The sequence below is a fragment of the Eptesicus fuscus genome, chromosome 12 (genome assembly GCF_027574615.1).
Source record: "Eptesicus fuscus isolate TK198812 chromosome 12, DD_ASM_mEF_20220401, whole genome shotgun sequence".
In the NCBI taxonomy this organism is placed as follows: Eukaryota; Metazoa; Chordata; class Mammalia; order Chiroptera; family Vespertilionidae; genus Eptesicus; species Eptesicus fuscus.
In genome coordinates this window covers 30,550,724-30,692,487 of record NC_072484.1, presented here as the reverse complement: position 1 = coordinate 30,692,487, position 141,764 = coordinate 30,550,724, and the positions used below count along the sequence as shown (strand labels likewise).

General features: G+C 48.3%; 5 protein-coding genes and 6 pseudogenes across 7 annotated transcripts in view; 8 read left to right on the top strand and 3 right to left on the bottom strand.

Moving 5' to 3' along the window:
- LOC103285826 (zinc finger protein 98-like) overlaps nt 1–4,765 on the top strand; it is a 21,795-nt gene extending 17,030 nt beyond the window's left edge. The window contains exon 6 of the mRNA XM_054724435.1: nt 4,716–4,765. Coding sequence (XP_054580410.1) covers nt 4,716–4,730 — 15 coding nt within the window. The 3' untranslated portion in view covers nt 4,731–4,765. The remainder of the gene's footprint in view (nt 1–4,715) is intronic.
- An 8,444-nt stretch (nt 4,766–13,209) lies between these two features.
- LOC114231365 (KRAB domain-containing protein 5-like) lies at nt 13,210–30,836 on the top strand. 2 transcript variants are annotated; one of them, XM_054723966.1, is made up of 6 exons: nt 13,210–13,338; nt 16,495–16,651; nt 20,674–20,800; nt 21,171–21,260; nt 25,812–25,885; nt 30,484–30,836. In XM_054723966.1, the coding sequence occupies exons 2-6, from the start codon at nt 16,637–16,639 to the stop codon at nt 30,496–30,498; spliced, it is 321 nt and encodes a 106-aa protein (XP_054579941.1). In that variant the 5' UTR covers nt 13,210–13,338; nt 16,495–16,636; the 3' UTR covers nt 30,499–30,836. The 2 variants fall into 2 exon arrangements, with proteins under 2 accessions (XP_054579941.1, XP_054579942.1); XM_054723967.1 differs by lacking the exons at nt 25,812–25,885; nt 30,484–30,836 and adding an exon at nt 21,407–21,545.
- LOC129150938 (zinc finger protein 85-like) lies at nt 25,981–29,242 on the top strand. Its single transcript, XM_054724227.1, is given in 4 exon segments — nt 25,981–25,995; nt 27,154–27,529; nt 28,115–28,724; nt 29,224–29,242. Coding segments are annotated over 4 exon segments (1,020 nt in total).
- Nucleotides 30,837–34,108: 3,272 nt separating the features above from the next.
- On the bottom strand, nt 34,109–42,504 carry LOC129150879 (signal-regulatory protein beta-1-like; annotated as a pseudogene).
- Nucleotides 42,505–45,269: 2,765 nt separating this feature from the next.
- LOC103285827 (signal-regulatory protein beta-1-like) lies at nt 45,270–57,209 on the bottom strand. Its single transcript, XM_054723968.1, has 6 exons — nt 57,088–57,209; nt 53,252–53,608; nt 49,537–49,857; nt 48,607–48,924; nt 45,937–46,047; nt 45,270–45,334 (listed from the first exon to the last, which is right to left on the bottom strand). Exons 1-5 carry the CDS (start codon nt 57,155–57,157, stop codon nt 45,941–45,943), a joined length of 1,173 nt encoding a protein of 390 aa, XP_054579943.1. The 5' UTR covers nt 57,158–57,209; the 3' UTR covers nt 45,270–45,334; nt 45,937–45,940.
- A 3,076-nt stretch (nt 57,210–60,285) lies between these two features.
- Nucleotides 60,286–109,197, bottom strand: LOC103285829 (basement membrane-specific heparan sulfate proteoglycan core protein-like). 2 transcript variants are annotated; one of them, XM_054723965.1, is made up of 8 exons: nt 109,042–109,195; nt 95,457–95,813; nt 83,050–83,406; nt 79,877–80,230; nt 75,828–76,184; nt 71,768–72,124; nt 67,712–68,068; nt 60,286–61,406 (listed from the first exon to the last, which is right to left on the bottom strand). In XM_054723965.1, the coding sequence occupies exons 1-8, from the start codon at nt 109,109–109,111 to the stop codon at nt 61,399–61,401; spliced, it is 2,217 nt and encodes a 738-aa protein (XP_054579940.1). In that variant the 5' UTR covers nt 109,112–109,195; the 3' UTR covers nt 60,286–61,398. The 2 variants fall into 2 exon arrangements, with proteins under 2 accessions (XP_054579940.1, XP_054579938.1); XM_054723963.1 differs by lacking the exon at nt 60,286–61,406 and adding an exon at nt 63,988–64,118 and having other exon boundaries at nt 109,042–109,197.
- LOC129150937 (L-aminoadipate-semialdehyde dehydrogenase-phosphopantetheinyl transferase-like) lies at nt 68,319–69,087 on the top strand (annotated as a pseudogene).
- LOC129150936 (L-aminoadipate-semialdehyde dehydrogenase-phosphopantetheinyl transferase-like) lies at nt 72,260–73,241 on the top strand (annotated as a pseudogene).
- On the top strand, nt 76,435–77,689 carry LOC129150934 (L-aminoadipate-semialdehyde dehydrogenase-phosphopantetheinyl transferase-like; annotated as a pseudogene).
- LOC129150933 (L-aminoadipate-semialdehyde dehydrogenase-phosphopantetheinyl transferase-like) lies at nt 80,481–81,877 on the top strand (annotated as a pseudogene).
- Nucleotides 83,546–84,213, top strand: LOC129150932 (L-aminoadipate-semialdehyde dehydrogenase-phosphopantetheinyl transferase-like; annotated as a pseudogene).
- Nucleotides 109,198–141,764: the final 32,567 nt, after the last annotated feature.

Sequence of the window (141,764 nt, the reverse complement as noted above, 5' to 3'; positions counted from 1 at the left end):
TAGATGGGAGCAATCCTATATAATAAAAGCCCAGTGACCGAATGGCAGAACGACTGGTCGACCAGTCGCTATGATGCACACTGACCACCAGGGGGCAGATGCTCAATGCAGGAGCTGCCCCCTGGTGGTCAGAGCATTCCCACAGTGGGAGCGCTGCTCAGCTGACTGAAACAGCAGCTGCTTAGAGGGCGGGTCCACAGCTGCTCAGCTGACCGGGATGAGCGGTGCTGCCACATGGGCTGATCCCCGCAGGCCATGCCCCCCACCAGTGCAAAAATCCCATGCACCAGGCCTCTAGTACAAATGTAAAGAATATAGAAAAACCTTTAGCCATTGCCCAAACCTCACTAAATATCAAGTAATTCATACCAGAGAGAAGCATTACAAGTGTAGACAATTTGGCAACACCTTTACCCAGTATTGGAACCATAGTCAATATCACATAATCCATGCTGGACTGAAATAATACAAATTTAAAGAATGTGGCAAAAGTTTTAACTATTTATCAAGCCTCATGGAACTTTAGTGAATTCATATTGAATAGAAGCCATGCAAATATAAAGTCAATAACACTTTTCAAACACTTTTAACACTTTTAAATCAGAATACTTACTTTAGAGAATCCAGTAAGGAAAGTTACATGATTTTTTAGTATGAATGAAAATACCAAGGGCATGGATATTTGAAAAAAATGTTATTTACTACACTGTATCCTTTTTATTATGACAGTATTTGTGATTTTTTGAAACACAAATAGTAATGTGATTTAAATCTCAATTCATTTCATGCTTCTATAAATGCTTGTAATGTGTATTTTGAACCAGTGGGTTTGTAATGCTATGCGAATTGTCTTCTGTGCATTCTATTGAATTTCTTACTCCCTAATCTGGTGACTCTGGGTTTGACAATCTCTCATGGCAATTCTGTTTTGTTTACATTTGTGTCTCATGTAAGACCTACCATATGTTTTCCTTGTTCCATAGGATACGTGTGAACTTTATATATTCTCATTCATAAAATGTTTTATTTATTTATTTATTTTTAAAAATATTTTTTTATTGACTTCAGAGAAGAAGGGAGAGGGAGAGAATAGATAGAAACATCAATCATGAGAGAGAATCATTGATCGGCTGCCTTCTGCACGCTCCACACTGGAGGATTGAGCCTATAATCTGGACATGTACCCTGACCGGGTATGGAACTATGACCTCCTGGTTCATAGGTCGATACTCAACCACTGAGCCATACCAGCTGGGCAATAAAGAGTTTTAATTTAAATATGTTAACAGTGATGTGTAATGAATAAGGTGTTAATATGCCATCAGAGTTAACATTTCCCCACCTCATTCAAGGTTTCAGCTTACAATTTGTAATGCAATGGAATGAGATCATTAGCAATCCTTTACCCAGAGACCTTAAACCTTAAATAATGTGTAAAGAGTTTATCCATAATTTATATGTTTCCTTCCTTTTATCATACCTGCTGGGGACATTATGGTGGTTCCAAAAACATATCTAGAAGTATATTTGAAAGTTTAAGTAAAAAGTGTATGGTGTTTCAGCATTGGCATTTATTTTATGTAGCTAAAAAGTTTTGAACTGAACTCCCATGAAACCCTATTGCACACAGACACCAGCTTACAGTGTTCCAAGTGAATGTAAGTTTTTTTAAAAAAAATACATATTTTATTGATTTTTTTTACAGAGAGGAAGGGAGAGGGATAGAGAGCCAGAAACATCAATGAGAGAGAAACATCCATCAGCTGCCTCCTGCACACCCCCTACTGGGGATGTGCCCGCAACCAAGGTACATGCCCTTGACGGGAATTGAACCTGGGACCCTTGAGTCCGCAGGCCAATGCTCTATCCACTGAGCCAAACCAGTTAAGGCTGAATGTAAGTTTTTTATATGGTTTCTCCAGCAGTCCTTGTGAACAGTAGTCTGTTTTTTTTTTGTTTTGTTTTGTTTTTGTTTTTTTGCACTTTAGGGTCTTCATGTTGTATGCCCCTCATGTAAGATTTCTGAAGAGCTAGCCAAACCTTGCTGATTTTGTTTGAGTTGAACAATCTGGACCTAGCTCGAGAACCCCAAGGCATGCCACATGATCCTAATATAGGCCTACATTCCGAGTACTGCCACTTTCTTCCTGCATCCTGTCTTGTCCTGCCTGTGTCAGTCCCTGCAGGCATGCTGTGTACTTCCTCCAGGCTTGTCTATTATATACTGGTTTTTTTTTTCTCTAGATTTACCTATGGTCTTTTGTGTAATTGCTGGACACCATCCAGTACCAGTGGGCTTTTCTTAACACATGCCAATTTAATAAAATGCTTAAAAGTCTTATTAGAAGCCCTATATTTGGAATTCTGCATCCTGATAACATTTTACCATATATATATATATTTTTTTCCTGAGCCTACATAACAAAGAGATTTGCATAGTTTTGACATGCACTACATGCAATATGTAAATATAATAACATAAAGACGTACTTTAGGTGTAAGACGACTATCAAGAAGGAAGTGGGTGTGAATGTAAGCACACATATCTTCAGAAGAAAAGGTTAATGGACCAAAATTGGTAATTTAAAAATATTTCCTGATGTACTAGCAAAGTTGAAACCTTACAGATTTATTATGTGAATTGTCTTCTGTGCATTCCATTGCATTTCTTTCTCCCTAGTCTGATGACTCTTGTTTTGACAATCTCTCACAGCAATTCCGTTTTGTTTAAATTTCTGTCTCATGTAAGATCTACCATATGTTCTCCTTGTTCCATAGTTTATAAAATATTGCTTATATGTTGTTCTTGGAGATATTGAGTGGCTTTCAATGAATTCTAGGATGTACTGAAATATCTTGAAAATGGGAGTAATTTAATGAGCATATTAGGTTGTAGTTTGTTTAGTACACTTCATTTCTTCTATTATAGAATAATTATTTAAGTCAACATTTCCTTGGTTATTTTCACTGCTTATTATTGATACTAGAGGCCCGGTGCACGAAATTCGTGCATGGGGGGGGGGGGGGATGTCTCTCAGCCCAGCCTGCACCCTCTCCAATCTGGGACCCCTCGAGGGATTTCAGGTGACCGGGCTGATCAAGGGAAGGCACCAGCCCCATTACCCTGCTGCTGCAGCCACTGCAGCCGCCAAGGTGTTTTCATCAACACACGGACTCTAGTCCCTTCACTGTGAAAAAAATGACAACTTTCTTTAGGCATTTTCAAGATGTGTCTTTCATAGGATATGACATCTTTTTTTTTTATCCTCACCTGAGGATATGCTTCCATTGATTTTTAGAGAGTGTGGAAGAGAGAGGGAGAGACAGAGAGAAACATCAATGTGAGAGGGACACTTTGATTGGTTGCCTCCTGCATGAGCCCTGACCTGGGCTCTGGCCAGGGAGAAGCATGCAACCTAGGTACATGCCCTTGATCAGAATCAAACCCGGACCCTGCGGTCAGCAGGTTGAGGCTCTATCCACTGAGCCAAACCAGCTAGGGCAGGATATGACATTTCTTAGCCCCTCCAGTAGCAGACCTTCATTTTTTCCTCCAGGAGTATGGTGGAAAAACCCTAGATCACCTTCTTAGATTCTTATAACCCAAGTTACCAAGAACACTGCGAGTGGCGGCCTACAGGGAGCTTAGCCAATGAGCTGTCAGAAAAGGTATTTACTGTCAAACTGGTTTGGCTCAGTGGATAGACCATGGGCCTGCAGACTGAAAGGTCCCAGGTTTGATTCCTGTTAAGGGCATGTACCTTGGTTGGAGGCACATCCCCAGTGGGGAGTGTGCAGGAGGCAGCTAATCGATGTTTCTCATTGATACTTCCTCTCCTCTCTTCTCTCTAAAAAAAAAACACAATAAAATATATATATTTTCAAAAAGGTGTTTCCTCTGCAGCTCATGCAGCCCCTGTGTTGTGTCCACTGGGCTAGGGGTGTGTCCCTGCCATCCAGTGGTGGCTGCCATCCCACCGTCTAGGGCGCTGTGCTGGGGGCGTGGATGTGAACCACTGCTTGGTGCTGGAGCATTTGCAAGCAGCTGCGGGTGGGGCAGGAACATCCCCATGTTGCTATGGTTACACGGGGATGTTCCTGCCCCGCCCCCAGCCGCTTGGTGCCTGCACCCACAGGCTCGGAGTGGCCAGGGGGGCGTTCTGGGACCCCTGCCGCTCAGGGCCTAAGCGCGGGCCTACAGGCTAGGAGCAGCCTGGATTCGGAGGATATTTCCGGGACCCAGGTCACTCAGCGCCTGCATATGCAAATTAACCGCCATATTTGTTGGGTTAATTTGCATACTCACTCTGATTGGCTGTGGGCGTAGCGAAGGTATGGTCAATTAACATTTTTCTCTTTTATTAGTGTAGATTACCAAAGATCTTTAGTCTTGTCTTTCAATTTGTTCAGGTGAAACTTGGTGATATCATAAATTATGGTGTTGTTTTGACAGTTATATGAAGTGAAAAAACACACAGGACAGTGCTGGTTGTGTAATAAATATTCCATTATTAGGAGAAAATTTTTTCAATAGTAGTGATATTGTAGTCCTAAGTACAAGATGGAATATGTCCAGGATGAAAAATTGATATGAATGCAGCATGTGAAGAGAGATGGTAAATTTTTAGGTTGCAATACTGATTCTGAAATTAAGATACATTATACTTTTTAATTTCCTACCTATCTCCAGTTCCTTTATTTCTTTTCATTCTCAGCTATGTAGACCTTGAGAAAAGAGGTGGAGGGAATGTGCACTCAACAACATGTAAGTTAACTGACTTGGCCCTCACAACTTTATTGGTCAATTAGTATTTGTTTAGGGAGGGTCACAAATTTTTCAAACCTAGAAAAATATATCACTGTTTCCCATGCGATGACCCTACGACCTTGTCTTTTGTGTAAAGACAAGTCTATTCTCTCAGACATACAGGAACAAATGTCAACAGGGCATGTGAGTGGAGTGAGAACAGATTTCAGAGAGAGTTGCAGAGCTTCTCTGCTTGGCACCATGGACAGGGCTGGATGACAACTCATAACACCTGACCTCATGAGACCTGCTGGCTGGAAAACACTCTGTGACTCAAAGAAAATGTGGTCACATGCTTGGGAGCGGCTTTGAACACCATCCAGCCCACCTTGACCCCAGTTCCAACGTCAGCTGAAATCTTTCTATTAAACTCAGAAAGTTGGATCTGGGAAAGTACACTTTTAGACTTTTGCAGACTTACAATGCAGTTTTGGTTTAAGTAAATTAAAAAAAAAGATATTAAAGCAATTTCTTATAATTAAAATAATTCTCAATGTAGGACTGAATATTTTGCCGTATTTCCTGTGGGGTGTTGATGGATGGCAATTTTCAACTGAGCAGCTCTGAAGAGAGCCAAGTTTACACCTCCTCTTAGAGGGTAGCCCCCATCAAAGAACTGGCTGGCCTGGGAGTATAAAAGCTCAGCACTCTCCCCTCCACTTAAACGCCTCTCAAAGACAGTTCCCTCCACTTCTCTGTAGAGTGGCCCAGTCTGGTGCCTGCATTATAGTTCAATGGCTCCCTCTGCCAATCCTGCTCCTTCACTTCTGAGAGGTGGGTCCTGACGGCTCCCCACGATAAGCTTCTCACATTCTTTTAAAAAATATATATATTTTATTGATTTTTTTACAGAGAGGAAGGGAGAGGGACAGAGAGCTAGAAACATCTGACTGGCTGCCTCCTGCACACTCCCTACCGGGGATGTGCCTGCAACCAAGATACATGCCCTTGATCGGAATCGAACCTGGGACCTTTCAGTCCGCAGACCGTTGCTCTATCCACTGAGCCAAACTAGTTTCGGTGCTTCTCACATTCTTATAGCCATTTAGGTCTGCTTCCCAGGGAAACCAGCCTATCGAAGTTTGGGAGTCCTCTGAAGAGCAAAGTGTAAAATGCAAATTAGAAACTGGTTCACTCATCAGCTGGCTGAAGGTGTTACAGGATGGCCCTGCTGGCCCTATTAGTATAATTGTTTAAGTTTTCAGTGTTGTTGAACTGGGGTGGTATAACAAGAAGTTAATATCTTGGCATCAGATATTTGGAAATGAGTTGGAAAATGGCAGTTATAAGGACTATCCAATTGGATGGCTGTTGCTGAGCCACAAAACCTTTGGAGAAAGACAATGAAAAGTTAGTGACTTAATTACAAGTTAAAGGTTAAGTGTGAGCCAGAAGAGATTTTAATGGCATGGCAGAATCATTTCTTCTAGAGCCAGCTGGCTAAAAAAAAGCTGAGATTTAGGTGAGAGGAACCTAGTCCTGCCAACCCATTATAGGTCTCTGACTTCTAGAACTACAAGATAATACATTTGTGGTTTAAGGCGCTAAATGTGTGATAATTTATTTCACACCCATAGGAAACTAACACAAGGAGGGATATTTTTAAGGGACAGATGTGATTAAAGATATAAGCACAAGATAAAGTACACAGCTTCTTTGGTGAAAAGAAAAGAAAAAAAAGGAATAAGTGCTGTTTGGCAACAAAGTGTTAAAGGGAAAGAAAATGGTGGGGTGGGAAATACTGAATTCTGAAAGAAAAAAAACACACACACAAACCTTGAATTTTGAGGACTCAAACCTTTCCCCCCATAATTGAAACAAATTACCCAAAAAGTGCATTAACATGCCTAGCCTATGCTATACTGACAAAAGAGGTTCATTGATCTAGAAATATTGTAAACATCCCGGGACCATAGACATGATAAAAAAGGTGTACCATGACACCAGACCAGTTGGACCATGGGACTGCAGTGACTGAGCTTTCAGATGACATTAAGTGTGGCACCCCAGTGTAGAGGGTGACGTAGGCCTCTTTCACTTTGTTTTAGCCCAGCAATGCAGACAACCCCATAAAGGTCACGTCCAGCAATGGGACTTGGCACTCAGGAGGTGTGCTGGGTCAGGCACACTGAAAGCACTGGGAAGTAACAACCTAGTACTGATCCCCAACAATGGACAGAGACTAAGATGCAAACCCAAGCTTGTCCAGGCAAGATGGCGAAAACTCATCTCTCCTGTTTCCCTGTTTAGTATTACTCTGACTCCTAGAAATTGCTCCCTGGTACAAATAAAGGAGGACTCTGAGAGATGGTAGAGAAAGGCACCCTGGCTCGGGACCTGAGGACTGAAGGAAGAACACAGCAACCAGGCATCCTAGGTTGTATTCTCCTTACCCCCTGGGCACTGAATTTGACTAATTTGTGGCAGTGGGGAAAAATCTAAAGTCAGTCATCTATGAGAAAATGAAGAACAAAACCCAAAGCAGACAGAAGAAGGAAATTATAAGGAAGAAAGGAGAGCCCTGGCCAGGTAGCTCATTTGGTTAGAGCATTGTCCTGGTGTGCCAAGGTTAGGGGTTCCATCCCTGGTCAGGGCACATACAAAAATCAACCAATAATTGCTTAAATAAGTGGAACAACCAGCCAATGTTCTCTCTCCCTCCTTCCCTCTCCTTCAAATCAATAAATTATAAAAATGAAATCATTAAAAAGAAGACTCAATGAAATTGGCTCTCAGCAAAGTTGGAATAGAGGGAACATCTCAATATAATAAAGGCAATATATGACAAACCCACAAGGAACATCATTCTCAACGGGAATTAACTGAAACATTGCCCATAAGATCAGGAACATGACAAGGATGTCCACTTTCATCACTCTTATTCAAGATAGTATTGGAAGTCCTAGCCACAGCAATCAGACAAAATGGAGAAATAAAAGGCATCCAGATTGGAAAGGAAGAAGTAAAACTCATTATTTGTGGATGACACAATACTGTATATAGATTTCACAAAAAACTTACTGCAACTGATACATTTAGTAAAGTAACAGGATACAAAAATCAATGTCCAGAAATTGATTGCATTTGTGTACATCAATAATGGAATATCAGGTAGGGAAACGAAAAAACTATCCCTATTGTATTAAAAAAAACATACCTAGGAATATATGTAAACGAGATAAAAGATCTGTATTCAGAAATTTATAAGATACTAAAGAATGAAATTAAATAAGGTACAAATAAATGAAAACATACTGTGTTCATGGATAGGGAGAATTGGCATTGTTAAAATGTTCATACTCCCCAAAGCAATCTATAGATTCAATGCAATTTCCATCAAAATATCAATGGTGTATTTTGCAGAAATTGAACAAGTAATCCAAAAAGTTATATGGAATTACAAAATATCCTGAATAGCCCCAGCAATCTTGAGAAGAACAAAATTGTTGGAACCACGCTACATGATAGCAAACTATACTACAAGGCCTTAGTAATAAAATCAGCAGGGTATTGGCATAAAAACAGATATGTAGATCAACAGAATAGTATAGAAAGCCCAGAAATAAACCCACACTTATATGGACAAGTAATATTTAATTAAGGAGGCAAGAACATATAATGGGGTAAAGACGGTGTGTTCAATAAATGGTGTTGAGAAAATTGGACAGATATGTGCAGAGACCTAGACTACCTTCTTATACCACATACAAGAATAAACTAAAAATGGATTAAATCCTAAAGGGAAACATGGGCAGTAAAGTCTCAAACATTTCTGCCCTGGCCACAGTGGCTCAGTTGGTTGGGCGTTGTTCCCTGCACCAGGAGATTGCCTGTCTCATTCCAGGTCAAGGGGATATGCCTAAGTTTCAGGCTTGATCCCCGGTAGGGGCGTGTGGGAGGCCACTGATCTATGTTGTCGCTGTCACATTGATGTTTCTTTGTCTCTCTCTCTCTCTCTCTCTCTCTCTCTCTCTCTCCCCTCTCCCTCTCTCTCCAAAACTCAATAAACTATTCTTTTTTTTAATATTTCAAGAAAAACGATTTTAAATATAATAATGTTACATGCAATAAACATTAATATTTCAAGAAAAATGGTTTTAAATACAATATATTACATGCAATAAACACTGATATTTCAAGAATAAACTATTCTTTTAACAAACATCTCAAATATATTTCTCAGGTCACCTTGATTAGTTTAGCCCAATCACCTAGTATTGTGACAAGAGTCTTCCCACACCCCTTCTGTAAAACTTCAAGTTCACAGGATGGTTGTCAGGAAAGGTGATGATGGAGGAAGTGAAATGTGCGTGTAGAAAATGGTCAGTGAGTGGCTGTGATTATTGCTGGGTCACTATCATAAACAGAGGACAAAGAAGACCCATGCTGTGACCACTCAGAATCAGCTGGGTGCCTGGTCCAGATGGGAAAGTCCAGATAGGATGGAAACTAGGAGGAGGTTAGAAAGAGCAAGGAAGAGGGAGGTGGCTGTCAAAGACGGGGAACTCAGTGACTGTTGGGTGAAGTCAAGAGGCGGGACACTGAACAGGATGGTCTCTCTCCCTCCCTCTTTCTTTAATGTACATTGGTGTCAAGAGATCTATAAAAGTGTGTACCAAATTCTTACCCATGTGGGATTTGGGAGTCGGGAGCACACTTCAAATTGCTAATTTATATCTATAGGTTTTCAGATTATCCTACCTATAATAGACAAATATGCAAATTGACCATACCTCCGGCACACCCACAAGCCACGCCCACCACCCAATCAGAGCGAGTATGCAAATTAGCCCAAACCAAGATGGCTACAGCCACAGAGAGCAAGGTTTCCTAGGTAACAGAGGAAGCCAAGCTTTCCGCCTGCCCTTGCCAGGCCTAAGCCTCCACTCAAGCTACAAAGTTTCAATTAGAGAAGGTAAACAAATTCAAACAAATGGCGGCAGAATGGAGCTTGAGAGAGCAGGCCAGGGTTGCCGCCGGCAACAGGGGAAGCAAAGCTTTCCACACACCCTGGCCAGGCCCACCCGCTTAAGGCAACAAAGTTTCAATTATAACCCCAACAGAAATGGCTGCCGGCCTTGGAGAGAGCCCCAGGCTTGGCTCTGCTCCAGGCTACAAAGTTTCAATTGTAGAAGGAAAATAAATTCCAGATACGAGGGCCTGTGCTTGGGTTGCCAGGGGGCGTGGCCAGCCTGCAAACCACCACAGGCCCCTCGCTCAGGCCGCCCCATGCCCCAAGGGAACCCCCACCTGATCTGGGACACCCTTCAGGGCAAACCAGCTGGCCCCCACCCCTGTACCAGGCCTCTATCTTATCTAATAAAAGAGTAATATGCAGATTGATCATCACTGCAACACACAATATAACTGCCTCCATGTGGTAAAGATCCTGTCCCCATGTGGACACAAGATGGCCACCACAAGATGGCCAGCAGGAGAGGGCAGTTGGGAGGCACCTGGCCTGCAAGGGAGGGCAGTTGAGAAGGACCAGGCCTGCAAGGGAGGGCAGTTGGAGGTGATCAACCCTGCAGGAGAGGGCAGTTAGGGGTGACCAGGCCAGCAGAGGAGGGAAGTTGGGGACAAACAGGCTGGCAGGGGAGTGGTTAGGGGGTGATCAGGCTGGCAGGCAGAAGCGGTTAGGGGCAATTCAGGAAGGCAGGCAGGCAAGCAGTTGGGAGCCAGCAGTCCTGGATTGTGAGAGGGATGTCCGACTGGATCGGGCCTAAACGGGCAGTCGGACATCCCTCGAGGGGTCCCATATTTGAGAGGGTACAGGTTGGGCTGAGGGACAACCCCCCTCCGTGCATGAATTTCGTGCACCGGGCCTCTAGTTCTATAATAAGCACAAATTACTACTCTTTAACATTATAAATGATAACATTTAAAAAGTGGCTCAGTTGGAGTAGAGGCCTCTCCAGAGGGTTCATTTGTGTTCTGGGGCTCCTGATGAGCAGAGGGGGAGTTGGTGACTTCTAGTTGCTTATTGTGCTGCACCAGACAGGTCAGCATCTCATTCTCCCTGTGGACAGATAAATTCACCAGGAGCCAGCTCCTCCCATTGAAGGTGCCATCCTTGTTCTCTGAGGGTCGAGGCCATTTCTGTATGGGACATGTTTCTGTCCTTTAACCAAGTCAGCAGTAGGAGTTGGAAGTCTAAGTTCTTTACTTGGCAGGTAAGGTTCACCGTGTTCTCTGACACAGTGTGTTGGGGAACCTCCCAGGTGGGCAGAACTGTACCAGTGCAGGGCAGAAGATCTGGCCTCATGGAAGATACAGACCACAGAAGAGGGCTCTCCCATTACAGCAAGGTGGGAACTGAGGGCAGTGCTAGGTATGCAGCAGGAGCTCAGAACTCAGGGTTCTCTTTGCATATAAATGAAATCACTAAGCCCAGTCCCAGCATGCAGGAGGAACATAATAAATGTACCAAGTACATGAAATCACAAGCACAGATGAGTTTGGCCTACGGTAGCCACTCATTTATTGAGTTGCTATTGGTAATGTGGATGAAACTACCAAGTCCTGTGGTAGGTGTTCATGTGGTAACTGCCACTAAGTAGTGGTAAGTGACAGGCACATCAGGTTGCCTAGTGATGGGAAAGACTGTCAGGAAGTAGATTCCAGGCAATTCCAGGCCTGGAGCAAAGTGTAGGGAATGGAGCAGGCTAAGTGACTGTCCGACTGTCCAACTGACCGGTACATATGATCCGTACTGACTACCAGGGGGCAGACAGATGCTCAACGCAGGAGCTGCTGAGCTGCGGTGACTTGGCAGCGGTGGTTCTTGGGGGAGGTACCCAGGGAACCAGAGAGGAGGGAGTCCAATTCCTCACTGGCCCACAATTCCACCTTTGGCTGTGGGTTATGTTGTTGCTGGGGCACTGTTGCCCCCAATCTGGTTTACTGCCAAGCTGCGGTGACTAGAGAGTGGTGAAGCCAGTGAACCAAACCCTGTGATAGAAACCAGGCGATGAGGAAGAGTAAGGGAGGATGAGGGGGTGGAGAGAACTTTCTGTTCTTAGTGTCTTCAACAGCGCTCAGCTGGTAGAAGAGGATAGACATCTCTACCAAATGTCTTTAGAAACATTGGAAAGGTATTCTATAGGTAAAAGCACATTCTATTGTCTTCTAAGGGGTACATTTATTTTACAGAGTTTATTGTCCACACCAGAGAGAAATTCATAAGCAGAAAACAAGTAAAACAGCTAAAATGTAAAAAAAAAAAATTATAGGTAAAAATATTCTTTCCTGTATAAACATTAAGTAAATTTGGAATTGAATTGTATAAAGAAGTCAATAACAAATGAATTACCATGTCACAAACATTTATCTCAACAAAGGTGTTTGAATTTATCATTCCCCTCATAAGTAACATATAAACAACAATTTATATCTATTTTGTAAAAGTTATTGCTGCATATTTTTTTAAAAAGCATGGACGGTGACCTAAATTATGACATGCTTCATCCCTCCAGGTCTTTTCTTTATACAATTCTCTCCAACTGACACAGGACAGCACAGGGTGCGTGGGGAATGGGAATGGAAATGGTGTTCTGATGGATGTTGGTCTGCGATGGCGTTTTTCGCAAAGGTAGAATTTTGAATTTCACACAGGTACAATTTTGAATTTTACCTTCAAGTTTGCATCTCCTGCACAGACAACTGCACCCCTTGCTTCATTAAATTACGTATTTGGATCGTTCCTCCATCCAATCATCGCTCCACCACAACTCCGCCAGGTTCTCAGACCCCAGAGCTGGAGTTCAGCTGGCATCTCTGCCAATACCCACAGGCGCGTCCACCACTTCCCAATAGAAGTTTTGAGCAAATCCGTTCTCAGCCTGTTAAAGACATTGTAGCTTTCAACATAAGTGGTCCACTGAACTCGAAATTTTATATTAAACTGTTTGAAACCTCAACTTAGAATGGGCAGGGAGTAATCCTGCTTTTCAGGGAACAAAAGAAATTGCACAGGTTCAGAATTCAGAAAATACAAACTCTGAGGCAAGAGGACAGGAGTCAGGACCCAGCTATCATCCCGGGCGATGCTGATCCTGGTCATCATTCTGGGGGCTGGGCTCCACCGTCGAACCGGCAACCCAACGGTGGGCCGCAGTCCGACCACTTTTCCCGCCTGCCCGCAACACCCACCCTTAGGCCACAGCGCATTCCCAGCGCCTCCCCAGTTCCTGGAGCTCAGCCCAAACCAAACACCCCGAGACAAGGTGCAGCCTCCCCGCCAAACCCCTTTGTTCCCGCCCCGCACTTCGGCCAGCCCAGCCCTCCCATTGTCCCCGGAGCCCCGGCCGCCCGAGCCCCGCCCCCACCGCTGCCCCGCCCCCTTTTCCGGCCCCGCGCACGCGCAGTTACTTCCGGACCCGGAAGCGGCTTGTGCTGAGGGAAGGGAGCCCTGGCGCCTGAGACCTTAGGTCTTTCTCCTGTAAACCTGCGCATCTCAGCCCACAGTCCTGCACGTGTGAAACCTGAGGGCCGAGGAGACCTTAAAATCCCAAACCCGCCTCCCATCAGCGGTAAGTCTCGCGTCCCAGTGAGACCTCCTGACCCTGAGGGCTTCGCTGCGGGTTTGAGACTCCGCGTTACCTTTCGCTTAAACGGAGTCTGCCCTGCCGGTGGGGTTTCCTTCCCGGGGCCGCTGCACACCGCCCGCGCGTAGTCTTCCTGCCGAAAACCGTTCACTGGCCAGCCATCCCTCCCCAGGCCATTTAAATAAGTCTTGGGAGATGGAGTCAAACCCGCTTCCAGATACCCCCCTACTCCCCATTTAATAAGTAAGAGGCCGAATCAGTGAGGGTGCCCCTAAGGAGACAGCAAAATTGAGCATGTGGAAGGTCCTTGCAAATCGACTGCAAGTATGAAAGAGGAACTGGGGAAAGTAGCAAATGGAGAAAGAAATAGAGACCCATGGAGGCAAGGGAGGAGCTCTAGAGACGTGAAGGGAGCCAAGGGGTGAGGAGTCCCTGGTTAGCGGAGGTGGGGCCCCGAAGGGCAAGGCGTTGAGATGGATGAGGCCCGTGCAGGAGCTGAAAGGGAGGAAGGGGTGACAGCCCAGCAGGAACCAGCACGGAGAGCTCAGCCAGGCGGCGGTGCCCTGAGTCCGGCAGGAGAGGTGTAACCTGACAGACAGGGAACTGGAAGCAGAAGGGACACAGCGATGGGGGAGAAAGGCGACATGAATGGAGGTGGGGAACAAGCAGAAAGACTGGGGAGAAAGGGCTACTGACGGTGACGGCTCCAGTAACTTCAGGGACAGGTGTAGGGCAGGAGTAGAATAAAGGGGAGACAGGAGCGCCGGGGAGCACAGGAAAGCACAGTGGAGAGGAACAAAGAGAGGGACCTAAACGGATTGAGAAACAAGTGGAGGAAGAAGGAAACCCAGTTCTGGGTGAGGGGAGAACACAGATATTTACATTACGATTCATTAACAGTAGCAAAATTACAGTTATGAAGTAGCAACGAAAATAATTTTATGGTTGGGGGTCACCACAACATGAGGAACTGTATTTAAGGGTCGCGGCATTTAGAAAGATTGAGAACCACTGCTCTAAGGTTTTTATTATAGTGAATCTGCTATGTTTCAGGAATTTGTTTTCTATTTCTTTCATAGTAATTGTTTGTTAAACTCTATCACATTTGGGAGTCATCTGTATTAATTTAATCATAGTTTCCTTCTCAGATTTCATAATGTGACTATTAAGTTTATAGATTTTAAACTTACGTGTCATAGTAAGTACTTTTAATATATAACCCTATATAAATCCAGCTTCAGAATTCTCACAATACAGTCAGACTCCCAGGAACAAAGATTAGAGGCAAAGAAGAGTGGAAATGGGAGTTGCTATTCAGGGATACAGATTTTGATTTATCAAAGATAAATAAGTTTTAGAGATCCATGGTATAACATTTTGCCTGCTGTTAACACTATTGTCTTGTGCACTTAAAATTTTATTGATTCTGGTTAGTGTTTCTCAGTGGTTGAGCATCAACCTATGAACCAGGATGTCGCTGTTCGATTCATGGTCAGAGCACATGCCCAGGTTGCGGGCTCAATCCCAAGTAGGGGGTGTGCAGGAGGCAGCGATCAATGATTCTCTCTCATCATTAATGTTTGTCTCTCCACTCTAAAATCAATAAAAATATATTTTCAAAAATTTTATTGACTGATCTCATGTTAAGTGTTCTTACTATAATAAAACACGAATAAGAACAATGATTAAAATGTGTTTGGGGTTCAGTTAGAGAAAGTGAACATGAATGTGGTATAAGGAATCTCATATCTTGCTGGTTTGGCTCAGTTGATGGAGCGTTAGCCTGCGGACTGAAGAGCACATGCCCAGGTTGTGGGCTCAATCCCCGGTAGGGGACATGCAGGAAGCAGCCGATCAATGATTCTCTCTCATCATTAATGTTTCTATCTCTCTCCACTCTAAAATCAATAAAAATATATTTTCAAAAGTGTTATTGAAAGATCTCATGTTAAGTGTTCTTACTATACTAAAACATTAATAAGAACAATGATTAAAATGTGTTTGGGGGTACAGTTAGAGAAAGTTAACATGAATGTGATACAAACAATCATGTCTTGACAGGCTTCTAGAGTATACTCCTTTACTTCATTTGCAAATACAGCTGTGATGGAACACTTTTCTGCCCCTTGTCCCTTAGGGATTGAGGCTCCACTCATGTATAGACAGGGAATGAGGCATATTGTCCTGTTATACGATGTGTCCCTTGGGATGGGGGTGGGCAAAGAACTGGGGACTGAGGGTCATTTTGGAAGGATTCTGAGGGCAGGATTCTCACAGAACCCTGTTGCCACCAAGTTTTCTCTTCTCCCCTGTTGCATCTGCACAGTAGCTACAGGCCTGGCCAAACCCATTTCAGGACAACCTCATCTCTAGGGATCCACCCTGGGAGCCTGCCCGCTAGAAGTTCCTACCCCAACCCCTCACACTACCCACCGGGCTCAGGTGTGTTGGGTCTAGTATCTCTAGCGCACTGCTACCTAAAGCAGGTCACCTGCACCAGAGCACTAAGGAAAGATGCTATTTCATGGGCCTCACTGCTGACCTACAGAATCATAACTTTTTAGAGTGGGACCTTGATCCCCAGCAGTTCAGTATGCATGTTAAAGCTATAGATGAAATGCTTAGCTAGATGGTGCCCTTCCATTAGACCAGTGGTCTGTGAGGTCCGAAAGGTTGGCGACTGCTGGTTTAAGGAAACCTTTGGAGCAGAGGTCACCAACTGGTGGTCTGCGGATCACTGGTGGTCCGTGAGGTCCGAAAGGTTGGTGACCACTGCATTAGACCATTTGATGAATTGTGAGAACTAACATTTCTGTGCCTCCCCCACAGAGTTGAACAACTGGTTTGGGTTGTTGGTTTCGTGTGGTGCTCCAGGTGATTCAAAAGTGAGGCTGGTGTTTAGCAGAAGGTCTCCCTGCCCGAGTGCATTTGTGAGAGTTGAGATCCAGCTTTGGTCCCGGAGCGGTATCAGGGTTTCCTTTGGGGTTTGGGAGGAACAGAAGTGCAGCCCACATTCTCATCGCTGGGTTGGAAAGTGTGCATGTCTGTGGGATGGGAGAGCACAGGAATACAAGAGAGAAAAACTTACACTTCGGTCTTCCTGTAGGATCTCACTTTTTCTTAATGTCTCTTGTGTCAAAGGGCAGGGGAGTGTGACAGTTTTCATCATTTCATCAAGGTCTTTCTGCCTGTGAGTGTGGTGGCAACAAAAGATGCAGGTGTGATTGATCCACATAAAGTCGCCTGAGAAAACAACCCAGAGCAGGAGGAGGAAGAGGACAGTATGGCTGCTTCTCAGGTAAACGCTCTGTCTTGGCTCAGTTCTGTGTCTGCTTTTCCTTCTAAAGTTCATGTATTTAGATGGTGCAGACCTTTGCTTCTCTATTTCTGATGATCCTGCAACACGAAGTTGTTTTCACCTTCTTACTTTTTCCCCCTGTGATTGTCCAAGTTCCCTCTTTAAAATGTTACTGTCATATGGGGTTTTTGGGTCCCCAAAGATAGAAATCAAGAGGAACCTCCAGAGAAATTTCTTGGGAAATTTTCTTAGGCTTATGCTCAATCATAAGGGAGACAACACAGAAGAAAGGAAGGTCCTCTGAGCTGACTCAGGGGCTGGCTCTGCTTCGCGGCTCTAACAAGCTTGGGACACAGAGGAGGGTGGTTTGAAAAAGGCCTGCTGGTGGAGATTTCCATTTCAGGGTGCAGTTACTTCCTTTACCAACTGGGTTGCCTGGTTGTTAGCGCCTGCGCTGTAGGGGAAAGATGGCAGTGTAGTTCACTAGAGCCACCCCAAGAAGTTCATGTAGCGGTCAAGCCTTCATCAACTGCTCATGTGCGTCAGCAGTTTCAACATCTGCAAGGAACCAGACCTTTAGTCAGCTACCTCTGTGTTTTTGTCCACAGCTTTCTGTCCATTGCGTCCATCCAGGTCCCCTATGGGACATGAAGGACTCTTTCCATAAATTAATGGCCATTGTGTGGGAGGAAGATACTTTCTTCTACCTTCAAGGTTCTCTCAGCTGGCCTAATCAGATAGAGGTGATATGTATGGGAGCTCCACACACATGACAGAGTCAGAGACCCCCACATGCAAGAGAGGCTCAGAGACTGAACGGGAAAATCCTCTATAATAATAAAAGCATAATATGCTAATTAGACCGGATGGCTGTGTCAGGCGGGGGCCGAGCCCCTTGCATGAATTTTGTGCATCGGGTCTCTAGTTGGTATATAAGACAGTCTGAGCCTGGGATGAGCTACTGCACCTTGGGACTTCAGAATATTATTGCCAAGAGATCATATGTTCAGGAAATACTAGTTTCCCTACCACCTAGACTAAGCATGTCAAACTCAACTTTTAACAAGGGCCAAATAAACAAGGTTTAAGTTTATGTGGGCCGCAAAAAAACAAAAGCTTCAATATTCATAGAAATGTAGGCTTATTTCAATAGAGACATGCTGACTACAAAGGGCTGAAATAAAAGAGTAATTGTTAATGAGTATTTGTTGTGGGTTGCAAGTTTGACATGCTTGACCTAGATAGTTCAAATGTCATTTTTGGTTTAACACATATCATTGGCCAGCTCGTCATTTAAATTCTTCTAGGTAGTTCAGGGGGAGAGCAGAAGTTTTTCTTGAGCCCACAGGGTCTTGGTGCCTTCAGCTCAACATAATGCATGTACCATTGAAGCACATCTTAGGGTGCCTTGTTCTGAAACCCCACCTTCAACTTTTCAGAACATTTTCTTTGTGACAGATCAACACGGGAAAGCATTGATATCCAAGTTCCCTATTGAGATGGTGTTTGCAGAAGGGAAATGTAGGTTTTACATTTTGTATGTCTGCAACACCTGATCTGCAGAACAGGATTGAGACAAAGCACCTTTAACCAGGACGGCCTTAGTTGTTGGGATTAGATCAGAATGTGCTGAAAAAGAACACTTGTTAGAAGAGACTTGCTCTCTACATTGGCAAACCCTACTCTTTAAATGTACTGTTCGATTTACAGAATGTGGAGGCATATGTGGAATGAATTTTGTATAAAACTGGTGTTAATGATGATGTGTCCTTCAGTCACCTGATGTCACTTCCTTTACACCTGATTTCCACTTGGTGTGGGTGTTCTCTGCCTGGTTCCTGAACCATAGAGTTCATTTTTTAATATCTTTAATAAAGGTTTCAAAAAAATTTTGAGAGCTGTGCATAAAAGATCACTTTTCATCTGGAAACTTCCATTGCTTTTCAGTTTCTCTTTATGTGTAGGTTGCTTTGAGAAATAAAGGCTCCTTGTTGTTGTTGTTCACTGGAGATCCTAGCTTTTCAAGTGAGGGTTTTATCAGGCAGGCCTCAGACCTGTACATTTTTGTTGTATTCCACTGACATGTCACAGACACACTCTTCTTTATCACTACTTTGTATTTTCAAAAATGTTTACAAGCATCATAGTAATGGATGTTCAAGTGTGTTAAATTTATAAAATACAGATCAGCACCAAAGATAACACATCAAACAATAGGCTAAAAATCAGTAGCGCTAATATTTTATATCATTAAGCCCTTTTATGTTTATAAAGTACCAAGACGATCATTCACAAAGAGATTTCTGAGAATAACACATTGACATTAATGTTTATTTTATTTCAGGGTAATTTTATTGACATGAAAATATTATTTTGTGTCATATTTATTGTATACATAGTTTCCATTTTTATGTCTGCCCTTTTGCAGAAAATGTTAACATTATTTGAGCTCTTTCTTCTTACCTTCTTGTTTCTATTCTTTGTTTTTTTAAAAAAAATATTTTTATTGGTTTCAGAGAGGAAGGGAGAGGGAGATAGAAACACCAATGATGAGAGAGAATCATTGATCAGCTGCCTCCTGCATGCCCCCTACTGGGGATTGAGCCCTCAACTCAGGCATGTGCCCTTGACCGGAATTGAACCCAGGACTCTTTAGTCCACAGGCCAATGTTCTATTACTGAGCCAAACCAGCCAGGGCATTGTTTCTGTTCTTTACAGTTACAACACCTGTGAACATTCATGAGGTTGTGTCTATATATTCGACTGTATTCTTTTTGACAGATTCCAGGTAAAGTTTGGAATAACACCCAGGCTCTACCATTTTCTGGATGTTTTACAAAATATTCTCATAAAAAAAGGACGAATAGCCCTGGCTCAGTTGGTTGAACGTTGACCCTGCACTGAGAGGTCACTGATTCAATTCCCAGTTATGGTACATGCCAGGTTGAGGGCTCAATCCTTGGAGGGGGCGTGCAGGAGTTAGTTTGTTGATGTTTCTCTCTCATCGACATTTCTGTCTGTCTGTCTCCTTCCCCCTTTCTCTCTTTCTAAAGTCAACAAATACATTAAAAAAAAGGGAACAATAATGTTATTCTTTGATTGCTTTTGTGATCTATTAGTTAATATATAAAAAACTGTTAAAACAATTGTGGTTGCTAGGCTTACTAATCTGTGAGACCTGTAAATTCCCTAAAACTGTTCAAAGTCTTGTATATGAATTTTTTTTCCTGTGCTTTCTTCTGTGCTGTCTAAAGGTTTGGCACATGTACCAGCACATTGGCATCCATAGTTATAAGTGAGCTAGTTAAATACGTGGAAGCTCACGCCCCACCCAGAACTCATTAAAATTTTAAAAGTGCTACACTGTGCTCACTCAGAATGACTTCTCCAGCTAAGAAATATATACACTTGAGCCTCTGTGATTCAAACAAAGCACTAAAAATGAATATGTCTGTGTTGGTGTCTTTATTTAAAAAATTTTTCTTCCAGAAAAGTGAAGTTTCTACTGTGGTTTTGTGGATCATATGCCATTCTTTCTCAAACTACATTAGCGAATATTAGTGTCAAAGTGATGCCATTGGATAACTTAGGATACTTTCCTAGATTAAAATCAGCTCTATTAGTCGAAGCCGGTTTGGCTCAGTGGATTGAGCGTCGGCCTGCGGACTCAAGGGTCCCAGGTTCGATTCCGGTCAAGGGCATGTACCTTGGTTGCGGGCACATCCCCAGTAGGGGGTGTGCAAGAGGCAGCTGATGGATGTTTCTCTCTCATCGATGTTTCTAACACTCTATCCCTCTCTCTTCCTCTCTGTAAAAAAATCAATAAAATAAAATAAAAATAAAATCAGCTCTATTAAAGAAACACACACACACACACACACACACACACACACACGCACACACACACACACAAAACAAAACAAACCAGTTCCATTAACTCTGTTTTCATATTGGGTGACATTATGACCTCTTCCCATGGTCAATAGAGTAATGCTTTCCCCGCCCCCCCTTTTAATTTCAGGGACAGTTGACTTTCAGTGATGTGGCCATAGAATTCTCTCAGGAGGAGTGGGCGTGCCTGGACCCAGCTCAGCAGAAACTGTACATGGATGTGATGTTGCAAAATTACAGTAACCTGGTATTCCTGGGTGAGGACCACTTTCAAGATTTTGTACTCCACCCATAGGGTTTTGTTTTCTTCATTAGTACAGTGTCTGCTTAGAGCCCCTGCTTTTTATGATAGTATTTCAGACCCATGTTCTTAAGGAAAGCAATTGGGGTTTTACTGGTGCAGAACAGAAAGGCTTTCTGATGTATTTCGAAGTGGAACTCAGGATCTGAAAACTTTAAATGTTGTCTCTAGTATAGTAAAGGTGCTGTCAGAAAATACTATTTTGGGAAATAATTTTCTAGAATATTCTGATATTCTACAATGTCCTATTTTCTCATTTGAGCACAGTACTGGGTTGTAAATCAGAGAATCTCCATTGAACGCATGTTTCCTTTTCTAATAAACAGGTGTGTCTAAGCCAGACCTGGTCACCTTTTTGGAGCACATGAAGGAGCCCTGGGAGTTAAAGAGGAAAAAGATAATATCCAGCCAGCCAGGTAGGTGGGAATGAAGGAAGCAGATGACCCAAGTGAGAGGCCAAGGTTATGGAGGAAGTCAGATACTGTAATATGGTTTGGAAAGATCTGCTGCAATAGAAATGATTTTGGAGAGGGTCAGGTTTATTTTTGTTTTTGTCTTCAAGGTACAGAGCCTCTTCAACACTTACACTCTGGCATCATATAAGGGTTCTCCTGTGCTCCTATGATCTTCCTTCCCATTTGCAGTGAGAGCCAAAGACCTGCCCTAATAGTGTGAGGGTAGCATGACCTGGCTACTCTTGAATTTCTTGTGGAACCTGGGAAAATCTGTGCTCATTGGCGAGGAATGTTATGTTAAACTAATCTTAAAGTTCTGTTTTCTGCCTCATGTAAGTAATTTGGGAGGGAAGTGGTTGAGATGCTGGAATTTGATTCCCTCATTCCAGGAACACTGGGAGTCAGTGTTCAAGTTGTCTTATCCTTCCTTTTGCTTGATGAAGTTTGTTTCTGATGTTTCTATTGTATATTTCAATTCAGGTCCTAACTTTATACTATACTAGGAGCCCGTTGCACGAAGTTTCGTGCAATAGACCTTCCTTCACCTGGCTGCCGGCACCAGTTATCCGCCAGCAGCAGTTTTCCTCTGGCCACCCGCTGATCAGAGCGCCTCCCGCCAGCACGATCGGCCACCCCGAGAGGAACTCCGATCGGGAGGCGCTCCGATCGGGTGGGTGGCCAGAGGAAAACTGCTGCTGGCGGAAAACTGGTGCCAGCAGCCACGCAATCGGCCACCCCGAGTTCCGCCACCAGCGTCTTCCGCAGCGCCGGCCTAAGCAGCGCCGGCCATTTAAGCCGGTGGGAGGAGTGGGGGTCGGGGACTCGCGAGTCCCCGCCCCCCCCCCCCCCCCCCCGCTCCTACCGCCAGCCAATCGGCCACCCTGAGTCCTGCCCCCCGCGCCTCCAGCCGGCCCAATCGTGGGCGTAGCGGAGTGATGGTAATTTGCATATTACCATTTTATTAGGTACTAGAAGCCCAGTGCACGAAATTCGTGCACAGCGGCGGGTTGTCCCTCAGCCCAGCCTGCACCCTCTCCAATCTGGGACTCCTGGAGGGATGTCCAACTGCCCGTTTAGGCCTGATCCTGGTGGGATTGGGCCTAAACGGGGAGTCAGACATCCCTCTCACAATCCAGGACTGCTGGCTCCCAACTGCTCGTCTGCCTGCCTTCCTGATTGCCCCTAACCGCTTCTGCCTGCCAGCCTGATCACCCCCTAACCACTCCGCTGCCAGCCTGGTTGATGCTTAACTGCTCCCCTGCCAGCCCGATTGCCCCCAACTTCCCTACTCTGCCAGCCTGGTCACCCCTTAACTGCCCTCTCCTGCAGGGTTGATCACCTCCAACTGCCCTCCCTTGAAAGCCTGGTCCCTCTCAACTGCCCTCCCTTGCAGGCCGGGTGCCTCCCAACTGCCCTCCCCTGCTGGCCATCTTGTAGTGGCCATCTTGTGTCCACATGGGGGCAGGATCTTTGACCACATGGGGGCAGCTATATTGTGTGTTGCAGTGATGATCAATCTACATATTACTCTTTTATTAGATAGGATAGAGGCCTGGTACAGGGGTGGGGGCCAGCTGCTTTGCCCTGAAGGGTGTCCCGGATCAGGGTGGGGTTCCCTTGGGGCATGGGGCGGCCTGAGCGAGGGGTCTTTGGTGGTTTGCAGGCCGGCCACACCCCCTGGCAACCCAAGCGGAGGCCTGGTATCTGGAATTTATTTTCCTTCTACAATTGAAACTTTGTAGCCTGGAGCAGAGCCAAGCCTGCTGCTCCCTCCGGGGCGGCAGCCATTTTTGTGGCAGTTAATTCACCTTCTACAATTGAAACTTTGTTGCCTTAAGTGGGTGGGCCCGGCCAGGGTGTGCAGAAAGCTTTGCTTCCCCTGTTGCCGGTGGCAACCCTGGCCTGCTCTCTCAAGCTCCATTCTGCTGCCATTTGCTTGAATTTGTTTACCTTCTATAATTGAAACTTTGTAGCTTGAGTGGAGGCTTAGGCCTGCAACGGCTATGGGAAAGCTTGGCTTGCTCTGTTACCTGGGTAATCTTGCTCTCTGTGGCTGTAGCCATCTTGGATGGGGGTTAATTTGCATACTCGCCCTGATTGGCTGGTGGGCGTGGCTTGACTGGTGGGCGTGGCTTATGTAGCAGAATGATGGTTAATTTGCATATTACCATTTTATTAGAGAGGATGATTCTTCAGCTCCCAATATCTGTTTGGTTCTTTTTTATATTTTTCGTCTGTTCTCATTTTTTATTATTGTCATGCATAGTTTTGATGGCAGTATTTTTTTGAAAAATTTTTTCGCTATATTTTCCAATTGAGCCTCTTGAAGATGTGTTTTTTTCATAGCTTTGTCAGGTAATTAACAGATGTTCATTAACTTAGGGCCAATTTATGGAGATTTATGTTGTTCCTCTGGTTGGATTGTTTTTTTTTTTTTGTTTCTTCCTAAACCTTGTGATCTTTTGTTGCTATTCAGGGTCATTAGAAACAGCTGCCATCCCATTTTTTATGAACTCGCTTTGTACAGGAGAAAACAAATAACAATCAGGTGTGGTAGATTGTTCATGGCCTATCAAACCTATTCTGGAAAGTGTAATCAGTGTGTGTGTGTGTGTGTGTGTGTGTGTGTGTGTTTGTGTGTGTTTAACTCATTTTTTAATATTTCAATTGTAGTTGCCAATATATTATATTCATTTCAGATGTATACTCCAATAATTAGACATTACATAGTTTTCATGCTGGGGCCACTTAGCAAGAGGTATGGGGTACACTGGAGCCAGATCCTGCTTGTTTGAGACATTGTTGTAAAGACTGAAGCATAAGGCAATTCAGGCTGTTTGTATGAAAAAGCCACTGGAAACACCTTTGGTGATCCCAGTTGTTGATGGGGTGGGTCTCAGGGAATCTTTAGGGTGGGTTGAAAAGTGTGATCCAGGTTGATGGAGATGTAGCTGTGGCTCTTGTTTGCCAGCTATGTGGGTGAAGGGCTCAGAAAAGGTGCAATGGCTTGTACCAAGACTTATGCCTGGGAGAAAGCTCCTTCTGTAGCTCTTGTCTTTATGCCAGACACTTCAGTTCCAACCTGTATGTCCCAGGTGTCATTCGAGCTGCTGCCACAGTGCTGGAGCTCACAGGGCATGAATATGAGTAAGTCAGAGCACGAATCTTTAAGAGAAACTGCCTAGGACTCCATCAGCTCTCCGTCTCACTCAGCCACAACCCCTGCTCGTTTTTACATCATAGTAATGGGGTCATCTCTTCTTTGCATTGGGACTCTGGGCTGGCGGGCCTTTTGTGGGGGTGGGACCCTTTACTCCTCAGGTGTGACCTCTGCAACTGATATATCGCTGGTGATTTTTTGTTTTGTTTGTGTTTTAAAAATATATTTTTATTTATTTCAGAGAAGAAGGGAGAAGGAGAGAGAGATAGAAACTTATCGCTTGTGATTTTAATCCACCACGTGGGCCCAGTCCATTCTGTGTCATTGCACCTCCTACCAGTCTGGATAAGCCTTTTTCTTTATGTCCTTACGTGTAGATCTTCATTCAGCTAGGTTTCAGGCAGTTTTGAATGATGGTTTTCCTGTAGTTTAGTTGTATTTTTTATGTGGTTGTGGGAGATTGCCAGTGCTACAATTACCTATACCAGCATCTTTTTTTTTTTTTAAATATATTTTATTTATTTTTTACAGAGAGGAAGGGAGAGGGAAAGAGAGTTAGAAACATCCATCAGCTGCCTCTTGCACACCTCCAACTGGGGATGTGCCCGCAACCAAGGTACATGCCCTTGACCGGAATCGAACCTGGGACCTTTCAGTCTGCAGGCCAACGCTCTATCCACTGAGCCAAACCGGTTAGGGCTATACCAGCATCTTGACCAGAACTGTGTGTGTGTGTGTGTGTTTTGTGTAACTTCCCAGTTTAAAACATATTTTGCTTTTATTTAGAGCTCATGGTATCTTCCCATTCCTGATGTCCTTCAGCATTGCAGTCTCTCTGGTGCTTGAACAATTACTGACTTTTCTACTTAGTAGCCACCACAGTGCATGCTCAGTATATTGCATTTCTATAGAATTCAGTGTTATTCAAAAGCGAAAAAAATCCCTCAGACAGTTACAAAAAATCCAGACAATTGGAAACCCAGTACACTCATTTATTTCTCTTTTGAGAGAAACTGAGAATTGGGAGTTATTCCACACTTATTTTGTAGTATGTCAGAAAGGTGAGCACGTACTATGGGTAAATGTAGGTAACATTTTCCCCTCTTTGATATGACATTTTTATTTTATGTTTTCTGGGAGGTGTTGTGGTCTTTGAACTGGCTTCTGAAGTACTTTAGAAGATAATTGGGTCAGTAATTGTTGGTAAGTTAACATCTCCATGGAGGAAGAAAGTTTTTGTGCTTCCTATTCTTCAATCTCACTGAAGTCTTCTTACAGGTATTAATTCTATACATTAAAATTTAAAGAATATTTACCTGAGTGTATTTTATAATTAATTTGTTATATTTCAGCTATGTCTTCTCAAGTTAACCAGGGTTTGTTGCCAAAGTCAGGTGTAGAAGTGTCATTCCAGAAAATGTTACAGGTAAGATATCACTGATGTGGCATTGAGAATTTACACTGAGTGAAAGTTTTGTAATGTGCAGGGGAATATAAGGAGAGAAAAGCTTATTAGTCATGATGGATATGGCCAAAGTGGGGCAGTTACTCTTAATAAAATCCTTGTTGCCTCAAGAGATTAAGGATTTAAACATTTTGAATATTTCTACTTGACAGTTACATTGGCAGAACAATGTGTTTCTGAACATAAAGGCTAAAGAAATGTTTTTAAAAGTACATATTCTCTGCTCTGGCTGCTGTGGCTCAGTTGGTTGCAGTGTCACCCTGTATTCTGAAATGTTGTGGGTTCTATTCTGGTCAGGACACATGTAGGTTTAGGGTTCAATCGCTAGTCCGGGTGCAGGCAGGAGGCAATCGATCAATGTTTCTCTCTCACATAGATTTTTCTTTCTCTCTCTCTCCCTCCCCCCCTTTCTTTCTCTCTAAAAATCAATAAACATGTCCTCATGTGAGAATTAAATAAATGAATACATATTCTCGGAAGTAAAATTTGTAATATCAGAGAAGTCACCTAGTACATTGTGCAAATAATTTTTGAATGATTTAATGTAGCATATGATTAAACAGTCAATATATCTAAAAATGAAATATTTAAAAAATGAAGATAAAAATTATAAATGAATTTGTAAATCCCTTAACCAATTTTGTATTATTCTTTCATGGGAAAATATTTATTTTCCCAGAGTCTTTAATTTCCATAAATGTGCAAGGATATATATATATATTCATCATGGTATTAGAATAGGTAATTGGAAACAACTGTACATGTGCAATGATACTAGAACCCTCACTAAAAGTTTTTCACTCTTAAATCATTATCAGAGTACATATAATGAAGAGAGAAGTCACCAATGCAATGAATCTCAGAAAAACATTAACCAAGGGTCAAATTCTAATAACCATCAGAGAACTCAGCTTTCACAGAACAATGATAAATGTCCGAAAGTCTTTGATAAAAGCGCAAATATTTTTATGCCTCGGAGTATTCATACTGCAGAGAAGACAGAAAGATTTAGTGAATGTGCCAAGTCCTTCAACCAGTCATCAAATCTTACTGAAGATAAAAATACTCATATTGTGGAGGAGTCTTTCCTGTGTAATCACTATGTGAAAATGTTTAGTCAGTCCTCTAAGTTAAATATACATAAAGAAATCCATACTGCAGAGAAGCCTTACAAATGCAAAGAATGTGATAAAGCCTGTAAGTGGCAGGCACATATTGTTTTACATCAGAGAAATCATGCTGGAGAGAAGCCTTATAAATGTAGAGAATGTCACAAAGCCTTCAGCTGTTACTCAAGCCTTATTCGACATCAGATAATTCATCATGGAGAGAAACCTTATAAATGTGAAGAATGTGGGAAAGCCTTTAACAAGTGTTCAGGCCTTACAAAACATCAGAGAATTCATTCTGGAGAGAAGCCTTATAAATGTGGAGAATGTGGCAAAGCATTTAGTCAGTGTTCAACCCTTACCCATCATCAGAGAATTCATACTGGAGAGAAGCCTTATGAATGTAGAGAATGTGGGAAAGCCTTTAACCGGAGTTCAAATCTTACAAAACATCAGAGAATTCATTCTGGAGAGAAGCCTTATAAATGTAGAGAATGTGGCAAAGCCTTTACCTCGAGCTCAAATCTTACTCAACATAAGAAAATTCATTCTGGAGAGAAGCCTTATAAATGTAAGGAATGTGGCAAAGCTTTTACCCAGGGCTCACATCTTACTCAACATCAGACAATGCATACTGGAGTGAAGCCTTATAAATGTAGAGAATGTGGGAAAGCCTTTAGGTGGTGTTCAACCCTTACCCATCATCAGAGAATTCATACAGAAATGAAGCCTTATAAATGTAGAGAATGTGGGAAAGCCTTTAAAAGTTATTCAGGCTTTACTCGACATAAAAGAATTTATCTTGGAGGGAAGCCTTGTAAATGTAAAGAATGTGGCAAAGCCTTTAAGAAGTGTTCATGCCTTATGAAACATCATACAATTCATACTGGAGAAAAACCTAATCAGTGTAGAGAATGTGGCAAAGTCTATAGCCGGTATTCAACACTTACCCATCATCAGAGAATGCATACAGGAGAGAAGCCTTATAAATGTAGAGAATGTGGCAAAGCATTTATCCAGAGCTCACGTCTTACTCGGCATCAGATCATTCATTCTGGAGAGAAGCGTTATAAATGTAGAGAATGTGGCAAAGCTTTTATCCAGAGCTCACATCTTACTCAACATGAGGTCATTCATTCTGGAAAGAAGCCTTACAAATGTAAAGAATGTGGCAAAGCTTTTATCCAGAGCTCACATCTTACTCGTCATCAGATCATTCATTCTGGGAAGAAACCTTATAAATGCAAAGAATGTGGCAAAACTTTTACCCAGAGCTCACATCTTAGTCGACATCAGATCATTCATTCTGGAGAGAAGCCTTATAAATGTATAGAATGTGGCAAAGCTTTTAGTCAGTGTTCAAACCTTACCGATCATCAGAGAATTCATATTGGAGAGAAGCCTTATAAATGTAGAGAATGTGGCAAAACCTTTATGCGGAATTCAAATCTTACTCAACATCAAAGGATTCATTCTGGAGAGAAGCCTTATACATGTAGAGAATGTGGCAAAGCCTTTACCCTGGGCTCACAGCTTACTAAACATCAGAAAATTCATTCTGGAGAGAAGCCCTATAAATGTAGAGAATGTGGCAAAGCCTTTACCCAGGGGTCACTTCTTACTCAACATCAGAATATTCATTCCGGAGAGAAGCCTTATAAATGTAGAGAATGTGGCAAAGCTTTTAGATGGTATTCAGCTCTTTCTAAACATCAGAGAACTCATATAGAACAGAAACCCTTATAAATGTAGAGAATGTCACAAATCCTATACATCATGTTCAAACTTTTCTAGCCATTGGAGGAGTCACACTAGAGAGAAGGCTTACGAACATTAAGAATGTGGCAAGGCCCGTATACAATGATTAGACCTTACCAAATATATGAGAATGCATCCCTGAGGGAAGCTTTACAAATGTGAAGAGTGTGACAAAGCCTGGCAGTGTGGCTTAGTGGTTGACCATGGACCTATGAACCAGGAGGTCATGGTTAAATTCATGATCAGGGTACATGTCTGGGTTCAGGCTTGATCCCCATTAGGGGGCATGTAGAAGGCAGCCAATCAGTGATTCTCATCATTGATGTTTCTATCTCTCCCTTCTTTTCCTCTGTCACTAACATTAATAGGAACATATTTTTTTAAAAAAGTGTGACAAAGCCTTTAACCTCACGATAGCTTTACTCAATACAGGAGAATTTATAGTGAATAGAAGCAACATAAATATAAAGAATATGGGAAAACCTCCAAACATTGCACAAACCTCACTAAATATTAAAGAATTTGTACCAAAGAGAAGCCTTACAAATGTAGAGATTGTGATAATGCCTTTACCCAGTGTTGAAAACTTAGTCAATATCAGATAATTTGTTGAAAGATTAAAAATATGAACAATGTAGCAAAACCTTTAATCATTGCTCAAGCCTCAGTGTACTTTAGAGATTTCATAGTGCAGAGAAGCCATGCAAATATAAAAAGTTCAGCAAAGACTGTTTTCTGCATTTACATCTTAACTGCCACATGAATGTTCATACTGGAGAAAAACTTAAAATGTTAAATAATATGCAAACCCTTTATCTGGACCTAAAGCCTTCCTGAATATCAGAGAATGCATACTGGAGAGAAATTCTACCTTTGTGAAAAATGATGAAAAACCTTTTTCCAAAATCATATTTCAGAAAATCCCACAGAATTTGTGCTTGAAAGTGACTTCAATCAAAATTAAATGTAAAATATCAGAGAATTCACAGTAGAAAGTAATAAGTTAATACATTTTTCAAATATGACTTTAAATCAGAATACTTATTTTAGAGAATCCATTAAGGAAAGCTACATGACTTTTTAGTATGAATCAAAATGCCAAAGGGATGAATGTTAGGACAAATGTAATTGCCTCCACTGCATCCTTTTTTATTACAACAGTTATTTGTGACTTTTTGAAAGAAAAGTATTACTGTGGTTTATATCTAAATTCATTTCATGATTCTTTGAATGCTTATAATGTGTATTTTGACCAGTGGCAATATAGTGTGTTTACAATGCTTTTCCCCCCCAATGCTTTGTTTAGAGTATGTGTGCACTTAATATGTTCATTTATAAAGTTACACACTCAAATACTACTACATATTCTTTATATTGTTTTAGGACATACTCTTTTATGTAGCAAAGACTTTGAACTTTTCTACTGTAAGTATTAAGAAAATTTAGATTATATACATATTTGCATAATAAATGAAATTCAATTCACAGGCATTTTAACATTTTTTTCTTATTACTGGGGCAAAAGTTCATTGTGTCTTGGTCTCACCACTGAGCTATGATGTGTCTGCCTTAACATAGTGCTCAGGTTCCTGAGGGATGTATGAATAAATACCTGAATGTTGTGAAAATCTAGGATTTACATTTTTGTGATAATTGCAGGGGCATTTTGTATTCTTTATCTGTGCAAACCAGGGCCTGACAGTTTGAAAACAGCTGTGATTATTAGAGATGTTCACTAGTCACGAACTGGGATTATTGAAAACGGCTGAACAAATGTGAAAGACAGAAGAGAGGGTGAAAAAGACACAAAGATACACCAGGAAAGGGATGCTCTGGTAAGAGGAGGCATCTGAGGGAAACATTAGCCTGATGAGTGTATTGGACCCACTGCTTGTGCCTGTACAACATGAAAACCAAGAAGCTGCAGGCCCAGAGTATGGGTCCTAAAAATATAATAGTAAAAGTCATGTTCTTAGTCACTTGCCTTCTCCTTTCTTTTTACTTCTGTGTACATTTTTATTAGTGTAATAAAGGACTGTCTTTTTCTTCCTTAAAAGAGTTTATATTACAAAGAAGTAGAAATGGCTTAACATGTTTAAAGAACTCATCCAAATCAATTTTAGAAGATAGGTGGATTTCATGTGTCTGCTTTTTGGACCTGCCTGTGCCTTTAATATCAATCTGATATGGCTTGGTCTTGTGTCCCTGGAGGTCTGTGAGGAGACTTGCTGTTATGTCCTGAAAGGTTAAAAAAAAAAGAAAAAAGAAAAAAGAAAAAAAATAGGGTCTGATTTTAGTATCAGGGCCAGGTTTCAATTACATTAGGGTTTGTTCCAGCTTCCCCTCATGCTAGCAAGCGTGTCCCCAACTTTGAAGCAAATGTTGATCTTGGCTGTCTTTAAAGAGATTCTAGGTGCCAGCCTACAAGTGGGAAGTTTCACCCAGAAAAGTCTGAGAACGTGTTCAGGCAGCCAGGCCATTGGAAAAGCTTTCGATGTGATTACTTCACCATGCTGGAAAACACAGAGGGTGCAAATTCCTCAATGAGCAAAGGAAGAAAAGGGTCTGTATCACACACAGTCTTGTTCCAGACCCTGTGTGCGCTCATAGACTGCTCTCTCCTCTAAAGCCCCACAATTCTTTGGGGTAGCATGATTCCCATTTTACAGAGGAGGAAATTGGCTCAGAGTGTTAGTGAGTTGCTCAAGGTCACATAGCTGGTATGTGTTTTCTAGTATCTGAACCCATGTCTCTCTGTCTATAAGACCTCAGAGGGGAACTTCTCTGCTTTGACTTCTCTACAGAACTTTGAACACATCCCTACTCAGTGTCTGATGGATCACAAGATTGTGTGGTCTTCAATGGGTCCTGTGGTCCAGAGATTCCTACACTTAAGGCATTATAGGTCAACAAATTTTTGAAAAATAATTGTATACTTTATGTTTCCAAGGAAAAATAATTTCAAATACACTTCCATTTTACCCAAGAAAGGATATTTTAATTCCAGGAAAATACAAAGAAAATAATTGATTTCTTCATTCATTTATGATATATTAATTGACTCTCTATGTTGAAAAAGCACTTAAAATCTGTATAAATAATCCTAAAAGGGAAAAACATGTATTTAAGAAAATCCTATATAATAAAAGGGTAATATGCAAATTGACCCTAACGGTGGAACTACCGGGAATGACTGGCTGCTATGACGTGCACTGACCACCAGAGGGCAGATGCTCAATGAAGGAGCAATGGTGGTCAGTGTGCTTCCACAGGGGGAGCGCCACTCAGCCATAAGCCGGCTCATGACTGGCCAGCGCAGCGGTGTTGAGGGAGCCTCTCCTGCCTCCACGGCAGTGCTAAGGATGTCTGAGTGGGCCTAAGCTATTAGTCAGACATCCCCCTGAAGACTCTTGGGCTGCCAGAGGGGATGTATGACTGCCAGCTTAGGCCCGTTTCCTTGGGAAGTGGGCCTAAGCCGGCAGGTGGACATCTCCCGAGGGGTCCCGGACTGTGAAAGGGCACAGGCTGGGCTGAGGGACCCCTCCCTGGGCCTCTAGTATAAATAAAAAACTAGGGAAGAAAAATATGAGTCTGTGGTGTTTGAATCGAGATCCTCTTGCCTCAGCCCCTTCCAGCTCAACAAGACCAACTGCACCTCTGACTCGTACAGCCAGAACACAGGGCTGCCTCTTGTCCCAACTCCCAGTGGAAATAATTGAGGAATTCTCAACTTACTTGAAATTGCCGTTCCTCAGCTTCATAATATCCTTAAACAGCAATTAAAAAGATTTTTGAAAAGGCATATCCATTATCGAGTCAATGCCAAAATCAACATGGCTATCTCACTGTACCAACTTGTACAACTTAGTCATAGTATTGCTTTCTTCTCTTCCTCTGGCTCTTAGGTCGATGGTTATCACTAAAGGTCTGATTGCACTTAATGTTACAGTGCATTCTATACCCTCAATTCCCAGCAGCCCATTTCCTCCTCATCACATTTAAGTCATATGTATGGGATAACAGAGCAGCTGTAATTTGGGATTCTGTGTGTCTTTTTTAAATTTATTATTATTATTTATTTCAGAGAGGAAGGGAGAGGGAGAGAGAGAAACATTAATGCTGAGAATAATTGGATCAGCTGCCTCTTGCATGCCTCCTACTGGGGATCAAGCCCACAACCTAGGCATGTGCCCTTGACCGGAATTGAACCCGGGACCCTTCAGTCTGCAGGCTGATGCTCTATCCACTGAGCCAAACCAGCTAGGGTCGAGTGTGTTTCTGAGAGGAGCATGTATGAAGAACCAGCTCTGGTGGCATCAAGAACTGTGAGAAGGAGCAGCAGGAGGAGCCTGTGGGGAGCAGGTCTAGTTTGGGGAGAGACATTTGAAGCAGAGTCTGTGAAAGTTTCTAGTCAACTTTTTTTTTTAGGCTGAGTCTCTCACAGAAGGAAGGAGACTGCAGAGATTGAGGGTGGCATGTAGCAGGAGAAGAAGGAATGAGCTGTGGGGAACGTGTTCACGTTTAACTATCTGCTCATCATTCAGGAAATGTTTACTGTATATCTCCAATGTCCTGGGCTGTCCTCCTGACATTCCTGTCATGAAAGGACATGTAGCACCTGGCATAAGACTGTGCCTCCTCAGCCTTTCTCCCCGGGTCCTGACCCTCCTTCCTCATCCCTTCCACTCTGTCACATAAGGATCAGAGCAGCCGATTCAGGAGTTCTCAATAATACACTAAACTGTAGATTTTCTTTGCCACAAGGAGCATCAGCAATCAAATAATCTGGTGATTGTCTCCAAGGGAACTACCCACTTAGCTGTCCCTCAATCAATTCCCTCTCCCCAGTTCCTCTACAGAAACCCCAAAGCATTGTGGACATCCTTTGAAACCCTTGATATAGTCCACCTCTTACAGGACCCCACATAATTCCTAGGAAGTAGGAATCTCTTAGAGGGATCCTTAACCCTTTGCACTCGCTTACTTTTTTCTCGATTCCTTTATTCTACTCGGGATTTAATTTTTTAAATACCCCAGATTTTACAAAGCACGGCAGTAGAATAAAAAACTGGAGTTTCTTTTCATACAAACTTATTTATTTGGATTTTTTTATATTTCAAATTATTGATACATTCAAAGAGTAATTTTAATCTCAACATCCAAGTGCAAAAGGTTAAAACTCCTGAGGTTATTGATGGAGGTGTGTCACCTTCTTCTAACGCTTCTTGGACCCTGACCTTGTGGGATGGCCTCTCCTGTTAACCTTGACCCTTTTGGGACAGACATTAGCCTTCCCTCCCTGCCCAACAACTTACTGTCAGGCTCTCCACTTCCTGTGGACATAGATGGCAGAGACACCAATCACCAGCAGCACCTTGAGGCCTAGGAGGACAGCTATGAGGAATTGAGTAGATAGTACTGGGCCTACAAATCCCAGGACAGGAGGAACCATTAGAGGAAACCACTCCCAGGGTCCTCCACTTTATCTGATGCTACTTGTGCCCATCAATACTCTGAAATAGCTTTTGAATGCTGATCTGGTCTCAGGCTCAAGGCAGAAATCAGAGTAATGGGGTTCATCCTCAATCAAAGTCTACTTAGCTTGCCAGGGTTGTCTTTCTTGAGGGAAGGGATGGGTGGAATGTGTATTCAAGAACAGATAAGTGCGGCACCTGATGAACTGACTTGGTCTTTACACCCAACGGGGCAGGTAGTATTATCCTCATTCTGATGAGAAAGCTGAGGCTCAGAGAATTTATGGAGAGTCACAGATTAATGGGATTCAAACCTAGAAAAAAATACATCACTGTTGTCCCATAGGATGCCCCTAAGATCTTGTCTTTTGAATGAGGACAAGTCCAACCTTTCAGTGTTAAAGGAACAAATGTCAACAGAGCATTTAAGTGGAGTGAGGACAGATTTCAGTGAGAGATTTGCAGTGCTGCTCTGCTTGGCACCATGGACAGGGCTGGGTCACCCCAAGTTCTCAGGAGTTGAGGGAGAGCTCATGAGACCTGCTTTCTGGAAAACATCCTGTGATTCAAGGAAAGGGGTCACATGCTTGGGAGGAGCTTAAAAACCATTCAACCCACCTTGACCCCAATGTCAATGTCAGCTGAATCTTTCAATTGGACACAGAAAGTTGGACCTGGGAAAGCACACTTTTGTATTCTTTGCAGTTTTACAATGAGCAATTTTTGTTTAAATAAAAAATTAAATGATTTACTATAATTAAAATAATACGGTAGGACTGAAGATCTCATCATTTTTCATCATGTGATGGAGAATGGAAATTCTCAGCTGAGAGGCTTACTGGGACTTTCCCTCAGTTGAAGAGAGCTTAATTGCAAAGTTTGCATCCCTTCCCAGAGGGCACCCTGTGTCAAAAGACTGGCTGGACTGGGAGTATAAAGACACAGCCTAGCCTGTCCTTTTTTATTAAAAAAGGACAAGAAATAATGAGTTTAGAGCTACCACTAGCCACACATGACTATTCACATTTAATTAATGAAATAAAAGTTGAAATTCAATTACATTTCAAGTGCCCAGTAACCCCATGGAGAAGTTAGCGACTGTCATACTGTTCAGCACAGATTGTCAGACAAGTCATTCAATGGAAGGGAAAAGTTATCAGAGTTCACTACACACCCCTCTTTCTAGGTAGGTACACGTTTTCAGGTTCTTGAATTTCTGGTTCTTCATTATGGCTGGAAATTTGGAATTCTTCTATGGCCTATTCATTTGTTTAACAAATTGTCATGTGCATTCCACTGACAAAAATAAAATGGAGATGAGGTTTCCTCACCTCACCGACCTTCCATTTTAGTGTGAAAATCTCACATTTGCCAAAACTTTGAAATTCATAAGGGACATGCACCTTTAGTCATAGGAGGTGGTAGGGCCTGCCCTCCCCTGCCATTTCCAGGGTTTAAACACCCTCTTCCCCCCCACCCCTCACACACTGGGCCAGACACATTTTGGGCATTCGGCTGGCCATAGAACTGGTTCTGGAATCAGTGTCTTTCTAATCCAGTCCCTTCTGAGAAAAGATAGCTTATTACAAGAATGTGTCATTAAAACATAGCCAGGAGCTGCCTCTGCTGTCTCAACAGGGGCCTCACCCAAGCTCTCAGCAGCCAGCTCCTCCAGACCGGGGCGCATCCCTATGGCATGTCAGGTGGCTGCTGTCTCCCTTTGGCCACCTGCAGGTAGCCCTCAGCAGCAGGTGCTTCAGCATCCATGGTGCCTGTCTGGTTTTGTTCTTACCTTTGGCAACAAATTGAGTTCAAGAAAACAGGCAGACTAGAAAGTCAGCTCCTGATCCATCAGCGCTTCTTGAGACGGGCTCCCTCGTCTCTGCCTTTCCTTCCACCCTTGTCCCCGCCTCTCCTTCCACCCCTGTCCCCTGGCTGCATCTTCATGTTGTGGTACGGATTCTTCATGGATGTGGATGGCCGTCACCAGCGGGATTCTGTGCCAGACACAGTGCCCAGCATGGGAGTCCAGGGGTGACGTAAGTTCCTGTCCCACCACCCCCTTGGTGGGTGTAAGCGGGGGGCTGCAGAATGAGACCCCCTTTGCTCTGGAGAGTGAGTCTGGGGACACGTCATTTGCAGATGGCCAGGAACTTGGGGCAGTTCCAGTGATGTCTGGCGATGCAGGTGATCCTAAGAGGGCAGGATTGCATCGTGCTACCAGCCTCCTCTGAGGTTTCTTGGCATCACAAGGCTCCCAAGTCCGACCTGGCTACCCTCCAACCCACGCCTGCCTACCTCTGGTTGCTTGCCCTTCACATGCTCTCTCCATCAGCCCTGCCTTCCATTCTGCTCCCTGCAGGTCCTCTCACCCTTGCTCCCTGGGAAGCAGAAGGCACTAGGTGCCTGGACTCTCCTGCTACCCATGTGACCTTGATCAAGTCACTTCCTTCTGAGCTTTTACCTCCTGTGTGTGATGTGCAGGTGAGGGGATAGTTAATGAACGACTCTCTCCACACACTGGAGGGTGAGGCAGCTCTGCATGCTGGGATGGGTACTTGGGGCGATGTGGCTGAAGCTTGGGAGCAATTTCCAATCACCTAGGGTCTCAGGGTCTATATGTGAGGCACCTGAACTTTAGGAAAGCCAATGAAAAGGAGAAATGCGGCTCCCTGTTCAACGGTTCAGTGTAATGAGCTTTTATTCTGAGCCTGCTATGCACCAGGATTTAGGAAGGTGTTGGCTTGGAATCAGATCCAGTTCTGGAATGATCCCCTCAGTCCCTGGCCATGTGACCGTGGGCAAGGCCCCTGTTACTTCTTAGCCTCAGGGTGCTCTCTGTCCAGTGGGGCGGGGGGAGGGCTTGGGCTAAATGGACTAAGGTCCCTGTGTCCCGACACTTCATGATTCAGGATCTTTAACATCTTGCAGAAAACTCTAAATGAGTACGTTTGCTATCTCAAAGGGGCCGCCCCTCAGTCATTCACATGGGGACCTCTCCTAGGATGAGGGACATTCTGAGACCACCCAGCTCTGCTCACAGGCTTCAGTGACAGTGTGAGTTGGTCCCTGGATCACATACGGGATTTCTGGACAGACCCACAGTGACCTCTCAGCCTCTGGGCATCTCCTCCCACCAGGGCTGGCAGACTAAACAATGAATCTGTGCCTCTTAGGAATTCTTCTCATGGGATGTTTCTGAAGATGAAATAAAGAAACCCATCCTCCCTCTCCTTGCCCTGGATGGATGTTTTCCCATTGGAGGGAAGAGAATGAAGCTTCCCTGATCATGAATCACATCATGACTATAAGCACCCACCACCTGACTCTTAGTTGTTGCTCAAAGAATGGAAGTTGTTCTTACTAACTGTTGTCACACATGAGGGACAAAGGATCCCCCTGTACTCCCCACTCACGATGAGCTGAGTGCCTGCTCCAGACTTGAACTCCATGCCAATGCTTCTTTTCTGGAACTTCACACAGTAGTAGGTCCCTGTGTCTGCTGGGGTGATGTTACTGATGCAGAGGGAAAAGTCCAAGTTGAATATCCTCATGGTGCTGCAACCCTTGTTACTCGGGGGAAGTGGCCTCCTATGGGACTGTAGATTAATTCCCGGCCTGCCCCTGTCCCTCTGTGTGGGCCCCACAGGGAACAGGGAGGTTACGGTGCAGCTCAGAGTGGCCGTCTCTCCTGCTGCAACCAAAACTGACTTCTGAGGTTGAATCACCCACAGTTTCTCACTTGTGCCTTCTGGAGGGAAGCACAGAGCAGTTGTTTATTCACCCTATGGGAGCCTGTGGGCTTGGTCAGTATTTATCAGCAACAGTTTTCATCTACCAAGGGCACACCCTGAGTGAGTCTTGAGCCCAGCACTTTTCATATGTCATACATGTAACCCTCACAAGGAGCCTGTAATGTGAGACTATTACAAATGAGGAAGCGGAGGCCCAGAGAGGTTCAGTGGTGTGGCAGAGAGTGGGTTTGAGACCTGGGCCCTCTCTGGAAGTGTCATGGTTCCCCAAATATTCCTGGCTGTCCACTTTCTGGCCTCATGAGGCATCCCACTTCTGGTGCTTTCCATTGGGCGGGACCCTGACACGTCCTTAGACCACTAATTTGTGAGCAGAGACAATGGCTGTGTTTTGTGGGATATGCACTTACTAGTAACTGCAAGAACCTCTATGCACAGACTTCTGCTTCCACAGAAATGCACGTGTCATGATGGGGTCAACTTCATCAGCCTGGGTACTTGAGTGACAGTGATGTGCAAATTCATACACACAGAAAGGAGAATAGAGGTTACCAGGTACAGGAGAGGGAAGGGAAAATGCAGAATTATTATTTAAAAAGATATTTTTATTGATTTCAGAGTGGAAGGGAGAGGGAGAGAGAGAGAGATAAAAACATCATTGATCAGCTGCTTCCTGCACACTCCTCACTGGGCATTGAGCCTGCAACCCAGGCATGTGCCCTTGACTGGAATTGAACCTGGGACCTTTCAGTCCATAAGCTGATGTTCTATTCACTGAGTCAAACCAGCTAGGGTCTATTGTGTATTTCTTAGCTTTTCCTCAGGGAGAAATTCTGTGGGTCACCTTTGCAGAGTGTGAGCTGGTGAAACCCACCCACTTACACTATCTGCAACCACACATGCCTCTGAGGAGGCCACGTGCTGTGATAGGGCAGGTTTTCTGGTACCAAGAACATCATAGTTTGGGCTTTATGTCTGCAGAAGATTGGGGTCAGGGAAGCTGAATAGCCGAGACAAAAATAGGACAAATAGGAAGGAGAAGAGGAGGGACTAGAGGAGGCAGAGAAAAGAAGGACCAGAGTTGAGAGGAGCAGGGAATGGCAGCAACTCTGCCACCTGTGCATCTGTAATTCTCATATTTACATCTGTGACCATGGCCTTTCCCCTGAACTCTGGACTTGTGTGTCCAACTTTCTACTTGACCGGGTCCTTGGGTAGAATGAACATCTCACAGTTAACATCTCCAAACTGAACTCCTGAATCCCCCACAGCTCTCTATATCTCACCTGAGGTACCATTATTCCTTCAGGTGCTCAGGTCCCAAACCCTTGCAGTCTTTCCCACTCAAATCCTATGCATCAGAAATAGTATCTCCTGCCCTTCCTCATGCACCCAAATCTGATCATAACCCTCTGTCTCTACTTGCTGCCGTCCTGTTGCAAGGCACTCTTCCTTGTTTGCATGTGTGCAACGACCTCTTACGTGCTCTAGTTGCTTCCTTCTGTATCCTGTTGTAGTCTATTCTCAACCAAATGCTAGAATAATTTGAAACTCATGCCAGGCCATGTCCTTTCTTTCTTCAAAACCCTACAATGACAACATTCCCCTCAAAGTAATAGCCTAAATCTTTGAACACAGCAAGAAGCTTCTAGTCTCAGGGGCTTTGCACGTGCTATTTCCCATCAGAAGGTTCTGTATGATAAGCACATGGCTCACTCCTGACTTCTTTTAATCTTTGCTGAAACTTCCCCTTCTCAGGGATGCCCACCCAGACGACACTTTTAGAAATACATCTCAATTCACAGACTCCCTGAAAGCTCCTATTCAACAATACTTTAATTTTCCCTTTAACACTTACCACTTTCTAATAGTCTATATTATTTTCTTACTTATTGTGTCCATTGTTTACTGTCATTTTCCTACTAGGATAGAAGCTCCATGGGGACAGCTTCTTTGTCTCTTTTATTCCTATAATGGTTCCTGCACATAGTAGGTATCCAGTAAGTATATTGATGATGTATGAACTGTTCAGTGCAACACCTCCCTAGGGCCCTGAAGTCTCTTTTAAGTGGGTAATTCTGTGGAAATTATGTCAGAACCTGAGTTTCCCATGTAGATGACTTGGGAAAGAAAAAGCAAATTGAGCATATGCAGAAAGCAGAAGAGCCCAGGAGAAGAAAACCACAAACTACTTCACACCCAGTGACAGAAGCAGCAGAAATCTCATGGGTTGGATGTGGGGCCACAGGCATTTGAGAAGAGTCATAGTTAAATCCATGGGTCACAGTTCAAATCACAGCTCTACCATTTACCACGGAATGACCTTGAACCTCTCTGTACTTCCACCTTCTTATCTGTAAGGTAGGGATGACAAGAGGATCTACTTTGGATAAAGTTATCATTTGAGATAACAGCTATAGGCTTTTCCAGAGTCTCTACACATGGTGAGTGTTCAAGAAATTAGAAAGTTATAACTCAGTAGATTTCCTGAGGCCTTGAGTTTTCAACTGCTATTAGAGAATACAGATATGGACACAGGTATATTTATACATATGGAGCAGCATTCTCTGTATCTTTCATTCTATTGTTTCCTCCTCATCCTGACCGAGCATGGAAGAGACTTCTGAGGTTGAATCACCCACAGTTTTTCACTTGTGCCTCCAAGTGAGAAACTGTGGGTTTCTCACTTGGAGGCACAAGTGAGACAGGAATGAACGGAATTCTACTTATTTTCCCCACCCATCCCCCCACACTTCCCCTTTGGCAACTAATTCCTTCTCTGTACATGTGTGTTTGCTTCTCTTTTGTTTTTTGAGATTCCACAATGCAAATCATATGGCCTTTGTCTTTCTCTTTCTGACTCATTTCACTTAGGTAATAGCATCTATGTCCATCTGTGTTGTTGCAAGTTGCAAGATTTTATTCTTTTTTATCGATAAATGATATTTCATTGCATATCTGCACCACACCTTTTTAATCCATTTATTTATTTTAAATATATTTTTTATTGATTTTTTACAGAGAGGAAGAGAGACGGATAGAGAGTTAGAAACATCGATGAGAGAGAGACATTGATCAGCTGCCTCTTGCACACCCCCTACTGGGGATGTGCCCGCAACCAAGGTACATGCCCTTGACCGGAATTGAACCTGGGACCCTTGAGTCCGAAGGCCGACGCTCTATCCACTGAGCCAAACCGGTTTCGGCTTAATCCATTTATTTATTGATGGAAAGTTTTACTCATTTTACCAAGAGAGAAGCTTACTTTTCTTAAGAGTTTGGTGGAAGATATGGGGTGAGTTTGGAGAAGTACAAAGGAGGAAGGGTGTCTGAAGAAAGAGAGAACTAAACATCTGTACATGTGCATTTCATGTGGACTAAAAAGGATTAAAGAGAACAAAAAGGAAAGGCTTTTCTAAAATTTCGTGTGTGTGTGTGTGTGTGTGTGTGTGTGTGTGTATGCACTCCCTCACACCAACTATACCCCCTCCCCCCCTCACATAGATACATGCATCACAACTATATATAGAAGTTGTGACACAAGTTGTTTTGAGGATTAATGAAATTATAACACTCAGTAAAATATCTGGTACATTAGAACCATGCAACATATAATTATCAAAAGTTTGCTTGTACAAACAGCAGAATTTGAACTCTGTCTCTGAGTGTTGTGATGGTTAATAACAATTTTTCAGTTTACTTCTCTGGGTTTTCTGCTTATAAACTTTGCTGGGCAGCTGAGCAGAATAATATGGTTAAGAAAATGAGCTCTGGAAGCTCGTGGCCCAGACTTGAATCTTGGCTGCTCTACTGAACTAGATGATGATACAGGCAAGTTACTCTCTCTGTCTCGGAATCCCCATCTGCAAGTTCAGAATAATAGTCACAGCTCTCACAGAGGGACATTTAAGTGTGACATGAGTTAATACAAAGTTGTTGCTATTGTAGTTTGAAGCACCGTTTAAAAATATTTTTATTGACTTCAGAGAGACAGGGAGAGGGAGAGATAGAAACATCAGTGATGAGAGAAAATCATTGATCGGCTGCCTCCTGCATGCCCCACGCTGGGGATCTAGCCCACAGCTCGAACATGTGCCCTGACTTGGAATTGAACCATGATCTCCTGGTTCATAAGTCAACATTCAACTTCTGAGATACCCCAGCCAGGCAAGCAACATCTGTTTTATTGTGTCTGGGAACAGGTGCAGGCGATGATCCCACAGAGAAACCACTCAGATCCCTGACTTCATGCGCTCAGGTGAAGCCCTGTCGTTGGCCTTCTGTGCAGCCCTGGGTGACACACCCATGTTTCCCTGGAGGCCCTGAAATTTCAGGGGCAAAAAGAAGTCCAGGGGCAGGGAGGGAATGTTCTACCCCAAGGAGTGCTCACCTTGGAGGCCCAGCAGTAGAGTCAGCAGCAGGCAAGGAGGAGGGCGGGGCCAGGAAGCAGGGACAGGCATCCTGGAGGCCTGAGTGGCCTGCAGTGTTCAGTGTGTGCCTGGAGACCCAGACTCTGCTCTGTGAGAGGAGTGAGGCCCCAACTCTGTGACATAAGAGGAAGCACCTAGGAAGGGGTGACAAGGCTGTGACATAGTAGCCATCCTCTACATTCTAAACAGTTCCTGCTTCTAGATTGTGAAATGTTCACAGTCAGGACAGCAACCACCGGGTGAGCAGTTACTCATCTTAGTTCTCAGAGGGACTTGGACATGCCTCCAGGGAGTAGTGCTATCCCCTTCCCCCATCCACCCGCCTGGGGCCTCTGCTCTCCACTGGCCCCTCAGCCCATCTGAGGTCTTCCTGGCGATGCCCCACTTGGGTGCCCAGGACAAGAAGGGTGTGTGGTGTGGGCTGTGGGCCAAACTTCCCAGCCCAGGATCCTAGGATGTTGCTGGCTTATGAGCTACTCAGCTGGAGGAAGGAAGAGGGCTCACCAGAGCCTGGTCAGTGTTGAGATGGAACCAGATCCTCTTCTGAAAGACCTTCTATTCCATCCATTTACTGATGGAACTGGAAACATTCTACCCAAACGCACAGAGTGGTGTGGACTTCAGAACTGATATTCGCCTCCTTGCAACAAAAGACATAAATTTCCTCAAATCTTCCCAGAAAGAACATCTATTATATGACCACATTTATATACCCAGGGGTTTATTTCAGGGAAACACAACTTATGTCCACATCAAACGCTGTGAGCAAAATAAATCCTAAGAGTCAGAAATCAAGAAGAGTACATTATGTGTAAAATAACCCGTTAGCAGAGCTGAAAATGGTTGCCTCTGGGAGGCGGAAAATAGTGGGAGGTGAGGTTGACCCCAGTTTTCATACGTCAAACTTGTAGAACTATTTTCCTCTTCAAACACCTATATTTGTAACCCTGATGAAGGTAAGATCTAACTCCAGATCATTAATGTTGTCCGTGTTGCAAATAAGAAGACTGCCCACACTGGTGGCAGTAGTAAGTGTTTCATAGGCCTGGTGGGTATGAGTGAAATAGTAATGGTAACTTTTAAAGATTTCATGAATGAGGAAGTGATAAAGATAGCTCTAATTAGAGATGCATAAACAATTTTAGGGAAAAGCATGTAATACTGTGAATTTAAAGTTTAAATAGTAGACCTAAATAGAGGCATATCATGTCCATGAATGGGGAAACTCAATATTAAAAAGATATCACTTTGCTTGAATTAATATATATATTTTCAATGTAATAAAATAATAATTTCAATATGATTTTTCATGAAACATGACAAAGTCATTCTATAATGCATTTGGTCCTGAATCTCACACCATTTTGAACAACAAAAAGTGTTGGGAAGATTTCCCCGAAAGACGTATAAACACTAATCATAAAGCTGTCCTAACCAAGACAGGCTGGTTCTGAGAAAGATAGGCAAGTAGCTCAAAGCAACAGAGAGCTCATGAATAGAACCAGGTATTTATGGAAAGTTGACATATGTTAAAGGTGGCAGTGCAATCACTGAGTGCTGGGTAATTTATCCTTGTGGAGGAAAAAGTCCTCACCACCTACAACACACACACACACACACACACACACACACACACATATGCACGCGCAATATACCCAGATCAAAGGCAGACATTGAAAGCAAAACTGGATCAAAGTGGAGAACAGCTTGTGGTAGAACCAAAGCTTCCAGAGGAAACCAGCACTGCTGATTGTGGACCACGCAGAGGAACAAAAGGGGCTCCCTATGTGCCAAGGAAGAAAACGCTGTATAAGAATGTTTGTCCCAAAGTTGCACTAGCTAATCAGTAGATAGAGCTTCCGCACCATCTTGAGAAGAATCTGTAAATCATAGCACGTCTTACAATAAAACACTGTAGAGCGTGGGAAATTAGTAAAATGGAGTTACATATGTCAACATTATTAAAACACACAGAACTGCCGAAACCGGTTTGGCTCAGTGGATAGAGCATCGGCCTTCGGACTCAAGGGTCCCAGGTTCGATTCTGGTCAAGGGCATGTACCTTGGTTGCAGGCACATCCCCAGTAGGGGGTGTGCAAGAGGCAGCTGATCTATGTTTCTCTCTCATCGATGTTTCTAACTATATCCCTCTCTCTTCCTCTCTGTAAAATATCAATAAAATATATTTAAAACACACAGAACTGTGTTAAACATACAAATAAAATTCCAGAATGTTTTATACAGAAAAATACATTTTAACAAAATTTAAAAGAGGCAAAGTAATATTAAATAGTGCTTCAAGATTTACACAGATGTTGTAAAAATGTAAAACCATGAATCAAAATACTGAATTTCAAAGTTTTTTTCCCCCCAGGAGAAACAGAGACATAATGGCAATATGTTAATGTTTTGCAAAGAGAGATGGTAGGTCCATGGATACCATTATATTCTTTATAAATTTCAAAATAGAAAATGTTTATTCAACAGTGATTTCAAATATCTACGTGTTAAAATAAATTTATACTGGCAGAAGCTCTGGGTAAAAGTGAAATCTGCTCCGAATAGTGAGGGTTGTTCAGGGAGGTAAAACCCGGTCTCTTCTTGTTCCTGGTTCTGGTTTGGGTGGAGGCAGGGCCAGTGTGAAGCTCGATGCATCAAGGTCCAGACATCCCCGAGTCTCCGTGAGCAAAGCCCATCCTGGCCTCAGCCTTATTGTCAGAGAGAAGCAACATCAGGAGGGTTTGGGAAGGAGCCTGTTCTGATGGAGGTGGATTTGACAGAGTGAAGGGCAGGGGCCTTGGATAATCTGCAGGTTTGTGCAGCTTCTTCTCCCCTCCTAAGCCCCTCGGAGAGGGCAGGAGGCAATATATCCCGTGGCAGGGAAGAGCTGTAGGGAAAGTCATTCATTCATTCATGGAAGCAAAAGGATGATTCATTCATTCCTGTATTAATTCCACAAATATTTACTGAGCACATGCTAAGTGGCAGGCACTCTGTTTGGCCTGGGTTCATGGCACAGGTAAGAAATGAAGCCCCTACTCACCAGACCCCAACACCTCCTTCTGAGATCTGAACTCTCTTCCATTCCCACATTCTTCTTCACCACTAGTCTCTCAGATGGGTTCTACTAGCTGACTTGGGCAATACTTTCTCATTCTTTCCAAAGATATATCATATGAAAACTGTAATATATAACAGTTCATGGGGGAACTCTTTGCAGTTTTGATATTGAAGCTTTGACCTTCATCCCACCTTGGACCACATCCTCAGGATCCCATATAATTTAATTTGAAAACCTTGAAACTCCAGGGTACCACACAGTGTGTAAGAGTTGGAAGCTTTGAGAAAAAAGAGCATTTGGAACCTTCTCTTGAGGCTAAGGCGGTGGTGACCATGTGACCATGTGGGCACACCCTGGACTCCTCTTGCCAGCCCAGGAGGTTGGCCCTGACATTCCCCCCTAAAAACTTAGGGCTGCCTCCAACTCACCTGGTTATAGGTTCCTCCACCTGTGGATGTAGGTGACTGTGAAACTCATCACCAGCAGCACCTTGAAACCCAGTAGGAAAGTTGCAAAAATAATGGCAGATGTCCCTGGACCTAAATGGGCAGAAGGAGACATCCTGTGTGTTTAAATACCTTTGTCCTCTCAGGAGCAGAGGTAATCCAGCTGCTCCCAGGAGTGGATGGAGGTGACTTGCATGCACCCCCAATGAGCTTGTAGATGGCCGGGGCTGCTGGGGACAGGATGAGGTTGGCCAGGTGGGAGGATGTGCTTCATGCTGCACCAAACAGGTGAGCACCTGCTCAACCCCTACAGTGACACTTTCACCAACTGCAAGCTTCCCAGGCTCATGGCTCAGCTCCCTGAAACGTGGCCGTGCTCCAGCCAGGTGGATGCACACCCTATGGTTAGAACCTCTGCACATGGCAGGCAATGGCCACCAAGTCCAAGGACGGTGAAGACTGAGACACTGTCACTGCAGTGGGAACTGACAGCACCCAGAGAAAGCAGACAATCCCTGTGGGAAGTCCACTGTGGTAGCCTGGAACTCCTTGAGGATGCTTCATCTTCCCAGGGCCAATCACAGAGGAGGATTTAGATAATGGTTAACAGATGCCTGCATAGGTAAATGCATGATGAATGAGAGTGTGAAGGCGTGCATGGATGGACAGATGGATGCATGGATGGAAGAATGAATGGGAACAAAGTCATTGTACTCTTTCATATCTTTTCCAATTTTGAATTCTGTTCACAGGCTAGGACATGAATCTAATTTGCGGACATTGTGCTAAATGACATAGGTTAGTCACAAAATGACCAATACTGTATGATATGTATCTGAGGTATGAGAGGAATCATCCTCAGAGAGACTTCCCCTAGAGACTCCAGAAGGGACACAGCCTGCCCATTCCAGTGTAGACTTCTGACCTCTAGAACTGTAAGGTAACAACATTTTCTTGTGTTAAGCCACTAAACATGTGGTTACAGTGGTGATAGGCTTCTAATCCAAGGACAGGGGAGCATTTATAAAGGACAGATGTAACTAAAGGGACAGGCCTGACTTAAAGTACATAACTCTGGGGTGGGGAAGGCAAAACAAAAGCAAAAACAAACAAACAAAAACACACAAAGGAAAACATGCTGTTTCACAATTGAGTGGTAAAGAGAAATAAGAAAAAGGGACGGGAAAATTTAGGGTCTTGAAAGACAAAAGGAACCAAAGAATGTGCGGAATCATAACCATTCCTCCAATGTCAAAACCATTCAATAATCCCAAAGCTCTGTAAACAGACATGGATTATGCTATATTGACAGAGAGAGGTCAGTTAACCTAGAAATAGTGTAAAACACATTAGTATCATAAGAATGACCAAATGACCTGCATCCTTACACCAAGTCCATTGGATCAGGCCAGCAGGGGAGGGCATTTGGGGGTGACCAGGTCGGTAGAGGAGGGCATTTGGGGGGGGGGGGGACCACGCTGGCAGGGGAGGGCAGTTAGGGACAACCAAGTTGGCAGGGGAGGGCAGTTGGGGGTGACTAGGCCAACAGGGAAGGGCAGTTGGGGGCGATCGGGCCTGCATGGGAGGGGGGGCAGTTAGGGGCGATCAGGCCGGCAGGGGAGGGCAGTTGTGGTGGTGGGGGGGGGAACAGGCCTGCAGAGGAGGGCAATTGGGGGTGACCAGGCCATCAGGGGAGGGCAGTTGGGGGTGTCCAGGCTGGCAGGAGAGGGCAGTTGGAGGGACCAGGCCTGCATGGGGGTGCAGTTAGGGGCGACCAGGTCAACAGGGGAGGGCATTTGGGGGCGAGCAGGCCTTCAGGGAGAACAGTTAGGGATGACCAGGTTGGCAGGGGATGGCACTTGGGGGTGATCGGGCCAGCAGGGGAGCAGTTAGGGGTGACCAGGCTGGCAGGGGAAGGCAGTTGGGGGTAACCAGGCCTTCAGGGGAGGGCAGTTAGGGGTGACCAGGCCAGCAGGGGAGGGCATTTGGGGGTGAGCAGGCCTTCAGGGAGAATAGTTAAGGATGACCAGGTCGGCAGGGGAGGGCACTTGGGGGCGATCGGGCTAGCAGGGGAGCAGTTAGGGGTTGATCAGGCTGGCAGGGAAGTGGTTCAGGGGTGATCAGGCAGGCAGGCAGAAGCGGTTAGGGGCAATCAGGCAGGCAGGCAGGCGAACTGTTGGGAGCCAGCCTTCCCGGATTGTAAGAGGAATGTTCGACTGGCAGTCGGACATCCTCCGAGGGGTTCCAGATTGGAGAGGGTGAATGCTGGGCTGAGTGACACCCCCCACCCCGCCTCATGCACGAATTTTGTGCATCAGGTCCTATGTAAATCAACTGAAAGGTGGAATGACCAGTTGCTATGATGGGCACTGACCACCAGGGGGCAGGTGCTCAACGCGGGAGCTGCCCCAGCTGCAGGCCCTAGGCCAGCCAAGGCGGGTCCAGCGGGTGTCCCCCAATCGCCCTGCTGGTCGCCCCACAGATAGGCCCTGATTGCTGGCCAGGCCTAGGGACCCTACCCATGCACGAATTTTGTGCATTGGGCATCTAGTCCTATAATAAGCATGAATTAGTACTTATAACATTAAAATTAAAGATAAAATTTAAACAGAGCTGGATCAGTTGGAGCAGAGGCCTCTCCCTGGATTTTACCTTTGACCTTGTCCTGGTGAGCAGAGGCCATCAGGGTGAGGTTTGTGGTGAGCGCCGGCTGCCCATCGTGCTCCACCTGGCAGGTGAACATCGCATCCTCCCTGTGGGCAGACAGGTTCACGAGGAGCCAGCTCCTCCAGCTGAAGGTCCCATCCTGGTTTTCTACGAGGGTCAGGGGCGTTTCTGTTCGGGACGTGTTTCCGTTCTCCAGCCAGGCCAGCTGTAGGCGCGGGGGGTAGAAGTTCTTCACCAGGCAGGCAATGGCATTCACCTGGGTCTCTGACACAGTGTGTTGGGTAACCTCCAAGGTGGGTGGAACTGAAACAGAAAAGGGCAGAAGCTCTGACCTCATGGAATAGACAGATCACAGAGGGGCTCCAGAACTTAGCTCCCCCACCGCACAGAGGACGGGCTCACACACGGAGCGTTCTTTCATTTGAATGAAATCACAGAGCACATCCACCTCCCCATCCAGAGCCCTGCCCCTTGTCTCTGGGGAGGGGTAGACAAGGCGTCCGGCTTTTTGTCTTGTTTTTGAGGTTTTCATTTTACTGGTAGCTGCTATTAGGGTCTTATGATTGAAATCAACCACTACAGCTCCAAGCATGCAGTCAGAACATACTAACTCCAGCAAAATAAATGAAATTACCAAGCACATAAAAGCTTGGCTTATAGTAGGTGCTCAGTAAGTGGAGTTGCTATTGGTAAAGTAGATAAAACTATCAAGCACATGGCTTGGCAGGTTGTAGATTTTTCATCTGCCAGCTGCCATTAGACAGGGGTGAGTGATGGGCAAATCCATGTGAATGATAATGGGAAGGATTGTCAGGAATTCAATTCCAGGCAATTCCAGGCCCGGAGCAAATTAGGGGAGGAGCATGGAGGCCAGGGGCCCGGTGTGGGCCTGGGCTGGGTGGGAGGGGCATCTACCTCGGATGGCCTCAGAGAGGTAGGCAGTCCCACGAAGAGGAGGGTCCCCCTTTAGGGTGTCGTGGGCCACCTGGCAGATGACCTGGGAGCGAACATCCCCCGGGGCCAGCCGCACCCTGGCTGTGCTGGAGATGCTGTAGGAAGGGCTGTCTCCCTCTGGGTCCACGGTGGTCTGGGAGGCTGGCAGCTCATTCCCATCCTTGAACCACTTCAGGACGATGTTTCTCGGGGAGAAGCCGTGGGACTTGCAGGTGAAGTTTACTGTCTGCCCAGGCGGGGCCCTGCCCGTGGGGCCTGATACCACAGGGGGCGAGGGTTTGGCTGTAAAAGGAACATCATGAACAATGAGCGTGATTGTGACTTTCACCACTAACTATAAGCATGTGACACTGTCAAACCTTCTCATATACTGTTTCTTTGTTTGTCTTTGTCATACACTATTTTCTATCCTGTATTCCTGCTGGGAGAGCATGTCATTCTCCTCATCTTGCAAAGGAGGACATTCATGTTCCCAGAGGTGAACTCTGAGTGAGGGGCAGGGCCGACAAGCAATTCCAGGCCTTTGTTCAAAGCCCAACTTTTTTCCTCTAGATGATTTCCCACAGTCTGGACTCAGAGACAGAGTTCCTGGTCAGTCTCATTTTTGTGCACTGAATGTTCACAGCTGGCCTCCAATCCTATGGACCCGGGCATGGAGCCACAATTATCATCTTCCTCAAGTGGGGAAACTGAGGACTTGGAGGAGAGAGAGACTTTCCCAGGAGCACACAGCTGTGGGACGACAATGCCGTGGCTCAGTGAGGGTCTGTCCTCTCAACAGGCTCGCCTGAAAACATTCTATAAAGGCAGATTGGATTGTATCGTCAATATTTGATTAATCAGTGGTTTTATTATGTTATTCTACACAATTTCTGCAGGTGAGGAGCTGAGGCCCAGCCAAGTTAACTGGGTCATGACACTGACATAACACCTTGATTTGGGGGTGCACCTTGTGCTGGGTGATTCAGACAGAGCACCTCAAATCCTTCCCCCTCTCCTAAAAGGGGTGCATGATCATCGCCATTTTAGAGATGAGAAAACTAACACTGAGAGAATGAAGGGACTGTCCCCTCGGCCACTACTGTGCCCCAGAGGTATTTCCTGTGGCCTCCCAGGTATGCACGTCCCTCAGCAGAGCAAGTGCCCACCTTCAGGAGCCTGACCCTGACCGCCACCTGCTCCAGGGAGGAGTGCCCTCCATGCCCAGACCGGGGGCCCAGTAGCAATAAATGGGGGAATGGGATCCAGACAGTGAGTCTAGAATATGAACTTGTGCTCACTGGGCACAGGGCCCTCTAGGAAATGCCCCCTCCTCCCCCTCAGTCTGCAGAGACAGGGATGCTGCCCAATGCGGTGCTGGGGCTCAGCGACCCCTCTCTGCTCTATCCAGGCCCCTGTGCCAGGCGGCTCCTGCGGCTGCTCAGTGAGGAAAACACCACACAGAAGGGAAAGGCCTCCTGGCTGCCTCCATAGGCAGAGCCATGTCCTGTAGGAATAGTTTCAGGCCACATCATGGGACATTTGAGGATCTGTCCCATCTCAGTTGGAAAGCTAGACCTGCCTCCCCCACAGGACTTTTTAAAAAGTGTATTTTTGTTATTGTTGAAAAACATAACAATACGTGAATAGAAGAAATGGATTGGAGCCTGGCCAGTGTTGCTCAGTGGTTGAACATCAACACATGAACCAGGAGATCACTGTATATTCAGGGTCAGAGTACATGCCTGGGATGTGGGCTCCATCTCCAGTAGGGGGCATGCAGGAGGCATCCAATCAATGATTCTCTCTCATCATGGATGTTTCTGTCTCTCTACCCCTCTCCCTTCTTCTCTGAAATCAATAAAAACATATTATTTAAAAACCAACGAAACAGAACTTAAAAACAAAACAAAAACAAAAAACCCAAAAGGATTGGAGTGTTCTCTACACTTTGACAAGCACAGTGGGTGTTGCAGAGAGCAGAGACCCTGACCTCTCCCACCTCCTGGATTCTCAGGCAGGTGTCACCTGGGCAGGTAGCTCAGGGAAGGGGCAGGAGCTCTCTCCCAGGAGGCAGCAGATCTGAGTGGCGATGGAGCCACTGACACCTGTGATGCCTAGGCAAGGGACACACTATTGGGAACCTTTGTAATACCTGAAAATTTGGGATAAAGCCACCTTCCCTGCCTGTGTCCAGGAGTTGTGGGGAGACCCCGTTGCCTCCATGGCTAGGAGGGAAATTTGGCGATACCCCCACAAATTAAAATGCACGCACCCTGTGACCTAGCAATGCCGCTTCCATGAGCACCTCCCTCTAAAGTAGGGTGACCCATGGACAAGGGTATCCCGTGTCACTGTGTGAATAGCCCAAGGCTGGGAACAGCTCACACCCATCAACAGAAGACAGTGAATGAACGGCGCTGTCTCCACAGGCTGGAGGGGAGGCAGCTGGTGGAGGAGGGGCAGCTCTAGGTGCTGATGTGGATGCTCCATTTGGGGCGATGTGGCAGGAGGTAGGGAGGTGCCCAATCACCTGGGCCACAAAGTCTGAGTGTGAGGGGCATGTGAAGCTCTGGGTACCAGTGAACATAAGAGGTGCTGGCTCCCTGTTCAATGGTGTGCTGTACTGAGCTTTATTCGGTGATTGCATTTCCAGGCTTTTAGATGGAAATAATATCTATCTCTGAAGCAGGAAAGAGTTTCTAAATTCAGATAGGGTTCTAGAAAAAACTCACTCACTGGCCATGTGACTTTGTACAGAGTCCCCTTCACCTTTTGACCTCAGGCGCCCCTCTATACCTGGTTTGGGAGGCTGGATGGTCTAAAGGTCCCTGCGTGCTCACAGTCCAGGACTCAGGCTCCTGGGCCTCTGGTAAAACACCCTCAATGAGAACGGTGTTGCCTCAATGGGGCGACCCCTAAGTCTCCCACATGGGGAGCCTTTTCCATGGGTGAGGGACATTCTGAGAGGACCCAACTCTGCTGGGAGGCTTCATGACAGTGACTGGGATTCTGGAATAAAGGGGGTTTCCCGGCAGACCCACCGTGATCGCCCACTTCTGGGCATCTCCTCCCAGCGGGGCTGTCAGAGTGAGCAGGGGTCTGGGCCTCTCAGGGTTTCCTTCTCCTGTGATGTTTGTGAGGCTGAGAGAAAGCAGCACCTTCTCTACTCCCTGCCCTAGTGAGTTCCTCCCACTGGAGGGAGGGAACGGAGCTTCGAGGGGAAGAGCCGTTGCCTGCTTTGTTCTGCAGCTGCCTCAGCACCCAGCGCAGAGCCTGGCTCACAGCAGGTGCCCAGTGGGTGTCACTAAGGAGGAGCCTCGGCCACATGGAGGGGAGCACTCCCTGGAGGTGGGTGAGGTCTGGCCTTGTGATGGGCAAGTCACTCAGCCCTTCAATTTCCTCATCCCTGGCACCAAGGGGCTGACAGGATTGAAAGGCCAGGGCTGGGGAGCCAGACAAGCGGGCGTTCCAGACCTTTCCCACCACTGACCAGCTGTGGGGCCTGAGCAAATAGCATGACATCTCCAGGCCTCAGCTTCCCTGGTCTGCAGACGGGGTGAAATCAGACCAAGAATCAGATCCTGACTATAAGCACCCCCCTCCGCACCTGACTCTTAGTTGTTGCTCAAAGATGGAAGTCGTTCTTACTGACTTGTTGTCACACACGAGGGACACAGGATCCCCCTGTACTCACCACTCACGCTGAGCTGAGTGCCTGCTCCAGACTTGAACTCCGTGTCATTATCACTGCCTCCTCTCCGGAACTTCACACAGTAGTAGGTCCCTGTGTCTGCTGGGGTGATGTTACTGAGTCGGATGGAAAAGTTCAAGTTGTCTCTCCTTGTGACGTCTGCAACACTTGTTACTCGGGGGAAGTGGCCTCCTTTGAAACTGTAGATTAACTCCCGGTCTGGCCCTGTCCCTCTGAACCACAGGAAGGGCCCCACGGGGAGCAGGGAGGTCGCAGTGCAGCTCAGAGTGGCCGTCTCTCCTGCTGTGACGGACACTGACTTCTGAGGCTGAATCACCTGCAGCTCCTCACCTGCCCCTCCTGGAGGGAAGCACAGAGCAGTTATTTACTCAGCATCTGGGAGCCTGTGGGCTCGGTCAGTATTTATCAACAACAGCTTTCATCGACCGAGTGCACACCCTGAGCGGGCCTTCAGCCCAGCACATTGCATGTGTCATACATGTAGCCCTCACAACCAACCTGTAATGTGAGATCCTATAACAAATGAGGAAACTGAGGCACAGAGAGGTAACAGTGACTGGGTTTAAGTTCCCCCCACCCCTCATCAAGCAGTTCTGCTTGGTGCCAGTAATGGAGGGGCTGTGCTGGGCTTTTTCTTGCAACATGTCACTGTCCAGCTGAACTGAATGGTTCCTGGAGGTACCACCAGGCAGCTCGAGGACTTCCTCTCTGCCAGCAATGCTAAGGCAGCTATGGCTGGTCAACTGATGATGAGGAAGTTGGTGCAGAGAAATAGCACATCCCTTGGAATAACATTCATTTGCAGGGAACTGCAAAAGGGAAACCATTCCTTGCAAAAGACTCACCCAATCCTTACCCAGTTTTATCTTTAACGTCTCTCATTAAAGGGACTGGGCGGTACTTGCTGCTGAACCTGAGCTACAAGTTGGAATTGAACCAGGTCGTGGCTCAACTTCAGAATGCCTTCTGAGTATGAATGAAAGTTTACCAACAAAGAACGGGAAGCCATCAGAAGCTTTAAGGACGAATGGACTCGGCTGCCTATGTTCTCTGGGCATCGGGCCCTGAAAGAAAGCTTCAGAGAAGCCACAGGTGCTGGACTAGGGTGTGAATCTCAATGGCTTGAATGGGATATGTCCCCATTAAACCTGGAGATGGCCAGGTTTGTAAAGAAACACGTTTGTTTCTGGATGGAGAAGGAGGAAAAGAATGGGCGTTTGAGGAGAGCCAAGCAGATGAGCACCATTTGGGCAGGAGCTCCTAGGAAACCCGATGCATCCAGACATCAGGATGCTTCATCTCAAGATGACCCTACACCCCCAGAGGCAGGTCCTGTCTTTCCCGACAGGAAGTAGTATCACCTGCTGTTCCTATAAGCCCTGCACAGCCTTCATTTTGGGGCTGTTTTTGCTTCTCAGAAGAAGTTCTGATATGAAATGCTACAAAGTCATGATATCACACAAGTAAGAAAGGGAAATGAAACTGTTTGTAATATTCTGTGCTCACTAAAAAATAAATGCCTATTACTATCCAATTTCATTTCATAAAACAACTTGAAAAAGAAAAACACAACTTTTCCTAATAAAAAAGCATACTCCTAGTTCAAGAAAGCTTAGTAGAATACATGCTTACCTTTCTTCCTCCCACAATCACTCTGAATTGACCGAGAAATGGAACAGGGTGGCCGAATCTTAGTTGATACAGGGGTAGCTCATTTTGTTTCACTTTGCTTTATTGCGCTTCACTTTATTTGCGTTTTCACAGATGTTGGGGGTTTTCCAAATGGAAAGCAAGAAGACCCTCCACAAGGGAAGGAGGGGGTGGGTGGAGGAGGGGAATGATTCACCAGGGAACCTGTATGCATTGTGCATCACCATGGACACAGGCAATAGAGTGGTGAGGGCCTGGGAGGGGTGGGCACGGGTGAAGGGGGTCAATGGGTAAAAACACACATACATTAAGGGGACATCTGTAATACTTTCAACAATAAAGATAAAATTTTTAAAAACCCTCCAGCAGCAAAAATATTATGACTCGTTTTATTACAGAAGACTGGAACTGATCCCGCAATATCTCTGAGGCAGGCCTGTACATGCTTATAGAAACAAACAGAAAATGAAAAGATGCCATAAGGAAACATTCAACAACATCAGAGATACCTATTTCTAAAACATTTCCTTGGAAAATGAATCCACTTTTTAATAAAATGGGAACATGCTATTCTGTAATTCTTTTCTCTGAGCTGCACATCCGGTGTCAATAAATAATCTTGTGGCATAACTTTCACCGGCTCTAAAGTGCTCTGTTGCGTGGCTAATATCACTTAGGATGCTTGGACCAGAGGTAAGGGTGCAAACAGCTGAGGTAAGTAACCAAGGGCAGTAATGGTCTCCCCAGCACCCAGCTCAGCGGTGTCATAAGGACACGGTCTGGCCTCAGCCTCAGTTGTTTTGCCTCAGGCCTGTCTCATGGTCAGGAGAGCTGCTGCTGTAACTGTCAGCTTCACATCTGCACAAAATGCAGCTAAGAGTCAGGACAGGCGACTTCTCCTCTCACATCTCAGCTTTGTCAGGGAGGAGTGCATTTCCCGCAGCCAGGGCCAATCACAGCCCAGCCCAGGGGTAGAGCCCGCAGCCAGGGCCAATCACAGCCCAGCCCAGGGAAGAGCCCGCAGCCAGGCCAATCGCTGCTCAGCCCAGGGAAGAGCCTGTAGCCAGGACCAATCGCTGCTGAGTCCAGGGGAAGATCCCACAGCTAGGGCTGACAGCTGCCCATCCCCGGGGGAACACCCTTTTATTTCCCCCTCCTCCCTCAGGAGATCTCCCCAGCTCCCTGGGACCAGTTGGGCAGAGGCTCACCAAGTCCTTTCTCCAGCGGGAGGCCAGGCTGTTTGCTAGCAACTCCTGCAGCGCCTGGTGCTGGGACGCCTGGAGGGCCCGGAGCCTGCACTGTCACAGAGGGTCTTGGCGAGACACACGCTCTTTGCCTTCATGGACAGTCACAGGCAATGTGGGTGGTGATCTCACACCCCGGCCCACGAGTATTTTTTGGGAGACGGACCTAGCAGCAGTTGGCTTCAGGGGACCCCATGTTTAGCAATTTATAGGGAAAAGGAGGAATTTTTCATAGAAATCCCGCTTGCTCTGTGTCCTTGTTAAGGAGGGGCTGTCAGTGGCCTTTGTCCTCTCCTCATGCAGGGGCTCCTAGTCCTATCCGGGCCAAACAGATCTTTCTGGATCTCCCCACCCCCTGCTTTTTTTTCTTTATAAACGGGAGGTCGGTTAATATCTTAGAGTCAGATGTGAGTGGCTTAAAGGGCAGATAAGAGAATTCTATAAGTATGCATTGCAAATTAAAATTTCTGAGGTGCTTTATTTGCAATTCTGTTGGATATTGTAGAGACTCCTGTATTTCTATCTGACATGGATGATTTCCAGGGGAGGCGAATATTGGTTAGTTTACAGGGCGACTCTGCCTTCTGACTTTAGTGAAATATACCAAACTCTCCTACTAGTCTTTCAAAGACTATCTTCCCTGCTAGGTTCCTGGGTTCAAAGGCATTTTAAGAATTTCCTCCTGTTCAGCACCTAAGACTCAAAGCATCATCTGTTTTGCTGCCTCTGGGAACAGGTGCAGGCGATGGTCCCACAGAGAAACCACTCAGATCCCTGACCTCATGCGCTCAGGTGAAGCCCTGTCCTTGGCCTTCTGTGCAGCCCTGGGTGACACACCCATGTTTCCCTGGAGGCCCTGAAATTTCAGGGGCAAAAAGAAGTCCAGGGGCAGGGAGGGAATATTCTACCCCAAGGAGTGCTCACCTGGGAGGCCCAGCAGTAGAGTCAGCAGCAGGCAAGGAGGAGGGGGCAGCCAGGAGGCAGGGACAGGCATCCTGGAGGCCTGAGTGGCCTGCTGTGTTCAGTGTGTGCCCAGAGAACCCGGACTCTCTGCTCTGAGAGAGGGGTGAGGCCCCAGCTGCGTGATATAAGAGGAAGCGCCTGGGAAGGGGTGACAAGGCTGTGACACAGTAGCCAGCCTCTACATTCTAAACAGTTCCTGCTTCTAGATTGTGAAATATTCACAGTCAGGGAACAACCACTGGGTGAGCAGTTACTTATCTTAGTTTTCAGAGGGACGTGGACATGCCTCCAGGAAGTAGTGTTCCCCCCCTGCACCCCCTCTTTGGAGCGTCTGCTCTCCACTGGCCCCTCAGCCCATCTGAGGTCTTCATGGCGATGCCCCACTTGGGGGCCCAGGACAAGAAGGGTGTGCGGTGTGGGCTTTGTGCTAAACTTCCCAGCCCAGGACCCTAGGATGTTGCTGGCTTATGGCCTCATCTCCTTCAGCCTCAGCAAGAGCTACTCATTGGAGGAAGGAAGAGGGCTCATCAGAGCCTGGTCAGCGTTGAGATGGAACCAGGTCCTCTCCTGAATGACTCTCTATTCCAACCATTTACCGATGGAACTGGAAACACTCTACCCAAACGCACAGTGTGGGGTGGACCTCAGAACTGGTATGTGCCACCTTGCAACAAAAGACATAATTTCCTCACATCTTTCCAGAAAGCACATGTATTACATGACCACATTTATACACACCGGCATTTGTCTCAGAAAAATGCAACTTATGTCCACTCCAAACGCTGTGGACAAAATAAATCCTACTTCAAGGATTTTCTCTTTTAGCAACTTTCAAGTATACAACCCAGGATTGTTAACCGTAGTCATCATGTTGGAAATTATCTCCTCAAAACGTATTTATCTTATAACTAGAAGCTTGTTCATTTGACCACCTTGACCTGTTCCCTCACCGAACACGCAGCCTCTCACAACCACCAATCTTTTCTCTGTGTCTATGAGTTTCCCCGGAACCCAGGTTCCACAAATAACTGAAATCATACAGTACTTCTTTCTCTCCCTGACTTATCACATTGCATAATGCCCTCAAATTTCATTTATGTTGTTGCAAATGGCAGCAATTCCTTCCTTCTTTGGATGAGTAATATTCCATTACATATACACATTTTCTTATGCATTCACCCACTGATGGACACTGACATGACTTGCTTGACTTGTATATTGTAAATAATGGTGCAATGAACATGGGGTTGCAGATACCTCTTTGCAGTAGTGATTTCATTTTCTTTGGATATAGACCTGGGGGTGGAATGGCTGGGTCATATGAACATTCTGTTAATTTTTTGAGGCCCCTCTATCTGTTTTCCATGATGGCTGCACCAACCTCTGATTGGATGAACTTCCTGTCCCCCCCACCCCTTTTTAACTAGAAGTTTCTACAACAGCTTTTCTCCTTCATCTAGTCTGCTGTTGAACCCTTCTATTGAATTCTCCAGTTCAGTGATTGTATTCTTCGTCTCTGTGATTTCTCCTTGGTACTCTCTCATTTAAAAAAAAATTATTGTTGACAGTATTACAGATATCTCCCATTTCCATTCCTTTACCCCCCTCCGCCCACCGCCTACCTACTCACCCCAAGTCTTCATTAACCTATTGCCCGTGTCCGGGGGCCATGCATGTAAGTATAGAAGTTCTTTGGTTCTCACATTTTGTATCTCTTAGTAGTTTCGCATTGTGCAGCCTTATTTTCCTGGACAGGTGAGCATTGTTATGAGCATTTATAAAACCCTACCAGGTAAAGCATTAAGGTGTATTTCTGGGTGTTATTTCATGCTTTGGGGTGGTGTTTGGTACATTCTTCTCCGTGTCCTCATGTTCCCTGACTCTGTGCTGGTTTCTGTGCGTGAGATGAAAGAGGCACCTCTTCCCATCTTGGTGGCGTGCTCTGTTGCAGAAGATGAGCCTGTCACTCAGCCCTGTGCTAGCACTGGGCTGTCTCCCCAAACTTCGTGATTCTCCAAACTGCTTCTTTGTTCTCTGTTGCTCCCAATAGTGGAGGCGCCATGATTTCAGTGTCCCGAGGGGAGGAATTCAGTCTGCACTTAGTTGCAGGCTGAAGGGAAGCGGATTCCTCAGGCAGCAGCGTTTAAGCATGTATGTAGACCTCTATCAGGAAAGGCTGGGAGATGGGTGCTTTTGACTGCTGTCTCTGAGATAAGCCTCTTGGGAAGAGCCAGTGAAGAACTGGCTTTTTATTTTCTACAATCCCGGGGGCCCCACTAACACAAGCCCCACTGTCCCCCAGTGACAGGTGATCAAGGGGTGTGTCCCCTGAGCAGCAGCCACAAGTCAGGGCTCTAACCCTGTGCACAAGCCCCTCTCAGGGAGGCAGCAGCCACCGGGGTGCCGCAGAGGGAGAATGTGGAAGTGACGCCCTCTCAGCTCCCTGGTCTCTGGAGAGGATGGTTGGCCCCTGATGTGTGTTAGATGAGAAGCTGACCCTCAGCTGCAGCCTTTATGAGAAGCCAATAGGCCTCTTTCAGGGAAAGACTGGGCGCTGGGCATTTGTCTCTGCTGCCTGGTGGTGAGACCTGGGCGGTGAGCTACAGGGAGTCCTCACAGGCCACTGAGAACTGCTTCTTTGCTCTAGTCCGTGGACCTTGTGGACTCAAGTCCTGTAACTTTCAGACATACTTTGTTTGGAGGCTCATCCCTCACGGGGAAGTTTAAAATTTGTGGTGCTCAACATTGAGTCTGAATCCCACTCCTCAAGGAGAAGCTGGGAGGTGTGGGTCTGCCCCGATTATAGGTCACCGAGCCGGGTGGGGGGTTTATGGGGAGATTGTGGCAGGTAACAGCCTGAGATTGTGTCCCATCTTTCCTTATTTGATTAAGATATGATTTTGGTGTGTGTGTCCAAGGTCTGGGAGTTGCTCATCTGGTTTCTGGGTTCTTTCTCCGGGAATTGTTGCGTTAGTAGCTGCAGTTTCAGTAAGCCTGTGGGCAAAGGTGAGGTCAGGTGCCTCCTAAGTCATCATCTTGAACCAGATTGGTTTTGCTTTAAAGAAAAAGAACCTTATTTTTCTCAAGTCATGATGTAGCCAACAAAGTCAGTGAATTTGATGCCTAACCCTCACAGAGAAGCCAAGTCTGAGGCAAGAGTGTTTCATAGAGAAAAGATTTATTCTTCCAGCTGCCAAACCAGGAGACAGAGACAGGGCTCAGATCCATCTCCTTCCATGCCCTGGACTACAGACTTAGAGCAAATTTAATGGGAAGGAGAAATTTCCATATGTGTTCATTCTAATCAGGAGTCTTGATTGGACTGTGTTGAAACTAAGCCACAGGAGGTAAGGAATTGGAAAGGCAGAAAGTAGAAAGGCAGAAGGTAGAAAGGCATTCCTAGAGAGTGGGGTCAGATTGGGTGAGATCTAGGTGCCTAGCTGTGCTGCGCCAGCACAGCCAAGGGTTCGGCGAGCCTGAGGGAGGTGGTGAAGGATGGAGAAATGATAGACAAAGAGAAAAAGCTGGGTCTAGGTGGATCTTCTGTGCCTTGCTGAGGCCACAGAACAGATCCAGACTGCAAAGCTGATGCTTTATTTATAATCAGGGACAAACAAGGTAACTTACAATGTTCTTATAAGTTTCACTTGTTTTGGCAGCACTTGCTGCCCCTCCCACAGCCCACTAGCTACCCAGGAAAGATCTAGGGAGCAGTTACAAGATCAAGCTTAATTATGCTTAGAGGACTGTGCCCTCCAAGCTGGGACTTGTTTGCGACTTTGCCAGCAGGTCAGTCCAAGGCTTAACCCTATAACCGCTTCCTACACCTAGCTAAGTGAAAATTCCTGATCCCCCTACATCTGCACATAGATTCTGGCAAAGGACAAAGGGCAAATTTTGGTTTTGGCCATTCATCGGCGTTTGTGGAGTCATTAGTAGGCTTTTTGCACCTTTGCATGGCTCTGGGACCAGTCTGACCCAGTGGCCCATAGGCACTGTGGGAAGTCTTGCTGTTCTCTTCTGAAAACAACAACAACAACTGTTAGGTCTGGTTTAGTATTAGGGATTGGTTTCAATTACATTAGGGTTTGTTCCAGCTTCCCCTCATGCTATAAAGCGTGTGCCCAACATTGAAGCAAATGTGGATCTTGCCGTCTTCAAATAGATTCGTGGATGCAGGTGCCAGGCTACAAGTGGGGTAATTTTCCCCAGAAAAGTCTGAGAACGGGTTCAGGCAGCCAGTCCCCTGGAAAGGCTTTCGATGTGATTACTTCACCGAGCTGGAAAACACAGAGGGTGCAAGTTCATCAATGAGCAAAGGAAGAAAAAGGTCTGTATCACCCACAGTCTTGTTCCAGACCCTGTGTGTGCTCATAGACTGCTCTCTCCTCTAAAGCCCCACAATTCTTTGGGGTAGCATGATTCCCATTTTACAGAGGAGGAAATTGTCTCAGAGAGTGTTAGTGAGTTGCTCAAGGTCACTTAGCTGGTGTGTGTTTTCCAGTATCTGAACCCACGTTTCTATGCCTGTAAGACCTCAGAGAGGAACTTCTCCACTGTGATTTGTCTAAAGGACTTTGAGCACATCTCCCTCAGTGTTTGGTGAGTGATTATGTGATCATAATGGGTTTTCTGGTCCAGAGATTCTACACTTAGTCATTGTAGGTAAGAAAAATTTTGAAAAAACCAATTATATACTATATTTATCAAGAAAAGTAATTTTCAGCCCTGGCCAGTGTATCTCACTGGTTAGAGTGTCAGCCTGAGCACTGAAGAAGGGTCTCATGTCCTATTTCTGATCAAAGACATGTACTGGGCTTCAGATTTAATATCTGGCTCTGAGTGGGGCTCCAGGCAACCAATCGAAATGTCTCTCTCACATCTCTCTCTCTCTCTCTCTTTCTCTCTCTCTCTCTATCCCTCCCTCCTTTTTTTTCTTCCTCTCTCTCTAAAAAAAAAAAAAAATCAATGGAAAAAAATATCCTCTGGTGAGGCTTAACAAAAAAAGAAAAGAAAAATAAAGAAAAATAAATTTCAAATCACCTACCAGTGAATGTAAAGGCCATTCTACAGAAAAAAGGGTATTTTAATACCAAGGAAACAGAAAGATAATAATTAACTTCTATTTTTTTTAATATTTTTTTTTATTGATTTTTTACAGAGAGGAAGGAAGAGAGATAGAGAGTTAGAAACATCGATGAGAGAGAAACATCGATCAGCTGCCTCCTGCACATCCCCCACCGGGGATGTGCCCGCAACCAAGGTACAAGCCCTTGACCGGAATCGAACCTGGGACCCTTCAGTCCACAGGCTGTCGCTCTATCCACTGAGCCAAACCGGTTTTGGCATAATTAACTTCTTTATTCAAGATATATTCATTAATATGTATTATGAAAAATTACTTAATATCTCTATAAATAATCCTAAACCATGATAATTTGGAATTCTGTGTGTGTGAGCGTGCGCGTGCATGTGTATATACGTTTGTGTGTGTGTTTTTTAGAAAAACTTTTTTTACAATATGTAACAACAACAACAACAACAAAACACACCTTACTAAGAAAATCTACTAAGATAGGCATGAAGAGTGAGAGAGTGTGGTATTTGAATGAAGATCCTCTTGCCTCTTCTTCCTTCAGCTCAACAAGAACAACCTCAGCCTGGTACAGCCAGGACACAGGGCTGCCCCTGCCCCAGCTCCCAGTTGAAATATCATTTCAGGAATTCTCATTTACCTGAAAGCACTGTACCTTAGCTACATAACATCCTTAAAGGGCAACCACAAAGAGTTGTTTTAAAGGCACACCCATTATTAAACCAATGGCAAAGTGAATGTGAGTGGGAAACTATCAAATTGCAGAACTTGGTCATAGTATTGCTTTCTCTTCCTCCAGCTTCTAGGTCAATGGTGACTCCTCAAGGTCTCTTCAATGCCTTCAATTCCTAGCATCCCATCTCCCACTCCTATCACATCTAAGTCCTGTGTATGGGATAACGAAGCTGCGATAATTTGGGATTGTGTCTGTGTGTCTGAGAGGACCTGTGTGAAGCCCCGCTCAGGGGCATCAAAGGCCATGAGAAGGAGCAGGAGCCTGTGGGCAGAAGTTCTGGGTCGGGGGAGGCATTTGGATCAGAGACCACAGAAGCTTCTAGTCACCTTTTTTTTTTTCTTTTTCTGGGGCTGTGTCCTTCGTGGAAAGAAGGAGGCAGCAGACACTGAGAGTGGCAGGTAACAGGGGAGAAAGGAAGGAGCTGTGGGAAATGTGTCCACCTTTCATTATCTGCTCATCATTCAAGAAGAGTTCCCTGCGTGTCTCCTATGTCCTGGGCTGTCTTCCTCCCGGAATGCCAGTCATGAGAGGACACGCAGCCCCTGGCATCAGACTCTGCCCCTAGTCCTCCTCCCCAGGTCCTGGTCCTCCTTCCCATCCCTCCCCTCTGTCACACACAGCGTCAGACTGGGAACAGCCATGAGAGCAGCTGACTGGACTGCTCAACATGACTGTAAAGGTGGGTTCCTTCTGCCCAGGGAGCCCTGCGATCAAATCAACTAGATGTGGTCTCCAAGGGAACCGCCCCCTCAGCTGGCCTCGGTCAGTTTCCTCTGCCCCCTTCTTCTGCAGGAGCCCTAGGACTCTGTGAACACCTTTCAAACACCACCGAGTCAGCCTCCTTCTACAGGACGCCACCCATTTCCTGGGAGGTAGGAATCTCAGAAAGGCGTCTGCAAGCCTCCTGAGAGTATTAATAGAGGGTGTCACCTTGTCTAAATTCCACCTGGGCCCTCACTGTGTGTGACCTGTGGGCTGACCGCTCCTGTTGACCTTTTCCTCTGGGACAGACGTTAGCCTGCCCTCCCTGTCCCACAACTTACAGTCAGGCTCTCTGCTGCCTGTGGACATAGATGGCAGAGACACCAACCATCAGCAGCACCTTGCAGCCTAGGAGGCCGAGGAGGACAGCCAAGAAGAACTGAGTACATAGTGCTGGGCCTACAAGTCAAGGGACACTAGACACCATTACAGGAGACCATTCCAGAGTCCTTGACTCACTCCATGCGAGGCTACCTGCACCCAGGACCACTCTGAAGCTTTGAAGCTGTTATGGGCTCAAGCTTGAGGCAGCAATCAGGTAAAGAGGTTCTTTATCCTCGGTGACCCCATTAGTAGGCTGCCAGAGTCGTCTTCCTTGAGGGAGGTGGTGAGCAGAATGTTTACTCTGTGACCCACAGTGTGGCGCCTAATGTACTGACTGGGTCCTCCCACCCCTATGGGGCAGGTAGTATTATTCTCATTCTGATGAAGAAACTGAGGCTCAGTGCTGAGAGGGCGTGTCATCATCCCCAAGTTACAAAGGAGGACACTCATTACCCAGAGGTGAACTCTGAGTGAGGGGAGGGCCGACAAGCCATTCCAGGCCTTTGTTCAAAGCCCAACTTTTTCCCTCCAGATGATTTCCCACGGTCTGGGCCCAGGGACAGAGTTCCTGGTCAGTCTCATTTTTGTGCACTGGCTGTTCATGGCTGGCCTCAATTATTACGGACCCGTGAATGGGAGCCATGATTCTCATCCTCATCAAGTGGGGAAACTGAGGACTTGGAGGAGACAGAGACGTGCCCAGAGCACAAAGCTGTGAGATGACAATGCCGTGGCTCAATGAGGGTACTCTCAACAGGCTCACCTAAAACATTCTCTAAAGGCAGATTGGATTATAGCATCAATATTTGATTAATCAGTGATTTTGATCAGCATTATATAATCCTACACAGTTTCTGCAGGTGAGGAGCTGAGGCCCAGCCAAGTTAACTGGGTCATGACACTGACATAACACCTTGATTTGGGGGTGCACCTCTGTGCTGGGTGACTCAGACAGAGCCCCTTAAATCCTTTCCACTGTCCTAAAAGGGGTGCATGATCATCGCCATTTTAGTGATGAGAAAACTAAAACTGAGAGAATGAAGGGACTGTCCGCTCAGCCACTACTGTGCCCCAGAGGTATTTCCTGTGGCCTCCCAGGTATGTACGTCCCTCAGCAGAGCAAGTGCCCACCTTCAGGAGCCTGACCCTGACCGCCACCTGCTCCAGGGAGGAGTGCCCTCCAGTGCTCAGGCGGGGGGCCCTGTAGCAATAAATGTGAGAAGTGGCTCCTGGCAGTGAGTCTAGAATATGAACTTGTGCTCACTGGGCACAGGGCCCTCTAGGAAATGCCCCCTCCTCCCCCTCAGTCTGCAGAGACAGGGATGCTGCCCAATGCGGTGCTGGGGCTCAGCGACCCCTCTCTGCTCCATCCAGGCCCCTGTGCCAGGCGGCTCCTGCGGCTGCTCAGTGAGGAAAACACCACACAGAAGGGAAAGGCCTCCTGGCTGCCTCCATAGGCAGAGCCATGTCCTGTAGGAATAGTTTCAGGCCACATCATGGGACATTTGAGGATCTGTCTCATCTCAGTTGGAAAGCTAGACCTGCCTCCCCCACAGGACTTTTTAAAAAGTGTATTTTGTTGTTGTTGTTGAAAAACATAACAATACGTGAATAGAAGAAATGGATTGGAGCCTGGCCAGTGTTGCTCAGTGGTTGAGCGTCAACACATGAACCAGGAGATCACTGTGGATTCCTGGTCAGGTTACATGCCTGGGACATGGGCTCCATCTCCAGTAGGGGGCGTGCATGAGGCAGCTGATCAATGATTCTCTCTCATCATAGATGTTTCTGTCTATTCATTTCCATTCTTCTCTGAAATCAATAAAAGCATACTTAAAAAAAAACAAACCAACGAAATAGAAGTTAAAAATAAAAGAACAAAAGGGTTGGAGCATTCTCTACACTTTGACAAGCACAGTGGGTGTTGCAGAGAGCAGAGGCCTGTGACCTCTCCCACCTCCTGCATTCTCAGGCAGGTGTCACCTGGGCAAGAAGCTCAGGGAAGGGGCAGGAGCTCTCTCCCAGGAGGCAGCAGATCTGAGTGGCTATGGAGCCACTGACACCTGTGATGCCTAGGAAGGGACACACTATTGTTAATTGTAATACCTGAAAATTTGGATAAAGCAACCTTCCCTGCCTGTCTCCAGGAGTTGTGGGGAGACGCCATTGCTTCCATGTCTAGGAAGGAAACTTGGCGATACCCCACAAATTAAAATGCACGCACCCTGTGACCTAGCAATGCCGCTTCCATGAGCACCTCCCTCTAAAGTAGGGTGACCCATGGACAAGCACCTCCCTCTAAAGTAGGGTATCCCGTGTCACTGTGTGAATAGCCCAAGGCTGGGAACAGCTCACACCCATCAACAGAAGACAGTGAATGAACGGCGCTGTCTCCACAGGCGGGAGGGGAGGCAGCTGGTGGAGGAGGGGCAGCTCTAGGTGCTGATGTGGGGGCTCCATTTGGGGCGATGTGGCTGGAGGTACGGGGAGGTTCCCAATCACCTGGGCCACAAAGTCTGAGTGTGAGGGGCATGTGAAGCTCTGGGTACCAGTGAATGTAAGAGGTGCTGGCTCCCTGTTCAATGGTGTGCTGTACTGAGCCTTATTCAGTGCTTGCATTCACCAGGTTTTTGATGGAAAGAGTGTCTATCTCTGAAGCAGGAAAAAGCTGCTAAAATCAGATGGGGTTCTGGAACAATCTCCTCACTCACTGGCCATGTGACTTTGGACAGAGTCGTCTTCACCTTTTGACCTCAGGCGCCCCTCTGTACGTGGGGAGTCAGGCTGGAGGGCCTAAAGGTCCCTGTGTGCTCACAGTCCAGGACTCAGGCTCCTGGGCCTCTGGTAAAACACCCTCAATGAGAACGGTGTTGCCTCAATGGGGCGACCCCTAAGTCTCCCACATGGGGAGCCTCTTCCATGGGTGAGGGACATTCTGAGAGGACCCAACTCTGCTGGGAGGCTTCATGACAGTGACTGGGATTCTGGAATAAAGGGGGTTTCCCGGCAGACCCACCGTGATCGCCCCCTTCTGGGCGTCTCCTCCCAGCGGGGCTGTCAGAGTGAGCAGGGGTCTGGGCCTCTCAGGGTTTCCTTCTCCTGTGATGTTTGTGAGGCTGAGAGAAAGCAGCACCTTCTCTACTCCCTGCCCTAGTGAGTTCCTCCCACTGGAGGGAGGGAACGGAGCTTCGAGGGGAAGAGCCGTTGCCTCCTTTGTTCTGCAGCTGCCTCAGCGCCCAGCGCAGAGCCTGGCTCAGAGCAGGTGCCCAGTGGGTGTCACTAAGGAGGAGCCTCGGCCACATGGAGGGGAGCACTCCCTGGAGGTTGGTGAGGTCTGGCCTTGTGATAGACAAGTCACTCAGCTCGTCAGTCATTCATTTCTTGCACGAAGGGGCTAGACAGGATTGAAAGGCCAGGGTTGGGGAGCCAGACATACAGGGGCACCTGACTTTTTCCATCACTGACCAGTCGTGAGGTCTGAGCAAATAGCATGACATCTCCAGGCCTCAGCTTCCCTGGCCTGCAGACGAGGTGAATCAGACAATGAATCAGATCCTGACTATAAGCACCCACCTCCGCACCTGACCCTTAGTTTTTGCTCAAAGATGGAAGTCGTTCTTACTGACTTGTTGTCACACACGAGGGACACAGGATCCCCCTGTACTCACCACTCACGCTGAGCTGAGTGCCTGCTCCAGACTTGAGCTCCATGTCATTATCACTGCCTCCTTTCCGGAACTTCACACAGTAGTAGGTCCCTGTGTCTGCTGGGGTGATGTTACTGATGCGGATGGAAAAGTCCATGTTGTCTCTCCTCATGGTGTCTGCAACCCTTGTTACTCGGGGGAAGTGGCCTCCTTTGAAATCATAGATTAACTCCCGGCCTGGCCCTGTCCCTCTGAACCACAGGAAGGGCCCCACGGGGAGCAGGGTGGTCACAGTGCAGCTCAGAGTGGCCGTCTCTCCTGCTGCGACAGACACTGACTTCTGAGGCTGAATCACCTGCAGCTCCTCACCTGCCCCTCCTGGAGGGAAGCACAGAGCGGTTATTTACTCAGCATCTGGGAGCCTGTGGGCTCGGTCAGTATTTATCAGCAACAGTTTTCATCAACTGAGTGCACACCCTGAGCGGGCCTTCAGCCCAGCACATTGCAGGTGTCATGCATGTAGCCCACACAATGAGCCTGTAGTGTGAGAGCTTATAACAAATGAGGAAACTGAGGCCCATAGAGGTAATTTGATGTGGCCAAGAGTGGGTTTAAGTTTTCCCCCACCATGGGATTCTGGTTGGTGCCAGCAATTGACGGGGTGCACTTGGCCTTTTCCTGCCACCCTTGGCTGCCCAGGTGAGTGGAATGGTTCCTGGAGGCACCACCAGGCAGCTCAGGACTTCGTCTCTGCCAGGGACGCTAAGGCAGCCATGGCTGGTCATCTGATGATGAGGAAGTTAGTGCAGAGAAATAGAACATCCCTTAGAATGACATTCATTTGCAGTGAACTGCAAAAGGGAAACCAGTTCTTACAAAAGACTCATTGAATCCTTACCCAGTTTCATGTTTAACTTTTTCTGTTAAAGCGATGGGGCGGTACTTGCTGCTGAACCTGAGCTACAAGTTGGAATTGAACCAGATTGTGGCTCAGCTTCAGAATGACTTCTGAGTATGAATGAAAGTTTACCAACAAAGAACGGGAAGCAATCAGAAGCTTTAAGGACGAATGGACTCGGCTGCCTATGTTCTCTGGGCATCGGGCCCTGAAAGAAAGCTTCAGAGCAGCCACAGGTGGTGGACTAGGGTGTGAATCACAGTGGCTGGAATGGGATATGTCCCCATTAAACCTGGAGATGGACAGGTTTGTAAAGAAACACGTTTGTTTCTGGATGGAGAAGGAGGAAAAGAATGGGCGTTTGAGGAGAGCCACACAAATGAGCACCATTTGGGCAGGAGCTCCTAGGAAACCTGATGCATCGGGACATCAGGATGCTTCATCTCAAGATGACCCTACAGCCCCAGAGGCAGGTCCTGTCCTTCCCGACAGGACTTAGTATCACCTGCTGTTCCTATGAGCTCTGGGATAATGATAAGCATGTGGCACTGTCAAACCTTCTCATATACTGTGTTTTATCCTTCTATTAATGCTTAGAGGGCATATCATCATCCCCATGTTGCAAAGGAGGACACTCATTCTCCAGAAGGGAACTCTGAGTGAGGGGCAGGGCGGACAAGCAAGTCCAGGCCTTTGTGCAACGTTCATCTTTTCCCTCCAGATGATTTCCCACAGTCTGTGCCCAGGAACATAACACCTTGATTTGAGTCTAGAATATGAACTCCTGCTCACTGGGCGCAGGGCCCTCTAGGAAATGCCCCCTCCTCCCCCTCAGTCTGCAGAGACAGGGATGCTGCCCAATGCGGTGCTGGGGCTCAGCGACCCCTCTCTGCTCCATCCAGGCCCCTGTGCCAGGCGGCTCCTGCGGCTGCTCAGTGAGGAAAACACCACACAGAAGGGAAAGGCCTCCTGGCTGCCTCCATAGGCAGAGCCATGTCCTGTAGGAATAGTTTCAGCCACATCATGGGACATTTGAGGATCTGTCCCATCTCAGTTGGAAAGCTAGACCTGCCTCCTCACAGGACTTTTTAAAAAGTGTGTTTTCGTTTTTTTGTTGAAAAACATAACAATGCATGATTCTAAGAAAAGCATTGGTGCCTGGCCAGTGTTGCTCAGTGGTTTAGTGTCAACACATGATTCAGGAGATCACTGTGGATTCCTGGTCAGGGCATATGCCTGGGATGTGGGCTCCATCTCCAGTAGGGGGTGTGCAGTAGGCATCCGATCAATGATTCTCTCTCATCATGGATGTTTCTGTCTCTTTATCCCTCTCCCTTCTTCTCTGAAATAAATAAAAACATATTATTTAAAAACCAAGGAAACAGAAGTTAAAAACAAAAAACCAAAAGGGTTGGAGCGTTCTCTACACTTTGACAAACACAGTGGGTGTTGCAGAGAGCAGAGATCCTGACCTCTCCCACCTCCTGCATTCTCAGGCAGGTGTCACCTGGGTAAGTAGCTCAGGGAAGGGGCAGGAGCTCTCTCCCAGGAGGCAGCAGATCTGAGTGGCGATGGAGCCACTGACACTTGTGATGCCTAGGCAAGGGACACACTATTGTTAATTGTAATACCTGAAAATTTGGGATAAAGCCACCTTCCCTGCCTGTGTCCAGAAGTTGTGTGGAGACCCCGTTGCCTCCATGTCTAGGAAGGAAACTTGGCGATACCCCCACAAATTAAAATGCACGCACCCTGTGACCTAGCAATGCCGCTTCCATGAGCACCTCCCTCTAAAGTAGGGTGACCCATGGACAGGGTATCCCGTGTCACTGTGTGAATAGCCCAAGGCTGGGAACAGCTCACACCCATCAACAGAAGACAGTGAATGAACGGTGCTGTCTCCACAGGCGGGAGGGGAGGCAGGTGGTGGAGGAGGGGCAGCTCTAGGTGCTGATGTGGGGGCTCCATTTGGGGCGATGTGGCTGGAGGTACGGGGAGGTTCCCAATCACCTGGGCCACAAAGTCTGAGTGTGAGGGGCATGTGAAGCTCTGGGTACCAGTGAACATAGGAGGTGCTGGCTCCCTGTTCAATGGTGTGCTGTACTGAGCTTTATTCAGTGCTTGCTTTCACCAGGCTTTGATGGAAAGAGCATCTGGCTTTGAAGCAGGAAAAAGCTGCTAAAATCAGATGGGGTTCTGGAACAATCTCCTTACTCTCTGGCCATGTGACTTTGGACAGAGTCGTCTTCACCTTTTGACCGACCTCAGGCGCCCCTCTGTACGTGGGGAGTCAGGGTGGAGGTTCTAAAGGTCCCCGCGTGCTCACAGTCCAGGACTCAGGCTCCTGGGCCTCTGGTAAAACACCCTCAATGAGAACGGTGTTGCCTCAATGGGGCGACCCCTCAGTCTCCCACATGCGGAGCCTCTTCCATGGGTGAGGGACATTCTGAGAGGACCCCACTCTGCTGGAGGCTTCATGACAGTGACTGGGATTCTGGAATAAAGGGGGTTTCCTGGCACCCCCACCGTGATCGCCCCCTTCTGGGCATCTCCTCCCAGCGGGGCTGTCAGAGTGAGCAGGGGTCTGGGCCTCTCAGGGTTTCCTTCTCCTGTGATGTTTGTGAGGCTGAGAGAAAGCAGCACCTTCTCTACTCCCTGCCCTAGTGAGTTCCTCCCACTGGAGGGAGGGAACGGAGCTTTGAGGGGAAGAGCCGTTGCCTCCTTTGTTCTGCAGCTGCCTCAGCACCCAGCGCAGAGCCTGGCTCAGAGCAGGTGCCCAGTGGGTGTCACTAAGGAGGAGCCTCGGCCACATGGAGGGGAGCACTCCCTGGAGGTGGGTGAGGTCTGGCCTTGTGATAGACAAGTCACTCAGCTCGTCAGTCATTCATTTCTTGCACAAAGGGGCTGGACAGGATTGAAAGGCCAGGGTTGGGGAATCAGACATACGGGGGCACCTGACTTTTTCCATCACTGACCAGTCGTGAGGCCTGAGCAAATAGCATGACATCTCCAGGCCTCAGCTTCCCTGGTCTGCAGACGGGGTGAAATCAGACCAAGAATCAGATCCTGACTATAAGCACCCCCCTCCGCACCTGACTCTTAGTTGTTGCTCAAAGATGGAAGTCGTTCTTACTGACTTGTTGTCACACACGAGGGACACAGGATCCCCCTGTACTCACCACTCACGCTGAGCTGAGTGCCTGCTCCAGACTTGAGCTCCATGTCATTATCACTGCCTCCTTTCCCGAACTTCACACAGTAGTAGGTCCCTGTGTCTGCTGGGGTGATGTTACTGATGCGGATGGAAAAGTCCATGTTGTCTCTCCTCATGGTGTCTGCAACCCTTGTTACTCGGGGGAAGTGGCCTCCTTTGAAATCATAGATTAACTCCCGGCCTGGCCCTGTCCCTCTGAACCACAGGAAGGGCCCCACGGGGAGCAGGGTGGTCACAATGCAACTCAGAGTGGCCGTCTCTCCTGCTGCGACAGACACTGACTTCTGAGGCTGAATCACCTGCAGCTCCTCACCTGCCCCTCCTGGAGGGAAGCACAGAGCGGTTATTTACTCAGCATCTGGGAGCCTGTGGGCTCGGTCAGTATTTATCAGCAACAGTTTTCATCAACTGAGTGCACACCCTGAGCGGGCCTTCAGCCCAGCACATTGCAGGTGTCATGCATGTAGCCCACACAATGAGCCTGTAGTGTGAGAGCCTATAACAAATGAGGAAACTGAGGCCCATAGAGGTAATTTGATGTGGCCAAGAGTGGGTTTAAGTTTTCCCCCACCGTGGGATTCTGGTTGGTGCCAGCAATTGACGGGGTGCACTTGGCCTTTTCCTGCCACCCTTGGCTGCCCAGGTGAGTGGAATGGTTCCTGGAGGTACCACCAGGCAGCTCAGGACTTCGTCTCTGCCAGGGACGCTAAGGCAGCCATGGCTGGTCATCTGATGATGAGGAAGTTAGTGCAGAGAAATAGAACATCCCTTAGAATGACATTCATTTGCAGTGAACTGCAAAAGGGAAACCAGTTCTTACAAAAGACTCATTGAATCCTTACCCAGTTTCATCTTTAACTTTTTCTGTTAAAGCGATGGGGCGGTACTTGCTGCTGAACCTGAGCTACAAGTTGGAATTGAACCAGATTGTGGCTCAGCTTCAGAATGACTTCTGAGTATGAATGAAAGTTTACCAACAAAGAACGGGAAGCCATCAGAAGCTTTAAGGACGAATGGACTCGGCTGCCTATGTTCTCTGGGCATCGGGCCCTGAAAGAAAGCTTCAGAGCAGCCACAGGTGGTGGACTAGGGTGTGAATCACAGTGGCTGGAATGGGATATGTCCCCATTAAACCTGGAGATGGACAGGTTTGTAAAGAAACACGTTTGTTTCTGGATGGAGAAGGAGGAAAAGAATGGGCGTTTGAGGAGAGCCACACAAATGATCACCATTTGGGCAGGAGCTCCTAGGAAACCTGATGCATCGGGACATCAGGATGCTTCATCTCAAGATGACCCTACACCCCCAGAGGCAGGTACTGTCCTTCCCGACAGGACTTAGTATCACCTGCTGTTCCTATGAGCTCTGGGATAATGATAAGCATGTGGCACTGTCAAACCTTCTCATATACTGTGTTTTATCCTTCTATTAATGCTTAGAGGGCATATCATCATCCCCATGTTGCAAAGGAGGACACTCATTCTCCAGAAGGGAACTCTGAGTGAGGGGCAGGGCGGACAAGCAAGTCCAGGCCTTTGTGCAACGTTCATCTTTTCCCTCCAGATGATTTCCCACAGTCTGTGCCCAGGAACATAACACCTTGATTTGAGTCTAGAATATGAACTCCTGCTCACTGGGCGCAGGGCCCTCTAGGAAATGCCCCCTCCTCCCCCTCAGTCTGCAGAGACAGGGATGCTGCCCAATGCGGTGCTGGGGCTCAGCGACCCCTCTCTGCTCCATCCAGGCCCCTGTGCCAGGCGGCTCCTGCGGCTGCTCAGTGAGGAAAACACCACACAGAAGGGAAAGGCCTCCTGGCTGCCTCCATAGGCAGAGCCATGTCCTGTAGGAATAGTTTCAGCCACATCATGGGACATTTGAGGATCTGTCCCATCTCAGTTGGAAAGCTAGACCTGCCTCCCCACAGGACTTTTTAAAAAGTGTGTTTTCGTTTTTTTGTTGAAAAACATAACAATACATGATTCTAAGAAAAGCATTGGTGCCTGGCCAGGGTTGCTCAGTGGTTTAGTGTCAACACATGATTCAGGAGATCACTGTGGATTCCTGGTCAGGGCATATGCCTGGGATGTGGGCTCCATCTCCAGTAGGGGGTGTGCAGTAGGCATCCGATCAATGATTCTCTCTCATCATGGATGTTTCTGTCTCTTTATCCCTCTCCCTTCTTCTCTGAAATAAATAAAAACATATTATTTAAAAACCAAGGAAACAGAAGTTAAAAACAAAAAACCAAAAGGGTTGGAGCGTTCTCTACACTTTGACAAACACAGTGGGTGTTGCAGAGAGCAGAGATCCTGACCTCTCCCACCTCCTGCATTCTCAGGCAGGTGTCACCTGGGTAAGTAGCTCAGGGAAGGGGCAGGAGCTCTCTCCCAGGAGGCAGCAGATCTGAGTGGCGATGGAGCCACTGACACCTGTGATGCCTAGGCAAGGGACACACTATTGGGAATTGTTGTAATACCTGAAAATTTGGGATAAAGCAACCTTCCCTGCCTGTGTCCAGGAGTTGTGGGGAGACCCCGTTGCCTCCATGTCTAGGAAGGAAACTTGGCGATACCCCCACAAATTAAAATGCACGCACCCTGTGACCTAGCAATGCCGCTTCCATGAGCACCTCCCTCTAAAGTAGGGTGACCCATGGACAAGGGTATCCCGTGTCACTGTGTGAATAGCCAAGGCTGGGAACAGCTCACACCCATCAACAGAAGACAGTGAATGAACGGTGCTGTCTCCACAGGCGGGAGGGGAGGCAGCTGGTGGAGGAGGGGCAGCTCTAGGTGCTGATGTGGGGGCTCCATTTGGGGCGATGTGGCTGGAGGTACGGGGAGGTTCCCAATCACCTGGGCCACAAAGTCTGAGTGTGAGGGGCATGTGAAGCTCTGGGTACCAGTGAACATAGGAGGTGCTGGCTCCCTGTTCAATGGTGTGCTGTACTGAGCTTTATTCAGTGCTTGCTTTCACCAGGCTTTGATGGAAAGAGCATCTGGCTTTGAAGCAGGAAAAAGCTGCTAAAATCAGATGGGGTTCTGGACCAATCTCCTCACTCTCTGGCCATGTTACTTTGGACAGAGTCCTCTTCACCTTTTGACCGACCTCAGGCGCCCCTCTGTACGTGGGGAGTCAGGCTGGAGGGTCTAAAGGTCCCTGCGTGCTCACAGTCCAGGACTCAGGCTCCTGGGCCTCTGGTAAAACACCCTCAATGAGAACGGTGTTGCCTCAATGGGGCGACCCCTCAGTCTCCCACATGGGGAGCCTCTTCCATGGGTGAGGGACATTCTGAGAGGACCCAACTCTGCTGGGAGGCTTCATGACAGTGACTGGGATTCTGGAATAAAGGGGGTTTCATGGCACCCCCACCGTGATCGCCCCCTTCTGGGCATCTCCTCCCAGCGGGGCTGTCAGAGTGAGCAGGGGTCTGGGCCTCTCAGGGTTTCCTTCTCCTGTGATGTTTGTGAGGCTGAGAGAAAGCAGCACCTTCTCTACTCCCTGCCCTAGTGAGTTCCTCCCACTGGAGAGAAGAGAATGAAGCTTCAAGGGGAGGGCCGTTGCCTCCTTTGTTCTGCAGCTGCCTCAGCACCCAGCGCAGAGCCTGGCTCAGAGCAGGTGCCCAGTGGGTGTCACTAAGGAGGAGCCTCGGCCACATGGAGGGGAGCACTCCCTGGAGGTGGGTGAGGTCTGGCCTTGTGATAGACAAGTCACTCAGCTCGTCAGTCATTCATTTCTTGCACAAAGGGGCTGGACAGGATTGAAAGGCCAGGGTTGGGGAGCCAGACATACGGGGGCACCTGACTTTTTCCATCACTGACCAGTCGTGAGGTCTGAGCAAATAGCATGACATCTCCAGGCCTCAGCTTCCCTGGTCTGCAGACGGGGTGAAATCAGACCAAGAATCAGATCCTGACTATAAGCACCCCCCTCCGCACCTGACTCTTAGTTGTTGCTCAAAGATGGAAGTCGTTCTTACTGACTTGTTGTCACACACGAGGGACACAGGATCCCCCTGTACTCACCACTCACGCTGAGCTGAGTGCCTGCTCCAGACTTGAGCTCCATGTCATTATCACTGCCTCCTTTCCCGAACTTCACACAGTAGTAGGTCCCTGTGTCTGCTGGGGTGATGTTACTGATGCGGATGGAAAAGTCCATGTTGTCTCTCCTCATGGTGTCTGCAACCCTTGTTACTCGGGGGAAGTGGCCTCCTTTGAAATCATAGATTAACTCCCGGCCTGGCCCTGTCCCTCTGAACCACAGGAAGGGCCCCACGGGGAGCAGGGTGGTCACAGTGCAGCTCAGAGTGGCCGTCTCTCCTGCTGCGACAGACACTGACTTCTGAAGCTGAATCACCTGCAGCTCCTCACCTGCCCCTCCTGGAGGGAAGCACAGAGCGGTTATTTACTCAGCATCTGGGAGCCTGTGGGCTCGGTCAGTATTTATCAGCAACAGTTTTCATCAACTGAGTGCACACCCTGAGCGGGCCTTCAGCCCAGCACATTGCAGGTGTCATGCATGTAGCCCACACAATGAGCCTGTAGTGTGAGAGCTTATAACAAATGAGGAAACTGAGGCCCATAGAGGTAATTTGATGTGGCCAAGAGTGGGTTTAAGTTTTCCCCCACCATGGGATTCTGGTTGGTGCCAGCAATTGACGGGGTGCACTTGGCCTTTTCCTGCCACCCTTGGCTGCCCAGGTGAGTGGAATGGTTCCTGGAGGTACCACCAGGCAGCTCAGGACTTCGTCTCTGCCAGGGACGCTAAGGCAGCCATGGCTGGTCATCTGATGATGAGGAAGTTAGTGCAGAGAAATAGAACATCCCTTAGAATGACATTCATTTGCAGTGAACTGCAAAAGGGAAACCAGTTCTTACAAAAGACTCATTGAATCCTTACCCAGTTTCATCTTTAACTTTTTCTGTTAAAGCGATGGGGCGGTACTTGCTGCTGAACCTGAGCTACAAGTTGGAATTGAACCAGATTGTGGCTCAGCTTCAGAATGACTTCTGAGTATGAATGAAAGTTTACCAACAAAGAACGGGAAGCCATCAGAAGCTTTAAGGACGAATGGACTCGGCTGCCTATGTTCTCTGGGCATCGGGCCCTGAAAGAAAGCTTCAGAGAAGCCACAGGTGGTGGACTAGGGTGTGAATCACAGTGGCTGGAATGGGATATGTCCCCATTAAACCTGGAGATGGACAGGTTTGTAAAGAAACACGTTTGTTTCTGGATGGAGAAGGAGGAAAAGAATGGGCGTTTGAGGAGAGCCACACAAATGAGCACCATTTGGGCAGGAGCTCCTAGGAAACCTGATGCATCGGGACATCAGGATGTTTCATCTCAAGATGACCCTACACCCCCAGAGGCAGGTACTGTCTTTCCCGACAGGACTTAGTATCACCTGCTGTTCCTATGAGCTCTGGGATAATGATAAGCATGTGGCACTGTCAAACCTTCTCATATACTGTGTTTTATCCTTCTATTAATGCTTAGAGGGCATATCATCATCCCCATGTTGCACAGGAGGACACTCATTCTCCAGAAGGGAACTCTGAGTGAGGGGCAGGGCGGACAAGCAAGTCCAGGCCTTTGTGCAACGTTCATCTTTTCCCTCCAGATGATTTCCCACAGTCTGTGCCCAGGAACATAACACCTTGATTTGAGTCTAGAATATGAACTCCTGCTCACTGGGCGCAGGGCCCTCTAGGAAATGCCCCCTCCTCCCCCTCAGTCTGCAGAGACAGGGATGCTGCCCAATGCGGTGCTGGGGCTCAGCGACCCCTCTCTGCTCCATCCAGGCCCCTGTGCCAGGCGGCTCCTGCGGCTGCTCAGTGAGGAAAACACCACACAGAAGGGAAAGGCCTCCTGGCTGCCTCCATAGGCAGAGCCATGTCCTGTAGGAATAGTTTCAGCCACATCATGGGACATTTGAGGATCTGTCCCATCTCAGTTGGAAAGCTAGACCTGCCTCCCCACAGGACTTTTTAAAAAGTGTGTTTTCGTTTTTTTTGTTGAAAAACATAACAATACATGATTCTAAGAAAAGGCCAGTGTTGCTCAGTGGTTTAGTGTCAACACATGATTCAGGAGATCACTGTGGATTCCTGGTCAGGGCATATGCCTGGGATGTGGGCTCCATCTCCAGTAGGGGGTGTGCAGTAGGCATCCGATCAATGATTCTCTCTCATCATGGATGTTTCTGTCTCTTTATCCCTCTCCCTTCTTCTCTGAAATAAATAAAAACATATTATTTACAAACCAAGGAAACAGAAGTTAAAAACAAAAAACCAAAAGGGTTGGAGCGTTCTCTACACTTTGACAAACACAGTGGGGTGTTGCAGAGAGCAGAGATCCTGACCTCTCCCACCTCCTGCATTCTCAGGCAGGTGTCACCTGGGCAGGTAGCTCAGGGAAGGGGCAGGAGCTCTCTCCCAGGAGGCAGCAGATCTGAGTGGCGATGGAGCCACTGACACCTGTGATGCCTAGGCAAGGGACACACTATTGGGAACTGTTGTAATACCTGAAAATTTGGGATAAAGCCACCTTCCCTGCCTGTGTCCAGAAGTTGTGTGGAGACCCCGTTGCCTCCATGTCTAGGAAGGAAACTTGGCGATACCCCCACAAATTAAAATGCACGCACCCTGTGACCTAGCAATGCCGCTTCCATGAGCACCTCCCTCTAAAGTAGGGTGACCCATGGACAGGGTATCCCGTGTCACTGTGTGAATAGCCCAAGGCTGGGAACAGCTCACACCCATCAACAGAAGACAGTGAATGAACGGCGCTGTCTCCACAGGCGGGAGGGGAGGCAGGTGGTGGAGGAGGGGCAGCTCTAGGTGCTGATGTGGGGGCTCCATTTGGGGCGATGTGGCTGGAGGTACGGGGAGGTTCCCAATCACCTGGGCCACAAAGTCTGAGTGTGAGGGGCATGTGAAGCTCTGGGTACCAGTGAACATAGGAGGTGCTGGCTCCCTGTTCAATGGTGTGCTGTACTGAGCTTTATTCAGTGCTTGCTTTCACCAGGCTTTGATGGAAAGAGCATCTGGCTTTGAAGCAGGAAAATGACAGTAAAATCAGATGGGGTTCTGGAACAATCTCCTTACTCTCTGGCCATGTGACTTTGGACAGAGTCGTCTTCACCTTTTGACCGACCTCAGGCGCCCCTCTGTACGTGGGGAGTCAGGCTGGAGGGCCTAAAGGTCCCTGCGTGCTCACAGTCCAGGATTCAGGCTCCTGGGCCTCTGGTAAAACACCCTCAATGAGAACGGTGTTGCCTCAATGGGGTGACCCCTAAGTCTCCCACATGGGGAGCCTCTTCCAAGTGAGAGGGACATTCTGAGACAACCCAACTCTGCTGGGAGGCTTCATGACAGTGACTGGAATTCTGGAATAAGGGGGTTTCCCGGCACCCCCACCGTGATCGCCCACTTCTGGGCGTCTCCTCCCAGCGGGGCTGTCAGAGTGAGCAGGGGTCTGGGCCTCTCAGGGTTTCCTTCTCCTGTGATGTTTGTGAGGCTGAGAGAAAGCAGCACCTTCTCTACTCCCTGCCCTAGTGAGTTCCTCCCACTGGAGGGAGGGAACGGGGCTTCGAGGGGAAGAGCCGTTGCCTCCTTTGTTCTGCAGCTGCCTCAGCACCCAGCGCAGAGCCTGGCTCAGAGCAGGTGCCCAGTGGGTGTCACTTAGGAGGAGCCTCGGCCACATGGAGGAGAGCACTCCCTGGAGGTGGGTGAGGTCTGGCCTTGTGATGGGCAAGTCACTCAGCCCTTCAGTTCCCTCATCCCTGGCACCAAGGGGCTGACAGGATTGAAAGGCCAGGGCTGGGGAGCCAGAAAAACGGGCGTTCCAGACTTTTCCCACCACTGACCAGCCGTGGGGCCTGAGCAAATAGCATGACATCTCCAGGCCTCAGCTTCCCTGGTCTGCAGACGGGGTGAAATCAGACCAAGAATCAGATCCTGACTATAAGCACCCGCCTCCGCACCTGACTCTTAGTTGTTGCTCAAAGATGGAAGTCGTTCTTACTGACTTGTTGTCACACACGAGGGACACAGGATCCCCCTGTACTCACCACTCACGGTGAGCTGAGTGCCTGCTCCAGACTTAAACTCAGAGGCATTATCACCTCCTCTCCGGAACTTCACACAGTAGTAGGTCCCTGTGTCTGCTGGGGTGATGTTACTGATGCGGATGGAAAAGTCCATGTTGTCTCTCCTCGTGGTATCTGCAACCCTTGTTACTCGGGGGAAGTGGCCTCCTTTGAAATCATAGATTAACTCCCGGCCTGGCCCTGTCCCTCTGAACCACAGGAAGGGCCCCACGGGGAGCAGGGTGGTCACAATGCAACTCAGAGTGGCCGTCTCTCCAGCTGCGACAGACACTGACTTCTGTGGCTGAATCACCTGCAGCTCCTCACCTGCCCCTCCTGGAGGGAAGCACAGAGCAGTTATTTACTCAGCATCTGGGAGCCTGTGGGCTCGGTCAGTATTTATCAACAACAGCTTTCATCGACCCAGTGCACACCCTGAGCGGGCCTTCAGCCCAGCACATTGCAGGTGTCATGCATGTAGCCCACACAATGAGCCTGTAGTGTGAGAGCTTATAACAAATGAGGAAACTGAGGCCCATAGAGGTAATTTGATGTGGCCAAGAGTGGGTTTAAGTTTTCCCCCACCATGGGATTCTGGTTGGTGCCAGCAATTGACGGGGTGCACTTGGCCTTTTCCTGCCACCCTTGGCTGCCCAGGTGAGTGGAATGGTTCCTGGAGGCACCACCAGGCAGCTCAGGACTTCGTCTCTGCCAGGGACGCTAAGGCAGCCATGGCTGGTTGTCTGATGATGAGGAAGTTGGTGCAGAGAAATAGAACATCCCTTAGAGTGACATTCATTTGCAGGGAACTGCAAAAGGGAAACCAGTTCTTACAAAAGACTCATTGAATCCTTACCCAGTTTCATGTTTAACTTTTTCCGTTAAAGCGATGGGGTGGTACTTGCTGCTGAACCTGAGCTACAAGTTGGAATTGAACCAGATTGTGGCTCAGCTTCAGAATGCCTTCTGATTATGAATGAAAGTTTATCAATAAAGAACGGGAATCAATCAGAAGCTTTAAGGACGAATGGACTCGGCTGCCTATGTTCTCTGGGCATCGGGCCCTGAAAGAAAGCTTCAGAGAAGCCACAGGTGGTGGACTAGGGTGTGAATTGCAATGGCTTGAATGGGATATGTCCCCATTAAACCTGGAGATGGCCAGGTTTGTAAAGAAACACGTTTGTTTCTGGATGGAGACGGAGGAAAAGAATGGGCGTTTGAGGAGAGCCACACAAATGAGCACCATTTGGGCAGGAGCTCCTAGGAAACCTGATGCATCGGGACATCAGGATGTTTCATCTCAAGATGACCCTACACCCCCAGAGGCAGGTACTGTCTTTCCCGACAGGACTTAGTATCACCTGCTGTTCCTATGAGCTCTGGGATAATGATAAGCATGTGCCAGTGTCAAAACCTCATATACTTCAGTTTTAGACTATTTCTCTTCACAGAAGAAGTTCTGATGGGAAATGCTACAAAGTCATGATGTGATAAGTAAGAAAGGGAAATGACTGTGATTATTACCACTAATGATAAGCATGTGGCACTGTCAAACCTTCTCATATACTGTGTTTTATCCTTCTATTAATGCTTAGAGGGCATATCATCATCCCCATGTTGCAAAGGAGGACACTCATTCTCCAGAAGGGAACTCTGAGTGAGGGGCAGGGCGGACAAGCAAGTCCAGGCCTTTGTGCAACGTTCATCTTTTCCCTCCAGATGATTTCCCACAGTCTGTGCCCAGGAACATAACACCTTGATTTGAGTCTAGAATATGAACTCCTGCTCACTGGGCACAGGGCCCTCTAGGAAATGCCCCCTCCTCTCCCTCAGTCTGCAGAGACAGGGATGCTGCCCAATGCGGTGCTGGGGCTCAGCGACCCCTCTCTGCTCTATCCAGGCCCCTGTGCCAGGCGGCTCCTGCGGCTGCTCAGTGAGGAAAACACCACACAGAAGGGAAAGGCCTCCTGGCTGCCTCCATAGGCAGAGCCATGTCCTGTAGGAATAGTTTCAGGCCACAACTGGGTACCAGTGAATGTAAGAGGTGCTGGCTCCCTGTTCAGTGGTGTGCTGTACTGAGCTTTATTCAGTGATTGCTTTCACCAGGCTTTGATGGAAAGAGCATCTGTCTTTGAAGCAGGAAAATGACAGTAAAATCAGATGGGGTTCTGGAACAATCTCCTCACTCTCTGGCCATGTGACTTTGGACAGAGTCGTCTTCACCTTTTGACCGACCTCAGGCGCCCCTCTGTACGTGGGGAGTCAGGCTGGAGGGCCTAAAGGTCCCTGCGTGCTCACAGTCCAGGACTCAGGCTCCTGGGCCTCTGGTAAAACACCCTCAATGAGAACGGTGTTGCCTCAATGGGGCCACCCCTAACTAAGTCTCCCACATGGGGAGCCTCTTCCAAGTGAGAGGGACATTCTGAGACAACCCAACTCTGCTGGGAGGCTTCATAACAGCGACTGGGATTCTGGAATAAAGGGGGTTTCCCGGCAGATCCACCGTGATCGCCCACTTCTGGGCGTCTCCTCCCAGCGTGGCTGTCAGAGTGAGCAGGGGTCTGGGCCTCTCAGGCTTTTCTTCTCCTGTGATGTTTGTGAGGCTGAGAGAAAGCAGCACCTTCTCTACTCCCTGCCCTAGTGAGTTCCTCCCACTGGAGGGATGGAACGGAGATTCCAGGGGAAGAGCCGTTGCCTCCTTTGTTCTGCAGCTGCCTCAGCGCCCAGCGCAGAGCCTGGCTCAGAGCAGGTGCCCAGTGGGTGTCACTAAGGAGGAGCCTTGGCCACATGGAGGAGAGCACTCCCTGGAGGTGGGTGAGGTCTGGCCTTGTGATGGGCAAGTCACTCAGCCCTTCAGTTCCCTCATCCCTGGCACCAAGGGGCTGACAGGATTGAAAGGCCAGGGCTGGGGAGCCAGATCAGCGGGGATTCCAGACTTTTCCCACCACTGACCAGCCATGGGGCCTGAGCAAATAGCATGACATCTCCAGGCCTCAGCTTCCCTGGTCTGCAGACGGGGTGAATCAGACAATGAATCAGATCCTGACTATAAGCACCCCCCTCCGCACCTGACTCTTAGTTGTTGCTCAAAGATGGAAGTCGTTCTTACTGACTTGTTGTCACACACGAGGGACACAGGATCCCCCTGTACTCACCACTCACGCTGAGCTGAGTGCCTGCTCCAGACTTGAGCTCCATGTCATCATCATCGCCTCCTTCCTGGAACTTCACACAGAAGTAGATCCCTGTGTCTTCTGGGGTGATGTTACTGATGCGGATGGAGAAGTCCATATTGTCTCTCCTTGTGATGTCTGCAGCACTTGTTACTCGGGGGAAGTGGCCTCCTTTGTAACTGTAGATTAACTCCCGGTCTGGCGCTGTCCCTCTGAACCACTGTGTGGGCCCCACAGGGAGCATGGAGGTCATGATGCAGCTCAGAGAGACCGTCTCTCCTGCTGTGACGGACACTGACTTCTGAGGCTGAATCACCTGCAGCTCCTCACCTGCCCCTCCTGGAGGGAAGCACAGAGCAGTTATTGACTCAGCATCTGGGAGCCTGTGGGCTCGGTCAGTATTTATCAACAACAGCTTTCATCGACCGAGTGCACACCCTGAGCGGGCCTTGAGCCCAGCACTTTGCATGTGTCATACATGTAGCCCTCACAACCAACCTGTAATGTGAAAACCTATAACAAAGGAGGAAACTCAGGCACAGAGAGGTAGCAGTGACTGGGTTTAAGTTTCCCCCCTATCAAGCGGTTCTGCTTGGTGCCAGTAATGGAGGTGCTGTGCTGGGCTTTTTCTTGCAACACGTGACTGCCCAACCTAGGGGAATGGTTCCTGGAGGTACCACCAGGCAGCCCAAGTACTTTGTCTTTGCCAGGGACTCTCTGGCAGCCACTGCTGGTCATCTGATGATGAGGAAGTTGGTGCAGAGAAATAGCACATCCCTTGGAATAACATTCATTTGCAGAGAACTGCGAAAGGGAAACCAGTGCTTGCAAAAGACTCACCGAATCCTTATCCAGTTTCATCTTTAGCTTTTTCTGTTAAAGGGACTGGGCGGTACTTGCTGCTGAACCTGAGCTACAAGTTGGAATTGAACCAGGTTGTGGCTCAACTTCAGAATGCCTTCTGAGTATGAATGAAAGTTCACCAACAAAGAACGGGAAGCCATCAGAAGCTTTAAGGACTAATGGACTCGGCTGCCTATGTTCTCTGGGCATCGGGCCCTGAAAGAAAGCTTCAGAGAAGCCACAGGTGCTGGACTAGGGTGTGAATCGCAATGGCTGGAATAGGATAAGTCCCCATTAAACTAAGAAAGCTTGGTAGAATATATGCTTACCTTTCTTCCTCTCCATAATCACACTTAAGTGACAGAGAAATGGAACAGGGTGGCGGAGTCTTAGCTGTTACAGGCGTAGCTCATTTTGTTTCACTTTGCTTTATTGGGCTTCACTTTATTTGGGCTTTCACAGGTGTTGGGGGTTTTCCAAATGGAAAGCAAGAAGACCCTCCACCAGAGAAGGCAGGGGTGGCAGTGGGAGGGGAATGATTCACCAGGGAACCTGTGTGCATTGTGCATCACCATGGACACAGGCAATAGAGTGGTGAGGGCCTGGGAGGGGTGGGCACTGGGGTGACAGGGATCAATGGGGAAAAACACACATATCCAAAGGGACATCGGTAATACTGTCTCATGGTCAGGAGAGCTGCTGCTGTAACTGTCAGCTTCACATCTTCACAAAATGTAGCTAAGCGTCAGGACCGGCGACTTCTCCTCTCACATCTCAGATTTGTCAGGGAGGAGTGCATTTCCCGCAGCCAGGGCCTATCGCTGCCCATCCCAGGGGGAAGAGCCTTTTGTTTCCCCCTCCTCCCTCAGGAGATCTCCCCAGCTCCCTGGGGCCAGTTGGGCAGAGGCTCACCAGGTCCTTTCACCAGCAGGAGGCCAGGCTGTTCGCCAGCAACCCCTGCAGTGCCTGGTGCTGGGACGCCTGGAGGGCCCGGAGCCCGCGCTGTCACAGCGGGTTGTGGTGAGACACACACGCTCTCTGCCTCCGTGGACAGTCAGGGGCACTGAGTGTGGTGATCTCACGCCCAGGCCCACCAGTATTTTTCCGGAGACGGACCTAGCAGCAGTTGGCTTCAGGGGACCCCATGTTTAGCAATTTACAGGGAAAAGGAGGAATTTTTCATAGAAATCCCCTTTGCTCTGTGTCCTTGTTAAGGAGGGGCTGGCAGTGGCCTTTGTCCTGTTGTCATGCAGGGCTCTCTTGTTCAATCCGGGCCAAACAGATCTTTCTGGATTCCCCCTCTTCCTGCTTTTTTTCTTTATAAATAGGAGGTCGGTTAATATCTTAGAGTCAGATGTGAGTGGCTTAAAGGGCAGGCAAGAGAATTCTATAAGTATGCATTGCAAATTAAAATTTCTGAGGTGCTTTATTTGCAATTCTGTTGGATATTGTAGAGACTCCTGTATTTCTATCTGACATGGATGATTTCCAGGGGAGGCGAAGATTGGTTAGTTTACAGGGCGACTCTGCCTTCTGACTTTGGTGAAATATATCAAACTCTCCTACTAGTCTTTCAAAGACTATCTTCCCTGCTAGGTTCTTGGGTTCAAAGGCATTTTGTGAATTTCCTCTTGTTCAGCACCTAAGACTCAAAGCATCACCTGTTTTGTTGCCTCTGGGAACAGGTACAGGAGATGGTCCCACAGAGAAACCACTCAGATCCCTGACTTCATGCGCTCAGGTGAAGCCCTGTCCGTGGCCTTCTGTGCAGCCCTGGGTGGCACACCCATGTTTCCCCTGGAGGCCCTGAAATTTCAGGGGCAAAAAGAAGTCCAGGGGCAGGGAGGGAATATTCTACCCCAAGGAGTGCTCACCTGAGAGGCCCAGCAGTAGAGTCAGCAGCAGGCAAGGAGGAGGGGGCAGCCAGGAGGCAGGGACAGGCATCCTGGAGGCCTGAGTGGCTTGCTGTGTCCAAGTGTGTGCCCGGAGAACCCGGACTCTGCTCTGTGAGAGGGGTGAGGCCCCAGCTCTGATATAAGAGGAAGCGCCTGGGAAGGGGTGACAAGGCTGTGACACAGTAGCCAGCCTCTATATTCTAAACAGTTCCTGCTTCTAGATTGTGAAATGTTCACAGTCAGGACAGCAACCACCAGATGAGCAATTACTCATCTAGTTTTCAGAGGGACTTGGACATGCCTCCAGGGAGTAGTGCCCCGCCTCCCCCCATCCACCTGCCTGGGGCCTCTGCTCTCCACTGGCCCCTCAGCCCATCTGAGGTCTTCATGGCGATGCCCCACTTGGGCGCCCAGGACAAGAAGGGTGTGTGGTGTGGGATGTGGGCCAAACTTCCCAGCCCAGGACCCTAGGATGTTGCTGGCTTATGGCCTCATCTCCTTCAGCCTCAGCAAGAGCTACTCATTGGAGGAAGGAAGAGGGCTCATCAGAGCCTGGTCAGCGTTGAGATGGAACCAGGTCCTCTCCTGAATGACTCTCTATTCCAACCATTTACCGATGGAACTGGAAACACTCTACCCAAACGCACAGTGTGGGGTGGACCTCAGAACTGGTATGTGCCACCTTGCAACAAATGATGTAATTTCCTCACATGTTTCTGGAAAGCACGTGTATTATATGACCACATTTATACACCCATTTTTCTGTATCTCAGAAAAATGCAACTTATGTCCACTCCAAACGCTGTGAGAAAAATAAATCCTACTTCAAGGATTTTCTCTTTTAGAAACTTTCAAATATACAACCCAGGATTGTTAACCGTAGTCATCATATTGGATATTATCTCCTCAAACCTATTCATCTTATAACTAGAAGCTTGTTCATTTGACCACCTTGACCTATCCCCCCACTGAATGCTCAGCCTCTCACAACCACCAATCTTTTCTCTGTGTCTATGAATTTCCCCCCAACCCCCAGGTTCCACAAATAACTGAAATCATGCAGTACTTCTTTCTCTCCCTGACTTATCATATTGCATAATGCCCTCAAATTCCATTTTGTTGTTGCAAATGGCAGCATTTCCTTCCTTCTTTGGGTGAGTAATATTTCATTACATATACACATTTTCTTATGCATTCACCCACTGGTGGACACTGACATGACTTGGTTGACTTGTATATTGTAAATAATGGTGCAATGAACATGGGGTTGCAGATACCTCTTTGCGGTAGTGATTTCATTTTCTTTGGATATAGACCTAGGGATGGAATGGCTGGATCATAAGAATGTGCTATTAATTTTCTTAGGCCCCTCTATCTGTTTTCCATGGTGGCTGCACCAATCCTCTGATTGGATGAATTTCATGGTGTTTTTTTTTTGTTGTTGTTTTTTTTACTAGTGGTCCCCAGACCCGCTTTTCTCCTTCATCTAGTCTGCTGTTGAACCCTTCTATTGAATTCTCCAGTTCAGTGATTGTATTCTTCACCTCTGTGATTTCTCCTTGGTACTCTCTAATATTTAAAATATATTTTTATTGTTGACAGTATTACAGATATCTCCCATTTCCACTCCTTTAACCCTCTCCTCCCAGTCCATATCCCCCCACCCCAGGTCTTCACTACCCTATTGCCCGTGTCCGGGGGCCATGCATGTAAGGATAGAAGTTCTTTGGTTCTCATATTTTGTATCTCTTAGTAGTTTTGCGTTGTGCAGCCTTATTCTCCTGGACAGGTGAGCATCATTATGAACATTTATAAAACCCTACCAGGTAAAGCATTAAGGTGTATTTCGGGGGTGTTATTCTATGCTTTGGGTGGTGTTTGGTACATCCTCCTCCGTGTCCTCATGTTCCCTGACTCTCTGTGCTGGTTTCTGTGTGTGAGATGAAGGAGGCATCTATTTCCATCTTGGTGGCGTGCTCTGTTGCAGAAGATGAGCCTGCCACTCAGCCCTGTTCTAGCACTGGGCTGTCTCCCCAAACTTCGTGATTCTCCAAACTGCCTTCTTTGTTCTCTGTTGCTTTCTGTGGGGAGCGGTCTCGGATTGACAAGGTCCTGAGAAGACAGCATTTCACAAGGTGGGCTGTCTGGCACCCGCTCTTGTGCCCCTCGAGGCTTGCAAGCTTGCAGACAAAGCAGGATATTATGTGACAGTCAGCATAGTGTGCGAAGGACAGGGAAGTAAGCAAGATGTTTTTAGAACAAGGAAGTTTAGCTTTGGCCACAAGGCAGGATGAGGGTAACAGGAAAAAGCTATGCAAATGTTAAGATGAAATTGCTTATGCTTGCCAAATGCTTGTGCAATCAAAACTGCATAAATATACTAGGTGAAATAAACTCAGGGCTGCAATCTTGAACTGTTAGCCCTCCTGATCCCATCTTTTGTCTGTCTCTCTTTTCTTAATCCTCATCCCCCTTTCAGGTACTGTTCCACTGAAGTTGGCAGGTACCGGCAGCTCCCAATAGTGGAGGTGCCATGATTTCAGTGTCCCGAGGGGAGGAATTCAGTCTGCACCTAGTCACAGGCTGATGGGAAGCGGAGTCCTCAGGCAGCAGCGTTTAAGCATGAATGTAGACCTCTATCAGGAAAGGCTGGGAGATGGGCGCTTCTGACTGCCGTCTCTGAGATAAGCCTCTTGGGAAGAGCCAGTGAAGAACTGGCTTTTTGTTTTCTACAATCCCGGGGGCCCCACTAACACAAGCCGCACTGGCCGCTAGAGCCAGGCGATCAAGCGGTGTGACCCCTGAGCAGCAGCCTCAAGTCAGGACTCTAACCCTGTGCACAAGCCCCTCTCAGGGAGGCAGCAGCCACCGGGGTGCCGCAGAGGGAGAATGTGGAAGTGATGCCCTCTCAGCTCCCTGGTCTCTGGAGAGGATGGTTGGCCCCTGATGTGTGTTAGATGAGAAGCTGACCCTCAGCTGCAGCCTTTATGAGAAGCCAATAGGCCTCTTTCAGGGAAAGACTGGGCGCTGGGCATTTGTCTCTGCTGCCTGGTGGTGAGACCTGGGCGGTGAGCTACAGGGAGTCCTCACAGGCCACTGAGAACTGCTTCTTTGCTCTAGTCCGTGGACCTTGTGGACTCAAGTCCTGTAGCTTTCAGACATACTTTGTTTGGAGGCTCATCCCTCACGGGGAAGTTTAAAATTTGTGGTGCTCAACATTGTGTCTGAATCCCATTCCTCAAGGAGAAGCTGGGAGGTGTGGGTCTCCCCCGATTATAGGTCACAGTGCCGGGTGGGGGGTTTATGGGGAGATTGTGGCAGGTAACAGCCTGAGATTGTGTCCCATCTTTCCTTATTTGATGAAGATATGATTTTGGTGTGTGTGTCCAAGGTCTGGGAGTTGCTCATCTGGTTTCTGGGGTCTTTCTCCGGGAATTGTTGCGTTAGTAGCTGCAGTTTCAGTAAGCCTATGGGCAAAGGTGAGGTCAGGTGCCTCCTAAGTCATCATCTTGACCCAGATTGGTTTTGCTTTAAAGAAAAAGAACCTTATTTTTCTCAAGTCATGATGTAGCCAACAAAGTCAGTGAGTTTGATGCCCAACCCTCACAGAGAAGCCAAGTCTGAGGCAAGAGTGTTTCATTAGAGAAAAGAATTATTCTTCCAGCTGCCAAACCAGGAGCCAGAGACAGAGACAGGGCTCAGATCCATCTCCTTCCACGTCCTGGATTACAGACTTAGAGCAACTTTAATTGGAAGGAGAAATTTCCATATGTGTTCATTCTAATCAGGAGTCTTGATTGGACAGTGTTGAAACTAAGCCACCTAAGGTTAGGAATGGGAAAGGTGACAGCAGGTATAAAGGCATTCGTAGAGGGTGGGGTCAGATTGGGTGAGATCTAGGTGCCCAGCCAAGTGCAAATTCCTGATCCCCCTGCATCTGCACACAGGTTCTGGCAAAGGGCAAATGTAGGTTTCGGCCATCCATTGGGGTTCATGGAGTCATTAGTAGTCTTTCTGCACCTTTGCATGGCTCTGAGACCAGTCTGACCCGGTGATCCATAGGCACTGTGGGGAGTCTTGCTGTTCTCTTCTGAAAACAACAACAACAACAACTGTTAGGTCAGGATTAGTATCAGGGCCAGGTTTCAATTACATTAGGGTTTGTTCCAGCTTCTCCTCGTGCTAGCAAGCGTGTGCCCAACTTTGAAGCAAATGTGGATCTTGCTGTCTTCAAATAGATTCATGGATGCAGGTGCCAAACTAGAAGTGGGGTAATTTCCCCAGAAAAGCCTGAGAATGAATTCAGGCATCCAGGCCACGGGAAAACCTTTCAGTGTAATTACTTCACCACCTGGAAAACACGGAGGGTGCAAGTTCCTCAATGAGCAAAGGAAGAAAAGGGTCTGTATCACACACAGCCTTGTTCTAGACCCTGTGTGCGCTCATAGACTGCTCTCTCCTCTAAAGCCCCACAATTCTTTGGGTACCATGAGTCCCATTTCACAGAGGAGGAAATGGGCTCAGACAGTGTTAGTGAGTTGCTCAAGGTCACTTAGCTGGTGTGTGTTTTCCAGTATCTGAACCCACGTTTGTATGCCTATAAGGCCTGAGAGAGGAACTTCTCCACTGTGATTTGTCTAAAAGACTTTGAGCATATCTCCCTCAGTGTCTGGTGATGATTGTGTGGTCTTAATGGTTTGTCTGGTCCAGAGATTCTACACTTAGTCATTGTAGGTAAAAAATGTTTTTGAAAAAACATTATATACTATATTTATCAAGAAAAATAATTTTCAGCCCCGGCCAGTGTTTCTCAGTGGTTAGAGTGTTGGCCTGAGTACCGAAGGGTCTCGGGTTCTATTTCTGATCAAAGACATGTACTGGGCTTCAGATTTAATCCCTGGCTCCGAGTGGGGCTCCAGGCAACCAATCGATGTGTCTCTCTCCCATTGATCTCTCTCTCTCTCTCTCTCCATCCCTCCCTCCTTTTTTTTCTTTCACTCTCTCTAAAAAAAAAAAATCAATGGAAAAAAAATCCTCTGGTGAGGATTAACAAAAAAAAGAAAAGAAAAAGAAAGAAAAATAATTTTCAAATCACCTACCAGTGAATGTAAATGACATTCTACATAAAAACAGAAAGATAATAATTACCTTTTGTATTCAAGATATATTCATTAATACATATTATAAAAATTACTTAATATCTCTATAAATAATCCTAAACCATGATAATTCGTAATTCTGTGTGTGTGTGCATGTGTGTTTGTGTGTGTGTGCATGTGCGTTTGTGTGTGTGTGTGTGTGCATGTACGTTTGTGTGCGTGTTTTTGAGAGAAACTTTTTTTTACAATACGTTAAAAAAAAACACCTTACTAAGAAAATCTACTGAGTTGGGCATGAAGAGTGAGAGAGTGTGGTATTTGAATGAAGATCCTCTTGCCTCTTCTTCCTTCGGCTCAACAAGAACAACCTCAGCCTGGTACAGCCAGGACACAGGGCTGCCCCTGCCCCAGCTCCCAGTTGAAATATCATTTCAGGCATTCCCAATTACCTGAAAGCACTGTACCTTAGTTACATAACATCCTTAAAGGGCAACCACAAAGAGTTGTTTTAAAGGCACACCCATTATTAAACCAATGGCAAAGTGAATGTGAGTGGGAAACTATCAAATTGCAGAACTTGGTCATAGTATTGCTTTCTCTTCCTCTAGCTGCTAGGTCAATGGTGACTCCTGAAGGTCTGATTGCACTTGAGGTCACCGTCTCTTCAATGCCCTCAATTCCTAGCATCCCATCTCCCACTCCTTTCACACCTAAGTCCTGTGTATGGGATAACGGAGCTGCGATAATTTGGGATTGTGTCTGTGTGTCTGAGAGGACCTGTGTGAAGACCCAGCTCTAGGGCACCAAGGACCATGAGTAGGAGCAGGAGCCTGTGGGCAGCAGTTCTGGGTCGGGGGAGGCATTTGGATCAGAGTCCATAGAAGCTTCTAGTAAACATTTTTTCTGGCGCTGGGTCCCTCGTGGAAAGAAGGAGGCAGCAGACACTGAGAGTGGCAGGTAACAGGGGAGAAAGGAAGGAGCTGTGGGGAATGTGTCCACCTTTCATTATCTGCTCATCATTCAAGAAGAGTTCCCTGCGTGTCTCCTATGTCCTGGGCTGTCTTCCTCTCGGAATGCCGGTCATGAGAGGACACGCAGCCCCTGGCATCGGACTCTGCCCCTAGTTCTCCTCCCCAGGTCCTGGTCCTCCTTCCCATCCCTCCCCTCTGTCACACACAGCGTCAGACTGGGAACAGCCATCAGAGCAGCTGACCGGGACTGCTCAACATGACTGTAAAGGTGGGTTCCTTCTGCCCAGGGAGCCCCGCGATCAAATCAACTAGATGTGGTCTCCAAGGGAACCGCCCCCTCAGCTGGCCTCGGTCAGTTTCCTCTGCCCCCTTCTTCTGCAGGAGCCCTAGGACCCTGTGAACACCTTTCAAACACCACGGAGCCAGCCTCCTTCTACAGGACGCCACCCATTTCCTGGGAGGTAGGAATCTCGGAAAGGCGTCTGCAAGCCTCCTGAGAGTATTAATAGAGGGTGTCACCTTGTCTAAATTCCACCTGGGCCCTCACCGTGTGTGACCTGTGGGCTGACCGCTCCTGTTGACCTTCTCCTCTGGGACAGACGTTAGCCTGCCCTCCCTGTCCCACAACTTACAGTCAGGCTCTCCGCTGCCTGTGGACATAGATGGCAGAGACACCAACCATCAGCAGCACCTTGCAGCCTAGGAGGCTGAGGAGGACAGCCAAGAAGAACTGAGTACATAGTGCTGGGCCTGCAAGTCAAGGGACAGTAGAAACCATTAGAGGAGACCATTCCAGAGTCCTGTACTCACTCCATGCGAGGCTACCTGCACCCAGGACCACTCTGAAGCTTTGCAGCTCTAATGGGCTCACGCTTGAGGCAGCAATCAGGTAAAGAGGTTCTTTATCCTCGGTGACCCCGTTAGTAGGCTGCCAGAGTCGTCCTCCTTGAGGGAGGCGGTGGACAGAATGTGTACTCTGTGACCCACAGTGTGGCGCCTGAAGTACTGACTGGGTCCTCACACCCCTATGGGGCAGGTAGTATTATTCTCATTCTGATGAGGAAACTGAGGCTCAGTGCTGAGAGCATGTGTCATCATCCCCAAGTTGCAAAGGAGGCCACTCATGCTCCCAGAGGTGAACTCTGAGTGAGGGGCAGGGCCGACAAGCAATTCCAGGCCTTTGTTCAAAGTCCAAGTTTTTCCCCTCCAGATGATTTCCCACGGTCTGGGCCCAGGGGCAGAGTTCCTAGTTAGTCTCATTTTGGTGCATTGGTTGTTCATAGCGGGCCTCAATCCTTATAGACACGTGAATGGGAGCCATGATTCTCATCCTCAGCAACTGGGGAAACTGAGGACTTGGGGGAGACAGAGACTTGTCCAGGAGCACACAGCTGTGGGATGACAATACTGTGGCTCAGTGAGGGTCTGTCCTCTCAACAGGCTCACCTAAATCATTCTATAAAGGCAGATTGGATTATAGCATTAATATTTGATTTATCAGTGATTTTGATCAGCATTCTATAATCCTACACAATTTCTGCAGGTGAGGAGCTGAGGCCCAGCCAAGTTAACTGGGTCATAACACTGACATAACACCTTGATTTGGGGGTGCACCTCTGTGCTGGGCGATTCAGACAGAGCACCTCAAATCCTTCCCCCTCTCCTAAAAGGACCCCATGATCATCGCCATTTTAGAGATGAGAAAACTAAAACTGAGAGAATGAAGGGACTGTCCCCTCGGCCACTACTGTGCCCCAGAGGTATTTCCTGTGGCCTCCCATGTATTCACGTCCCTCAGCAGAGCAAGTGCCCACCTTCAGGAGCCTGATCCTGACCGCCACCTGCTCCAGGGAGGAGTGCCCTCCAGTGCCCTGGCCGGGGACCCTGTAGCAATCAATGTGGGAATGGGCTCCTGGCAGTGAGTCTAGAATATGAACTCCTGCCCACTGGGCCGCAGGGCCCTCTAGGAAATGCCCCCTCCTCTCCCTCAGTCTGCAGAGACAGGGATGCTGCCCATGGCGGTGCTGGGGCTCAGGGACCCCTCTCTGCTCTTTCTAGGCCCCTGTGCCAGGCGGCTCCTGCAGATGTTCCGTGAGGAAAACAACACAAAGAAGGGAAAGGCCTCCTGGCTGCCTCCATAGGCAGAGCCATGTCCTGTAGGAATAGTTTCAGGCCACATCATGGGACATTTGAGGATCTGTCTCATCTCAGTTGGAAAGCTTGACCTGCCTCCTTTGAGGACCTTCCTTAAATTCTTTTTTTCTGAAGAACATAAAAATGCATGATTCTAAGAAAAGAGTTGGAGTTTTCTACACACGTTGACAAGCACAGTGGGGTGTAGCCGCAAGCAGGCATTGTGAGTTATGTCATTTGGGGTTCAAATCTTAGTTCCCCTTCCTGCTAAGTTCAGGTCCCCTCTCTGAGCATCAGTGTCCTCATCTAACAAAGGAGCAATGGATGGCCCTCCCTCGCAGCACTGGCTGTAGGAATAAATGTCATGATGAAGACATGACCCCTGACCTCTCCCACTGCTGCTTGTCAGCCAGGTATTACCTGGGCTGGTAACTCAGGGAAGGAGCAGGAGCTCACTACCAGGAGGCAGCAGATCTGAGTGGCGATGGCACCACTGACACCTGTGATGGCCTAGGCAAGGGACACTGTCTGATAACTTAGTAATATCCTATCTAATAAAGAGGGAATATGCTAATTGATTGCCATGCCTTCAAATATGGCGGTGCCCACAGCCACAAGATGGCGGTGCCCAGTCCTCTTAGCCCCGCCGGGAGGCATGCGCTCAGCAAAGCTGGCCCCGCCTCCAGGCTGGCCCCGGGCTTGCTGTGTGCCTGCCTCCAGAGTCCCCCATTCCCTTCAGCCCTCAGCTTCCCAGGGCTGGCCCGAGGCACAGACAAGCCTTGGATGTCGATGGTTGCTACCCAGCCGTCCAGGGTCACCTGAGGCTCAGCGGGGCTGTCAGAGTGAGCAGGGGTCTGGGCCTCTCAGGGTTTCCTTCTCCTGTGATGTTTGTGAGGCTGAGAGAAGCAGCACCTTCTCTACTTCCTGCCCTAGTGAGTTCCTCCCACTGGAGGGAGGGAACAGAGCTTCGAGGGGAAGAGCCGTTGCCTGCTTTGTTCTGCAGCTGCCTCAGCGCCCAGCGCAGAGCCTGGCTCACAGCAGGTGCCCAGTGGGTGTCACTTAGGAGGAGCCTCGGCCACATGGAGGGGAGCACTCCCTGGAGGTGGGTGAGGTCTGGCCTTGTGATGGGCAAGTCACTCAGCCCTTCAGTTCCCTCATCCCTGGCACCAAGGGGCTGACAGGATTGAAAGGCCAGGGCTGGGGAGCCAGACAAGTGGAGATTCCAGACTTTTCCCACCACTGACCAGCCGTGGGGCCTGAGAAAATAGCATGACATCTCCAGGCCTCAGCTTCCCTGGTCTGCAGACGGGGTGAAATCAGACCAAGAATCAGATCCTGACTCTAAGCACCCACCTCCGCACCTGACTCTTAGTTGTTGCTCAAAGATGGAAGTCGTTCTTACTGACTTGTTGTCACACACGAGGGACACAGGATCCCCCTGTACTCACCACTCACGGTGAGCTGAGTGCCTGCTCCAGACTTGAGCTCCATGTCATTATCACTGCCTCCTTTCCGGAACTTCACACAGTAGTAGGTCCCTGTGTCTGCTGGGGTGATGTTACTGAGGCGGATGGAGAAGTCCATGTTGTCTCTCCTCGTGGTGTCTGCAACCCTTGTTACTCGGGGGAAGTGGCCTCCTTTGAAACTGTAGATTAACTCCCGGTCTGGCCCTGTCCCTCTGAACCACAGGATGGGCCCCACGGGGAGCATGGAGGTCACATTGCAACTCAGAGTGGCCGTCTCTCCTGCTGCGACGAACACTGACTTCTGAGGCTGAATCACCTGCAGCTCCTCACCTGCCGCTCCTGGAGGGAAGCACAGAGCAGTTATTGACTCAGCATCTGGGAGCCTGTGGGCTCGGTCAGTATTTATCAACAACAGCTTTCATCGACCGAGTGCACACCCTGAGCGGGCCTTCAGCCCAGCACATTGCAGGTGTCATGCATGTAACCCTCACAACCAACCTGTTATGTGAGATTCTATAACAAATGAGGAAACTGAGGTACAGAGAGGTAACATGATGTGGCAAATAACGGGTTTAATTTTCCCCCATCTAGCCATTCTGCTTGGTGCCACCAATGGAGGGGTTCGCTGGTCCTTTTCCTGGAAAGCTTGGCTGCCGAGCAGAACAGAATGGCTGCTGATGGTACCACCAGCCATCTGAGGAGTTTGTCTCTGCCAGGAACACCAACGCATCATGGCTGGTCATCTGATGATGAGGAAGTTGGTGCAGAGAAATAATATATTCCATGGAATAACATTCATTTGCAGAGAACTGCAAAGGAAAACCAGCTCTTACAAATGACTCACCGAATCCTTATCCAGTTTCATCTTTAGCTTTTTCTGTTAAAGGGACTGGGTGGTACTTGCTGCTGAACCTGAGCTACAAGTTGGAATTGACCCAGGTCGTGGCTCAACTTCAGAATGCCTTCTGAGTATGAATGAAAGTTTACCAACAAAGAACGGGAAGCCATCAGAAGCTTTAAGGACGAATGGACTCGGCTGCCTATGTTCTCTGGGCATCGGGCCCTGAAAGAAAGCTTCAGAGCAGCCACAGGTGCTGGACTAGGGTGTGAATCACAGTGGCTTGAATGGGATATGTCCCCATTATACCTGGAGATGGCCAGGTTTGTAAAGAAACACGTTTGTTTGTGGATGGAGAAGGAGGAAAAGAATGGGCGTTTGAGGAGAGCCAAGTAGATGAGCACCATTTGGGCAGTAGCTCCTAGGAAACCCGATGCATCCAGACATCAGGATGTTTCATCTCAAGATGACCCTACACTCCCAGAGGCAGGTCCTGTCCTTCCCCAACAGTATCACCTGCTGTTCCTGAGCCCTGCACAGCCTTCATTTTGGGACTGTTTTTCTTCACAGAAGTTGTTCTGATGGGAAATGTTACAAAGTCATGATAAGTAAGAAAGGGAAATGAAACTGTTTGTCATATTCTCTATTTACTAAAAAAAAAAAAAAAAAAAAAAAAAAAAGCCTGATACTTGTTATTATTTAATATCATGTAGTGAAATAATTTTATTGTTTCCATTATTAGAATGGAAAAGGGAGTGTAAGTTGTAAAAAACTAGATACTTTACTTAGTAAAAAATTTTGGAATGTCTTATAATCTTTTATTTTATTAATCATGCCCAAATATCCAAGCAGAGTAAGTAACATGTTTATTTTATTTATTTATTGTTTTAAGAGAGAGAGAGAGCATTTTGTTGTTCCACTTATTTATGCATCAATTGGTTGATTCATGTCTGTGCAATAGCCAGGGACTGAACCCGCAACCTTGGTGTATCAGGAAGATGCTTTAACCAAATGAGCAAGCCAGCCTGAATGTAAATAATGTGTTTTTAAAGGATTAAGTAGCATTCATAATAGAGGAAGCACTGTATCGTAGCATGAATGTAATGTGAACCGAAAAAGATGTCATCTCTATTGTCTTTATAATAATAAATGATTAACATTGAATTTTTAAAAAAGGGTGTGTTTAAGTGCCATGTCATCTCTGGAAGGGTCATGCTTCCCCAAATATTTCTTTTTTCTAGTCTCTGGCCTCATGGAGTGTCGTACTTCTAGACCATTGCCAGGTGGGACTAGGAGACTTCCTTAGACCACTGAGTTGTGAGCAGAGATAATGGCTGTTTGTGGGATTTGCATTTAAATGCCAGAACCTCTACGGATCAACTTCTGCTTCCCCGGAGACCCACATGTCATGATGGGATCAACTTCAGCAGCCTGGGTACTTGAGTGACAGTGATGTGCAGAGCTCCCAACACACAGTGAACGTGCCATTCAAATAAGAAGTAAAACAATGTTTCAAGTTCCTGAGATTTTTTCACATAGCAAATCATGTTATACTAGAGGCCTGGTGCATGGCATTTGTGCACTACATGGGCAGGAGGAGGGTCCCTCAGCCCGGCCTGCACGCTTTAGCAGTCCTGGAGCCCTCAGGGGATGTCCGACTGGTGGACAACCGTAGTGCTTGTTCAGAGGTGGGAGAGGCTCCCCCACTGCCGCTGCACTTGCCACCCTTCAGCCTGGCTTGTGACTGAGTGGCGCTCCCCTTGTGGGAGTGCACTGACCACCAGGGGGCAGCTCCTGCATTGAGTATCTGCCCCTGGGGATCAGTGCGTGTCATAGTGACCAGTCATTCAGCCGTTCAGTTGATTTGCATATTACCCTTTTATTATTTTATTATATAGGATTAGTTTCCTAAGGCTGTTTTAAGAAAATACTTTAAACAACAGAAATCTGATATTTTATAGTTCTGTAGGTCAGAATCCAAAGTTGGTGCTACTGGACTAAACTCAAGGAGTCACTGAGCTACGTTCCTTCTGGAGGCTCTGTTCTCTGCCTTTCCAGATTCTAGAGGCTGCCCGAACGCCTTTCCTCATGGTTCCCATCTGCCTATCACTCCAACCTCTTGCTTCTGTTGTCACTTGCTCTTCTCTAATTTTGATTTTTTACCATCTTTTTGTAAGGACCTTTGTGATTATATTATGCCCACCTGATAATCTAGGATAATCCTATCTAATAAAACAGTAATATGCAAATTAACCACCACTCCGTTACACCCACCAGCCACGCCCACCAGCCACGCCCATCAGCCAATCAAGAGCGATATGCAAATTAACCCAACCAAGATGGCAGTTAACTTGCATATCCAGGTGCAGAGCGAAGACTGAAGACAGTGGAGAAGGAAGCCAAGCACTGCAGAAGGGAGCAAAGCTGCAGAGAAGTAAGCAAGCTGGGCGGTGGAGAAAAGAGGGAAGCAGGCGGGATGGAGAAGGGAGTGAGCGAGGCAGCAGAGAAGGGAGGGAGCGAGGCAGTGGAGACGGGAGGGAGGGAGCGAGGCAGAGGAGACGGGTGGGAGCGAGGCAGAGTAGATGGGAGGGAGTGAGGCAGCGGAGACGGGTGGGAGCGAGGCAGAGTAGACAGGAGGGAGCGAGGCAGAGTAGACAGGAGGGAGCGAGGCAGAGTAGACAGGAGGGAGCGAGGCAGCGGAGATGGGTGGGAGGGAGCAAGGCAGCAGAGACGGGTGGGAGGGAGTGAGGCAGGGGAGATGGGTGGGAGCTTCGCTCAGGCTGCAGGAAGCCCTATTCTTGCAGGAGTATTCCTGCAATGGGCGGCTAGTCTATAATAATAAATGCCATGTAATATGCTAATTAGACCAGACAGCTGAATGACCTTCCAGATGTTATTCCAGACATCTTTCCAGACAAAGCCACAGTGGCTGAGGCAGAGGCAGTTAGGGGTGATCAGGCAGGCAGGCAAGCAGTTAGGGGCAATCAGGCAGGCAGGCAGAGTGGTTAGGGGTGATCAGGCAGGTGAGCGGTTAGGAGCCAGTGGTCCTGGATTGAAAGAGGGATGTCTGACTGCTGGGATTGGGCCTATTCTGGCAGTCAGACATCCCCTGAGGGGTCCTGGATTGCAAGAGGGTGCAGACTGGGCTGAGAGATACCTCCCATCCCCATGCACGAATTTAATGCATGGAGCCTCTAGTATTTTTATATCAAGAGTCTTAATTTAATCACTTCTCCAAAATCTCTTTTACCATATAAAGTAAAATATTCACAGGCTCTGGGTATTAAGGAATAAACTTATTTTGTGTGGTTGGGGCACATTGCTCTGTTTATCACACACATCTCTCTGACTGTTATAGAAACCAGTTGCTATAAATAAAAACACCTATGCATGCGGCATTGTCACAGAGTATGGGTGACAAGGCCATTACTGGAATTTACATACGAACTATTCAAGCAGTGGACTGGTGAAGTAGTTTGCAAAATACAACTAGAAAGCAACGACAGAAGGAAAATAAAGTATCCACAAATGAAAAGAAATCAAGCAACACACCCCAAAATCCAATGGCTCAAAGAAGAAATCACAAGAGGAATCAGAGAATACCTTGAGGAAAGTGAGAGTGAAACACCACACACTAAAACATATAATGCAGACAAAGCAGTGTGAGAGGAAAATTTATAGCTGCAAATGCACACATTTAAAAAGAGAAAAAAGTCTGAGAGAGGTAACGTGCCCCTGGGTCCGGGTGAGGCCATGTGCCCCTGGGTCCGGGTGAAGCTGAACCCTGGGTCCGGGTGAGGCCGTGGGCCCCTGGATCCGGGTAAGGCTGGGTCCCGAGTCCGGGTGAGGCCGTGCGCCCCTGGATCCGGGTGAGACCACGCGACCAGGGGTCTGAGAGAGGTAACGCGCCCCTGGGTCCGGGTGAGGCCACGTGCCCCTGGGTCTAGGTGAAGCTAGATCCTGGGTCCGGGTGAGGCCATGTGCCCCTGGATCCGGGTGAGGCTGGGTCCCGGGTCCGGGTGAGGCCATGCGCCCCTGGGTTTGGGAGAGGCCACGCGCCCCTGGGTCCGGGTGAGGCCATGTGTCCCTGGATCCGGGTGAGGCCTCGTGCACCTAGGTCCGGGTGAGGCCGCGTGTCCCTGGGTCTGGGGGAGGCCAGGCGTCCCTGGGTCCGGGTGAGACCGTGTGTCCCTGGATCCGGGTGAGGCCTCGTGCGCCTAGGCCCGGGTGAGGCCACGTGCCCCTGGGTCTGGGAGAGGCCAGGCGTCCCTGGGTCCGGGTGAGACCATGTGTCCCTGGATCCGGGTGAGGCCTCGTGCACCTAGGCCCGGGTGAGGCCACGTGCCCCTGGGTCTGGGAGAGGCCAAGCGTCCCTGGGTCCGGGTGAGACCATGTGTCCCTGGATCCGGGTGAGGCCTCGTGTACCTAGGCCCGGGTGAGGCCACGTGCCCCTGGGTCTGGGAGAGGCCAAGCGTCCCTGGGTCCGGGTGAGACCATGTGTCCCTGGATCCGGGTGAGGCCTCGTGTACCTAGGCCTGGGTGAGGCCACGTGCCCATGGGTCTGGGAGAGGCCAAGCGCCCCTGGGTCCGGGCGAGACCATGTGTCCCTGGATCCGAGTGAGGCCTCGTGCACCTAGGCCCGGGTGAGGCCACGTGCCCCTGGGGCTGGGAGAGGCCAAGCGTCCCTGGGTCCGGGTGAGACCATGTGTCCCTGGATCCAGGTGAGGCCTCGTGCACCTAGGCCCGGGTGAGGCCACGTGCCCCTGGGGCTGGGAGAGGCCAAGCGTCCCTGGGTCCGGGTGAGACCATGTGTCCCTGGATCCAGGTGAGGCCTCGTGCACCTAGGCCCGGGTGAGGCCACGTGCCCCTGGGTCTGGGAGAGGCCAAGCGTCCCTGGGTCCGGGTGAGACCATGTGTCCCTGGATCTGGGTGAGGCCTCATGCACCTAGGCCCGGGTGAGGTCACGTGCCCCTGGGTCTGGAGGAGGCCAAGCGCGCCTGGGTCCGGGTGAGACCATGTGTCCCTGGATCCGGGTGAGGCCTCGTACACCTAGGCCCGGGTGAGGCCACGTGCCCCTGGGTCTGGGAGAGGACAAGCGTCCCTGGGTCCGGGTGAGACCATGTGTCCCTGGATCCGGGTGAGGCCTCATGCACCTAGGCCCGGGTGAGGCCACGTGCCCATGGGTCTGGGGGAGGCCAAGCGCGCCTGGGTCCGGTGAGACCATGTGTCCCTGGATCCGGGTGAGGCCTCATGCACCTAGGTCCAGGTGAGGCCACGTGCCCCTGGGTCTGAGAGAGGCCACGCACCCCTGGGTCCGGGCGAGACCATGTGTCCCTGGATCCCGGTGAGGCCTCGTGCACCTAGGCCCGGGTGAGGCCACGTGCCCCTGGGTCTGGGAGAGGCCAAGCGTCCCTGGGTCCGGGTGAGACCATGTGTCCCTGGATCCGGGTGAGGCCTCGTACACCTAGGCCCGGGTGAGGCCACGTGCCCCTGGGTCTGGGAGAGGCCAAGCGTCCCTGGGTCTAGGTGAGACCATGTGTCCCTGGATCCGGGTGAGGCCTCGTGCGCCTAGGCCCGGGTGAGGCCACGTGCCCCTGGGTCTGGGAGAGGCCAAGCGTCCCTGGGTCCGGGTGAGACCATGTGTCCCTGGATCCGGGTGAGGCCACGTGCCCCTTAGCCCGGGTGAAGCCGTGCCCCTGGGTCCGGCCGAGACCAAATCAGAGGGAGTCGGACCTCCGTTACCACCATTTGTCCACCATCCAGAGCTGAGGGGTCAGTGCTGACATGTACACATAAGGAACTGGTGGACATTGAAATTGGGTCTCAAAAGAACTGTTGGTCCAGAAAGAAACTCACTACAGACTGATTCATTTGCCTGTCAGCATAACTATTATTGCTCGTCTCACATTCAGTTCTCATAAGTATATATCTAGTGACATATGATCTCGCTCATCTAGGGGAAATGATGAACAACATAGACTGAGGAACAAGAACAGAACCAGAAGCAAGGAGACATCGATCGGACTATCGGGCCTCAGAGGGAGGATAGGGGAGGGTGGGGGGAGGGGGAGAGTTCAACCAAAGGACTTGTATGCATGCATATGAGCCTATCCAATGGTTAAGTTCAACAGGGGATTGGGGCATGCGTGGGGAGGGGGGGATGGGAATGGGGGAATGAGGACAAATATGTGACACCTTAATCAATAAAGAAATTTAAAAAGAAAAAAAAAATAAAAAGAGAAAAAAAATCATAAATCAATAACTTATTGTATATCAAAGAAATTTGAAAAAGAAGGGGAAAATAAACCCTAAACTAAATTAGCAGAAGGAAGAAAATAATAAAGGTTAATGCAGAGGTAAATAAAATGTGAATTAAAAAACAACAACAAAGAAAATTAAAAAACCAAGAGAGGGTCTTTAAAAACTTCCATACAACAAACAAATCTTTAGTTATGTTGACTAAGAAAATAATGGAGAAGATGCAAATAAGTAAAATCAGAAAGAAAAGAACATTCCTAATATTTTTACAGAAACAGAATTCAGTTACATTTTTATAAGGTACAGTGGTGATGAACAATTCAAAAATAAAATTAAGCAAACAATTCTATTATCTTTCTTTTTTATTAAATTCTCACCCGAGGATATTTTTCATTGATTCTTAGAGAGAGTGGAAAGGAGAGGGAGAGACAAAGAGAAACACCGATGTGAGAGAGACACATCAATTTGTTGCCTCCTACATGCCCCTGACCAAGGACAAGGGCCTGGAGCTTATAACCGAGGTACATGCCCTTGATTGGAATAGAATCGGGGACCCTTCAGTCCCCAGGTTGATGCTCTATCCACTGAGCCAAACCAGCACAGTGGTCGGCAAACTCATTAGTCAACAGAGCCAAATATCAATAGTACAATGATTGAAATTTCTTTTGAGAGCCAAATTTTTAAAATTTAAACTTCTTCTAATGCTACTTCTTCAAAATAGACTCGCCCAGGCCGAGGTATTTTGTGGAAGAGCCACACTCAAGGGGCCAAAAGCCGCATGTGGCTTGCGAGCCACAGTTTGCCGACCACAGGGCTAGGGCAACAATTCTATTTTCAATAGCAACAGCAAGTATAAAATACTTAGGAGTATATTTAGCCACTGAGATAAAGACTTGTAAATGGAAAAGTATAAAACATTGCTGAAAGAAATTTACACAGACTTAAATGGAAAAACATCTGTGTTCATGGACTGGAAGACTTAGTGTTGTTAAGAAGCCAATGGGGCCGAAACCGGTTTGGCTCAGTGGATAGAGCGTCGGCCTGCGGACTCCAGGGTCCCAGGTTCGATTCCGGTCAAGGGCATGTACCTTGGTTGCGGGTACATCCCCAGTTGGGGGTGTGCAAGAGGCAGCTGACCGATGTTTCTAACTCTCTATCCCTCTCTCTTCCTCTCTGTAAAAAATCAATAAAATATATTTAAAAAAAAAAAAAAAAAGAAGCCAATGGGGCCTAAAGCAATCTACAGATTCAATAAAATCCCCATCAAAATCCCCATGGCATTTTTTGAAGTTCAGGTAAAATCTCAAGGGACCCCAAATAATGAAACAATCTTGAAAAAGAAAGGAAGTTCAAGGACTCATATTTGCTGATTTAAAACATAGTACAAAACTACAGCAATCAAAGTAAGTGTTGTTCTTTCATTAAATAGATAGTTAAATGGAACAGAATAGAAAATCTAGAAATAAACCCTCACATATATGGTCAACTGATTTTCCACAAGGACGCCAAGGTCATTGAATGAAGTGTTTCAACACATGGTGCTGGGCCATGGGATGTCCACATGCAAAAGAATGAAGTTGGACCTTTACTTTACATCATAAACAAAAGTAAATGCAACATGAATCAGAAACCTGCAAAGGTGACCCACAGAATGTTCTTTTCTTTCTGATTTTACTTATTTACATCTTCTCCATTCTTTTCTTTTTTTTTTAATTTAAATTTCTTTATTGATTAAGGTGTCACATATTTGTCCTCATCCCCCACCCCTCCCCACGGATGCCCCCACCCCCCTGTTGTCCTTAACCATTGGTTAGGCTCATATGCATGCACACAAGTCCTTTGGTTGATCTCTCCCCACTACCCCCACCCTCCCCTATCCTCCCTCTGAGGCCCGACAGTCCGATAGATGCCTCCTTGTTTCTGGGTCTGTTCTTGTTCATCAGTCTATGTTGTTCATCATTTCCCCTAGATGAGCGAGATCATGTGTCACTAGAAATATACTTATAAGAACCGAATGTGAGACGAGCAATAATAGTTATGCTGACAGGCAAATGAATCAGTCTGTAGTAAGTTTCTTTCTGGACCAACAGTTCTTTTGAGACCCAATTTCAATGTCCACCAGTTCCTTATGTGTACATGTCGGCACTGACTTTTCAGTTCTGGATGGTGGACAAATGGTGGTAATGCAGGTCCGACTCCCTCTGGTTTGGTCTCGCCTGGACGCAGGGCCGGGGCTTCACCCGGACTCAGGGGTGCGCGGCCTCACCCGGACCTGGGACCCAGCATCACCCAGGCCCCGGGGCGCGTGGCCTCACCCAGACCCAGGTGTGCGCGGCCTTACCCGGTCCCAGGATCCAGCCTCACCCGGACCCAAGGGCGCGTGGCCTCACCCAGACTCAGGGTCGCGTGGCCTCTCCCGGACCCAGGGGCGCGGCCTCACCCGGACCCTGGACCCAGCCTCACCCGGATCCAGGGGCGCACGGCCTCACCCGGACCTGGGATTCAGCTACACCCAGACCCAGGGGCACGTGGCCTCTCCCGGACCCCGGGGCGCGTAGCCTCTCCCGGACCCAGGGACGCACAGCCTCACCCAGACCCGGGATCCAGCTTCACCCGGACCCAGTGGCACGTGGCCTCGCCCGGACCCGGGGGCACGGCCCCACCTGGACCCAGGACTCCATTATTTTCTCCTTTTTTTTTTTTTAATTGATTTTTTACAGAGAGGAAGAGAGAGGGATAGAGAGTTAGAAACATCGATGAGAGAGAAACATCGATCAGCTGCCTCTTGCACACCCCCTACTAGGGATGTGCCCGCAACCAAGGTACATGCCCTTGACCGGAATCGAACCTGGGACCTTTCAGTCCACAGGCTGACGCTCTATCCACTGAGCCAAACCGGTTTCGGCTCCATTATTTTCTTAGTCAACATCTATACATATCTATACATATAAAGAGGTAATATGCAAATTAGGCCAGGATGCCATAACGGGTCACAACCAGACTGGAGGAGGTTGCTGTGTTCAGGTACTTAAGCTTTTGAGGAGGTTCAGGTACTTAAGCTTTTGAGGCAGGTAAGGCTAGGAGTAGAGACAGAGACAGACAGAGGGTGGCCTGCCCGAGCCAGCACAGAGGCTCCGGCGGCCTGGAGCAGACACAGGCAGGGGGGCCAGGGAGGCCTGGGGCTGGCTGAGCTGCCGCTCCTGTTTGTGCAGCCCCAGAGTGGACACAGGCAGGGAGGCAGGGGGAGCCTGGGGTGGAAGTCAGGTGAGGGTCCCAGCACCTGTGGCGCAGGTCCGTGGGGCGCCTCCTCGTGCAATTTCAATCGCGCGCTGTGCCTCTGGTAACTAAATAAGAGCTAAGACTATAAAATTCTCAGGGAAAAAAACCCCAGCATAGGCGAAACTCTTCATGACTTTGTATGTGGCAATGATTTCTTGGATATGACACCCAAAGCACAGGCTACAAAGATAAAACAGTGTCACTCAGAGGAGGAGGCAGCTGTGGCACCACAAATAAGTCCAGCGATCTTTTCAATTTCTTAGCTTCTCCTCAGGGAGAAATTCTGTGGGTCACCTTTGCAGAGTGCGAGCTGGTGAGACCCACCCACTTACACTATCTGCAACCACACGTGCCCCTGAGGAGGCCACATGCTGTCACAGGACAGGTCCTCTGGTACCAAGAACATCAAAGGTTTGGGGCTTTAAGTCTGGAGGAGAAGACTGGGGACAAGGAAGCTGAACAGCTGAGACAAAAATGGGAAAAATAGGAATGAATCTTGGAGGGAGAAGGGGAGAGAATAGAGGAGGGAAGAGAAAAGAGGGGTCAGCATGGAGAGGGGCACAGGATGGGAGCAATCTGCCATCTGTGCATCCGTAATTCTCACATTTACGTCTGTGACCACAGCCTTTCCCCTGAACTCTGGACATGTGTGTCCAACTCTCCACTCACATCGTTCTTTGGATGGAAATGAGCATGTTCCAGCTAACGTGTCTACACTGAACTCCTCAGTTCCCCATCGCTCTCTGTACCTCACCCGAGACACCTTTATTCCTCTGGATGCTCAGGTCCCAAACAACTGGAAATCCTAGGCACCAGGACTGCCAGCTCCCCTTCAGCATGCACCCACTTTCCGCAGCTTTCCCCTGTCTCTGCTGGCTACTGTCTTGGCACAAGTCACTTCTGGTTGCATGCATGCTCTGCCTGCTTTGCTTCTCTCTATGTGCAGATATAGCCTCTACTCAGCGAAATGTTATCATCACTTAAAACGTACGTCAGATCGTGTCACTTCTTTCTTCAAAATTTGGCAGCGACAACCTTTTCACTTGGAGCAAAAGCTTAAGTACCTGAACACAGCAGCAAGACTCTACTCTCGGGGCCTTCGGCCATGCTGTTCCCTGATAGGAGGCTCTTCCCCTGAACCTCAGGGCTCCCTCCCAACCTTCCATTAATCTTGGCTTACAATGTCCCTTCTCAATGCCCATCCAGACTACATCGGTTAACACACATCCCACCGTACAGATCCCACAATTCCCCTGTTCAGCAGAATCTCCACCCTCACACTTACCTCTTTCCAATATTCTGTATTAATTACTTACTTATTGTTTACTGTCATTTCTCCACTGGGATATTAGCTCCACGAGGACAGCTACTTTATCTTTCCATTCACCACTGCACCCCAAATTCCTATAATGGCTCCTGGTGCAGAGTCGGTATCCAATAAATATGCATATTATATGTGTGAACTACCCAGTCAGACTCCTCTCTGAAACTCTAAAGCCTATTTTAAGTGGGCAAGTCTGTGGAACATATGTCAGAAACGGAGTTTCTCAACTAGATGGTAACACACACACACACACACACACACACACACACACACACACACACAAGCATTCTGTGCAAATGCAAGAAGCAGAAGAACCTAGAACGGATAACCACAAACTCTCTCCCCAACCCAGCCACTCTTCCCTACACCCACTGTCTCAGGCAGCAGAAATCTCCTGGAAAGGACATGGGGTAAAGATGAAACCCATGAGCTCTAGGATTAGACCGTTTGAGCTCAAATAATAGCTCTACCATTTACCACCGGGTGGCCTGGAAACTCTGCGTGCCTCTGCTTTTCTCCTGTAGGCAGGGCTGACAAGAGGATCGGCCTTGGATAGAGTGCTCACATGAGAAAACAGACACCAGAATGTCCAACAGTATCAGCACATGGTGGGTGTTCAAGAAATTGAAAAGTTATTACTCATTATACTCCCTGGGGCCTCGATGCTTCAACTGACATTAGAGGGTATAGATATGGATATAGACACGTGTAGGTATAGATGTAGATGTAGATGTAGACGTAGATGCAGACGCAGATGTAGATGTAGGTGCAGATATAGGTGTAGGTGTAGGTGTAGAAAGAGCTATGGATATAGATGTTGATATAAATATAGTTACAGATATAGACAGGAGTCTCTTTGTCTTTTATCCCCTTTTTCCCCTCCTCACCTCCCTCCATCATGGGAGAGGGATGCCACGTTAATAATGCACAAAATTCTACTCACTTCACCAAGAAAGGAGCTTGCTTGTCTTAACACTTTAGGGCGGGTCAGTAGTAAGTTTAGAGAAGTAGAAAGAAGGGAGGGTGTCTGAGAGACCGAGAGAACTAAACATCTGTTCATATGCATTTCATGAAGAGGATTTGAAGAGAACAAAAATAAAAGGCTTTTCAAAAATATCGTGTGTGTGTGTGCATTCCCTTACACCAACACACACACACACACACACACACACACACACACACACACACACACACAAGCATCACAAATATATTTAGGAGGATAGCCTCACAAGCTAGTCCACAGGTGTTTGTGAGGATTAATTAAAATTATAATACATACTAAATGCTCAGCAACATCCTTGGCATATAGGAACCATGCAACATAGTAACAGAAGTTCCTGAGTACACAGCAGCATCTGGACTCTGGGTCTCTGAGCGGCCTGATGGGTGATGACTGTTCTTGGGTTTACTTCTCTGTGTTTCTGATTTTCCTCAACCAGCCTCCACGGCGAAGCCCTAAACATGGTTTAAGGAGTGAGCTCTGGGGAGGCTCGGCCTGGGCTTAAATCCTAGCTGAACCACGCCTTACTCAGATGACACTGGACATGTTTCTCTGCCTCAGTTTCCTCAAGTGCAAATCGGGGATAGTAGTAATAGTTCTCACACAGGGATGTTGTGATGATCAGAGGGTTTCATGCACAGAGTTGTCACTATTGTGGTTTGAAGCATCATCTGTTTTGATGCCTCTGGTAACAGGTGCAGGGGATGGACCCACAGAGAAACCACTCAGCTCCCTGACTTCATGTGCTCAGATCCTGCCCTGTGGCAGCACTGGGTGATGCACCCTGTTTTCCTGGACATTCTAAAATTCCAGGGGAAGGAAGAAGTCCAGGGGCAGGGAGAGAGATTCTACCCCAAGGAGTGCTCACCTGGGAGGCCCAGCAGCAGAGTCAGCAGCAGGCAAGGAGGAGGGCGGGGCCAGGAGGCAGGGAAGGGCATCCTGGAGGCCTGAGGGGCCTGCTGTGTCCAAGTGTGTGCCCGGAGAACCCGGACTCCCTGCTCTGTGAGAGGGGTGAGGCCCCAGCTCTGTGATATAAGAGGAAGCGCCTGGGAAGGGGTGACAAGGCTGTGACACAGTAGCCAGCCTCTACATTCTAAACAGTTCCTGCTTCTAGATTGTGAAATGTTCACAGTCAGGGAAGCAACCCCAGGGTGAGCAGTTACTCATCTTAGTTCTCAGAGGGACGTGGACATGCCTCCAGGAAGTAGTGCTCAGGGCCTCTGCTCTCCACTGGCCCCTCAGCCCATATGAGGTCTTCATGGGATGTTGCCGGCATATGGCCTCATCTCCTTCAGCCTCAGCAAGAGCTACTCAGCTGGAGGAAGGAAGAGGGTTCACTAAAGCCTAGTCAGCGTTGGGATGGAACAGGTCTGCTCCTGAATGACTCCTTTATTGAGGTAACTGGTAAAACCTAGGCCAAATGCAAGTGTAAGGTGGACCTCACAACTGGTATGTGCTTCCATCCTAGAAAAGAAATAGTATCCTCACCTCTTTGGGGAAAGGAAGTAGGTTCTATGACCCAGCATTTACACTCCCAGGCATTTATCTCAGACATATGAAATCTTATGTCCACACAAAAATCTGTGCATGGTGTTTATAGCAGCTTTCTTTGCAATAACAAAAAACAAAACAAAACAAAAAAAAACTCGAAACAATGAAAAAGTCCAATCATAAGTGAATGGTAAAACAAACTGGTGCATCCATACACGGAAGTCCTACTCAGCAATGAAAAGGCATGAATTATTTCCATGTGCAACAACTTGTAAGTTTCTCAAAGGCATTACGTTGGGTGAACAAAGTCAATATCAAAATGTCACAGACTGCATGATTCCACATATACCACATCCTGGAAATTACAGAGTGGAGAGCAGATTCACACTTGAGAGGTTTGGTACAGTGAGGATGGGTCACTATGAAGGGCTAGCACTGGGAGACCAATGTGGTCTGCATCCTGGGGGGGGACACGAACATACACATGAGGGTTCAACATAGCAAAGAAGGGACTGTTTCAAGATTCAGCTGTAAATGCCAGTCTAATGGTCATTATGATGTAGACACTGCCTATTCGGTTACCCAAAATGATGACATAATGACAGTAGGGTGATGGGGAATAGAAAGTGTGTGTGTGTTTGTGTGTGTGGCATGAGGTCAAGAGTAACAGAACCTGTGACCCCATCTTCCTCAGTGGGAAGTCCATAAATAATGCCTGAGAGAGAAAAATCAAGAAGTGAAATAGAAGCACACTACATGAGGTATGGCAGCAAAAGCTAAAGTAATTAGTTAAGAGAGCTGAAAATGGTTGCTTCTGAGAGGCAGAAAATCGTGGGAGGTTAGGGAGACTCCAGTTTTTACATGTAGAACTTTGCAGAACCATGTACATATGTAACTTAGATAAAGGTAGAAACCAACTCTAGATAACTAGATTAATGGTGTAAAAGTTAAACATAACTCGGCTGCAGTGGCTCAGTGGTTGAGTGTCGACCTATGAACCAGGAGGTCACAGTTTGATTCCCTGTCAGGGCACATACCTGGGTTGTGAGCTCCATCCCTGATTGTGCAGGAGGCAGTTGATCAATGGTTCTCTCTCATCATTGATGTTTTTATCCCTCCCTCCCTCTCCTTTCCTCTCTGAAATCAATAAAAAAATATTTTTTAAAAAAAGAGTTAAACATAAAAAGAATACCCATACTACTATTATTAGTAAGAGTTTTGTAAGTGTTGGTTGTAAGGTTGATGATCAAAATCAATTACCATCCTAAAGAGTAGTCAAAACCCACCAAAAACAGTAATTATGCTTTTAAAAGATTCTATAAACTAGAAAGTATTAAGAGATAGCTCTAATTAGAGATGCATAAGAACATTATGGGGGGGGGGGAAACATGTGAAATTGTAAATTAAAAGTCTTTTAAAAACCTAAATAAATAGAGGCATATTATATCCATGAATGGGAAAACTCAATATTGAAAACACATCAGTTTGCCTGAATTAATACTATATAAATTCAATGCAATTATATAAGGTTTCTAAAAGGACTTTTGGGTGAAACTTGACAAAGTCATTCTAAAATACATTTGGGTCAAGAATAGCCTGACAAGAAAGGTAGGAAGATTTTCCCAAAAGAGGTCCAAAATTATTATAAAGCTTCCCTAATTAAGACAGGATTATTCTGACAGAGAGACAGACAAGCAGCTCAATGCACCAGAAACCTCACAAAGAAAACCACTTATTTATGGAAACTTGATATATGCAAAGGTGGCAGCGCCAATCATTGAGTGCTGGGTAAATAATCTTTGTGGAAGAAAAAGAACAAACTGATGGTTGCCAAATGGGACAGGGTCAGGGGGCTGAGTGAAAAGGGTGAAGGGATTAAGAAGTACAAATTGGTAGTTACAAAATAGTCGCGGGGATGTAAAATACAGCTTAGGGAATATAACACAGTCAATAGCACTGTAATAGCTATGAATGGTGCCAGGTGTGTACTGAATTATTGGAGGGATCACTTATATAAATGTCTAACCACTATAATGTACACCTGAAACCAATAATGTTTGACATCAAATGCAATTGCGAAAAAGACTTACCACTTCTAATACACACAGACACACACACCAGAAAAACATGGCTAGGTCAAAGGCGGACATGCAAAGAGCAAAACTCGATCAAAAACGGAAAACTTTTCTTTATAAAACAAAAGCTCCCAAATGATAACAACACTGCTGCTCGTGGCCCAGACAAGAGGAACCAGAGGGGCTCTGCATAGGTGCCAGGGAAGCAAAGGTATAATGTTGGTTGCAAAGTTGCACTAGCAAAACCTTAGATAGAGCTTTACCACCATCTTGAGAAGAATCTGTAAATTGCAGCATATCTTACAATAGAAAACTGTAGAGCACGGAAAATTAATAAAATGGAGTTACATATATCAACATTATTAAAACACACAGAATTGTGTGAAGCATACAAATAAAGTTCCAGAATGTTGTATACAGTATAATAGCAGTTACATAAAATTTAAAACATGAAAAGCAATATTAAATATTGCTTTAAGGACTTACATATATGTTGTAAAAGTATAAAATCATGCTAGAAAATGATTAACACACAATTTAAGACAGTGTTTTCAAAAGGAACGGAGAACATAATGGAAATAAGTGAATGATTTGCAAAGAGAGATGGTAGGTCCATGGATACCATTAATATTCTTTATAAATTTCAAAATAGTAAAATGCTTATTCAACTTAGTGATTTCAAATATCTGTTTGCTAAAATAAAAGTATACTGCCAGAAGCTCTGGGTAAAAGTGAAATCTGCTCGGAATATTAAGAGTTCTTTATGATCGGTTCTGGTTTGGGTGGAGGCAGGGCCAGTGTGAAGCTCAATGCATCAAGGTCCAGACATTCCCGAGTCTCCGTGACCAAAGCCCATCCTGGCCTCAGCCTTATTGTCAGAGAGAAGCAACATCAGGAGGGTGTGTGGAGGGAGCTCCTGGTGCAGGTGGGGCTGGCAGAGTGAGGAGCAGGGGTCTCGGGTAAGGGGCAGGTCCTTGCAGCTTCTTCCCTCCAATTGAGCTCTTTGGTGAAGGCAGGAGGCAATGTACCACAGGGCAGGAGCTGAAGGGGAAACATTCATCCATTCATTTCATAAACATTTATTGAGCATCTGCTAAGTGACAGGCATTCTGGTTGGCCTGGGTTCATGATGTAGATCAGAAATGAAGCCCCTAAAAACTACACCCCAACACTTCTTTCTGAGATCTGAACTCTCTTCCATTCCCTGCCACTAGTCAGCTCCTGCAAAGTTCTACTAGTTGATTTTGCCAATATTTTCTTATTCATTCCAAAGATATATAAAAACCAATATATATATTAGTTTATGGGGGGACTCTTTGAAGTTTGGGTCTCAAAGCTTTGGCCTTCATCCCACTTGTACACTCTGGGGTCCCAAGGAACTTAATTTGAAATCCTTCAAAGTCCAGGACACTACAAAATGCATGAGAGTTAAAAGCTCTTAGAATTCCAAGAGACGTTTGGAGAAAATAAGTGTTCTCAAACTTTTCTCGAGGCTGGATCACCTTGTGGGGACCATGTGACTTTGTGGATGTGACCTGGACTTCTCTTGCCAGCTCCTGACAATGGCCCTGACCTCCCTCCCTCATGACTGAGGCCTGCCCCCAATTTACCTGTTACAGGTTCCACCACCTGTGGATGTAGGTGACTGTGAAACTCGTCACCAGCAGCACCTTAAAGCCCAGGAGGAAAGCCACAAAGATAAGGGCAGGTATCTCTGGACCTAAATACCAAATGGGTAGAAGGAGACATCAACTGGGGCTCTGTGAGTTTAAATACCTCCTCTGATGTCATGTTGCCAAGAAGTTTCAGAACCACTAATGGCACCCAATTCTATCTGGTTTCAAGCCCATGTTCTTTTCTCTACACTCAGCTTCCTCTTGGAAATAAATGATGATCTTGATCTTTTAGCCTCACCTTGAATTTAAGTCAATAAATATTGATTTTTGAACATCTGTCACACAGCCAGCTAATGTGTCAATGTCCAGAGGTAAAAACCTCTAGAAGTATAAAGCTGGGTGTCCTCCAGGCCTGTGGTCATTCAAATTGAACTTCTATACAATCTTAGGAGATTGGTATCATTAGCACCATTTATAGATGAATTACCTGGGGCTCTGAGAGGATAATTGACTCAGTCCCCTGACTTTACAAAGCTATAATTACTGTAAACTAACCTTTAAAATAATTTTGTTGGAATTCAAGTAGTAATAGTAACTGACATTTATTGTAGACATATATTAATTAGAGTTTATATATATTAATTATATAATATAGAGTTTACATATATTAATTCACTTAATCCTCATGAGGACTCTATTAGTCAGGAGCCTAATCTACACAGTAGCCTGTGACCCATGTACACTACATTAGACTCATCTACAGATGAGTAAACGGAATCACAGAGAGGTTAAGTACCCGGACAGGAATATAGTGAAAAAGCCTGCTCTTTCACGGGGTAAGGTTGGTGGACAAGTCTCTTCATATAACCCAAAGACACTATTTTAACAAGAGATCATTGCTAAAGACCATCTCAGAATAACTAGCGAGCATCCTAAGCTGAGCTCTCTTGGGAATTTTCAAGGAGGTTGAGCTGGGAGACTATTCTCTCCTCAGAAATGAAAGAACCTTTCATGATGGCCACATCTAAAGGCAGAGGCAGGCCAGAAACCAGTCTGGTTATCAAGGAATCACAGACTCTTTTTTTTTTTTTTCTGCTAAAACTGCAAGTTTAATTAAATTAATTAATTAATTAATTAATTAATTATTTTTTAAATTTCTTTATTAGTTATGGTATCACATAATTGTCCTCATCCCCCTAAGTTGGCAAGACTTTAACCATTACGCCCCCTCCCTATGCCTTTTGGAATCCACTCAAGAGAGGGAGGTGACCCAGCTGTTCATAGGAGAAGAGGTGAGCTTACCTGGGCTTTCCATGGGCTTGTATGTCCCGTGGGCTGCTGGGGACAGTATGAGGTTGGCCCAGATGGGAGGCTGTGCCTCATGCTGTACCTTACAGGTGAATACCCTCTCAGATCCTTGCATTGATGCATTCACCCACTGCAAGCTTTCCAGGGTGTAGGTCCCATCAGCATTCTTCTTGGGTGTAGATAGCTCAGCTCCCTTGAATGTATCGCAGTTCTCCAGCCAGGTGATGTGCACAGTTTGTGGATAGAATCTCTGCACGTGGCAAGTAATTGACACCAAGTCTGAGGACAGGGAAGCCTGGGACACTGTCACTGCAGGGGAAACTGACACAGCCCAGAGAAAGCAGGCAATTACTCCAGGAAGTTTACAGTGGCAGCCTGAGAACTCCTTGGGGATGGGGTTATCTTCCCAAGGCCTGTCACAGAGGAGGGTTTAGATGTGGGTCAACAGATGCATGCATAAGGAAATGCATGATGAATGAATAAGAGTGTGATGCATGAGGGAATGCATGCTTGGATAGATGGATGCATGGATAGATGCATGGATGGATGCATGGAAGAATGAACGGGAAAGAGGGAAGCCATCCTAATCATTCCTCTCTTTTCTATTTTGGTCATTAGAGATGATACAATGAAGTCTGAATTCCATTTTAGAATCTATGAACCAGTTGACTAATCTATGACTTGGTAATGCTAAGATTTAAAAATTCATACACTCTAAATCTTTATGACTCAAGATACTAAGGTTTTACATAGGAGGGAACATGGGTTTGGAGAGGTTAAGTGGCATGCCTGCCACAACTTGCACAAGGTCACGAGTAGCTGGGACTGTCAGAGACAGTATATTTTACTAGTATGCTATTCTGACACCCAAACTTTAAGGCTGTAGAATTTAAGATTCCTGGCTTCTGAAATTTTGATCTAATGACTTCTAGACTTTTTTTCCAACCAGATTTTCAGCTGTGCAATAGAATGTATTCATAATGAGAAAAATTTTTAAATACTATAAAACATGAAATATTTCAGGACAATTCATACGAACACACAACATAATCTAGTTCTAACACTACACCAAAGGATGGGAGATCCAGATTCTGGCCCCTACACTGACGCCATAGCCAATTGCCAGACCTTGTGCTAAGTCACTTCCCCTCTGTTTTCAAGAATCTTAAATTACAAGTTGTCTAAGGTAGCTCAGCTCTCACAGGGCCAGTGAAGACAAACCTCAGTTCTGGGTCTAGAGTCAAGAAAGTAACTCCTTGTGTTGTGCAATTTGAAGGAACTAAGGGCATCTGACCCCGAAATACGCTTTCTCCATACTCAACCCACCCAGACCTATGAAATGCTATCAGTGGGTGGAACAGCCACAGCAAGACATCATCCCCCAAAGGTCATGATCTATACTCCGTCTTTCCCCTTCAGCACACGAGCAGGAATTCATACCGAGCAGAGAGCAGGACCCTGAGAAGGAGAAACCCAGGATGATGAAGGGCTGGTAACTAGGATGCTACCTATGGAGGACAGTCCGGGCTAAGGTACCACCAAGCAGGTGTCACGGCTCTAGGTGGTGGCAAGGACCAATAAAAGGATGGAGATGCTCAGATGGCCCATTCCAGCCACCAGCAAGTTCCCCTGACTCCCCAGTGTCCATGGCAGGATGGGGAGGATGGAGACCCAGGCACAGAGGCCGTGTCCATGTGTTGTCTCATTTAATCCTCACAAAACGAAATGAGATGAACACAGAAAGCTCCTTGGTATCAGGAAACAAAACAAAAAGCCGCTCAGAAGGGACCTGTGCAAAATCAGGGCCTACTTTCACAGAAACTGCCACAGAGGAATGGGTTGAATCTTTGCCATACGCAAGGGAGGGATGGGCCACTTTTCAGATGAGGAAACGGGGCTCAGAGGCGTCCGCACCCCAACCAGCCCGGCTGGACAACGAGAAACCAGCGCCTTACCGCGGAGGTACTGGTCCAGGTGGATGATTTTCTGGAAAGCCAATTTCGACTTGTGCATGACGAGGCAGAAGACTTGGGAGCGCGCGTCCCCAGCCTGCAGGGGGACGTGCACGCTGCTGCTGACGTTGTAGGTGTCCCTGCTGAGGTGGACGCTGGTCTGGGAGTTTGGCAGCGTGTGGTTGTTTTTAAGCCAGGCCACCGTGACGTGCTGTGTGTGGAATCCGGAGGACATGTACTTCAGTTGGATGCTTGTGCCCGGCTCCGACCGATGAAGGGGGCCTTGCAAGGTGTAAGAGTAGCTGCTCCCGCCTGCAAGGAGACACCCCCACTGTGAGAGGGCACGGAGGTGCCCAAATGCCAGTGAGAACAAATCCTCAGCATCTCTACCCAGAAGTCTCGTTGGCTCCTTGTCCAGAGGGTTAAAGGTTACATTCTAAAAAGAGTTGATTTCCGAAGCTGATACCAGAAGCCAGACGGTAAAGCCCCAGGGAGCCCCAGCGGGGTGGAAGAAGGCTGCCTGTCACCCACATCTTCCAGCCACACCCATGTCACACGACCCTGTGGATGGGCTCTGCCTACCTCACCAAGTTCTCCCCAAATCCGTAGGAGGTGGGAGCTAGGACTCTCCCCATTTCACAGATGAGGAAACTGAGTTCTAGACAGGCTAGGTAACTGGCCCAGGGCCCACAGCTAGGCGCTGGCAGAGCGGAGGTTCTTAGCCCAGCAGTCTGCCTGCAGGGTCTGTACCCATGAGCACCGCTCGGCTCTGCCCTCAGTCCCTGGGAAGGGAGGAGCGCCTCACTGCTCAAGGCCAGGTCATGTGAGAGCAAGTGGCACAGAGAGGGGCTAGGAGCACAGGCTACGTGTCACGCTCCACCCAAGTTTGCACTCCCAGGCCCTCCACCAGGTGAACCTGAGCACTCAACTCTCTAAGCCTCAGTTTCCTCATCTGCAACATGGGGTGGTTCTTATTTTTCAGAATTAATGCATAAGTTAAGTAACTAGTGTAGAATATGTGGCCCATATTAATCACTCCTATAGCATCATATACTCACTGTAAGTTTAACATTTTTTTTTTTTTAGCCTTGCTCTGGACTGGGCACCATGGAGATTGCAAAACTGGCCTCATAGAGCACCTACTGTGTGCCCCATGGTTAAGCAGGGGTCAGGGAACAAATCATCAGCAGGCACAACAGTTGTCATTACAAAGATGAGACTGAGCCCTGGCCACTGTGGCTCAGTGGTTAGAGTGTCAGCCTGCGCACTGAAGGGTCGCAGGTTCCATTCCTGGTCAAGGGCACATACCTGGCTTGCAGGTTCCATCTCCAGCCCCAGTCAGAGTGAATGTGGGAGGCAACCAATTGATGTGTCTCACATCTCTCTCTCTCCCCCCCTCCCTTCCACTCTCTCTAAAAATCAATAACGAAAAACAAAGACGAGGAGACTGAGCTGTGCAGGGGCAGCGCTTTGCCTGAGGCAGATGTCCGTGGCAGCCTGTGATGTGATACTGATCCAGTGGACTCCCACCACACTCGGCCACCTCCACGCACAGGAGCCAGTGTTTGCTCCCAGGGCTGAAATTCTCGCCGTGGAGGAGGGGTGGAACCAGATAACCCCATCATAGATTTACGGGAGGCCCCAAAGTTTAAGAGGCAATTGGGAATGTGGGCAGATGTGACCATTCAGGAAGAAATAAATACCAGAAGCAGAGTATCGAAGGTTGATTTGGGAAGAGGCGTGAGATAACTAGGATTTGTGTTCTCAGGCAGGACGGGAGAGGAAAACACACAGGAAAAGCACGTTGCATTTGTGAAGAGACAGCCCTGCCTTTTGATGAAAGCTGAGAGCCCTGGGACTTGGTCCGTCTTGTCTGCTGCCTTTCCCAGCTGTCTTAGTCACAGGCGAGCGAGGACCCCTGGTGCACAGTGAGTGCTGAGTGAGGACCCCTGGTGCACAGTGAGTGCTGAGCGAGGACCCCTGGTGCACAGTGAGTGCGGAGCGAGGACCCCTGGTGCACAGTGAGTGCTGAGCGAGGACCCCTGGTGCACAGTGAGTGCGGAGCGAGGACCCCTGGTGCACAGTGAGTGCTGAGCGAGGACCCCTGGTGCACAGTGAGTGCGGAGCGAGGACCCCTGGTGCACAGTGAGTGCTGAGCGAGGACCCCTGGTGCACAGTGAGTGCTGAGCGAGGACCCCTGGTGCACAGTGAGTGCTGAGTGAGGACCCCTGGTGCACAGTGAGTGCTGAGCGAGGACCCCTGGTGCACAGTGAGTGCTGTGCGGGTGCCAGCAGGAACAGGCACCGCTGGCAGTGCCGGAGGGTGAGTGCGAGGGAGGGTTTTCTGGGCCAGGTTGGGGAGGTGTACCTGCAAAGGTGTGGCACCCGGTGCCAGGAGCGGAAGTTGCCCTTCTCCTCCCAGACCACAGGGCACTTCCAGCAGCTGAATCAAAGGGGTGGTCTCAGGGGGCTCACCTGGCAGCAGTGGGCTAGACACACTGCCCGCAGGCAAAGGAGAACAATACACAGAGGAAAGGACTCAGAGTGAGTCCATAAAGAAGTGAGCCAGTAAGGAAATAATGTAACTTGCTTTTGATGGGAAAGGACCAGTTTGGAGTTTTTCATGCAAATCTGCACATCCCCCTGGGTGAAGGTCTTTCTTATTTCTGTTGGACGAGAAACACCAGGGCGGGTAGAAAATGAATGGTGGCGGGATCGTTCCCCCTGAGAGTCCTTCCAGCAGGCAGATAGAGGCAGTCTGTCCGGGAGGGATGGCGCGCAGGGTCCGAGCCCCTGGTGTGAAGATGCACAGTGTCGCCGCCCTGCACCTGGTCCACGCTTTCTCGGTAGTGACTGGGTTCTAATACATGCACGCAGGCGCAGACGTCCACACTTCCTGGAGGGACCTGTCTGTCCTTCCCCACCCGCTGTGGTTCTGCAGAGCTGTCAGTCCACACTCGGCTGGCCCAGGCCTGGCCAATCATAATCTTCCCTTCTCTCCATTCCCGCCTCGTGGCCCAATCCCTCCGCCCATCTATCATTCTCTCCATCTGATCCCGGACAGCGTCTGAACTGCTGGCCGGCAGCGCCCCCTTGTGGACAAAGTCCTCTGAGGCCGCTAAGGATGAGATCAATAAGGCGGAGAAAGGGTGAGGATGGGAAGGGGCAGGGAGAGGAGGAGGATTAGAGGAAGTAGAGGAGGAGGGGGAATGGGAGGAGGAAGGAAATGAGAAGGGGGAGGGGGAAAAGGACGAAAATGAGAAGGGGGGGGGGAGAGGCAGAGAAAGGAGAAAGAAAAAGCGAACTGAGCAGCAGAGAGAATGGGTATCTCGCACCTGCAGCCACCCTGTCTAACCTCATTAAAATTGACGTCCAGAAACTCCCAGCGGAGCCAGTCTTGATTAAAAGCCGCCCCCAGGAGGGACGTTGGCGCCCACAGTCAAATCTCTGCCGTGTCCCGCAGTCAGTGCTACAGCTGGGAACTTGCAGCCTGCAGAGGCCGTGGGGCTGGGAGGGGAAGTCCCGCTCCTTCCTCCCACGACGAGGCCGTGGGGGAGGGAGGGAGGCATGGACTCCAGTGGTGAGTGCCTGAGAGTTTTATCACCAGCCCAGGGCGTCCTTCCTTCCTTCCTTCGCGGCCAACCCTGACCCTCCCAGCCACGCTGCCCAGGGGGCGGGGCGGCGGCACACCCACCTTTCCTCTGCCGGTTCCCCTGAGCCCGCAGGGTGAGGTTGGCCTGGACCGGGGGCTGCTCATCCTGGACCACCCAGCACGCAAACTCGCTCCCGTTGGGCTTGGCCTCTGCCTGCCACGTGTGCTCCAGAGAGTAGGTCCCGTCTGAGTTCCTGGTGACCTGGGGGGACCGCACGGTGTGGACCGTGTGCCTGTTCTCCATCCAGGTGAGGTGCAGGTGGGAGGGATAGAAGTGGCTCGCGTGGCAAGTGAGATTCACTCTCTGATGATGGGGGGTGTACGCCTCGGAGGGCTGGGCGGTGATCTTCATGGTGGGAACGACTGGCAGAGGAACAGAAAGAAAGGTCTGTTGAAATCACACCTGCGCGCCTGCCGGGCGTGTTCCTCTTTCCTGGGAACCAGCCACAGATTCTCTCACTCTTTCACCAGTTACTTTTTTTTTTTTTAAAGAAATGGATTTCCTCTGTATGCTCAGTGCAAATGGAGCCAAATCTTAATAGTCATTAAATATGGGTTAAGGGTACATGGGTGTCTGGGATGTTACATTCTGTGTTTCTAATGTTTCAAATCATGAAATATAATTGTAAGATGTACCCAAATGTAATGCCCATGAGGAGAGGGACTTAATTTTATTCATTGCTCTATCCTCAGCACCTGGAACAGTGCCTGGCCCATAGTCGATATTCCTTTGTCGAATGAATAATCAATATTGAAGATTAGTAACAGCAATGATGTCAATAGAACAAATACGTTTGGAATGGAAAGTTGAGCCAGATAATAATAATAGACATGCACAAACAACCTACTGTGTGCCAGGCACTATTTATAAGGCACTATTCTAGGTGCTTTTTGAGGAATCAGTCATCTGATCCTCACGTGAAGCCTATAAGTAGGTCTTCATTTTATTTCCATTCTAGGGGGAAATTGAGGCCCAAGGAGGTTAAGGAGCTTCCTCAGCTCCACACGAGCTGTGAAGTGGTACAGAGGGTCATCCCAGGTGGTCAGCCGCTGGGACCTGTGCCTTTAATGGCTACACGGCCTGGCCAGCCGTGGCCACGAGGAGCTTCCGTTCCCAGAGTGAACGGGGGGGGGGGGGGGCTTCGGGTGGAAGACTGTGGCCAGGGAAAACGGTGTCCCCCACCTCCTGCCCACTCACCTCGGAGCACCTGGGAGAGGTTCATGGTCCTGTGCAGGGGCGCTGCCAGGTCCCTGTGGGTGACTGTACAGGTGATCTCTGAGGAGACATCTTGGCGCACCAGTGTCACCCACACCTTACTGGTGACGGAGTAATTGCCTTTGCCATCGGTCACCAGGCGCTGAGCTGAGGCTGGGTGCTCAGCCCAGCCCTTCATCCAGGTGACGCGGACGTCCTGGGAGCGGAAGGTGCCGGCGGTGCAGTTGAAAGGCACCGAAGTCCCGGGGGCTGTCCTCTCCGCCGGGCCCGTCAGCGTGATGAACGGCTGCCCAGCTGCGGAAAGAGCACTTGTCTGCACGCGGAGGGCGGGGCGCATCCAGCCCTCAGCCTGGCAGGGGCGCCCGTGCTCTCAGGCCCTGCGGACCTACTACGCACCCTGTGTGGTTCCTGCCCCGGGGGTCACACACACAGATGATAACAAGGAAACAAGCAAATACATAATTGCAGCTGGGGCTCAGTGACCTAAGGGAAACGCAAAGAGGACAGAGATGGAAAATGCGGGGGGAGTTATTCTAGAAGGCAGAAGAAGGATTCCCAGGGAGGTGACATTTTGAGCTGAAACTGAGGATTGGATAGGAGCCAGCCATGGGCAGGGAAACTACCTTCCAGAACGTGGGAAGGGCAGGTGAGAATAGCTCGGGCAGGAAGAGCTTGGCAGGCCTGAGACACTGAGAGGTCTGGGGTCTACAGTGTGTGGGCAAAGTGGCGGTGCAATGAGAAGATCCTATTCTGATGGGAAGCCGGGGAGATTGTTAACAGAGGGGCAGGCGGTCTCTTGGACATAAGATCATGGGGGTTTCTGGGTGGAGAATGGGCAGGAGGGTGGCATTTGGGAGCAGGGAGGCCAGCGAGGAGGCTGCTGCCGCCATCAGGTGAGATTGTGGGGTCCCCCCCAGGCTGGGATTCTGAGAAATGGAGGCACATTTGGAAGGTAGAGCCCACAGGACTGGGTCATGGACTGGGTGGGAGAAGAGATACAATGAATTATGGATAAGGGATTCTCAGGGTTTTCTCCTGAGCATCTGGGTGGGTGGTGGTTCTAGTTTTTGAGGAGGAGGAAACTGGACCAGGTTGGAATGGGAGAGGCGTGGTGAGGAATCAAGATTTCCATGGTGGACGTAAGTGTGAAGCCAGGGATCCCCACAGGCAGGGAGGGCAGGCCCCGCTCCTCCTCCGGGAGTCTCCTGGGGCAAACAGTGGAGCTGCCTCAATGGCCTCCGCCCTCTGCCGGCTCACCCCCAGGGATGGGAGGCTCTCTCCAAAGGAGGCAGCTTCCTCCCTCCTCAGGAAGCAGGACCATGACAAAGCACTTCTGCTTCTAACCTAGGCGCTGTCTCCTCGAGTCGTCCCGGGACAACTGCCGGACCAGACGCTTCCCGCCCGCGGCATGGTCTGCAGAGATGTGCGGGCCAGGCCTCTCCCAGCCTTCCCCGCATTCCCCGAGGCCCTGCTCCGAGCCAGCATGCCATCTGGAGACACAGATGGGTCGAGGACCCCTGCCCTCAGGAGCCTCTGGCCAGGGGTGTGTGGAAGGGCGCAAGTAAACCAGCAAGGACAGCGCAGAATGACAGGTGATGGAAGGCGGCTGCGGGGGCCAGAGGAGCATGTCCCCTTCGCCCTGAGCTCTGGTACCTTCTCCATAGTGCTCTCTCTCCTCTGAATAAAGCCTAGTGATCATTGTCACCCACCCACGCTCAGCGCCCCGTGGCTTATAAAACACTTTCAGGCGTGTGTGCTCATCTTCATCCACATCCCAACTGAGGAATGCTAGTATTTCACTTTCCAGAAGAAACAGGCTCAGAGAGGATTAGTGACCGGCTCAAGATCACACAGCCTATTAGTGGCTGAGCAGGGATGTTAAGCAGGTGTGTCTGATGACTGTGGGTCCAGCACTCTTCCCACGATGCCAGAGGCTCCACCACTTGGGGGTTCCTCTCTCCGTCTGTCTTTCCCACCCTCACACCCTCTCTGACCTAGACCTGGTGGCCACCCAGACCAGAGCTGGCATCAAAGAAACTGGGTGGGAGGTGGGCTCCTCCTTCACTCTCTGACCGCCCCCCAGCCCCTCACCCTCCTGTCACACCTTCCTCTTCCTGGCCCCCAAAGCTCCCTCACCGCTGCTCCCCACAGGCCCACATTGCGGAAAACAAGCAAACAGCACCTGGGAGGCAGGTACGCAGCTCAGCCAGGTCCTCTGGTCTCAGCCCCTCTGCCCACCCCTCAAACGCGAGGTGGCTGGATTCCGTACCCCCAAGCGCTCCCTCCCTGACCTGAGGGTTCCTGTGGGCGGCACTCAGAACTCACCTGTGAGTCCCAGCAGAAGGGTGGGCAGGAGGGAGCCCAGGGCCTGCCCCAGCGTGGCAGTCATGGCGGGAGGCTCACGGCGTCCCTGGTCCGTGCTGGGCGCCAACCCCCAGACGAAGCTCTACATGAGCCGGGGAGCCACTGCCTGGTCTCCCGGCAGCCTGGGCGGGCCCCCAATCCCCAGACACCCACCACCTCCAGCCTGGAGCAACTGCGTGAGCCACAGCAAGAGAAGTGGTCGCTGTGGCCCAGGCTTCCTTCCAAACCCCAAACCCTCAGATCTGAGGTCTCCGGCTGGGAGGTGCCTGCTGCCCGGCCTGGGTGCTGCCTGTCCTGTGCGGCCAGCAGAGCAGGCAGGCAGACATGGCTCCCACGGCTCCTGCTGCAGAGCCCCCTCGGGGTGGGGAGCCTCCTCCCACTGGAGCTGCCATGGGGCCTGCGCTGGCCCGGCCCAGGGATGTCTCTTGAAGCACAGAATGGAGGGGATGTGGCTGGGAGGACTGGTGAAGTGAGCCTGGACACATTCTACCCAATAGACAAGCATGCCGACCAGACTGCGAAAGCCAGCCCTGCCCACACCGCCCGTGCTCGCAGTGGACTTGCCCCTGGCCCAGGGTTGTCGGCTAAGCCACAAGTTCGGGAAAGGCGAACGTTAAGCACAACCATGACCCCGGCTTCACCCCTTGGTTGCTCCTGACCCCCCTCCCCCATACCCCTCTACTCTATCTGGCTTCCCAATGGCAGCTCTGACATACGTACTATTGGTTTTTATCTGTTTATCCATGAAAAATGATTGGGTATGAGGATTGTTGTCTTTCAAACACTCCATTAATCAACACCCAGCACTGTGCTGGACACATAGTAGGTTCTCAATAGGTCCTTTGGGACCAGGTATGTGCTCGGGACTGATTAAGAAGCAGCAAAGTCCAACCTGCACACTGCCTCCTCCCCCGACTCCCCAGCCATCCCATCTCCCCACGCTCTGTACACTCTGTTCATGGCAGGGTGGCGGTGGTGGGGGAAGCAGTGGCCAGCCTGGAGGAGACTGCTCTAGAATCTCTCCCCTCTCCCCTCACCGCAAAGCACCTGCACCCCAAGAAGAAACCTCTAGAGGAGGGGGAGCTGCAGGAAGAGGCTTCCCCTCCACGTGTCTCCTGAGGCAGACAGTGGACTTGCTGCCGTGAGCAGGAGAAAAAGGAACTGAAAAGGAGAGGCAGGGCAGAGGGGGTGGATGGTGGCAGGGAGCAGCCTGAACTTCCCCCACCCCCATGCAGCAGTGCAGGAGGGGGCGTTCTCGGGGAGCCCCGGGGAGGAGTGTGGCCAAACTTAGAGCATCCTGTCGGCAGCCACTCCCGAGTTCCCTAAAGCAAAGACTCTGCATGGACTGCAGGGGCCCCGCTGTGGAATTGGATTAGATCATGCATGAGAGCTGCGCCCAGGGCACCCCTACACACATGTGCACACATGCACACATACACGCACATGCACACAGGGATCCCCCAAAGGATCCACACCTGGACCCAATTTGGGGATAAGAGGAGAAACAAAAGGCCACTTATCTCCACCGCTGCCAGACCCCTCAGCAGGGACTTGGGGGCGCGCTGGCTGTGGTGGGGAAGGAGGGTGTGATGTTGGCCCTACACGGGAATGTGGACATTGGCAAACAGCTAGTTCAGACTGGGCTTTGAGCAGAGCCTAACACAGAATAGTTTTTTCATGAAAGTTTGGTAAAACGATTCACCCGTGTCACCCATTTGGCAACAGCTGTGGAGCACCTTTCCAAAAGCGCCCAGACAGGCAGGCTCTGCCTTCGGAGACAGGGAGGGGCAGGCAGGCGAAACGTGGCAGAGCTGAGCTGAGAGCCGCTTCCAGGGGAACATAGCACCAGTTCCGGGGGAGCCTGCAACGTGCAGACAGTTGGATGTTTGGGTAACCAAACAAGGAGGATTATGGGTAAGGAAACGGGGGAAGCACTACCAGTGAGAAAGCTTCCCTGTGGCAGTGACGTGGCCTCTGCGGGCCCCTGCGACGCCGGTCACACCTCTTACATAGACGGGGAGACGGTGACTCCGGGGTGGGGCTGCAGGGGTAGGTGGTCGCGGGTCACCTGCCGTGAGGCTAGAACGCCCAAAGAGGAGTGGGGAGACTGGAATCCTCGGGGTGGTGGTCTGAATGCCAGGGTGCCCACAGGGCTCACCCAGGCTGGGCCACATGCCCAGTGGGGGAGGCTTGTTTTTCTCTGAGTGGATCCGCTTCTCTGTCTTCTCCCTGATTCCAGTGCCCGCAGGAAGCGGATCTCCCCGAGTCTGTAAGCTCAGCCTCTTCTGTGCTGGGGTCCCAAGAGCCCTCACCATGAGGATGGCGGAGAGGGACAGAGGTCCAGGCTCTTCAGGAAACGGGCATCGATGTAAAACCACTTCAGGCTGACAGCCCTGCACAGTGCAGACCGTTCAATGACATGGTGGCACCAGCCACGGGCCCAGTCAAACCTGGGCCTCAGCTTCCTCATCTGCAGCACGAGGCGAGTGGCATCGACCTGTGACCCTCTGAGTCTTCGGCATATAAGGTCTTCAGTCCTAAGCATAGAAATGGAGCTAAATAAAGGCGAGTTTCTATCCTAAGAAGTGCAGCTCCCCCAACTTCATACTTCTTCCACCTGTTCACTCCTCCAACGTGACTTCTTAGGAAGCGGGGGGGGAGCTGTCAAGACCCCTAAATGGCAAATTGCCGTGTAAAATCCAACCCCTTGCTACAAGAACCCATCATCAGTCACCCTCACCCCATCTTCTCAGATGGGGTTCAGACACAGCTTGGACAAGCCATCCCTGTCACCCTACTGCTGCTTCCCCAAAGCTCTGTCTCTCCCTGAGACGGTGACCCAGCTCCTTGTGGGTGGGGACTCTTGCTTGCCCACCTCCTTCGTGTCTAAGTCCTCAGTGCCTCGCACAGTACCTGACACAGAAAAGCCTCTGAACACATTTGCTGAATGAACTCATTTCGTTATCAACTTATTCATGAACAGAATAAGAACACCTATATGTTCCAGGCACGGTTCAAGTCACTGAGCCACTGAGCAATGAGCAAGACAGGGCCTCACCCTCAATAAAGCTACGTGAGCTACTTTCTAGAGGGAGGCCAGGAAACAAAGAAATGTATATGCCATGTAATTTTGGGGAGGGTTACCTGAGGCAGAGAGGAGAGCGTGATGGGGTGTGTCTGGCACAAGGTGTTCAGGAAGACCTGTGGGGAAAGGGCATGTGATCGGAGCCCTGAACGGAAGTGGGGGAATGGGAGATCTGGGGAAGAGCGCTCCAGAGAAGGGATGCAGCAGGCAGGGGAGGTGTGTGCTGGGTGGGCTGAGCAGCAGCGAGGTCACTGTGGGTCCGCATAGGGAGAGGGGGCTGCAGCAGATCGTAGGGCCTGATCTTACAAGCACTGGGGGAAGAGGTCAGATTGCCATTTGTGTGCAATGCATCAGTAGGCTGAGAACAGAGGTGTGACTGGATCCAATTTGCAAATTAAAAACTCACATTCTAGTGGCTGGGATGACTTTGGGGAGGAACAGGGAGGAGGCAGAGGGAGGAGAGGAAGCAAGAGGCCACTGGAGCTGTAGACAGCTGGACACTGGAGTCTGGAGGTTGGGGGAGAGATGGGGATGGTGGGGAGAGAGACAGACATTTGCAAGTTGTCGGCATGTGAAAGGTTTCAAAAGATTCTGCATAAGATGAGCCCAATTCGGGAAAGAATGGAGAGAAAAGAGAGGGAGGGTCCCAGGGCTGGGATGTGATCTGACTCTGACGTCAGTTTGCAGGATGACATGGGGACATCTTTCTGGGCCTCAGATCCTACAACTGAACCTACAACTTTATCCCTAAAGACTCTCTTCCTTGAATATTCACGGGCCTGGGTTCGCGTCCTGCACTTGGGGTCCCAGCCCGGGCCTAGGCCTCACTCACACAACCTCTGCTGAGCCTGCTTCCTGCAAAGTGCCATGGGGGTATGATCCCTGCAGTTGCAAAGACTGTCACTCAGAGGGACTCATGCTTGATTTACTGCTCTGCTGTCACTGTCTGGAAACACTTAATGGTTTTGAACAAGGGGCCATGCATTCTCAGTGTGCACCGGGCACTGCTAATTCTGTCCCGACACCTGTCCTTGGCCTCCAGCGGTGAGGGAGGCCAACTCCCACAGAGGCAGCAGGCATGGCTGGGCAGCCTGGCGGGGAGGGTGGGCAGGAGGGCCTTCAGGTGGCTGCATGCGAGGGTGGAGGACCCTTTCTGGACCCCTCTGTGGCATCTGGGTCCCCCCACTCTTTCCCCACCCCTCCAGACTCTGATACCCACCCAGTCCCAACAAACTTCCCTGTTTCAGGAGTTGAAGACTTCAGCCGCTGTGTGAGTGGATTGGCTCCAGTGACCCTCACCCCCATGAAAGCAAACAAGGGCAACAATAGGAGGTGATAGGTGAAGATCAAGGCCCAAAGAGTAGCTCTATGTACCCAGGTGGGCACATGTGTGGGAGCAGGGGGAGAAAGTGAAACAGTGAAGTGAAGCTAGCTTGATAACCGTGCAGCTGGAGAGACCAGCAAGCCAGAGGGGCCAATGGGGAAGTCAGCGGGAGCACTGTTTCGGCTGAAGAGAAAGAAGGACTTTCTAACAATTAGTGCTGTCCAGTAATGAAACCTCTTACCTTCTGTGGGCGGAACTTTCCCTCCTGGGTGTGCACGTACAGGACTCTTGTCAGGGATGCTGGAGAGAGATTCTGGCTGAGCAGTTGGACAAGAGAAATGTTTTTCAAACCACAGGACACAACACAATCATGAGTCATGAAATCAATTTAATGAACTAACCCAGCATTTTTTTTTTAATGGAAAAGATAAGAGAGGAGAAAGAGATCTAGGTTTAGTCCACATAGTGAGAGAAAATGCTACTCTGAAGTTCTCTCTCTCTCTCTCTCTTTTTCTGTGTGTGTGTGTATGTGTGTGTGTACATGCGCACTGCATGGGGATATAAAGTGTATTACTAACTGGGTGGTTGTCAAAAAGATGGAAAGCCTTGGGAAGTTAGTATCTAAGATCCTTTCAACTTTGGGTTATGTGAGGCAACATTCTTAGATTTTATGTATGGAATTGTGAGACTAGGAACCTAAGACTCATTTATTTATTTTTTTATTATTTAACTTCACAATTATTTAATACCTGTTCTAAGCCATACTGGGTGCTAGAGGCAAAGAGATAGATCAGAATCAGTCCCTGGCCTCCAGTCACGTGATGGAGACAGACATTTAAACAGGTAGTAAGTGTAATAATACAGTGTAGTAAGTGCTCCCGAAGGCACTTGGCTAAGGTTGGTGCATATTTCACCCAACCCCTGAGGGAGGTACTTTTTTAGTTCCATTTAGCAGATGAGAGAAGAATCATGGCTCAAATGGTGAGAATAAGGGTTCATCAAGGCCCCCCCGCAGATCTGTGATTGAACCCAAGCCCTCCTGAGGGCAGGGATGGGAGTGGAGTCACAGGAAGGAAGAGAAGAAGGAAGGGACTGACAGGCAGCTGCGGTAGGGGGAGAGAGAAAAGCATCACAGCAGAAGGAACCCTTGCACTACGTCTTGAAGGAAGGGTAGGGTCTGATGGCTTGACAAGGGGGTTAGCGTGTTCCTTTCCTCAATGGACAGCCCAGAAGCCGTGCTGAAAATAAGAGAGAGTGTGGAATTTAGAGCAAGCAGACCTGATTTGAACTTTGGCTTCAGCTTTACTAGCTGTGTGACCTTGGGAAAGTCTTCTAACCTGTATGGGCCTCCATGTCTTCACATGTTAAATGGGAATTATCATGAGATTAGAGAGCTCGTGTACGTCATGTGTCTAGCATTAGCACAGCGCCTGGCAAACAGAATGAGCTTCATGCTGATTACAACCTATCAGTGAGGTTCCCTGAGTTTGACCAGCTCTGACACTTAGCATCTGGGTAACCTTGGGCAAGTCACTAACTGCTCTGTGCCTCAGTTTCCTCATCTGTAAAATGGGAGTAATAATAGTACCTACCACATAAAGTTATGAAAATAAAATAAATTAATACAGATGAAGTGCTTAGAAGAGTTATCAGGCACAAATTAGGTGCATGATAAGAGATTGGCCACTGTTAAAACTTCGATGTGCTCCATGCTATGATATGAGCTTTGTTCACTAATTAGATTAACAGATGATTGTTGAGGGTTTGCCATGTTCTAGGGCAGTGGTCGGCAAACTGTGGCTCGCGAGCCACATGAGGCACTTTGGCCCCTTGAGTGTGGCTCTTCCACAAAATACCACGGCCTGGGCGAGTGTATTTTGAAGAAGTGGCGTTAGAAGAAGTTTAAGTTTAAAAAATTTGGCTCTCAAAAGAAATTTCAATCGTTGTACTGTTGATATTTGGCTCTGTTGACTAATGAGTTTGCCGACCACTGTTCTAGGTAATGTCCAAGGTGGATCAGGGACTCTTGGACATATAATTAGCTTAATATTTGGCTGGAATCTTGAGTGTGATGTCAAGTTTGTTTTCTAGGGGGGAGAAATGGGGGCGGGGGCGTAGGATTTTGTGGGAGGTGAGCTAGATGGTGAAAAGTGAGATGGGAGAGGTGGAATGGACAGATAATGAGAAATGTTTAATGTCATGTCCGCCTGGAAGAAGTGGAGAGTCCATGGAGATTTTCAATCTAGGGAATTTTTATTCTTAGAAATTATGGTATCTCAGCTGCAAACTTGAGTTTACGTGCTAAAGGCTTTATGATTCCAAGATTATAGTCCAATGATTTTGTGACCCTTAATATTTCTTACTTGCTGTGGTGGGTTGATATAAAAATGGTCACAATAGGGACTTCTGGTTTCAACTCCCCATATGTAAAGAGCTTAAAAGCCATTACCCCAGTTTTTATAACAAGAAAAAGTTGGGCAAGCTGAAAATCAATGACTTTCCTTGAATCCATCAGAGAACTGAGGTTGCAAGGCAAACTGCCACCCCCAAATCGGGGAGTCAGGAGCATCCAACCACACCAAGATTGGCCTCCCTGCAGCAATGCCATAAACCGGTGGGAACACGTAGGTGGTAATTCTTCTGAATTGCTGAAGGCTGAGTGGGGACTAGCATAAGCATCAGGAGCTCCTGGGGTCCCCAGTCATGGGGGCGTGGGGAAGACCTCATAATTTTGCAGATTTTCCCTCCAGGAACCTCACTAGGTTCCAATGTGGAGGATCTGACAGAGCTCACCATGTAACTCGGACCGAGAGAAGGCAAAGCATAGCCACGGTGAAGCCCGCCCAGACCCTTCCCTAATCTCCAGCGGGTAGGACATAGGACGTTGCCAGAAGGCAATTCAGAGGCTTCATTGCACGTAAGGCAAAAGGAACTGGAAACTCTCCAGACTTCCTGTTTCGCCCAAAGGAGGGCATGTGTGTGGGATGGGGTGGGTACAGAAGCCATATGGCATAGACAATAGGGGAAATAGGCTGGGATGTTGTAGCTGGGGAAGGGACAAGAGAGTGGGTAGGGCATAGCTCTACCCCTGGAGGAGGAACAGAAACTCTTCCAAAAGGCCACCCCCCTGAGACCAGAGGCAAGCCCACTAAACGCCCGAACCTCCCCCATGGACCGCCACAGCAATAAAGCTCCAGCATAAAACAGCGATTGCGGCTGAAAGAGGTGCGGGACCCAGGCTCAGGACCAGTTCAAAGGGAGCCTCCCGAGCCCAAGAGGGCGGAGAAGACCAGGGTACAAAGGAATGAGAAGCCGGGCGCCTTGAGCTACAACAAGCATGCAGCCCAGCTCCTGGCAAGATTAACATCAGTCCTCACGTTAAGGCCTGTTTCCCTCCGTATTTATTTCCTATACACAATGTCCAGCTTTCAAGAAAAATTTAGAAGGCAGGCTGTATTAGTTTCCCGAGGCTGTTGTAACAAATCACTGCAAAGTTCGGTGGCTTAAAACAACAGAAATCTATTCTCTTATGCCCTGGACATCAGAAATCCAAAATCAGTCAGTCTCACTAGGGCCTAGTAGTCGGTAAACTCATTAGTCAACAGAGCCAAATATCAACAGTACAACGATTGAAATTTCTTTTGAGAGCCAAATTTTTTAAACTTAAACTTCTTCTAACGCCACTTCTTCAAAACAGACTCGCCCAGGCCGTGGTATTTTGTGGAAGAAACACACTCAAGGGGCCAAAGAGCCGCACGTGGCTCGCGAGCCGCAGTTTGCCGACCACGGCACTAGGCTAAACCCACAGTGTCCCTCTGGGGGCGAATCCCATCCTGGCCTCCTCCGGTAGCGGCCGGCATTCCTTGGCTTCTGGTTGGATTCCTCCAACCACTTTCTCCATGGTCAGACCACCTTCTCCTCTGTGTGTCACATCTCCCTTTGCCTCCTCTTCTAAAGACACAGGTGGTTGCGTTTACAGTCCACCTGGATAATCCAGGATAATCTTCCCCCTCTCGATCCGTGATCCAGTCTTCCACCCATGCCAAAAGGCATAGAACCAATATGGGCTTCAAGAGAAAAAACAATCATCAGAAGCAGACTCAGATATAACATCTTGTAAGTGTCAGAAAGCAAGGAAGTGATGAGGATGTGACAGAGAGACACAGGAGCCAACATCTGCCCCAATAGTCAAAACGGGAACAATTTGGGCAACAAAAGAAATAACATGGTATGTAGATGATGCAAAATATAAAATAAATACCCATGAGTCCACATTGATAGAATAAATGATAGAATAAACAAAAACCAGAAGAATTCCAAATAACGAATGTTGCTAGTGCCCCCCACCCCCCCAAGGAGGTGGATGGAGGTGGAGAGTTGTTCTCTGCCTCTTCAGTGTGGGCTCTGCACAGCGACTCCCTTTTACAGAGAACAGGATGGAAAGGGGGCGAAAGAGTAGCGTTCCACTGGAGAAACCGGGGAAACAGCACCTAACAGCACCTTAGCGGGGTGATTAAGGTTAACATCGTTATGGTAAGTGATGGTGATGGCATGTTCTCTCCATATAACGCGTTGACAATGACACTTTACCTCTGAGGTCTTCCTCAAAACTCCTAACTCCAGACTGATCACGAGAACAACACTGGACAAACTCAAATTGACGGGCCTTCTACAGAGAACCCGATTATTTGAGGAGCGCTGGTCATCTGTCAAGGTTGTCAAAAGCAAAACAAACAAACAAACAAAAAAACCCACCAAGGAAATTAAGAAACTGAAACAGCCGAGAGGAGCCGAAGGCGCTAGGGCAATTAGAGGTAATATTGTGTATTCTGGATGGGATCCTGAGGATGCAATGTGGTATTCTGGACGGGATCCTGGGACAGAGCAAAGACATGAAGGAAAAACGAATGAATAAAGTATGGAGTTTAGCTAACAGTAATGGATCACTGTTGGTTCTTTAGTTGTGACAAATGGATCACAGTAATATAAAATATTAACAGTGAGGGAACCTGGGTCCCGGGGTATATAGGACCTCTGTACAGTCTTTGGAGCTTTTTTTGTAAATCTATTATAAAATAAAAGCATTGTTTAAATGTGTTTTTTAATGACCACAATAGTTCACGTCCCCTTTGTCATGCCCTTTGCAATATGACTTTGCCACTCCTCCCTTGGAGAGGGGTTTTTCCATTTCCCCAGCTTTGAATCCGGGCTAGGTCCTTCCTTGCTTGGACCAACAGAATGTGATGAAATATGATGCCAGTCATGGAATTCCAAGAGGCCTTGATGTTTCAGGATGATGAAAGACATGGCCCAGGCACCCTTCTCGTCCCAGCCGATAGCCAGCCAACTCCCAGACATGTGATTGGCCCATTCTACCTTGACAACCAAACTCCCAGCTGCCCTGCCCTCTGATCCCGAACAAGGAGGCAGGGCAGAATGAGCCCAGCCTGGCCCAGATCAGCAGGGCCACCAGTGATTCATATGAGCAATAACAAAAGCTTTTTGTTTAAAGCCTTTTGTTCATTATACAACAATAGCTAAGTGAATCACTCCTACCTGGGTATAACAGTGTATGCACAAGATTATTTGTTGTAACGTTATGATTACAAAAGATGTGGAACCGCCTAAAAGCTCATCAATAGAAGACCAATCAAATAATTATGAAGTTCATACAACAGAATATCATGCAGCTGTTCAAAAGAATGAGGCAGCTCAACGTGAATCAATATGGGACATATTCCCTGATACAAGTTTAAGTAAAGCGGCAAGATGCACAGGAGGATATGGAGGAAACTACTGATCCTGTAAAGCCTTTTTATTCGCATAGACTTGCTGCCGGAGGATATACAAGAAGCATATGACAATGGCTGCCTCCCTCCAGGAAGGGGACTGGGCGGCTGGGAACAAGAGTGGAAGGGAGACTTCCTTTTCACTCTACCATCTTTTTAATCCTTTGAATCATGTAAATGTGTTATCTATTCAGAAATAAATAAAAGCAGAGTGAAAAAACTGCTGTGCCTTTCAAACTCAGCCTATTATTCTCGATTCCCATGATTCCCAAGATCCACCTGCACCGCGAATAGCAGGGTGGGGGTGGGGGGGGTGGGGATGAGCTGTAGTTTCTCCCTCCCTCTTCCAGGGGGCCCCCTCCACGTGCTAAGTGAAGCTCCCCTCCCTGATTCCCTTGTTTTTCAGCTTCTTGGGCGGGCACCACCTCGCCTGCCACTGGAGGGCAGCGCGAGGCTGCCTTCCCAGCAAGGAACTGCGCAGAGATTATGGTCTGCCCTAAATAGCCGGCTGGTTCCTGCAGAAAGGGTCCGGCCTTCTGTATTAAAAATAATAAACATGAAGAAAAAAAAATAATAATAACGGGGTTCAGCTTGGGAGAAAAACTTATCCCAGAGCCCCATTCCAAGGCCCCGGAGCAGCCAGCCATTACCCTTCCTGTGCCCAGGAAAACCTGTGCACCTTCTGGGGGTTGGGGTGGGGGGACGTGGGGGAAGAGGAGAGACATGACTATTAGCTCCGTGCCCCTCACCCCTACCGGGCTCTACAAAACTAGGCGGGGAACTCGCCCTTCGGGCTGCTGAAGACTAGCACTCCTTGTACTCCGGAGACCGGGACGGTTTGGCTTTGACCCTCTGCGTGACCTTGAAAAAGCCCCTTCCTACCTTGAGCCAGTTTCACACCTGTAACCTGGAAGTGGTGACTGCAAGGATACAGTAAGCACTGGATGTGTGACACTCATGAGGCTAAGCCCCTGATGGCTATTTGATCCCCGTTTTGCAGATGTGGAAGCTGAGGCATCAAGAGGCAGTCAGTCACCTGCTCTTGGCTACACAGCCAGCAAGGGGCGGAGCAGGGTTTGAATCCAGGTTTCCCTGAATCTTGAACCCCTGCTCTTAGCACTTAGCTCGTCCTGCCTCCAGTGACTGCCGGGAGGGACGGTGGCTAAGGAAAAGCGCTGGAAAGGGGCGCCCGAGCCCACATTCACTGAGCCCCTTCTGGGTCCCGGGCGCGCACCCCTCTGGGAAGCTGCTTTCCCCGGGGAGAGAGGCCTGGTGATATCCATGCGCCCCCATCGGACAGGTGCGGAGATCGAGGTCCTGGGCTGCGGAGGGGAGGGCTGGGACCCGAGACCCGCAGCCGCCACTGCCCGCCGTCCGCTGCCCCGTGCGAGGGGCCGGTGTCCGAGCCCGGTGTCCGAGCCCGGTCCCGCGTCTCCGTAAATAATGCGCTAAGTCGGCAGAAGCGCGCACCCAGACGGCTGTTTCCGCCAGCCCGGGAGCGGGCGGTGTGCGGGGGCCGCTCGGTGGCCCGGTCCCCCCACCCCTCCGCCTTCCTCGTCCCAGGAGGGGCGCACAGCTGTGGGGCGCTGAAGCGCGCGATGCACCCCGCAGCGGGTCCTTCCTGCAAACGGAGTTCCTGTTTTCATGCAAATGCCTTTGTTCGCCCACTGGGGGCCGAGAGGCCGATGCTGCAGCTGCCTCGGGCCGCGGGCCGCTTTGCCCGCTGTGGCCTCTGCCCGGGCCTTGAAAGGCAAATGCGCAGGAACCAAAACGCCAAAACGCCGGGGCGGCCCACACTGGAGCGCGAGTCCGGCCCGCGGGTGAGAGGCGTGGCGAGGCGCCCTGCACGTGGCCCGACAGATCCTGCAGGCCCTGCTCCCGCCGCCCCGCCCCTGCCTCGGTGTCACCATCTGCACGGGGATATGTATATAGGGCTCAGCCCAGTGCCAGCTCCTTGCTGCTGGAATTCGTGTCGGGCACCGTGGGAGGCAGCGGGGGTTGGGGGGTGGGGGGGGGGGCAGGGCAGACAAAGGGGCTGCTGTGAGGAGTTTGCCTTTCAGAGAGAAAGGGCACAACAAACCAGTAAAGGAATAAGCAGACAAGATAATTTCAAATAACAAGTGTTCATATAATGGCAAACAGATGTACCGCCTGTGCCAGGCTCTGTTCTAAATGCTCTAACTATGGGCGTTGGTTCTTTTAATCTCACAATAAGCCTAAGAGATAGAGTAATTATCACCCCCTTTCTCAGATGGGAACGTGGAGGTTGAATCATCTATTCAAGGGAAATGAGAAGTTGAGTCATACACAGCCGGTCCCCACTTAATTATGATGGGCTGACTTAGGAGGGTTTGAAAGTGATACAAAGTCATTAGAAATCACACTTGGAATTTTAAATTGTGATCCGCCCCCCCCCTCGCCCCCCGCAACCAGGCCAGCTATAATGCTTTCTTCTCCTAGTTAGCCACCCGATCATGAAGGTAAACAACCGTCTACCGTGTTGCCAGGGTTTTTTGTATATTGTGTTTTGTTTCCACCTTCCATCATGTCTACAAAATGCCCATCAAGGCACTTAGATGAAACTCAACATCATGCCCAATTGTGGGCTAACATACGTGTTCTGCGCACATTTAAGGTAGGCTAGGCTAAGCTATGAGGTTCCGTAGGTTAGGTATGTTAAATTCATTTTCGACTTACGATACTTTCAACTAGCGCTGGGTTTATCAGGCTGTAACCCCATTGTAAGTCCAGGAGCATCTGTATTCTTGGGAAAACGGGTTGAACAATTTCCTCAAGTGTCCCCACTCTGCATTTCAGCAAAGCTGTCGGAGGGGTCTGAGGTTTCAAATGGAACCTGGCCTTCCAGGTTGTTCTTGAAGTTATATTTATCGAGGAGAAAGATAGGACATTTTAAAAACAATGTATTAGCTTGATTTATAGTTTTTAAATATTTAGATCTGGGGGGTGAGTGGCCCTGGGGTCCCACCAATATCAGGAGTGGGTCTGGCCAAGCACGTAAGAGATATTTATCTTTTAGATGAATTAATCTCATTTAATTTATTCCTCATGCAGACTCTACAAGGGAAATAGCATCGCCTGTGTTTTATTGATGAGGAAACCAAGGCGTGGAGAGATTTAGTGACTGACCCAATTTGTCACGTTAGAAAGTAACAGAGATGAGCCTTGAGCCCTAATGCATCTGACTCCAAAATCCTTTACAATTGTCTCATGACAAGTTCACAGCCATTATGAACACATTAAATATATTATAACATCCTGAGCATGTCATTCGGTCTCTTTGGACACAAGGACTCTTTATATTACACTAGAGGCCCTGTGCATGAAATTTGTGCATGGGGGGGGGCTCCCCTCAGCCCAGCCTGCACCCTCTCCAATCCGGGACCCCCTCAGGGGATATCCGACTGCCCGTTTAGGCCCGATCCCTGGGATCGGGGATCCCTTAGTCGGACATCCCTCTCACAATCCGGGACCGCTGGCTCCTAACTGCTCACCTGCCTGCCTGCCTGATCACTTCTAAATGCCACCCCTGCCCCTGCCAGCCTGATCACCCCTAACTGACTCTGCCTGCTGGCCTGGTCACCCCTTACTGCTGCCCCTCCCCCCCACCCCCCGCTGGCCTGGTCGCCCCCAACTGCCACCCCCCACTGGCCTGGTTGCCCTCAACTGCCCCTCTGCCAGCCTGGTCATCCCCAACTGCCTCCCTGCTGGCCTGGTTGCCCCCAACTTACCCCGCCCCCTTGCTGGCCTGGGACCCCACGCAGCCTGCTGTTCAGTCGTTTGGTCGTCCCTCATTAATCCCCCTGCCAGCCTGGTAGCCCCTCACAGACTGTGTTCGGTCGTCCGTCCAGTTGTTTCAGTTGTGATGGCCCCTGGCTTTTTATATATTAGGATAAGAAAGGCCTTGATTCTTATTCTGTCCTCTCGGGCACTTTGGGAGATAAAAGGACAGAAGCTAATGCTCCATTTAACAGTTGTGGGAAACTGAGGCCCTGAGCCGTAGCCCCAGGGACCAGCAAGGCTCAAACAAATAGGGTCTACTTTTCTCATGCAGCAAGAAATCTGGGCGTGCCAGATCAGAGCTGGTGTAATTGTTGCAACATCCTCAGCAAACAGCTTCTACCTCATGGTCGGTTCTGGTCATTTATTGCTGCATAACAAACTACCCCCCAAACAGCAACCATTTTATTATTTTCTACAATTTTGTGGATCAGGAATTTGGACAGGTCTAAGCTGGGCATCTTTTGATTGATCTACAGGCATTAGTCACGTGGTTGTATTCAGACTGGGCTCACCTGGAGGCTTGAGATGGCTATCCTGGAATGCCCGGTGCTTTGTGGGGATGACTGCAATGCTGAGCTCAAATAGGCTCCTCTCCTGCACCATGCAGTCGTGGGGCCTCTCCAGCTGGTCTCTTCCGCAGAGTGGCTTGACCTTTTCCGTGGCAGCGCATGGATCCAAGGGGCCTTGGCAGAAGCTGCCTGTCCTCTCCAGGGCTAGGCCCGGAATTGGCAGAGCATTATTTTTACTATACTCTGTTGGCCCAAGAAGTCACAGGTCAGTCCAGATTCAAGTGGAGTGGAAATAGACAATTCCTCTGGAAGGAAGGAGAGTCAAAGAATCAGCACCCATCTTTAATTTACCTCATGGTCCACAATGGCTGCTTGAGATCCAGTCATCACATCTCAATTCCAGCCAGCAAGGAGAAAGAGAGGCGTAAGATGTATACCTCCCTTTTAAGACATTTTCTAGAAGTCACACAAAATATTTTTCATTGGCAGGAACATGTGACATAGTTAAGATGAAGGAGGGAATATGTGATCTTCATTACAGGTTGCCATGGGTCCAGCTGAAATGTAGGGGTTCTAGTCACTAAGGAAGGAGAGGAGAGTGGATATTAAGGAACAATTAGAAATCTGTCCCACAGTTGAATTTCTTTTGCTACCAACAGCTAAACTTATTCCTAATGAACATGTCTTATTTCCAATCGTTCCCTCCTAATGTATCCTCCACACTGTCACCAAAATAATCTTTCCTTCTAATTATCTTGTATGTTCCTAAAAGGTGATTATTTTAGTCATTCCCATGCCAACAGCGAGTGTGTGAAGTTTTTTGTATGGGGCCGTGGGATTTCAATGTCTAAAATAACAACAGGAGCATTTGCAACAAGCACTATGGGAACATATCTTACTCCATCTTCAGTAACTCCATGAAAGAGAATCATACATGTGGAAACGGAAGCCGAGAGAGGTTAAGTGACTTGCCCCAAGCCACACAGCGAGTAGGTGCACGGTGGAGATTCAAATCCTTGTCTGTCAGATTCCAGGGATGTGCTGAGGCACCCACCTGTGAAGCCCAGAGACTGTTACTGGTAACCACCCTGGAGCATGGGCAAGGCCCGCCTGGTGTGTGTTAGAAGAGGCAAGTGTGTCCAAGAATCTGCAGGTGCCCTGTCCTCCCTGTGCTCCTTCCGTCGGGAAGCCTGCGCCGAGCCCCAGGGTCAGACAGGCCTGCTTCATGAAATCAAACAGGCCCCAGGATTTCATGCCGCTTTGTTTCCTTTAAACCCTGAATGACCCTCGGGCCATGCGTAGGAGACTTTGCAGAACTGGCTACATTACTAAGCAGTGGTCAGAGGAAGGCCCAGTGACTCCTGACCTTAAATGAGGTGCCTTCCAGCTCTGAGGTTCTCTGTTCTGACCCCAGGTTCCTCTGGCCTTTATTTCACTCGGTTTGGGGACTTACAGGGGCTTCCAGATCCCCTGGGGTTCAGTTTTGCCCCATAAAAAGGGGGATTATGGAGAAGGGGAAAGGGACAGACATGTCTGGATTCAAATTCTGCTTCTATCTTTTCTCTGAGTCTCAGTGTCTGCATCTGTCAAATGGGAGGAATAGGCCACACTCTGCTAACTTATCCAGGTATTGCCCGCGTAGGATAAGGGAGGAAGTGCCTTTGCAGACCGGAGCTGGTGAGGCACACAGTTCCACTTCAGCAGATTGCATTTAGGGAACTAGGCATTATCCCTTGTAGCATAGGGAGAGCTGGGGAGCAGGGTCAACTCCTGGGGGGGCTCCTGTCCACAGCCTCACAGAGGAAGTGGCCAAACGGGGCATTTACACACAGATGCCCTGTCAGGGTCATAGCGATTCAGAACAACAGTGCTGGAGCCAGACAAACCTGTGACTGAATCCCGACTCCATCTCTTCTTAGCTGAGGGCTCGAGGGCAAGCAAGGTAACCTCTGTATTTTCATTTTCACATCTGGATGGTGGGACTGAAAACACAGCTTATTTCATCCGAATTTTGTGAAGAACTGAATGAGACTATGTCTTAAAAGCACCTAACTTAGCCTGGCCGGCATGGCTCAGTGGTTGAGTGTCGACGTATGAACCAGGAGGTAATGGTTCAATTCTCGGTCAGGGCACATGCCCAGGTTGTGGGCTCGATTCCCAGTGTGGGACATGCAGGAGGCAGCAGATCAGTGATTCTCTCTCATCATTGATGTTTCTATCTCTCTCTCCCTCTCCCTTCCTCTCTGAAATCCACACAAACAAACAAACAAAACACCTAACTTAGTGAGATGAACTATCCAAATGGTAGTTAGGACAATAAGAATTAACATTTTTGAGCCCTAATTACTAGTAAATGCTGTGCTATGTGTTTCATTGATTAACTTACATACTCATCACAACCTTAAGATGTAGTTAACTATTATTCTCCACCTAGAGAGGTAGAGATGGAGGTACAGTTAGGTTGAATAAGCTGTCCAAGGTCACAGTAAATGGTGGAGGCTGGGTTTGAACCTCAGCCCAGGCTATCTGATTCAGAGCCCACCTTAATCAATACACCACACTGTTATCATGGACCTTATAGTCTGTCCCCAATAGCACCCCCACAACTGCTGCGATAGCTGAATGGAATAGCAGTCACCTGACCCAAAGGCTGCAAAGATTTAGGCTAGCTAGCAGCCAATGAGATAGCCCTGATGCAAAAGCTCCACCCAGCAGGGCTGAGTGCAATTAACTAATCAACACCAATCAGGGCTGCCAGTTTGAATTTGGATCACAGAGTGTTAGGGCATACAATGCATCAAAGCTGAGAGACCTAACAAGATCAGATCATGCAAAGACAATGTGGGGACACAGGGGCAACGAGTAAGCCAAAACCTCCGGGGGCAGAGAGGAAGGGAGCGGAGGAGAGGAGGAGGAGGTGAATGGGTATCACCAGGCCCCGGTGCTGAGCGGGCCATGAACGAGCTCAGTCCCTGGAGCACGGGTCCGGAATGATTTCCCGGTGGTTCAACTGCACTCTGTGGGGCCTGGTCAAAACCCTGCCTTCCAATCCCTGTCTGTAGCTTTACTACAATCCCCATGGCTCAAGTCAACCTGAGAGCTTCTGCTCTTTTCAACTAAAATGAGGCTGGCTCAGCTTTCACCTTTAACCTCGGGGCAAATGCGAAGAATTGGAAGCAGAATGTGGAGAGGAGGAACAGCACTAGGACCCTCTGAGCAATCCGCAGGCCTGGCTCCCGCCCGGTTACAGCAGAGCCCAGGTCAGTCCTCGATCCACTTCGCCCTCAGTGATCGCTCTCGGTGATCGCATGACCACCGGGGATGACTCAAGGCCAGGCCTCTCCCCTGCCCTCCAGACTCCTGTGTCTGGTGGAGGACTTCACATTTGCATGTTGTGTTGCCCAGGCAAC

What these genes read in the sequence shown, in the direction of transcription:
- LOC114231365 (XM_054723966.1), top strand. An exon ending in CAGTAACCTGGTATTCCTGG is followed by an intron (nt 20,801 to 21,170) that starts GTGAGGACCACT and finishes TCTAATAAACAG; the next exon opens with GTGTGTCTAAGCCAGACCTG. An exon ending in GATAATATCCAGCCAGCCAG is followed by an intron (nt 21,261 to 25,811) that starts GTAGGTGGGAAT and finishes GTTATATTTCAG; the next exon opens with CTATGTCTTCTCAAGTTAAC.
- LOC103285827 (XM_054723968.1), bottom strand. Translation starts at nt 57,157, where the DNA reads ATGCCTGTCCCTGCCTCCTGGCTGCCCCCTCCTCCTTGCCTGCTGCTG. An exon ending in CACTCAGCTCAGCGTGAGTG is followed by an intron (nt 49,858 to 53,251) that starts GTGAGTACAGGG and finishes TTCCTTTTACAG; the next exon opens with CCAAACCCTCGCCCCCTGTG. An exon ending in CCTCTCTGAGGCCATCCGAG is followed by an intron (nt 48,925 to 49,536) that starts GTAGATGCCCCT and finishes TTTCTGTTTCAG; the next exon opens with TTCCACCCACCTTGGAGGTT.
- LOC103285829 (XM_054723963.1), bottom strand. Translation starts at nt 109,111, where the DNA reads ATGCCCTTCCCTGCCTCCTGGCCCCGCCCTCCTCCTTGCCTGCTGCTG. An exon ending in CACTCAGCTCAGCGTGAGTG is followed by an intron (nt 68,069 to 71,767) that starts GTGAGTACAGGG and finishes GCTTCCCTCCAG; the next exon opens with GAGGGGCAGGTGAGGAGCTG. An exon ending in CACTCAGCTCAGCGTGAGTG is followed by an intron (nt 64,119 to 67,711) that starts GTGAGTACAGGG and finishes CTTGACTTGTAG; the next exon opens with GCCCAGCACTATGTACTCAG.